This window comes from Strix aluco, chromosome 2 (assembly GCF_031877795.1).
Source record: "Strix aluco isolate bStrAlu1 chromosome 2, bStrAlu1.hap1, whole genome shotgun sequence".
Classification (NCBI taxonomy): Eukaryota; Metazoa; Chordata; class Aves; order Strigiformes; family Strigidae; genus Strix; species Strix aluco.
The window spans coordinates 5,822,911-5,965,362 of NC_133932.1; the positions used below are offsets into that span (position 1 = coordinate 5,822,911).

The 142,452-nt window shown below is 44.8% G+C and overlaps 4 protein-coding genes across 7 annotated transcripts; 2 read left to right on the forward strand and 2 right to left on the reverse strand.

Annotated features, from left to right (window-relative positions):
• The first annotated feature begins 4,177 nt into the window (after positions 1 to 4,177).
• Positions 4,178 to 6,645, forward strand: NDUFB4 (NADH:ubiquinone oxidoreductase subunit B4). The gene is made up of 3 exons (XM_074808933.1): positions 4,178 to 4,430; positions 4,710 to 4,856; positions 6,531 to 6,645. Exons 1-3 carry the CDS (start codon positions 4,230 to 4,232, stop codon positions 6,588 to 6,590), a joined length of 408 nt encoding a protein of 135 aa, XP_074665034.1. The 5' UTR covers positions 4,178 to 4,229; the 3' UTR covers positions 6,591 to 6,645.
• Positions 6,646 to 9,915: 3,270 nt separating this feature from the next.
• HGD (homogentisate 1,2-dioxygenase) lies at positions 9,916 to 36,598 on the reverse strand. The gene is made up of 14 exons (XM_074808922.1): positions 36,484 to 36,598; positions 30,894 to 30,965; positions 28,304 to 28,392; positions 26,468 to 26,573; positions 21,879 to 21,938; positions 21,319 to 21,410; positions 20,138 to 20,172; positions 18,883 to 18,962; positions 18,668 to 18,767; positions 16,264 to 16,388; positions 15,581 to 15,685; positions 14,289 to 14,415; positions 10,897 to 11,078; positions 9,916 to 10,284 (listed from the first exon to the last, which is right to left on the reverse strand). Exons 1-14 carry the CDS (start codon positions 36,496 to 36,498, stop codon positions 10,153 to 10,155), a joined length of 1,320 nt encoding a protein of 439 aa, XP_074665023.1. The 5' UTR covers positions 36,499 to 36,598; the 3' UTR covers positions 9,916 to 10,152.
• Positions 36,599 to 48,236: 11,638 nt separating this feature from the next.
• RABL3 (RAB, member of RAS oncogene family like 3) lies at positions 48,237 to 60,034 on the reverse strand. The gene is made up of 8 exons (XM_074808983.1): positions 59,919 to 60,034; positions 59,488 to 59,579; positions 58,233 to 58,362; positions 55,199 to 55,313; positions 53,521 to 53,671; positions 52,785 to 52,856; positions 51,684 to 51,722; positions 48,237 to 49,048 (listed from the first exon to the last, which is right to left on the reverse strand). The coding sequence occupies exons 1-8, from the start codon at positions 59,962 to 59,964 to the stop codon at positions 48,983 to 48,985; spliced, it is 711 nt and encodes a 236-aa protein (XP_074665084.1). The 5' UTR covers positions 59,965 to 60,034; the 3' UTR covers positions 48,237 to 48,982.
• Positions 60,035 to 60,153: 119 nt separating this feature from the next.
• GTF2E1 (general transcription factor IIE subunit 1) lies at positions 60,154 to 118,024 on the forward strand. Of its 4 annotated transcripts, none has more exons than XR_012621125.1 (6): positions 60,154 to 60,375; positions 69,702 to 70,179; positions 106,101 to 106,302; positions 111,621 to 111,868; positions 116,250 to 116,903; positions 117,021 to 118,024. XR_012621125.1 is itself a non-coding variant. In XM_074808971.1 (6 exons), exons 3-6 carry the CDS (start codon positions 69,732 to 69,734, stop codon positions 116,678 to 116,680), a joined length of 1,329 nt encoding a protein of 442 aa, XP_074665072.1. In that variant the 5' UTR covers positions 60,154 to 60,375; positions 60,795 to 60,872; positions 69,702 to 69,731; the 3' UTR covers positions 116,681 to 118,024. The 4 variants fall into 4 exon arrangements, 3 of the variants coding, with proteins under 3 accessions (XP_074665072.1, XP_074665049.1, XP_074665062.1); XM_074808971.1 differs by adding an exon at positions 60,795 to 60,872 and having other exon boundaries at positions 116,250 to 118,024; XM_074808948.1 differs by having other exon boundaries at positions 116,250 to 118,024.
• Positions 118,025 to 142,452: the final 24,428 nt, after the last annotated feature.

The window sequence follows — 142,452 nt, forward strand, 5'->3', positions numbered from 1 at the left end:
AATGCTCTCAGAAATTCAGCGGTTTGTAGGACAGTATTCAAGATGGCTTTGTAACTATGCCCAGCTGGGATGGAGTTAACCTTCTTCACAGCAGCCCGTCTGCTGCAATGCCTTGCATCTGTGCCTAAAACAGCACTGGTAACACACCAGTGTTTTGGCTATTGCTGAGCAGTGCTTGCACAGCATCAAGGCTTTCTCTCCAATGCCCCATCACTGACTTCAAAGGTCTGTAGGCTGGAGATGGGCAAGAAGTTGGGAGGGGAAATAACCGGGACAGCTGACCCAAACCAAAGGGATATCCCATACCAGATGACATCATGCTCAGAAATAAAAAGCTGAGGGAAAGGAGGATGATGGGAAGACACTTGTGGTGATGTTGTTTGTCTTCCCAAGCAACTGCTACACATACTGAGGCCCTGCTTCCCAAAAAGTAGCTGGACATCTGACTGCTGATGGGACGTAGTGAATTAATTCCTCTTTTTGTTTTGCTTCTGTTTGCAGCTTTTGCTTTTCTTAATAACTACTTATCTCAACCCATGAGCTTTTCCATGTAATTTTCTCCCCCTTGTCTTTTGAGGAAGAGGAGTGAGAGAACAGCTGGATGGGCATCTGGCAGCCAGTCAAGGTCAACCCTCCACAGGGTTCTGGACAAAGATTGATTTTCTTGACTGGTTTTTCCATTTTGGTTACTGCTGACCACAAAGAAAACAGATGATGTAAACTTCAAAGGCATTTTCATATGAGAACTGTCAATTTGACTCAATACTGCCAACCTCAAACATTCAACAATAATCAGTCCTGATTAAAAAGAAGAAAAACACTTGGGGTCTTACCTTTTGAGTCTTGGTGTTTGAGCCCACAAGGACGTGGTTTTATGACCAGCATATTCTAGTTCAAGCCTGTGTTGCCCTACTGAGAGTGGCCCCACTCTCACTAGTGCCTGTTTTATATTCCTGCTGCTTGTCTTAGGTCAACACTAGCAGTCAGGAGGAGAGTCAAACAAGATTCATGATCTGGCTGGCAAAAGCAGGGACAAGAAGGGTCTCGTTCATTCTCACAGTCTTTTGTTTCAAAGGTGGTTTGCAGTAGCAGCAGTTCAGTCTGCCATAGGGTGGCCCAGAAGGAGCAGATGACGCAGGAAGTCTGCACAGGAGTCCAGTTTGTCACCGCAGCATTTCTCACTGTGTGCAGCAGTTCCTGTCAGCAGGAAAAAAAAAAACAATCACTGATTTCAGTCAAGTGCTTTGACTGCAGTATTTCTGTCTTCGTCCTATATTGCTTTATGCCAGGTTTAGACACTTACTATCAGAATCTCAGGCTTTTGCTGAAGGACAGCATTTTAAAGTTAAGGGACGTGGCTGTTATGAAGTGAAGAAAATGCCCAAAATCACCTCTAGAGGAGTAAAAACAACAAATTGCAATGCACAGGCTTGAATGTCAGAGAATACACTTCTCTGGAAGGGATTTAGTTATTTTCTTACTCCATAAAACAAGTGACATCTCTCAGAAAAGAGTCCCTGTGGGGAACTTGATCCTTTGGGAGAGAGGATAAGTTAGTGATTAGAGATGAAATGCAAAGGTGTTTTCAGCATAGTGGCTGGCTGCGCAATTTTCTAATACAGTACATTACGCTGTTAATGGAAATGTAGCTTTGCACCTTCTGTTTTTCTCCCAGTAGAATTAAATTCAGCACTGTTTGCATGCCAAGCATGCACACTCACAGCTGTGAGCTCTGGGGAGAGGGAGAAGGCACAGCTTGGACCTGCACAGATAAAATCACAAAGAGTCTGCAACAGGGCTGGGAGCTGAACCCGCTGCCTTTGCCAAGTGACTTCACCACAAGACCATCTTTGCTCCTGCCCATAGGAACTGTCCCACACCATAACAGACAGACCTCAGGAGCCAGCAGATTGGGGGGAAAGCACCTGGCAGTTTTGGAGTCCTTTGGAAGATCTGCAGGGACAAGAGTTTTCTGTTCTACTCCGTGATGCAGCAAAGAGGGGAAACCCACCCGCCATTTCCCACAGAGCAGCTATCCCTTCCCAGTATGTTAATGCAACCTGCACACCCCTGTTCCTGCCAGGAATCTCTGTTTCAAGGCTGCATGTGTCATTTATTAAGAAATAAGAGAGAGCAGGGAGGAACAGCTTTTAAAGAAGTAGGCCATGCATGGGCAGGGAAAGACAGGCTGCCAAGTCTCTGGGAACCCTCAGAGATGAAAGTACCACAGGAGTGCCACATGGCAGTGCTGCTGGCATACCTACCGTGCTGCTAAAGTGGCTCGCCACATGCCGGTTATGGAGAGAGACAATTGTGGTGCTGGAGACTCGGCGCTCACTAAAGCTGATGGTCACAAAGTGGGAAGGTAAAGGGAATAAATTGTTTGGTGCAACAGAAGCCACTGTCCCAAGCTGAAAGCCCTGGGAAACAAAGCAACAGGGCATGTAAGTACTTCCTTGGGAGCTGACTCTGAATGAAGCAGCTTGGTTTTCACTTGGATTTGCAGCTGCATATTTGTGAAGAAAACAAAGGTGGAAAAGCTGAAGAAACACTGGGAGAGAGTTTCTGAGAGGACTGCAGACTTGTACTAGAGAGAGGAAAAACTACCTGCTGCTGGGGGGCTGTGCTCAAGGTACACAAACTGCAGAAATATCCAACTTATTTTTCATCCTGCTGGAAGCAAGCTGCAAAGCCCCAGCTCCTAATGAGCTGCTCAGACCAAGAGGAGATCATCTATTTTCCAAGTGCTTAGATAAAATAAGGGTGAAATCATAAGATGCGAGGCAGAGCTTCTGCTCTATTACTGCGGTGCCAAAGCACAACATCTTAAATAAAGTCAGCAATATTATTTTGTGTGTGCTTAGGAGCAAACTGTAATCTCCCATCCAACATTACCTGAGTCTGTAGAGTTACCCCAGTGTAAATGAGGCCATAACTATCTATACACAGTCATTAACTTACTTCGTTCCAATCAGCGTAACTGCTATCATTGCTTTGTATACCGAAAGAAGAAAAAACAGCAGAAAACTTGTTTACTGGCAACTTTGTTTCCAGAAAGACAACTTGCATCTGTTTTTCACATCTCTGGAGAAGAAAGCTCTTAATACCAACAAGACAGAACCTTCCTAAAGAGCTTGCTTTCTTCGCCTCGTGTTCATCAGCAGAGGGTAATTTGTGAACCTGTCAGTTAAAGTTCATCAGGGTGGTGAGTCACCACACGATAATCCTAAAGGTTATCTGGCAGCTTATCCAACCAGCCTGGCCTTGATTGAAGAATCAAAGAGACAATCTGAAGCTGAAAGTCAGTAAACAGCAGGATTTTGCAACTTCCAGCCGACCTGCGACACACCACTTATGTAATAGTATTTTGTTGAAATCACAGAATCATCAAGGTTGGAAAAGACCTTGAAGATTCTCCAGTCCAACCATTAACCTCACACTGACCGTTCCCAACTCCACCAGATCCCTCAGCGCTGGGTCAACCCGACTCTTCAACCCCTCCACGGATGGGGACTCCACCCCTGCCCTGGGCAGCCCATTCCAACGCCCAACAACCCCTTCTGCAAAGAAATACTTCCTAAGAGCCAGCCTAACCCTGCCCTGGCGCAGCTTCAGGCCATTCCCTCTTGTCCTGGTGCTTGTTCCTTGGTTCAAGAGACTCATCCCCCCTCTCTGCACCCTCCTTTCAGGTAGTTGTAGAGGGCGATGAGGTCTCCCCTCAGCCTCCTCTTCTCCAGACTAAACCCCCCCAGTTCCCTCAGCCGCTCCCCATCAGACCTGTGCTCCAGACCCTGCACCAGCTTCGTTGCCCTTCTCTGGACACGCTCGAGTCATTCAATGGCCTTTTTGTAGTGAGGCAAACGTGCATGGTCTAGGGCTGCAACAGGGAGCGCAGCGATGGCCGCCCCGTTACTCCCGGAGCACACAACAAACTCGGCAGCACAATCCCCCTCACTCCTCAGCTCTGCCCGGGAGGCCCTTTTCTTTCCAGGGGGAAGGGGACAGGCCATTGAACCTGCCGGGACTGTTGTCAGCAAGGGTCCAACCCTCCCTTCAGGTGACCACCCCTCAGCCAAGCATCAGCCCCCACTACCCTCCCGCTCCCCCCTCAGGGCGGGGAGGACTCTGGCGGGCCGGCAGGGGGCGCGGCGGCGGCGCGCGCCCGGCGCTGGGCGGGGCTCCTCCCGCGGCTGCGCGTGGGCAGAGCGTGGCGGCGCCGGGTCCCCAAGATGGCGGCGGGGCCGCCTCCCACCGCCGCCGAGGCGTACCGGCCCAACCGCTACGTCTCGCTGCCGGCCGAGCTCGACCCCAACACCTACGACCTGTCGCCGGAGAAGCGCCGTGCCGAGGCCGAACGCTTGGCTCTCCGCGCCCGCCTCAAGCGGCAGTATCAGCTGCAGCTCAACAACCCCAACCCGCCGGCCGTCATCGTGAGTGGGGAGGGAGGGGGGGCCCGGGGTTGGGGCGAGGGGTTTGTCTGCCTCACCCGGCGTCCCGGAGCGGGGCCCGGGCCTGGGGCCGTGCCGGCGGGGCGCTGCCCTGCCTTGGCCCTGCTCTCCCCGTGACCTTGACGCCCTTCCCGGCTGGGCCGGGAGGCTCCCGGGCCTTTGTAGGCCGCAGCCCAGCGGCGGGGGCAGACAGGCCGGCGCTGAGTTGAGGGGCCGTTGCAAGGCCGCTGGGGCCTCACTGCGATTTTCTTTCCAACCCAGGAAGATCCTGCCTTGGTCCGCTGGGCCTATGCTAGGACGCAGAACGTCTACCCGACTTTCCGCCCGACACCGAAGACGTCCTTTCTAGGAGCTCTTTATGCGATAGGCCCTATCGTCTTCTGGATTGCTGTCTTAAAAGCTGACAGGGTAAGTCAGTTGACGACACTGAACGTCAGGTAAACACCGAACTGTAAAATGTAGATTTGCCTGGAGACTTAATTGGTGGGGTTCTCTTGCACCGTTAAAGTAGTGAGGGAAGGAAGGGTGATGCAGAGCCAGTGATCTCAAAGCCTCATAACTGGTTGCCAGGTCCTGTTGTGCTGAGAGCCCTGTATTGTACCCTTGGGTACGGCCAGTCACAGTTTCCCTGAGCAGGATAGTTTGCTATCATAAAGCTCTTGGTGGCACTGACAGCGTAAACTAATCATAAGAGACTATTTTCAGCTGTTGACTGCAGTAACTGCACTTTCTAAAATAAATAGGGAGTTTAATGGATGACAGGCCTAGCAATGTCTCTGTGATGTGCTTGACCATTTCTCTAATCTCATGAAGCAGATGGGGAGGAGTACTTATGCTGATTGCAGCGTCTGATCTCAGCTGGATGTTTAAGATTTTGGAAGGTTTATCTTGCTTCTGTTCTAATTCCGGAATTGTAGGCATCAGCATCGGAGCGATGGTAGATCATTCTGAAAAAACTTGATTATATACATACATAAGAAGATGCTAGGTGACTGGCAGACAGTGGCTGTTTTTACTAGTGAATTTGTGGCTATTGTAAAACGCTTTTATTTCCCTGTTTTGCACAATAATAGCATCTTTAGATCAAGGCATAAACAGAGAAGCACAAACATCAGTTAAAATGAACAGAATATTTGTAGAGGATGTTGTTTCCTAGGATGAACCAAAAATACAGGTTTTGGGAAACATGCAGAGCATGTTAATATAAATGTTTTTGAGACTTCAGCATCTCTGCAGTATTTTATCATGCTGGTTTGGTTTTGTTCGTGAGGCTACACTTGGGTTTGGCCACCTAGTGTGACTTAGCATGCGAGTGCTTGAAAATAAACCTGTGCCTGAGAATATTTAAGCTGAAGTCTTTAATGTAGTCTCTAGGACAGTCTGTTTTCCTTTATTCCAGCTCCTTTACTGATGTTTGGGGATTTTTCTTGGTTATCTGGTAGTATATAAAGCACTGTATCTATTATACTTTTCTCTGAGGAGTGTTGTGTTTCTGGGTAAGCAAGAAATAAATTGCTGAATCTTAAGCAAGTCTCCTGGTTTTATCCAGCAGAAGGAATCTGGGCAGTATCTGCAGTGTCCATGTAGTGTAACAAGAAAGGTATGTGACTGCAGAGTGAGATACAAAAGAGCTGAAAGTGAACACGGGCACATATAGCCAAGTCACTAAGTTTTTCCATAATTAGATCTGTAAAATGGATTATTTTCAGCCAGAAGGAGGAGGTAGAAACTACATGTATAAATTAAGTGATGCAACTAGTTTGGTGAAAAATACATCACAGGAATTGGTCTCTGCTGGTCTGTGAGGGTGGCTAGATGGGCAGAGAGGTCAATCTGAGCACATCTTCCCTAGCTGGTAGGTGAAGCTAAATGCCTTGTTCTTTTTTACTTTTTAACCACAACAGCTGTTACCAGAGTTTGTGCTTACAGAATCGTTTAGGTTGGAAAAGACCCTTAAGATCATACGTGGTGCTATCTTCCTGTAGTCCATGTTGAAATACTAGAGCTGCTTTACTTTTATCCCAGGTTGAGTGAAACTTCTTCTCCAATAGGATAATGATGAATGTTCTCTCTCTTCTGCAGGATCGTAAAGAGAAGCTTATCCAAGAGGGTAAATACAAGCGACCATTGAGTGTGTTGTAAGTTCCTGGAATTGCAGTGCTGTTCATGGCATATAAATAAAATAAGATAAATTGTGTGCTGACGTTTTTCCTTCATAAGAATAAATCTTAGTTGCTTGTTGGTTGTCTTGCATCTTTAGCAATTATGGAAAGTGCAAAAATGCAGGGTCTTTATGTCTTAACAAGATAGATACAGAGATGGTGCCCTGCACTCAACCAGTGTACTCTTTTGGTCTACATACAGAGGCTCCTTTTAAACTGTGGAAGTTACTGCTGAAGCTCAAAATGAGTAGCAGGCTAAAATGTTAAGGAAGCCCAAAGCAGTTTCCTACAGAACTACTGCTTGTCTACTAGGCGTTTCTTCCTGGTGTCAGTTTGACTATGTAGTTTGCCCTAATCAGATAATAGGCAAGTTCTGTGATACACTCTTAATAACTTCAGGAGCCTGCCTGACTGCTCTCAATAAGCTGAGTTAATTTTTCTTTTCTGTAATAAAATATAAGCCTAAACTATGTATTTGTTCATTGCAATAAACTTCTGGATAAAATTACTGTGCCAGCCTTGGAAATAGTGAGCTGAACATTGTCATGCTGTATGTGAGTAGCATTTCCACCAATTCTGTGATTCCTGTGGGAGACAAGAAGTAAAAACATGAGGATTTTTTTTTTGATGCTGATTCTGTTACAGTATAGGAGAATTCCCTTTCACCCCTGCAAATGGGCCATGATAAAAAAAAAACCACCGAGCGTAACAGCCTTGTGCCCGCAAAGATGCCTTCTCTGCTTATTGTTACAAGAACACAAGTCTTTTCTGCCTGGGTCAACTGGTATAGGGGGTTCTGCATTTGTTACTGTCAAAGTACCCAAATGCGAGTGCAAGGAAAAGATTTCTAGTTCAGACTTGGAATTTTCACATGGCCTGTAGGTGCCATCATGATCCCAGCAACAGCCCTCATTCTTCAGACATTGTATGGGAGCAGTTTTTTCCCAGATGCTGATCTCAATACCAAAAGCTCGGTCTGGTGCAAAAGCTGAAAACTTCTCTCTGCCTGCTGGGACACCAGCCTATGGGAAATCAGCAAAAGCAGCTCTACCACGTCCCTCTCCTGCATGATCAGGATGTAAATATGGGCCATTTGCAGTTCCTCTCCAGCAGAGTCAGTTGAGCTTTTTCACATCCTCACAGAGTAGCTGAGGTTGGAAGGGACCCTGAGGTCATCTGGTCCAACCCATGCTCAGGCAAGGCCACCTGGAGTGAGTTGTCCAGGTCTACGTCCGGGTGGCTTTTGGGTATCTCCAAGGATGGAGACTCCACAGCCTCCCTGGGCAACCTGTGCTAGTGCTTGGTCACCCTCACAGTAAAAATGTGTTTCCTGATTTTATTTTTTTTATTTTTTAAAAATTTTTCCTGTTGCAGTATTTGCTTTTCCTGTCTGGGTCATGAAACATTCAGGCCGTGGGGAGCTTGGTGCTCATGCTGTGTGCATCAGCTGTGCAAGGCCGTGGCCTGCTTTTGCAATCCCATGTGTGCTCCCAGCAACCCTCTTGCAGCTGCGTCTGTGGCTTGTTCTGCTAGCTTAACTAAAGCAAACCCAGATTATTCTCTGCAGAACAGCTTCAAAAGACTGTCACGAGTGATATTACAAGATACGGCTGCGGGTCAGCGCAGAGAGGCATCAATGCATGGAGAAAGTGGTATTTAGGGAAAGAAATAATTGCTTGCCTGAGCATGCTAAATTAACTATCTTCCTGCTGCCACAAACTAATTTGATCTCCCAGGACCCATTTCCTTGGCTAATTGGAACTTGAGTTGCCACACGTGTAAATTCTCCCTTGCAGCTGTATTTGTTTCAGGCCAGCTGAGCAAATGGTTCGGGGTGGGGTGTAGATGAGCACGGTGCCTCTAGTCTTCTAGGCCAGCCTCGGATTGATGCTCACAGCACCTGCCACAGCCCTTTCCTTTGCAGACGAGAGTGTCTGATGCTACGTCCCTGCAGATTTGAGCGTGGTGCTTGGAGAGAGGCTGCCCTACTTTTCTCTCTCATTATTTGCAGAGCTCTCCGAGCTCTTTTCTTGCAAGGAGCAAACGTGCTGTGCTACTGAAGGTGGGGTAGGTGGTTTGAGGCAGTGGTGTTGGTTGCGTAGAGGAAGGGAAAGGGGAGTTTCCCTTCAGAAATGTAGGGTGAAGACAGGAGAGTGAATGTGCCTTGTGGAATTTTACCCTTGACTGATGTGTTACCATCCTTGTCTGCTTCAGTGATGAATCTATAGCCAGAGAAACTCAAACCTTCAGGTCACTGGATGATAATTGAGGTCCCAAACAGAAAACAAGCTTTTCTCCTCTGCCTGTGAAACATTTAGACCTCATTTATCTCTGGATCAGTCTGATTAAATCAGCTTCTCTGGCAAATTGATTCTCCTGAATGTCCTTTTCTGAGCTGGCTATTTTGGAGTAAAATACCCCTGTAGATTTCATAATGTAATACTTTGCTTAAAGCTGATGCTTTTTTTCCCCTAAGGATCTGGTACAGATCCAAAACCGAGAATGGATGTAACTGACTGAAATTAGGTGTTGCAGCTCTACATTGCCTTCTCTTTTGGAAAATTGAAGATTATTTCTCTTGGGAAGTAGGAAACACAGATCCTGATGGCACCAAGCTTAGTAACTGCTTCATGTGGGTACGTGCTAAAGTGCAGGCCTGTGGTTTGGGGTGCCTGGGCTGTGCTCCTGGTTCCCACCCTACTTGGGGCTTCCCTTTTTGCTTCTACCCTGTGGAACTCACCACCTTGCATACTCCAGTGAATTTTGAGGTCCTCCACGATGTCGTCTGCACTTGAGTTTTCTTCCACATACCTTCCTGGGAACAAATGCCTGCACTGGCCAGACAAGCCCTTTCACATTCGCTATGCTGCGAATGGGCACTTAACTAGGGAGACAATTTGTCAAGTGCTGACAAACAAGATGTTGAAGGATGGCCAGAGTGTAGGGTTGGAAAGGAAGCTTTCCCTCATTTAGCAGTGAAGTGCTTTGGATTTTCCAACCTTTTCTAATTGGTGGTCTACTTTTCTGACAATCAAGTCTTTCCTTGGCAACCCTCCACAAACCAGCAGGTTGAAGTGGCCTGCTCTCATAGGAGGCTTAGGTCTGGTAGAGCCTTCAGCTCTGTTTGTAAAGCTCTTCCCCTACAGGCAGCATAAAATGCTTTGTTGAACCCTAGCTTCTCCCCGTGAAGGACACACTGGGTTGTATTTTAAGGAGGCCCTGTGAGTGGGGGCTGGCTGGCATCTCATGTCCACACAGGGTACAGCATTCACACCAACTACATGTGGTGGGAGCCGTGCAAGTACTTCAGCATGTCACCAGAAAAGCTTTAATTGGATACTTGAAAGTTAAGAATAATGGTGAGTTTTTTAGTGCATTTCCCAAGTTACATAGGAATGATCATTTTCGTGGCTCGGTGGCTGCTGGAAATGCCGTTCTGTGCTGGAGCACTCTGTGTTGCCAGAGTTGACTGTGCCACCACACGTAGGTCTGCTGGATTTCCCTGCCTTCACTCACGTACTGTGAGCAACAAATACTTCTCTTTACTTGCAGTTAGGGTTGAAATGGCTTTTCAGAGGTTCCCAGCACTTGTAGTAGTTTTTATCCAGGTGGTTGGAGGTCTGGAGGCCCCATTTGGTGACGGCAAGACTGAGGGATGATTCGAACATGAAGGCCTGTTGGGAAGAGGGAAGGTAGGTTAGGGCAAGAGAGCGAGAGTTTAAATCCAGGCAAGGTGGCTCTGCTCTACCACTAACAGGAGTTGCATACATGGTGCAGCACTGCCAAGTCCTGCCTCCAGCCTGATCAACCCAAGGGGAGAAAGCCCTTCAGAGCTGGCATTGCAATGCTGGTATTAACCAGCTCTGAGGAGTGACTTTGGACTCCCTATATACCCAGGAAAGCCAGGTTGTTCCAAGTGCTCTAGTTCAAGGTCTGTTGATGATGATCATTAGGTTTTAGGGGGCGGGAAAAGAAGGACAGTCAGGGGTTTCACTTCTTTGTCCATAGGCTAAGACAAAAATTAAATTAATCAGCGTGAAAATCCCCAGCTTCCTGCTCAGGCAACAATTTATGTGGGCAGATGATCAAAGCTGCCTGGTATCACACGTCTCTGAGGAAGCTCCTGGGAGTTGAAGGGTGCTGATCAGTGAGGGAGGTGAATGCTGCAGCAGTTTGGTCCAAGTACTTTTCCAACTTACCAAGAAGCTAGGCCATACTTTGAGAGTGGCACAGCAACAATATGCCATGCTGTATTCAAAATCTTACTGGTTCCCTTGGCTCCTTACCATGGTCCCTTCTGCAACCCTCTCAGGCTCCAGCTTGGCTTTGCTCGCCTTCTCAAAACAGTCAGCATCCGGCCCATGAGGAGTCATCATGCTGTGCAAGCTGGCCCCTCCAGGCTGGAAACCTTCCTCCTTTGCTTCGTAGTGGCCTTTGATGAGTCCCATGAACTCACTCATGCAGTTCCCTGCAGGAGGCATAGAGAAGAGGTTGCAACGCAGCTGGGCTCTCAGCTTCTTGAAACCCAGGAGCTAAGCTGGGCCAGGCAGTGGGTGGAGTGGAGGTTCCTAAGCATGAGAAGGCATTGAGGATCCTACAAGTGATGCTTGTAAAGCTGTACAGGTTTTATTCCACTCTTAGTTATCTGGATACAGAAACAGAGCTCCCTAATGAAGGTGCATTGATATGGGTAGACTGCATACAGACTGCATGGTGTAACCTGATATTTACAGACTTGGATTAGAGATCTTAAAGTGCTGAAAAGGAAGTTCTGTATAATCATCCCTGTGTTACAGGCACAGAAGGCCAACAGCCTGGTGAGAGAGCCTGGCTGCTGGCCCAGGTTATAAGCATGAAATAATTTTGTTCGATATTCTTCTACTACCTTCAGTTCAGCCAGGTGCTTCAGTACCTTATGGTTTTGATTCATGCATTACATACCTATTTCTCAAGGAGACAAATTCTGTCCTTCTCTGAAGAAGGATACTTTACATAGACCCTCTGAAACCAATGGAGTAATATACCACTAACAGGTAAGGATGGCTGTATCTAATCGTTCAGTACTGAGTTATGCTCCCTGTAAGGAAAGTACTTCTAACAACTGCTGTCCCAAGCTTTCAGCCTTGGTAGACCTGATGTGACTGAACAATATGGCAACTTTCTGCTTAGTGGTCAGTTTTTGCAAAACCAGGGCACGCTTCTGTAGCTATGTTATATATAGCCCTTTTTAACCACTAGTTCAGTCTTCATTAAGTACAATCCAGGGTCTGAAATGTTTAACAGCAAAACTAATTTACCTCAAAGCAGAGTTGGCCTATATATGTATGCAAACATTCATTAATTTTCATCGCTAGTTGTCAGTGTCTCGTGTCAGACTGGATTGTTGCAGGCTTTTCATTGAACCCGCCCATGTACTGCGCTTGGCACATTCGGACCGCTGTACAGATCCTAAGAGCTGGATGGCCAACGTGTCTGCAAGAGGACTGACAATATCACTTAGGAAGAATGGGCAGGTGAGTAGGAAACCAGGCTGGGACTTAAGAGATGAGCTGAGTCCAGTTACTTATTCATTTGCAGATTTCCCACACGACCCCCCAACAACTTTCAAATGCCTCCATTCCCTATTGGTAAAATAGTGTTGTCTTCTACAAGCGGGGTGTTGTGAAGTTAAAATCCCTTAGTGGCTGTTAGATATTAGGTCCCACTGTCATGAGAATCACACAAGTTCTCTCTCAGACACAGATGCAACATATGCCCATGGTATAAAACCTGCATCAGACATTTTTCGACCTGTGGTCCAAAGACTCTGGGAGTAACTCACAGCCTCCGAGGATGTAGAAAGGCGACCAAGAGAAGTCAGTATTTATGAGCTGCACAGCTACTTTTGTATGTGAAATTGTTGCGGTGTCTAGAGGAAATATTTTTGGACCACCTTTGCTATATTTATACTTGGGGCAAAGCTAATGCAGGATGAAAACTGTGACTCTGAGTACACTAAAATTCTCTGAACACAGGCTTTCCACTGCATCTGAGAAGAGGAGGCAACAGGGCCTTGCTGGCAAACAAAATAGGCCTCTTGTAAAATATTTGGAGAGAGGAGAGTTCAGCAGCACAGAACTTGTGCTACTCCTACCCTGGACTTGCTCTGTTCTGTTATGCCTCTCTTAATGGTACAAGATTCTCATCATGGCACTGATTTTAGAGGGAGCTAACGTGTGCAGTGTCTTGATAACTGACTGTTGCGATGTCTGCCTTGCCCACTCAAGCTCTGCCCCTCCATGGCTGGGCTAGTGTAGACAACTGACCTGCTCATCACTAATTTAGTGCTCAAACCTGTGGCTGAGGTACTGGGGTCGAGTGAGCAGCTGTGGTAGTTGTCTGCGTGGGGACTCCTAGATCACAACATGGACAAGAGAATGAGAGTTACTTCAACTGTCTTTTACCACAGACGAAGCAAGGTTGAACAATTTCATATTTGTACGGTTCACAACACATCTGTGGAAAGGTAGCACAGCTCTGCTGATGAGCAGCAACTTAATCGTGGTTAACCAGCAGTGCGTCTCACCTCTTAGGGTCTAATAAGGTGACTTGGCACTACCCCAGCCAGTCAGACGACATGTTTCCATGTCACACTCATTATTGCGAATGAAAGGGCAGGACTTTGCCTGTGGGATTTACTCAGATGGCAGCACAGCTGCCTACGGTGCTTGAAAGCACCACTAATTCTGCCAGCCCCCAAGACGCTTGGAAATATGTCTAAGTAGCAGGAGGAACTAGCTATTAAATTGTGGTTAGTAAGTGTGCAGAAAGCCTCTCAGCACTTCAGAGTGACCATAGTGTGGCCTTGATAGCTTCTGAGATGGGGCCTTTTAGCTGTCGACAGAAGGGGTGCAGGATGAGCAAGCTTTCCCCCTCAGTCTCACAGAGCAGGTTGCCTCATCCCCACCCTGGAAGGGCAAACCCACGTGGGGAACTGGATTTCTAGCATCCATTAAATGCAACTTGTGGCCATGCTCTGCCAAGAAGAAACCAAAAAACTGCCAAAAAGAAACTGGCTCTAGGGATGGCAACCAAATCCCCAAAACGTCAACCAACTCTCTGCCTGAGAAGGAGCTCAGTTCCTGATCTCTGTCTTCTTAAATGCCAGAGGTACCTCCATCACTGTGCAGGTGATGAAGAAGGGCTCAGGAGAGCCAATTCACTCCTTTGCCGTGACTCTGATCTCACCCTGCGATGGCCTTGGGCAGCTCTACATCCTTCTGTGCTTCTCACCGCCTGTGATATTGTATTTTCCTTTCTCTTGTTCTCTATCTATGTACTCTAATGAGATATTAAGCAATTCATGGCTGGATGACAGGTCAATTTCTGATGCATTTGTGCAATGCCAAGTTCAATATGCATCCGGTCTCAGTGGGAGCCCCTTGGGTACAGACACATCCATCTATGCAGACACAACCAGCCCATCACCTCTGAGTTTTCCTGAGATGCTCTAAATAGGAACATCTTTGGTTTTGTTCGTTTTCCAAGGAGGACTGACTGACTCCAAGAAGCTGACTCTAACTCTGCCAAGTACAACAAATCAGACTGCTACTTCCCTGCGTGTGCTCTGAAATAAATGGAGGCTTGGTTTTTTTCTGTAGTCCTGTACTCAAGCACAACCAACAAAGAGCAGACATACGGTGGTAGTATGGTGGCCGGAAGGTGTTGTTAGCTACCCCCCATCGTGGGGGGAATATGACAAAGTCAGCGACTGCCACGCCAGGACGGGTTGACTTGGCTGTCAGGACAGTGAAGATAGAAGGATCCTGAAAAAAGTAAAGCAAAAAAGCATGAAACAGAGCAGGGCTCAGAGCTGTCTGCTCGGGTCATCCAGCTGGTAAACCTGACTGATACAGCCTCTCCTTTGCCTAAACGCTTGTACCACCTGAGATTTGTGACCCTGTGTGACAGCACCGTGCATCTCGATCCCATGCTGAACTTGGGGGACAAGAGATGGGACTGGATGTTTCTTCTTTTGGGCGGCTTTGGAGAGCCTTCCCTGCCCTGGCCACGATGCCCTTGGCGCAGATGCAGGGAAGGGACAGCCCCACAAGACTGGGTACTGTAACTCCAGGGGCAAACTCCAGCACTCTTCCTACCACAAAACCGTACCTCTTCTTTAGCCAGTTACAGAGGACAGAAACATCCTGCTGGGGCATTTAGCCTCACAGCCCTGTTAGTTTACAAACAGGAAGAACAAATTGCAGAGAAATTGTGGCTTGCTTCAAGGATTTTTGAAGTCTCCAGTCCAGTAAAGTGATTTTCTGGGCTTTGATCCCAAAACCATCCTTCTCCTGGCAGGTTTTTCTGGAGTTTAAACAATACTTTCTGTTGGTTGTCTCACTAGAAATGCTCCAGTCTCCTTGCACACCCACTTGCAGAAGCAGCGCCAAGAGATGGCATCGCTGCAGGCACCTCTCCCACTGGGCTGGTTTCCTTTTTAGAAGAGCTGCTCACATTAGTTTTGGCTTTAGTTATTTTCCATGAAATCTAGAAACTATTGCAACGAAAGCTGCCAACTCTTCAAATAAATTTCAGTGCTGGGCTCAGAGGAACCAGGGGAAGGAGTCTGTGCAATTGCAAGAAATAAATCAAGGCAAGAATTTGAAGCAAAAGTCTTTTTGCTGAGTTGCACGGTGTGTGTTGGCTTCAGTATTCAGCCTTCCTCTAGGGCACAGAAATTCTATGCTAAGCTGCATAAAGCTGTTTAGGAAGCTGATCAACCTCCAGTTATGTCTTTGTACCACAAAGGAGGTTGTCTTTCTCTAGAAGAGCTTGGTTTGGGCCCAGAAAAAGCAGTGCAAGAGATTTTATATTGTTTCTTAGAACACAACGTATTTTTTAACAGGTGAGCCCTTGGAACTCAGGGTGGGGTGGGATGGTATGGTATCCACAAAGCATTGCTCTGCCTTGCCCAGCTCTGGAACTTACCGCGTGGTCAAAAGCAACAGAATTAATGACCATGAATTTTTCCAGATGGTATTTGTACGGCGTGTAGTTCCCGTGCCAGGCTACAACATTGAAGGGGGAGAAATCCTACCAAAGTAAAGAGACAGAGGGTTACCATACACAGTCTTCCAACCTGCTGCACACATGCAGGGCACTGCTCTTTCCCAAATTAAAAATAGGTTTAGTGCTGGTGAGAGGTACACTGGCAGCCTGGAGCATGAAGCCCTTTAGGCACGGCCCAACATTGCAGGGGTGTGGTTTTCCTTAGCATTTCTATTTGGTGAGCCTCAGCCCTCCCCCTGGGGTTTGGTCTCTAAGGGCTTACGAATGTCCAGGCCGTGCTTGAACAAGGCCAGCTGCAACATTGGCTCTCTGGTAAGTAAACCCTGGCTTCAGCTCCTCTTTTCTACTCTGTCACTATAAACATATGGAAACGGTGAGGCAAAGATCATCGCTGAGTCTTTAGGCAACCAAGTCTTCACAAACACTTTGTTCCAGACTGAGGAGCCTCAGCTGGGAAGAGGAACGACAAGGGCTTAGTCCTGCTCCACTTAACCCAGCAGGACCTCCTGAGACCACATGCACGCTACTGAGTTGCATATCCCAAGCCATGCACTGACAGTTGCTGCGCTTCAGTGTTACCTGTTCTCCCAGGGCATCCTCACCTGCTGGGCTGCAAACAGCTTGCCCTGGTACTTGCTGATCACGGTGTAGCCCCCTGGCACTTGGCGGTCCTCATACCATGCAACAGGCACCAAGAAGTCACGCGGGTTGGCCAGGCCATTGGCTCCTGCAAAAGAAAGAGAGATGCCAGAGGTCTTTGGGCAACCTGCTAGCAAAATGAGAGGCTGGTGCAATTTCCTGGCTTTGTGGGTGCCCTCCTGCATTTTGAATGACCTTACTGCCTCTTGGCCCACCATGAAACCAGAAATAGTCATGTACTTCTTGTTCCTCTATGAGTAGGCAATTGTAATACATCCTAGCGTTTAAGTCCATGCTCCCCTTACGTGACTAAGACAGGTCTCCCCTAATTGCCTTCTGAACAAGATTAGTACATCATCCTCAACTAAAGGCATGTAAGAACTAGGAATTAAGCAAAAAACAGAAGGTGAATTGCTCTATGTTCCTGGACATCCTGCTGGTTGGACACTTAGCCATGCAGAAGTTGAGGCATGTCGTGAGGGGACCAAATACATTTCTGAATGCTTGCAAAAAGAGTAATAAAATAAGGGCTAGAGATACCTAGAGACTCTGGGCATACTGAGGGGTTGGTTAGCGTAAGGAGTGCATTTTCAAGGTGTAAAGCACCATACGGGTGCTGAAGTATTCTTCTTCTCATTAGTATTGTTACCAAGTGGTTTTGAATTTCTTGGATAAAAATGCAGACATTACTACCTGCTGCTAAGGTTTAACAGTCAGTGCTTTTCTCCAGCTGTCATTTTTTCAAGTGAAAAGTGAAGCTAGAATAAAGTAAGACTGAAATACAAAGGATCTTGGTCTCTGAGGAGAAGGCAGGTAGGTGGTGAGAAGAGTTGCTCTTATAATTACCACCTCCTGAAAAGGTTTATAGACAAGTGCACTCATTTTCTTTTGCTCCAGAAAGTAAATGTTATACTAGATCCCTGCCTTTTGGAGACTGAAAAAACCACCCCGGTCCAACAGTGTCTGAAAAACAACATCAATAATCAAGTGGAGCAGGCACAGGGTGCAAGAAGTGGGTGAAGGCAGGTAACCTCAGCTGGCTGAAAGGAAGGCCGCTAAAAAATCACCATAAGCTCAATGTGGGAAGATATATGTCCAGTACATCATACAGGAGAGATACTCGACTGGGGTCCCACTAAACAGCTGCAAATTGGGTAGGTTCCCCATTGCAAGAATGACTGGCTTCAGTTTCACTACGGCCCCTGAATGCAGATGGGCCACGCCAAGCTTGCTACTGATTGATAATACCCAGTTTGTTCAAGCATAGCCAGTCTTTTAGATCTCACTGAAAGGTATAAAACAAGTCCAGTCTAGTGGGGGGAAAACCACAACCCAACCTAGGACGAAAACCAACCAACCCCAAAACACAGGTCTGAAAGTAGAGAACTATTGGTACCAGTTTTGTACTTATTTTATCTGTTACAAGGGAAGTTTCACTTCCCTTCTCTGCGGCAATCTTAGTAGCAGCAACCAGAGGTTTTCTCAGCAAGACAAGTTTGGAGGCAAGTACTCCAGGGATAAGGAAGGTGAAATAACCTGAGCTGACCACCTCCAGAAAGCTGGCTGGGAAATCACAGCAGGGACGGTGGGGCTTCAGACACTGTGCACCCTCACAATATCTTTGTCATAGCAGCAAGAGACTGTGCCTTCACGATCTATGACACTGCACAGACCAGGAGGCAGCTGGCAGAGAGGATCTGTGATTTATGAGAGCTAGACCTGTGCTCAGTGAAAGCAGATCTGCCCTGGCAGCACAACACAGAGACACGAATGTGTTGCTGATCTGAGTCCTGTGCTGCTCATTTTATTGACGTCTAATTCTCCAAGGGGAACAGCTTCTGACACTAAGGCACTCTAGGCTCTAAGCCTCTGAAGTGCCTGTTATCAGAGGTGGGGGGGGAAAAAACCTGCTTGATTAAATCTATAATGGGGCTTCAAGAATATCTGTTGCCTCTGAAATCTGCCTTTCCTTTTACCAGGTAAATTCTATCCTATCACTCCAGTTTATGGCATATCTGTAAGTAAGAGGCATCAGGGATACTGGCCTTTTGAGTTTCTTTTGTTCTCTCTAGGAACAGGTTCAGAGCCAGCAGATGGGGACTCCCAGACCAGAAGGGAAGAGAGAAAGTGAAAAAGGGGGTGGTGGAGAAATGGTCCCTTCAGTGCCAGGGGAATCTTGGGACAACTGGGCCATCACATTTTTTGGGGGGGATGTGGGGGAATAACAGTGCTGGGATGGAAAGCATCTTTGTAAAGGAGCATGTCCATGGGAGGATGTATGACATAAGGTATAAAAGGATGGATTTGGGCTTGAAATTTATGCCTGTCCCTATGAAATTCACTGTAGGTCTGACAGGAGATTGTTACCGATGGGTCCCAGGTCAGGCAGCTCAAAGTGTGCCCCGTACACCTCTAGGATGTAGCCTCTGGTCTCTCCAAACACCTCCACACTGAAACGCATTCCTTGCTGGAAAATAAAGGAAGATACTAGGATCCTCTCAGGACTTTTCTGGCAAAACACAGGAGCTGGCTTGCTCCAGTGTCGGACTCTGAGCCAGAGGCAAGGCGCAGTCAGCCCTTACCTGGATGACACAGATTTCGTTGGGTTCCACTAGCATCTTCCCAAACTCAGTTGTGATGAGCAGTTTCCCTTGCTGGGGCACTGTGGAAGCAAAATGCAGGCAGAGGAGCTAAAGCAATGTGGTGATTGCCACCTTCTCTGTCCCCCCCAGAGCACCCAGCCTCCAAGGAAGAATGATGGGCCCTTTCTGACCCTGCGTCACAGCAGGACCAGGCTCCCTCTCGCATGCAGAGCCTTGCAGCAGAGATGCCTGCACTGGAGACAGAGCTTCCAGAACCCCACACCACAGCAGGTACCTGCGAGAGGTTAGGACATCCATCACCTCGTGGTCACTTGACATAAGGTTTGTTTCACAGTCCAAATAAATGGGACTTGATATATTTGGTGCCATCCCTGTCTGTCTCATGATCTTCACGTAAAAGGGTGCACGTACCCATCCTTGTCATGACTGTGGCAGTGTGAGATGTCTGGGAATAACTAATTCTTCCTGCTTTCTGAGGGTAGAAGCTAATATCCACTAATTTTCCGTGACCACCCTGGCACAGGCGAGCTCACATTTTGACTTGAAAAGCTAGCAGATATACAAAACCTGCCCTGGCACTTTTACTTCACGATAGCGAGGGAGGTGAGTGAGAACAATTTAATAGCTATTTGATGGGAGAAATGTTTCTGTTGGTGACCCGAAGGCATTTCTGTCCCTCGGTCAAGAAAGATACAAGCAAATATCAGACTTCTGATACCACTCAGAATATTTTTCGGCATGTATGCACTTTATGTGCCAACCTCAACACTCATCGTGGCATCTGGTTGCCTGAGGCTGGCGGAGTGCAGCAGCTAAGCTGCTGTGCCAAATACTCTTGGACTGAAGCAATGAAGGCATCTAGCTGTAAGCTGTTCGGAAATCCTGAGATTTATGTTTTTCAGAAAACCTCTGCCGGTGGTGTGCCTAATACCAGTCTGGGCAGCACTGGGAAATGATCCCTGAGCACCACGCCAAGGAAGCTGGGTCACTGCTCAAAAAACAAGTTGAGGTCTGGCACAGATGTGCACTCTCTCAGCTGCCCAGGAGTGGTGCAACCCACCCAACAGCCCAGCTGGTGCCAAACCACTAAATCTGGGTGGCATGAGGGTGAAGCCAACCCTCTCCTCCAAATCCTGGCCGTAGGGCCCAAGGCTCTGGAAGAACAAAGAGGCAGGCAGGTGTCAACTCAGGTAGACCCTTGTGGGGGAAAGGAAAAGTCAAAGCATCCACTCACCAATCAGGAAGTCACCATCTGAATTATAAAGGCATCTAAAGAAAAAAGAGAACAGCAATGTCAAGGTGCTGTAGGCCCCAGACACTTGCATACACCATGACCACAGCTGGGGATTTTTGAACTGGGAGATTGACATGGCAGAAGACTCCCTTTTGGCATCACAAATGCTAATTGCAGGTCAGTGAATGCAATATAATGGCTGGTGCAGAGGAGACAGGGAGGTATAACGTGCCTGGCCTGGAAGCAGGATGTCCTCCGACAACTGCAAGGTCCCTGCCTTTGTGGCCATGAGTGCATCAGGTGTTGTAGACTGGGGAGTGGGACTGAATTACTTGAGCTTGTCCAGAGAAGGGCAACGAAGCTGGTGCAGAGTCTGGAGCACAGGTCTGATGGGGAGCGGCTGAGGGAACTGGGGGGGGTTAGTCTGGAGAAGAGGAGGCTGAGGGGAGACTTCATCGCCCTCTACAACTCCCTGAAAGGAGGGTGCAGAGAGGGGGGATGAGTCTCTTGAACCAAGGAACAAGCGCCAGGACAAGAGGGAATGGCCTCAAGCTGCGCCAGGGCAGGGTCAGACTGGCTCTTAGGAAGTATTTCTTTGCAGAAGGGGTTGTTGGGCGTTGGAATGGGCTGCCCAGGGCAGGGGGGGAGTCCCCATCCCTGGAGGGGTTGAAGAGTCGGGTTGACCCAGCGCTGAGGGATGTGGTGGAGTTGAGAACGGTCAGTGTGAGGTTAATGGTTGGACTGGAGGATCTTCAAGGTCTTTTCCAACCTTGATGATTCTGTGATTCTGATTCTGTGACTTCGCCCATGAGCCACTGCAGGTGGTAGCAATGCCCATCAGAGGCTACGTGCATGTTGAACTCCAAGGAGTAGCTCCAGTTCCTGAGATGAGAGCACCTGGATCCAACACTGGACCCAACATTGCTGCATCCCCATGTCCAGCTCCCTCCTTCTCTTGGTGGCTCCCCACCCACTCCCCCAGTGCTTGGCCATGGAGCACAGCCTGCTTCACAAACACCTGCCACGGACACTGTGAACACCTTTGCCTGCGCACACAGGAACACAGGGACATAGAGACAGAGATACCGGGAGCAGCTGGACTCAAGCACAGCAGCGACAGATGTACGTGTGTGGGCAGCCAGGCCGGGGCAGCCCGAGCCTCCTGCGTAGCAGTCACTGACCTGTTGATCATGGAGGTGTTGCAGACAAAAATATGGACCGCAATGCCATTGCGTCCTCTGGGCTCACCGGCGCCGCACAAGGTGTGCAGTCCCTACGGGAAACCCAGACCATTGGGAGCGAGCAGCGGGGCAGGGGCCAGCCCCCTTTCCTCCCCTCACCCCACCCTCTTGCTGGGCCTCACCCCCTCTCCCTGCTTCCTGTACCGCTACCAGCCTTTCCGCGTATGGCCTTTTGCCAAACGTGTTGGCTTTTCTTTAATATATTAAGGGTTTCTTAAAAATCCATGTAAGCTGGTGTTTTCCAGCCCAGGGACTGGGGAGAGCTGGGGATTTGGGCTTGTTTTTTGAAGAGTTCCTTGAAAGGCAATGAAGAGAATCAAGTCCACGGTCCATTGGTTGAAATCTGGGATCCTCTCCCCTCCCACGGATGCCCTGCAAGCCCGGTGTCAAACCCGCTGCTGTTAGCCTAATGCTGAGCATCCCGTGTGCCCCGCGACCCCCCAAGGGGGAGCAGAGGTGGAGGATGCCTGGATGCCTTGCCCCCCCCCCCCCCAACTTACGCTCACAAAGTCCAGCTTACTCCAAGGGGCTTTTGGGATCTCAAAAGGTTTCCATCGCAGCTAGATTGCAGCAAACAAAAAGGAAGAAAGCGATGCCAGTGGTTATAACGCAAACAGTGGCTATTCAAAAGAAAGCAGACCCTCGTCACCCCGCCGCTTCCCTGCACTCTGCTAGCTGAAGTAGCTTTATCTTTCCTCTTTGCCTTGCTTAATTTGGTTTACAGATTTCTTTTGATTTATGGAACCTTTTTCTTTTTTAATCATAATTTTGTAAAATAATTGGCAGGCCTATGTAGTGTCAAGGTTAAAAAAAAAAAAAATCCTATTTAAAAGCTGTCTCTTCCTCTGTTACTAACAACACTGTTGAGAGCAAGGAAATTCAGATGAGCTGGCTTTCCACAGCCAAATTTTCACAGCCCTGTGCTCCACTTGGCACTGGATGATTCACTCCCTCCATGACCCAAACATAACACTCCTGTTTGCTCCACCTCATTTTCCCCACATCCAAAGCAGAAATATCTCTACCTGTGTGAGTGGGAGCTGCGAGCAGCACTAATTACTTCTTGCAAAGCCTGTCAAGATCCTCAGGCAGAAAGTGTCAGAGAAGTCCGAAGTATTTATTACTGCTAATATAATATTAAGGGTCTTTGCAGCTCTTGGGAATGAAGTGCTGTGGCTGAGAGTCCCTCACTGGGGACAGTCAGTGCAGACCAACACAAACACCCAAAATTAGAAGGATGTTCATGTGGCCAGCTGCAGATACATCCCCCTGCATTGATACACTTGACCCCAGACAAAAGTGCCTGTGACTCTGGGCATCCATGAGAACATTTTCTTGCTTTTAGCTACCCAACCTGGCAGTTCTTGACAAGTTTTTAGGCTGGTGTCCTGACAAAACTAAGTTTATGGGACTCTATGTCTATGCCTGCCGCTCCCCAAAATCTTGAACTATGTGAAATTTCAGCTATATTTGAAAGGGATACAAAGATATGAAATTCTCCCAAGCCTCATGGAAGTTTTCCAAATGCAAATCAAAACGTGGTTGCCCAGGTGACTTGTCAGGCTCTCCTGGAGAGCCAGCCTTGGGAGGAAACAGGCAACTGCGCCCAGTGAGTGCATCTGTCAGTAAAGATGAGCGAAGCAGGGGCTCATCATTAATTAATCAGTTGCACCCAGGCCTGGCCCCACAGCTTGGCCCTTTCCGCTCTACTCTCCGAAGCTATTTGCTTTCCAAAGGCATCCCACCACCGCAGTCTCGCAGCCACCCTGGGTCACCACGATTGGATCCATCCCTTGTCCCTTCCTCCCCCCATCCTGTTTGCTGCCGGGCAGAGGCACATTTTCCTCCCTGGAAGACCTGGGCGTCTCCGTGCCGGCACCCGCTCAGAGTCACACTGCTGGGGTGCTGGGCAGAGCAGAAGAGGCTGCTGGAGAAGCTGCGTATTCTGGATGGAGACACCAAACAACACACCCACCAGTAGATCAGGTGTGACCCTTGCGAGGTATTGACACCTCACAGATGAGCCAGTAAGATAGTTCTGAACCTCAGGTTTTGCTTTTGGACTTCTTTAAAGCATGTTTTCCTTTGGTTTCCAAGACACCCTTCCAGACATGAACTAGAGCCAACAAAAAACATGGTCAGAAGGTGATCCAGAGCCTGCTGCCACCCTCAGCAGTGGGACCTCCCCCAGCTCCTGTTCACTTCATGGCAGCTGTGAAGGACAGCGGTGGCATCTTAACATGAACCGTTCCTCTAATGACTGTTTTAACCTTCAGGGTTGGGAATTGGGACCCAGTTGACAGAAATCATTGAGAAATACTGACAGAAAGGACATGCAGAGGGACAAAGGGAGAAGACCCTGAAGACTTGGGGGAGAGAGAGGGAGAACAGGCAAAAGAAGAGACTTAAATGTTAGGTATAAAGATGGTCTAAAGGGAAGCAAATTTTCTCACTGAGGAATATGGAAGATGACAGTAAGTCTACAGATGAAGTAAAAGTATAGTGCAGTTCCCGCATAACAGCTTCACTTTCACTTTGGTCCCTGTGGACACCTTCACAGTTGTCATTCCTGTGGGACAAGGAGAGCAGGAAATCAGTTTGTCATCCAGTCCATTGATCACAACTGAAAATGGTGTCTGGCCGCTTTCCTCTGAAATACCTGCAAACTGCAAAGCCACTGCCCAGCTCTGCACATCATCTGTCTGGCACGTCTTTGCTGCATTTAGGTTTCAGCAATGCAAGAAGAGAAGAACGAGCATCCTGAGCCAGAAGAGAGGTCCAAGACAGCCAGCACCAGCCAGCACCAGGTGCTTAAAATGGGGAAGCTTTTAGTGTTGTTTCCCTGCTGTATGATACTTCAGCCTCCTGAGACACGACATCCCCGTGCTTACTATTACTTCATAGGTTTTATCTCTCCAAGGTTTGTCCAATCACTTTCTGAATACACCTACATCTTCTGGCAAGAAGTTCCACAGTTCATGCTTTTTCTTTTTTTTTAACATGACATTTGTTATTGCTATTCATTTTCTCCCTGACTCTCAATCATCTCTCTTCCCTTGATCATCTCTGTTCCAGGCTGGAGAGCTTTCTTCTCTTTCAGGATTTCTTGTATGGATGCCACCCAGTATTTTTTCATCACCTTTGTCTACTTCTATGTTTTGTCCCCTGTGCCTTTTATAATTCTGCCGTTGTCTTCGGGCAACGTTAAAGGATATTTTTTCCCATTGACTTCAACGGGCTTTGCATAAGGTGCCTCCATATTGCCATCCTTTTACAGAATCACAGAATCACAGAATCGTCTAGGTTGGAGAAGACCTTGAAGATCATCCAGTCCAACCATTGACCTAACACTGACAGTTCCCAACTACAGCATATCCCTAAGCTCTAAGTCAACCTTACTCTTAAACACCTCCAGGGATGGGGACTCCACCACCTCCCTGGGCAGCCCATTCCAAAGCCTAACAACCCATTCTGTAAAGAAATGCTTCCTAATATCCAGTCTAACCCTTCCCTGGCGCAGCTTGAGGCCATTACCTCTTGTCCTATCACTTATTACTTGGTTAAAGAGACTCATCCCCCCTCTCTGCACCCTCCTTTCAGGGAGTTGTAGAGGGCCATGAGGTCTCCCCTCAGCCTCCTCTTCTCCAGACTAAACCCCCCCAGTTCCCTCAGCCGCTCCCCATCAGACCTGTGCTCCAGACCCTGCACCAGCTTCGTTGCCCTTCTCTGGACACGCTCGAGTCATTCAATGTCCTTTTTGTAGTGAGGGGCCCAAAACTGAACCCACTCATCGAGGTGTGGCCTCACCAGTGCTGAGTCCAGGGGTAAGATCCCTTCCCTGTCCCTGCTGGCCACGCTATTTCTGATGGTGATCCATTTTAGATGGATGATGATCAGGAAAGCTCCTTAAGGGAGCTGGGCGAAACACAAAACATCACAAGTAAGAGTCAGGCTTGTCCAACAAACTGAACCTGGTCTCTGGCTCTGCTTCAGAGAGGATGAGAAGGAAAGCAGGAAGATGGCTCCCACTTACTGCTAGGAAATAACCCCTCTGGGTTTGATGATTGCCAGTGAAAGTGGCGAGAGACTGGGCAGGAGCTTCGTTGCTGTTCCCTTAGGTAAAAGACATACTACATGTAAATGGCTCAAGATGCTTGAGAGCCAGGCATTTTGGAATTACCGTAATCATAAATAACTGTAATGGTAGAAGTGGGCAGCGAAAGGGCATCAGGGATGGATGAGGTGGTAACAGAAGTCGTTGGAGCTTCATCTGGGAAGGAGCACCAAAGGCACGTAAATATAAATATAAGCCTGTCACCACTCCTTGGTCAGTGGCTGGAAAACATATTCCAGCAGAACTGGGAAAGTATTTAGACAAATGGTGAGGCTGCCAGGAGGCTGGAAATTAGCTAATGATGATGCATCAAAGGGAAAAACCTGGGAGGAGTAAGAACCGATGACCGTGAGGTGGTGTTGAGAGGAGAATGGCAGGACTCAGATTAGCGAAGCCAAATGTTCTGGGGCTGGCAGGGAAGAAATTATGATTAAAGATGATGGCAAGGCTGTAACAGAAGAAGACAAATGCCATGTCTCTGTGTGACTCTCCAGAATGAAGCTTGATTTCCCAGGAGGGCTGCAGAGAAATGGGCTGGCAGCCAGCAGCATCTCTGAAAGCACAGGGAAGGAGGGGATGGATGACAGAGACATGCTGCTGGCCTGGGGCATGATGATCCTTTCCTGGGGGACACTGAAGAGGAAAAAAGAGCAGTCTGAGAGGTGGGCAACAGGAGTCCCCAAAGGAGATGCTAGAGAGCACAGACCAAACCCTGACACCGAGCCCTCCTGGGAAGCAGCACAAGCATCCATCGAGGTGGGAAGAAACAAGCATAGCATCAAGGGCTGTCTTTCCTTGGATGACCTATAGTTGGGGAACAATGGGTGGCAGTCAGGCCCCAGCCCCTGTGTGGGCCAGACTCCTTAGCTCCCAAGTCCTCAGACCTCTTGCATCTCAATGCCTTTGTGCCCCTGGTTAGCTTAATATTTCGACTGTCCTCCTGGCAGGACCCAGGGCTCTTTCCGACATGGTTACCTGGTTGGGGTCAGGCTCAACCTCATCCCAGTTGTGGGTCAAGTGCCCCTCCTCGAGAGGTTTGAAGGGTTTGTGGCAGACTGAAGGCAGGATCCGATACAGCCAGCTACAAAGAAGGAAAAGACCTGGATTAGCCTGGGGAAGAGGTTAAACCCTTTGAGTGGCTGCTGGCTGACTGAGCTCCTAAAGGCATGAATAACATTTACATTGGTGTCAACTGGACCAAAATGCGTATTAAATATCAAACATCAGCTCACAGCCAGAGACTTCCAGAGAGATTGCTTTTTATTATAGGCTCTAAATACAAATATATGCTGTTACATGTAGATAAATGTCTATATGTGTGTTTACATATAATTATATGTCTACATTTACGCACACAGATATATATATGTATATTAAAAACCTAAAGATACAGCTTTATCTATGGCAGAAATACAGCAGTCTCTGAGGTGGAAAAAAAGCCTATTTAAACACAGCTACAAAGCAGCTCAGACAAGACAGGGACGAGCGCAGTGTCTAACTGAAAGTACAGAGGAGCTTTCAGGAGACAGGTCACAGCCAGTATCTGAATTCGGAGGGATTACTGAAAGTAGCAACCTATCCTGACAGGCCATGCCCATAGGACCATCAGTGAGCCCATGTAGTGAAGACCAGAGTTTTATGTGGGATGACACTTCCTACTGCCATAGGAGGTCCCTCATGCCTCCATCACTGCCTGAGACCATCACTCTCCTTCCTTGCTGCCTGCTGTGTCCATGGCTGCAGCCCCTGCTACTCTGGTGGCCCTGACTGGCATCCGCACGCCATGCATAGATGCAGCCATGCCCAAAGCTGGGCCTTTAATCAAGCAGGAGAGCAGAGTTAATCAGGAAAGCCTGAGCTAGGCAGGGCTGCCAATGCCTTTGATGTGTTAACAGAGGTGGTTGCAGTTTGGGTGGGTGGGAGAGGGGAGGAGGGGGCTCTCCCTTGAGAGCTGGAAAATTTCCATCAAGGACGTCTTCATGCAGCAAACAATGATTCATCCCTTTCCCACGCACATCGCGAGCTGGCTCCAGCCTGGAGAGCAGAGCTCTGTGAGGCAGCTCAGATGATGCATTTGCCTTTCATTTGAATGAACAACAGCAGGGACAGAAAAGCTGCCGTGGGAGAAGCAAAATGAGAAACCCATCTTCTTCAATCTGGTCATGGACAGAGCACGATGACCGGGACAGAGCTCCAGGATGTTTGCTGAGGGCTGGAACAAGCTTTTCCCAGCACTGGTGGAAACACGGGGTGATAAGCAGCGTGCTGGGTGCCTGACACTTGTTTGAGTCCCTGGCCAGCCCCAAAATGGGTACAGCCTGATCTAGCACCTCACCAGCCCTGGCCAGCATGCAGGAGCATTCCTTAGGAGGAGGAGAGTCCTGCTCAGAGGCTTGGCTTTGACACTGTCCGTCAGGTGCTTACTAGCACCAGTCACAGCAGGGATGTTTTTGCAGTGGTATCAGGGCTGAGACCCCAAGGCTGTTTCACACAGCACACACAACCTACTTGAGACCATCTGGCCCCCGTGAACATCCCCTCCCCTTCCTCACCTTTCTCAGAAAACCACTTTCTTTCCCATCCCAATATCACCTTTCTCAGCATTTTCATAATCTACTCGCCACAGTGAAGCCTTTCCTCTTCCTCTCCTGTGGTTTTCTGCCCTTGCCCCTCTCCCAGTGCACAGTGGAGGTTTTTCATCTGGCTGGGCTCACAGAAAGCACTGGTGGCACAGAGGCGTCCTCTCCATTGCTCCCCAACACTCGCCCCAAGCACCCTGCATCACCCACCCGCTGCCGGGAGTCACGGTACCTTCGCTTGTTCGTGGGCCGGGGACAGGTGAAGGCAGAGCCTGAGAGCTGTTCAGCATACAGGCCATACGGGCAGACTTGTGGGTTATTCTGAATGGGAGGAGAAGGAAAAATAAGGAGTGAGAAGCAGTGGCACGGGATTTAACTTGGGACCCCCCCTGCAGAGCACCGTGATGGGCACCCGGCACCCGGATGCCACAGGGTGGACTGTGCTCCTGAGTCTGTGCATCAGAGTCGGTAGTCATATCTTCTTGCTCCTGTGAGGCTGGGTGCCCCGTGGGTACCAGCCAGACCCCAAACCCCATTCCCACACGCAAGAGGCCACACAAGTGCCCTAAGGAGTTGGCACAGCCATTGAGGCAACACACCCGTTGCTAGAAAAAGCTGCAAGGGGCAGTGCTCGGTGGGATCAGCAACAGGAGCGTCGGGGAAAAGGGGATTATTCCCAGTGCTTAGAGACTGCAAAGCGGACTGTTAATATGCACAAATTTTTTGGAGACAGAGGCGTTACCCCAGAGCATCATGTCTATCTGGCTTTCCAGATTGCTGATAAAGACTCACAGCACCTGCACCTTTGCTTCTTCCCTCCTACTCACTAAACGCCCCCTTCTCCTCCTGCCCTCTGCCCAGGGGAGGGGTGCCCAGAGCAGGCGTTTCAGTGCCGTGCTGCTGTTTGCTGCCAAGAATGAGACTGACCTGTGTGGGAGCCTTTGCTTTTCCGCAGGGCTTCTGCACAGTGACAGTGCTCCCTTGGAGTACAAAGTGGGCACTTACCCTTTTGCAGAGCCGTGGGTACGACTAGCAGAGGTTTAGCAGCCTTTGTGAGTTCATAACTGAAGGACAGATTCCTCTTTTTCAGAGAACAGAAACTAAACATTTTGATCTAAGTAGGCCAGTATCTATTTGTTTGAGATCAGCAAGAAGCAAAGGCATCCAAGAACTGCAGGAAATACCCCGGTGGGACAGTCATACACCATTTGCTATCCCATCTCCCTCCTGCAAGGTCTAGTTTAGCATCCTGTCATCCCGCTGCGGCTGAGCAGATCAGCCATCCATACGGTATCAAGCACTGCCCTGACAGGTGGGCAGAAGGAAGAGGTAAAGCTCTCATAACGCACGTAGTTTCCAGCCTTCAAACTCCATCTTGTCAACATGGGTATGCAGTGAAGCAGGGGGATCAATAGCCCTTGTCATTTTTATCTTAGCCAGCACTACTGCAGATGCCAGTCTTATAAATACTGCAGAGGAGAAAGGATCCACCCCTGGGACTGGAGATTTTTTTTTTTTGTCTAACTCGTTTTCAGATTTTTCTATTAACTCTTTTGACACCAAGTCTAAACTCTGTCCAGATGAGAGTACCTCAGCCAGGAGCTGGAGGGGTCCTCCTCTGGAAAGCGGTGCTGCTCTGGGTGATCACAAGGAGCATCCACCATAGTCCACTGCTTATTCAGACCAGCAGCCACCGCTATCAATCTCCCAGTTTTAAGGTGCCTCTTTCTTGCATTTTTTCTCCACCCATCTGCTATAGCCAGTCTCAGAAACAAGACACTGCACCAGCAGAGCCATCAGTCTGATCCAGCACAGCAGTTTATCTTTCTTGTGGACACACCGTAGGCTGCAGTGCAGACCTAGGGGACATACATATGCATTTGATGTGTCCTTGTGTTGTGTGTTACTATCCACAGTGGCATACAACGTGTAAAACGTCAGAACTGGGGAGATCCAGAAAACTCAGGGAAAGCGAAGGGTGAAGCTCCCTGCTTGACCTTAATTCTGCTGGCCTCTTTGCACAGAGGATGAAGAGGAGCACCAACGGATGCCATTCACTGAACATAAAATGCTACCATCTGAGTCCAAGGGATTACAGGAGATCAGAGGGAGGGCACAGTCAGTCTCAAAACGTGTGCTGGTGTAAAGGAGACCAGTGCAAAGGAGAGGAGAGAGCTTTAATTCTTCAGGGTTTCATTCTTGCCTCTGCCGACTGCATGGCTAGCATCACATAGGTCATGATTCCTTTCTTTAAGACATAATTTATTTTCATCAAACACGTTCAGAAGTTACTTTTAAGAATGAATCTGTCAGTTTATAACTTCAGGCATTCATGTCGCCTCCCTCCAAAGAAGCTGCTCTCCTGCCAATGGCTTAGAAGCCATCTTCATCGGCTTCAATTCCTACAGAAATTCTGAAAGCCGCCTCTCCTGTGTGAGCATGTCTCTCTGCCAAGCTTCAGACTTCTGCTCCAGTTTATTCCAGAGCTGATGGCTTCCTTCTCGGTGTGACCGAGCCACTTGCATTGCAGACTCCTTTGGGAAAAAAACCTGCTGTTGAGCAGAGGTAATTTAGGCAAGTCTTAACCCTCACAGTGAGACTTGGAAGCTCGTGAGTAACTTAAAAATAGAAAGTATGAATGGAAATATTTAATTCTGAGTTTTGCCAGCATCTTATTATTCCAGTCCTGCACAAAGAAGGTTCCTGGAGACTTTTGTGGTGGCAGAGGGAAAGTAAACACTTTAAGATGAAAAGAAGCCCAGGGAACAGATATCCACTCCATTCAATGTCATTTTAATAAAGCACTTAAAAAAACTCAGTACCTGTCCCTCTGGTAAAGCTCCTGGACAGCGTGGATCCTCCGAAACATGTTCATTTCCAAATCCCGACATGTACTGTAAAATAAACCACACAGCTCATCAGCGTTTTGAAAACACAAGCAAAATCTATCCAGACAACCCATCCATCGCTTCCTCATGCATTTTTCTGGGCCGTATATACGCATTAAGACTTTCTCAAGTGCTCTGCTTGCGTATTGCCACAGACCATTTTCACAGCTCTTGGGTTCTCTTCGTTAGCTAACCGTGTGGTGGACTGGGAAGCCAGACAGGATTTGCTCTTCTGCTAAATCTGCATGTCTATTTTGACCACATTCTGCGCCATGAAGGCACTTGAGAAATAAGCCAAATATCACATATACAGTCAGAACAACAGGGTGATGTATGGGAAGAACTGCACATCAACATTATGGAGGCGTGCTAGCACCATCCAAGTTAAATCGGAATTCGCTTGAATCATGGATGTTCCAAAATCTGCAGACTGCCTTGCAGATTTGTGCACTGACTCCTCAGATGCTCAGGGATTGAATTTGGGAGCCGTTTGGTTGCCAGGTTCCTGCGATACACCCCCATGATCATCAAGAAAAAGGTCAGGATGTAGTTGGGATGAGGGAGGAAGAGAAACTCAGCTGGGACTTAAACTATGTTACTGATTTGCCCTAAATAAGTATCACCCAGTTGGGTGTGAACTGTCCACCGTGGTAGTAAGCAAGAATTAATCCATTGCCAGGTGATAATCTGGTTTTCTAGGGCGATGTCTACCAGAGAGACCCACGGATGGAACAGACCTGCATGCCCTCCCATGCCTGCCCTGCCCTGAGCACGGCTAAAAGCCACAGGACGCCGGAGGATGCAGCTCCCAGATTTGTGGCACTGAGAAAATCCCCACAGTAAACCTGAGACACACAAGGGAAGCAGGTATAACAGAGACCTTAGCTTTGCACTGACAGAAATGTAAATACAGTCCTTTCAGATGCTATAGAAAGGCATGAAGCAACTCTGTTGATCTCTGCATGAACGCAGAGGTGTTTTGGCAGCAATCGATAGTTCAGCTCCATGACCTGGGGAGAGAGTTAAATATTAATGCTCCCCTCTACTGACTGCAAGAGTAGCCGGGCTACTCGCCTGCCTTCACACAGCGGTGCTGGGATGGCAAAGCCCAGGAGCCCAAACGCTTGGCTGACACATACATGCTTGCTGCGACGGGGTGGCTGCGGCACTGCAATGCTGCTGTGCCCCACCATCTGCCCAGGGTTCCAGCCCTGAGAAACCCCGGGAAGTGGCAGGTGTGGGAGGCAGAGCTCTGACACAAAGGTGGAGTCACAAACACCTGGTTTATTATATTATTATAGTGCCTGAATTATTTCCCCCAGGGGTTCTCAGCCTTGTGCAATCTGCAGCCCTCCCAGTGTAGCAGACACTCAGAAAACAAACCTGAAACCTCCTGACAAACCATGTGCTTTCCTCAGGCACCTTTCAGTGACCTGTAAGAAAGCCCATTGCTGGGGGAGCCAGGCTGGCTCAAAGCCCTGCATGCCTGAACCTGAAAATATCTTGGTTTCAGTTGGTTCGGGGGGACATTTCTCTCCTTACAAATGAACATACATCACTAGGACCCTGCTCACCACTGGGTTCTGCAAGAAACATATTGATATGCAAAGCAGCAGGTCACCTAAGCAGCCTTGGCAAGTGTATTGTACTGAAGCATTTCTTTCTTCTTTTTTTTTTTTCCTTTCTTTTTTTTTTCCCCTTCCCTCTTTTAAACGGAAATGCAGCAATATCTGATGGGACTGCAGCAGTTCCAGAATTAACCGAGACCTCCGCACTGCATCCTCTTCTACCAGCAGTGCAAAGGTGGTGGGAGCATTTCCCTGTGGGGCAGTCTTGATAAAAAGGGGAGGAAAAGGGGAAGAGGAGAAGGAGGGGGACATGCTCATTTTCTGGCAGCATAGCCAGCAAGGCCCTGCAGGCTCTGCCATTAGCACAGCAAGGAGAGGGTTAAGGCAACGTGCAGGCTGCTTTGCTGAGCATCACCTGCAAAATGCTTGACCTAAAGCTGGTGGAGGGCTGGGAGGGGACAGTCTGTGGTTCTTTGGTGGGTTTGTGTATCTGGGAACCAGTGTGTGCTCCTCAGCAGCCCCCTGCCACACCACTGGGGCAAAGCGGGAAGGAGGCACAGAGGTGAGAAATCCATCCCCTGTCCTCCAGGTGAAAAAACCTGCACAGCTGGCTTTCCCATCCACATCCCTCAAAGCCCCTTTGCTTCTGCTTGCCAGGACGGGGGCAGGATAGAAAACCAACTCAGCAACAAGCATCCTGTGCCAGCAGCTGCTCTGTGTCCATGCTGGTGCTGCACAGCACCTTGCCCGGCCCCGCATGGGCGGTTGGGGGGGGAAGCAATGTCGGCAGCTTCCCACTGGACTCGACGGAGAGCCCCTGCCTTCCTCGGCTGTGCATCACCGGGGGCTGCAGAGCCGCTGGTCATTGCCCAGCCACGCAGAGGGATGGGTGGGCTGGGGCAGGAATGCTGACTGAGGGAAGAGGCGGTGTTCGGGAGAGGGTGGCATCGGCCCTCTGCCCTGAGAGTGGGGACAGAAGCTGCTGCATCATTGTTTGGTCAAATAGGTTCTTCCTTGCCAAGAAAAAAAAAATTAATCCTCAGGTAACTGCATCAAGGGCTGAAAAAAAGACATTGGCAGGACTGCAGCCGCGGGAGGGGAGACGTCGTCCTACCGGTGATTTATCACCCTGAGTGTGGCTCCAAGGCTTTGCTTGGAAGTTCAGTGTGGCTTTTCTCATTCGCTTGTTTTAATTTGTCTTTCCCTGTGGCAGAGCTCAGAGAGGCTTCTCTCCTCTCCATGCCCTTTGGAGTCAGTGTCAAACACTACTTGGGCTGCCAAAACTAGCTGTGCCCTACCAGCTCCCCATGACACAGCGTGCTCCAGGGCTCCGGGGCACCACGCAGGGACCCTGACGATGCAGGTTGGTCAGGCCCAGAGGCACAAAGACCAGGCACAGATTCACAGAATCATGTAGGTTGGAAAAGACCTTGAAGATCATCCAGTCCAACCATGAACCTCACACTGACCATTCTCAACTCCACCAGATCCCTCAGCACTGGGTCAACCCAACTCTTAAACACCTCCACGGCACACCACAGCCCTTCTCCCTGCCAACCCTCTGAGCCCCCTCACACTTTGCCTTGTGCAGGGTAGCCCCAAGCCAGGAGAAATGACACCTTTCTGCCCGCTCAGCACCCGCACCGGGGCACCCGTCCTGGGTGAAAAAATCTAAGACAGATGGAAACCAACCCTTCTTTTCCATGGCATGGCAACAGGTTTTTAGTCCAAAGCGATCTCACTCTAGGTCCCTGCCTGGCCTCCACGGTTCCTAGCCATGATGGGAGTAATTCCAGGTCGGGCAGGTTGATGGGAACTATTCTGGTAATTGGGTTGGTGGTTCCTCTGTAAAACAAAAAGTTCTCTGTGGTCCTTCGTTTACACTTCTGCTTTTAATTACTGTTGTTATTTTGTTCAAGATCCTGTAGCTTTTCATGCAAACGGTATCTTAGGAATTCATCTGACTCCGCTTTGGTTTTTGTTTTGTCATTTTTCAATAAAATGGGAGAGATAAAAGCCCAGCACAGCATAAAAAATTCAGCAAAGCTCATTGATTGGAATAACCGGGATGCAAAGCAGAGTGCTCGCAATGGGTGTTGTGCTCTGACCTATAAACCGTAACCTTTTGTTCACTGGATTAGACAGCAGGCATGGGAAAAACGCATTTGAAGTCTGAACACATAGACTGCAAAATAATTAAGGCCCTTCTTCAAATGCTGCATAATACATTTCTCTATCAGCTCCTGCTGCAGGACACAGGAAAACAACATTCATCTCAAGACAAAAGGCAGGGCACTTTGTATCAGCTCAGTCCAGTCAACTCCAGAGCGTCTAACACAAACCATCAGAAATGGGGACACAAGCATTTGGGGCAAGGAGCAGAGCAGGTCTTTCACCCTCCATGCAGGGCTCCACAGCCTCCTTGTGGGGTAAAACCAAAGCACCCAAACGGGAAATCTGCCCCGGTGCCGCATGGCCAATATCCCTGTCAGGAGCTGCCATCTTCCCAACGTCTCGCCAACCCTCTCCTCCAGAAGTGCTGGGGATGATCCAGGGTCAGACCCTTCCTGAAAGGACCTGCCCAGCTCCAGGGTGGGTCAGGGCACTTGGTGGAGGAGGGAAAAGAGGAACAGATGCCAGGAAGAGCGGAGAGGAAGGGTGAAGCAATGGTTTTGGAGGAAAGATGCCAATAGACAGTGGGGTGGGCGAGGTGATGATGGGATACAGATGGATATTGACATCTTGGAGGGGAGTTGCTGGCAGAGCAGCCTGTTCCCGTGGCCAGCTCTGGGTAGACCTGCACTCAACCTGCAGTCACACCAGCCAACAAGGTGTTAGGGTCTGCTAGGAATGAGTCAAAGATGGACATGGAAGATGCTGTCACAGCCATGACAGAAACCAGTTGGCCACTTATCCAGAGTGGTACAGGGGCAAGGCTTCCCTGCTGCTGAAAGAGGATGGTGAGAGCTGGAAGGTGTCCGGGACAGGTCAGGAAGAGGCATGGCGAAATTTTACTGTATGAGGAGACAGGACTCTTCAGAGGTGAATAAGAAGACCTGTAACACCACTATGTAAAATAATGAACATGCAGAAGGTGGTAAAGGAGCACATACATACATATAAATACATATCTCAGGCATATCCAGAGATAGGAAAAGGCTTAGTGACAGTGACAGCCCTGAAGCCTGGGGAGAAACATGATGGTCCTACACAAGCTCTTGAGACCCTCCGTGGTTGTGGGGTGAGCCCTTACCACTCCTGCCTGCTGCAGCATTACCCACACACCCCGATGGCCCCAGGGCGGCCGGCACCCCACAACAAAGGTGAGGTGCTGAAGAATTCAGGGCTGTGAGTCTTGTGTCTCTACGCATGAGCCATAAACCCCACCACAACCTGTCCTTCTCCCAAAACTCCCCTGTGCTCTGGCAAATGGTGGCAGGGAAAGCTCCAGCGGGATGTCTCACTGGGGCTCGGGGAGGAGGTCATGTCTGGAGCCCCTCTGCCAGCGTGCCCTGCGAGGGCTACTGAGAAGGTGGCCCAGAATGAAGCTGCTGCTCCTCTCGGCTGCCGGGGAAGATGGTGGCCAGGGTTGCAACATCTGGGCAGATGTTGCCAGACAGATTTCATAGGCTGAGGGTGAAACACCCCCCTGGCAGCCAGGGTGGGAGGAGGGGGGGGTGTGGAGGGTAGGGGAGGGACAAATCCCGTGATGACGAGATCCTGCACTGGGACAGCCTGATGAAGAATGATTTCCAAAGGGGCAGAACAGGGATAGAAGAGCCTATTTATAGATGAAACACAGTGAAATCCTTCGTCCCAAGAGAGAGTTTTAAAACCACACCTTGAAACATAAAAGAGGGGCACATTAAAATGAAACAGATGCAAAAAAATCAGTGTCAGCTGAGAAGGGGCGTCCACAGCCAGCACTGGTGGGTCGCAGGCACCCAACCCCTTACCTGCAAGCCTGTCATCCTCCTCCTGGAGCAGACACAAACCCCAAGCAGGTATCTGGCCGAAGCAGCCTGCCAAGCAGTCTTCTAGCTGGTCGACCGAGCCGGGCCAGTGGCAGGCTGACAGTGCTGAAAGTGAGAAAGTCCAAGGGAGTTTTCAACCTGTTTGCTCAGCCCTGTCTGTGTTTAACCAAACGCCAGCCCTTCTCCACAGAACCAACCCCGGGATTGATTTGAAGATAATGAACAGGGGGTGAGGGGGACTGGGTTCCCTCGCTGCTCTTTTTCCTCTTTAGATGTTAAAAAAGGGTCTTAGTTCCCACACATAGGGGAAAAAAAAGAACAAGGTGTTTAAGAACAAAGAAAAGCCATTTTTGCAACTGTTTTATAAGTTTCTTTCATAAATTATACCCCTAGCAATTTTCATATACAATCCTCTAAATGTGTAACAAATGTTTGTTCATTACGCTTCTGAGCCATGTTGTATTGGGGATAGAAAGGATCACAGCCTGTCCTGGCACAGGTAGTGATATTTGTGAAACACTGTGTGGCAACATTACACAGCATTTTGGGACCAAAAGTAGGGGAGGATTTTGTATTCCTGTGATTAGAGCTAGTGAGGGGAACTTATAAATTGTGAAATATTAATATTTTTCAAGAAAGCTGTTGCTGAGGAAGGAGTGGCAGCAAGCATTTAGCTACAGAATACTAATGAAAGTAGCTCTGCCTTTCCAGAAGTTGCAGAAAAAAAAAATCAATTGATTTTATTTGATTTTTTTACTTTGAATTCTCACCTCTCCTCCTCCTCAAAAAAAAAAAAAAAAAAAAGTAAGTTTTTTTTCCCCTTTCCATGACCCGCTCTACTCTAAGTCCTGCCAGGAGGAAATCTCTAGGAGGCACACACTGAAATTCAAACGTGACCCTGGAGTTAATGTCTCCTCCTCTCCTCGAGCATCCTGGAAGCCTTCCCTCCCCAAAGCAGTTACCAGCTCGCGTGGCCCCCATAGCAGCCAGCAAGAGCTTGGGCTGTGAGAGGGACAGGTCTTAACCGTTTTGTCTTCTCTAAAATCTGGCACCTTCTCACACCACCCTGAGTAAGACGTTAGAGCACCAAGAGCTGCCACTTCTAAGGTTTGTCAAAATAGTCTGGCTGCTACATGGGAGAAGATGAGGTGTATGAAGAGACAGTGGTTATGGATGGCAGAGGGGGAGATGGAGAGCTAGTTTTCGTTGGCTGTCCCCTCTGGTCTTAGGATCATAATTTAGGTCAGGACGGACTTCAGAAGGTCACTAGTCCAACCTTCAGCTCAAAGCAGGGTCAGGTCTGAGATCAATCCAGGCTGCTCAGGACTTTATCCAGTTTGTCCTAAGACTTCCAAGGATGGAGATTGCACAGCCTCACTGGGCAGCTTGTTCCATTGATTGATTGCCCTCACAGTCAAAAAGCTTTTCCTTATATGCAGCTTGAACTTCCCTTGTGTCAGCTGACGACAGTTGTCTCACATCCTCTCACTGTGCACCGCTGTGAAGAGCCAGGCTCCGTCTTGGTAACCTCTCCATAGGTATTGGAAGCTGCTGTCTGGTTCTCCCAAAGCCATCTCTTCTCCAGGCTGAACAAGCCCAGTCCCTTGACGGATGTGGGCTCCAGCCCCCAACCAGTGTGGTTGGCCACTGCTGAACTTGCTGCAGTTCGTTGGTCTTTTCCTGTGTTGGGAGCCCCAAAACTGGACACAGGATCTCCACTTCCCCTACAACACTCATCTCCCTAGAGTAGAAGCACCACAACCCTGGCAGGCCAAAACACCTCACCTGCTTCTTTGTTTCTTCATTTGCTTATCTACACGGCTGAGACGTTTTGAGCCGGTTCTGTCATTATTTTTGCATAGTTTTGCCCATGACAAACACTGAGAAAATAGCAACAAAGCAAGCACAGATACAGTCCTGGAGACGTGTTGGGGGGAATTCCTTGAAAGTGGAGAGAGAGAGCTGCAGTTGAAGACTTGTCTGGAACGTAGCAAGACTTATTAACTGGTGGGACTGACTGGAGCTGGTGCCTCACAACCAACAAGCAAGAATGTTGTAGAGGGATGACCTAAGAAAGCAAGTGTCTCATCCTTTCCTAAACTCTACTGGGACTTTCTGCCTGCTTGAGAGCCACCTTGACCAACTGCCTCCAACTCCCCCAGCTTAGGGACAGTTCCGGGGCTAAGATGGGCTCTTTTGATTTCATGACACTAATGGTTTTATCACCTAGTCACCAGGAACAGATTTGGCTAACCTGGTTATACAATATTAAGTAATATTTTCTCAAAAACAGATCAAAATTTAGCCCCATTACAGTGTGGGTGGGCTAAGGATGAGTACAACTTCCATCATTTTATTACAGCAGTACCTGAAAGTCTTGAACTGTAGACCTGGAGGCTCTAGAAGAATATAGACGGAGTAATCTCCAAGTTATAAGTCTTTAGGTCTCCATTACTGCTTGCCATCTTCCCATTTGCCCAGGCAGGCTCTCTCCATACCCTGGCCTCTTCCAGCTTTGCCAGAAAAAACCACAGCAGCAGTGAGGAATTCTCCAGCTCAAAGCAGAGATTGCAAATATGTTAGTTCACCCTGAGCAGTGATTCATCATTGCCAAAGAAATAAAGTACCCGGCACCTGCCACCTACCCTTGAGACTCCTTTCCTACCAGACAATATTTAAGAGTAAGGAGTTCATCTCACTTATTTTCTGACAGTGAAGAATTATACGTTCGACTACAGTTTTGCAAACCAAAGTGGCAAAGTTTTGAGGGTTTCCAAGATCCCCTTCTCCCGAGCCACGCAGCAGGAGAGATAACATCACATTTTAGCTTACATTCCGCCTTGAGAACCTACATTTCACCTTGCTCACACCTCTCTACAGGCTCTGTTCTCTTGTTTTCTTGTGGGACAGGTAGAAATAAAGCTGTTGCTTTTTAATTACGGGTAGACCTATTTCCTGCTTGTTCTTGTTTCCTAAGAAAGGACAAGGTATTATCACTTTACTCACTTGACAGCCATGTAAACGTTATAAAGCTTATTAGCTTGCCTGACCTTGATTTTTCACTCCACACAGGCAAAAACATTATTTAATGAGATACTGTCAAACTGACATTTGATTTATCGACCTCCAAATTATATGAAATACAGAAAAGAAGATTTCTTAACTCGTGTGGTGTTTCTGACTTAGCCCATCCCATTTAAGGAGAAAATTATAAATCTGTGCTGATTATTCCTGATCATTTTCATGTCCTTCATGGGCCTGGAAATGGTTTCCAGGATTAGTTGCCTTGAAGCGACAGAGCATCTTGGAGGGATGGAGCATTCCTTCTCGGCTGACTGGCTTGTAGTTTTGTGGCCTTTCCTTTTTACCCTTAAATGTGAATATTAAGTGGTGGTCTAACACTGGAATAGGCTGCGCAGAGAGGCTGTGTATTCTCCAGCTGTGAAGATATTCAAAACCCAACTGCACATGGTCCTGGGCAACCTGCTCCAGCTGACCCTGCTTGAGCAGGGGGGTTGGACTAGATATCTCCCGAGGTCACTTCTAACCTCAGTGAGTCTGTGATTTAGCTTAAACAACCTCTTTAGTTAGCTGCAGCAGCTCTTAAGTACAGATCTTATGAAACATTAAGTATAGACGTCCTTCATTAATATTTTAGCAACTGTCTTTGTTATCATGTAAAAATGATTCAGAAACACAATGAATTGTTATCACATAAACATGATTTGTAAACACAAAGAATTAAGCATGGAAGAATGAGCATTTCAGTGTCTTCTCAGCTATCTTTCTGGGTTTATGACATCTGTTCAGTGCATGGCTTTACGTGGCCTTTACTCCAAGGAGATCCCAGCTGAAATACACAACAAGACCCAAGAGATACATAAAAAAGCATGTATTTGCTACTACATGATGTATATGCAACTATATGGTACCTGCATACCAGCAGCTATTAGATGTGAGCTGTTCTCACAGACTTCATGATAGAAATGTGCAAGGAGCTCATGTAAGTCAGAGGCAGAATGAGAGGAAGTACCAAGGGGGTTCCTTGAAAATACAACAGCTGGCGTTCAGCATCTCAGTGGTGAATGAAAGATGAGGAGGAGAATGGAAAAAACTTTTCAAATGGAAGAAGAGCTTTTATATCAGAAATAGCGGGGCAGCAGGGACAGGGAAGGGATCTTACCCCTGGACTCGGTACTGGTGAGGCTGCACCTCGATGACTGGGTTCAGTTTTGGGCCCCTCACTACAAAAAGGACATTGAATGACTCGAGCGTGTCCAGAGAAGGGCAACGAAGCTGGTGCAGGGTCTGGAGCACAGGTCTGATGGGGAGCGGCTGAGGGAACTGGGGGGGTTTAGTCTGGAGAAGAGGAGGCTGAGGGGAGACCTCATGGCCCTCTACAACTCCCTGAAAGGAGGGTGCAGAGAGGGGGGATGAATCTCTTGAACCAAGGAACAAGCGCCAGGACAAGAGGGAATGGCCTCAAGCTGCGCCAGGGCAGGGTCAGACTGGCTCTTAGGAAGTATTTCTTTGCAGAAGGGGTTGTTGGGCGTTGGAATGGGCTGCCCAGGGCAGGGGGGGAGTCTCCATCCCTGGAGGGGTTGAAGAGTCGGGTTGACCCAGTGCTGAGGGATCTGGTGGAGTTGGGAACGGTCAGTGTGAGGTTAATGGTTGGACTGGAGGATCTTCAAGGTCTTTTCCAACCTTGATGATTCGGTGATTCTGTGAAACAGAAGATAAGGCAGCTTGTATTTGATCCAATAGACAAAGGGGACTCAAATCTCAAACTGATAGCATGTGCATTAAAAGGCCTTTAGTTTCCTGCCAAATCTTGCAAGTTCAGGTAGCGGGGCACTACATGGGTGAATAACCTGGGTCCCTGGAAGAAAAGGGAGAGACATAGGACAGTAGCCCCTTTGCTTCCTTATGCTCTCCATTAACATTTTCCTAGGCAATGTGTATGTCATGCCATGTGGCAGAGCCAAGGCTGTATATTCTTCCCTATCGCTTTACCTTAATGCTTGTCTCTTAGGGTCTACACTTCCCAGAACAGGGCCAACACCTTCATAAATTTCTGCTTGACGCTTAGCACAGCGCTTGCCAGCACGGACTGTAGCCTGCCAGGGCTGCTCTGACGTGTACAACTAGTGGATCACTGCTCACCATCACTTCTTCTAGCGAGGGGTTGTCCAGTCCCAAAAGTAAAGCTCTTCTGTTCCGGCCATATATGTAAGAGGCAACGGACAGAGATAGATCCTTTCTGATGAGGCTGTTGCGATGGCCCACTGCTTTTCTTGTTTCTAAAAGGCCCAACCTCTTCTCCTGCCCATCTTTGTCCAGCTAAAACGCATTTATTGTTGTATGTATTTAATATATTCATTCACTCCTTGTCTCTGTGTTGTCAGCTTCCCCAGCTTGCATTTCTTCTCTGTTTGTTAACCCTTTACACACTGCCAAATGGGACAGGAGCTCTCTAGAGTCTTTGTTTATCTGCTAGTGTATTACTTAGTACTAGGGGATTTAATCTCTTTTTTGAACCTTTCAGCATAATATGAGAAAATAAAGCAACAATATTTATACTTTTTTATCATGGCCAACAGCTTTGTAGCAAAAAAGGCTCTTCTAATAACATGTACTTTTTTGTAGAGTGGCTCTTATGAAATATGTCCTTGTCATTTTTCTGGGACCATTCAGCAGCAGATGCCAGACAGGTTAATTATTATCATTTATTTGTGCAGGAAAGATCATAAAAGAAGTTGTCTGCAGCAGAGAGCATACACTCCTTGTCGCCAAAAAACAGATGCTGCCTGAATAGAGGCTGGAGAAGCCACCTGCTCACCTTGCAGTGGTGCTTCTGCCTTCAGGCTAGAAGAACCACTCCTAGTAGTCAGGAGAAAATTTAGTCACCTTGCCCTGTTCTGCCCTTCCCCACTCTGGTGCAACAGCTAAAGAGGGTGCTAATTTTGGACAGTCACTGAATTCTGTGATTTTTATTCAACAAGGGTAGGACAGCCCATCAAGCCCACGTAAGCCACAGCAGAACAAGCCTCAGGAAGAAAGGATGGCATCATAGCAAGATAAAAACTCTGACCATAGTCCCAGCCTTCAAAGCTACCAGGCATCCTTGCCCTTTAATAAATCTTTAACCCAAAGCCAGTAGTGCATTTCCACTTTGTAAACGTTAACTTACAGGTCAAAGGGAACGCAGATGCGCATGGGTTAATCACACACTATTTCACTTCATGCTCCTCCTAGTCAAAAAAAAAAGACTGAACTTCAAGTTGGATTGCCCACACAGCCCAGACTTTCATTTGGTTGATCTAGTCAAGAAAGAGAGTGTGTGTTTATTTATAAGCTTGTCTTGTATTTGACATCTTTCTGAGAGGTGTCCATGGCAGTATGCTGAGAAGGAATTTCCCTGTGCAATTTCAGTAGGTATGGAACCAGAGCCTCTGTGCATTGATAAGCCCAAGGGACACAACAAGTTGTATCTCAGTGATATAATGCCAAAGCAGGAAAAAGAAAACACATTTCTGTACTTAAAATATTTGCAGCAGGAGCTGGCTAAGCAGCTGAACTGCCAAAGCTACATTTCACAGTCTCTTTGCTGCCACAGATAGCTCGGATCATCTAAACCAACTTCCTTACAAACACACTGGGGGACTTTTCCTCAAAGCTGTGCTAAAGCACATCTTTCAGAAAGCTACTAATTCTACCCTGAAAAACCCCAAACAATCACAAATCAGCTTTTCTTCCATTAACTGTTTCGGGCGTCATCACTCTCACTATTAGAGAACTACATCTAATTTCAAGATACATTTAGATTCAGGTCCTGAGAATCAGAGTTTATTGCAGCTTTGACTGCACAACTGGAAAGTCCTTACGCTGCTCATGCACCCATGGTTAGTGATGAAGACTCTTTAACTTCTCGTGTACCATAAAGAAACATATTTTCTCCGTTTAACTGATCAGATGTTGAATAAACCCACAATAGCACAAGGGGATAATACTAAGAACAATACTTTTGGCTGCATGTCAGACTCTCACTAGGTAGGAGAGCTTTTTGCTGTTGATTGGACATTTGAAATTAAAGAGAATTGGGACTGATTTTATTCTCCTTCCCCTCTTCCACCTGACACCTATGTGATGTTTTTTCCAAAACCGGTGTCTGAGGACCTGACGCACAGTGCTGCAGCAAAGCACACCCTAAGGAAAGCTTTTTCTCTGAGCACTTTCTGGTAACTTGCCAGCCAGTAACAGGTTCATCAATAATGATAATGGCTTTTTGTCAAAGAAAACTAGTGCACTAAGACACAGACTTGCTCAACCCTATAAAGGAATCAAAGTAACCGGTGTCCTCGTAAGGGAAGTGAGACAGGAACATGACTTCTAACGGGAAGAGCTGACTAACAAAAGAAATAGAAGGATTAAGCTCCCTTTGCTGAAAAGCAGAAGCACATTTTTGATCAGTAAAGTCTGTCACCTCCTTATCAACTGAGAAACGAGGATTCAAGCCCCGCCTTCACTACGCCTCACCAAAAAATCTATTGACTGCAGGCTACGACACAGCAGTTCATATCTCATTTGTGATAGATGGAGCATATTGCAGCTGCCTCTGCAAATATTATTATTAATAATGAAAATTTGTATTAAGGTTGCACCCAAAACCCCATTACTGGATAGGTTTCACATGCTTAAAGCCAGTGGCAGTTTTGCTAAAGATTGCTGCAAGGAACAGGCAATCCCATTGCTACAAGAACAAGAATTTGTACTCAAGAATTTAAGGTTACTGTACACATATGTTTCCTACTTTTCTGCATGGAAATCAAGAAGGGCAGATTTGGAGGATTTTTCATATTTAGGATATATTCATACTTCCGACCATCCCTTCAGTCATCGAACCAGTCATAAATCAACAAGAAAGGTCTGCTAAGCTCCTTGGGAACAGGGGAGGCTCATTGCTTATTTGCTACACATTTCACCTGTGTGTGCATGGGAAGTCTAACACATCTCAAATGTACCTGCATGAGCCATCTTCACTGACACCTCCGGCACACAGCATTTGGACATACTTTTCTGCCTGGGAAATAACAAGGAAAGACTGAGTAGCTCTAGTTTAAAGGAACTGGGTAATGTGAAATGTGTGTGCCTGTGGCAGACACCAGAGAGACAGACAGAAGAAGAGGAGAGATGTAGGAAAACAGAGAGACAGAGACATGTGGAGAGAAGTGAACAGAGAGAGAGAGAAATCCAGTGGCACAGCAAGAGAGACAAAGAGAAACAGAGAGAAACTGGGGAAGAAAGAGGGAACCAGAGGGTGGAGCAGGGGCTGGGCACGGACAGGTAGGACATGGGAAATGGGGAGAGAGAGGGACAGAAATTGGGAGAAAGGCAGCTGGAGGAATAGAGAATGGGGGTATGGGTGGACAGAGGCAAGACAGACAGAAGAGGGTCATAGAGGGCACGGAGGTGCGCAGAGAAAAGAAAGTGAAACGCACAGCAGGAGGAGCAAAGTTGTCTGGTGTCACAGCTCCAAGCTTGGAGGTGAACCTTTTTCGGGCAGCTGAAACAGCTGAGGTGCAAATAGCAATGCAGCTAACTCCGGCTGCTCACGTAGTCCTGGTTCTGACAAGAAGCTAGTACTTCCTTTAAAAATAAATGCAGTGTCATCAACATATATGATCAAATTATACCTAATTGTGGTTACCTGCTGAGATCTAAACGAATAAGATACTTATTCTGGACAGGAGACCTATTTGTATTAAAATAGCTAGGATGCTGGATTCATGACACTACACAAAGCGTAGTGCACACAGGTATAAGACAACCACTACACTCAAGCCTGTGATCCAAAAACCAAAAAGGGTCTGGCTGGATGATGAATATTTGTGAGAAAGATTAACACAGCTGTTTCTTTTTTAATGACAATTTAAAACTGATCTTTAGACCTTTTAATATAGAAGTAAAGCAGAAGCACGGAAGGGATGGGGCTGTGATTAAAGTCAATAAAAAGAACTGTGATGGTCATTCCACATTGCCCACTGGATCCTGACATTTGATACACACCACAGCAGGTGCGAAATACTCTTGCTCTATACACAACAACGTGGGTACAACCAAGGTATGGTGCTAAACTGGGGGCACTTGTGTATGGAACCACCAGCCCCTGTTAACATAAAGAGAAAGATGCACCTAATCCCATACTACACCTAGTCAGCAGGTTAACGGTGCCTGCAACAACTTCTGCCAATTCCCATGGCTTGCCTAATTTATAATTATCAGTTCATTCTGTCTCTGCATTATGTTTAGGAAAAAAGAAGCTACCACTGCAAACAAAAATTGCAGGGAGATATTTCAAGAGAGCTGCAGTGTGTGTCACTCATGTAAATGTAAAAAACGCCAAACAGGGACAGTGCAATTCTCCAAACACCAAGCATGGGAAACTCATGAAATTTCAGGATTATATTTAAATAACTTGAACATGCTAATAGCCTTAACTCGGCCCTGATGAAATATGAGAAGAAAAGTGGGTAAAAATGCATCAGAAAAATATATTTAAATCAAATAAATTGTATTTAAATAACTAGAACTCATGAAATTTCAGGATTATATTTAAATAACTTGAACATGCTAATAGCCTTAACACGGCCCTGATGAAATATGAGAAGAAAAGTGGGTAAAAATACATCAAAAAACCCACACAGGTGTTATACAAAGCAATCTATTCTAACCTGGGACCACAAATGCTAAAACACTGCAGTCATGGTGAGATGGGTCTGCAATAATTTTTCAGGGCTATTGTTGGAGACAGCACAGAAATTTAGCCTTTACCCTTTAGAATGACAACCAAATGACAGCTATCTAAAGGATTTCAGTGCATTAAAACTAACTACTGAAGTTAAATGATTTGTTTATGGCAGGACAGAGTTAAGGGTGGTGATATCAGAATAAATATTGTGACAACACAGTTTGGAACAACTCTGGTCCTCGTTTTCTTCAAGTTAAACATCCAGACTAAAATAAAAAGAGAGTGAACTTTTTAATTCCCAATGTACAGAAAACACTACAGTTTGATAAACAGATACATCAGAATCGTGCCTCCAGGGAGGCCTCCTTCATTTTGCAGGTAGGACAGCGAGACTGACCATGAAGCCACTTGTCAGACCACACGGGTCAGTTCAAGAGCGGATGGAGATACCCTGGGAGGAGTTTTATGGCTCACAGCTGGATGAGTGAGCCCAGGCAGACTTAGCTGAGCCTAGAGCAGGAGCCACAGCCTCAACCACACTTCTCTCTCAATCTGCTAACCTTCTACCACTTGCCTACATGCTCTACTTTTCCTCAGTACTATTCCCTTTATCTTCTCTCCCTCCTACCACAACAGTACCTCTTTCTGATTTGCTCCTGAATCCTGCTTGTCATAACCTTCAGTCCCACCGATGCACAGGACTTACACATTCTCTCCTCCTGGAGCACGAAGATCTCTCATACAAAGACTCTGTTTCTTTTTTGTAGAGCCTGAGGAGTGAAATGCACAAATACAGGTAAGCTGCAACTAGGGTTTAGGCCCCCCTGCAGCATGCTGAGCAATGTTCCTTTTTTGATTAATTGAAGAGGGCTACTTTGGAAAGTTGCATCCTCCAAATCAAAGACCTGTGCAACCATTGCTTCATGCAGCATCTTAAACTAAACAGCCTCCCTTAGTCTGCAACACTTCCAGTTCTCCTAAAGAAACCATAGGGTGAAGGAACAAATAGCCCTAGCTTACTTGCTTGTTCTGCTCTGCAGTTCCTCAGTAACCTGAGGGAGCCCAGATCTGGTTACCCCAAGACAGCACCTGCACTTGAGAAAATAATTCCAGCTTTCATTGTTAAAGGAGCAGAGAGAGACACTGGTGCTCTCCTGAGCTGCATAGCTCAGACGTGGCTTCTCAGCTGTGAGTATTTCGGGACCTTATTTGCCCTGGTTGTAAACTGAATGTAAACTAATAACCTATTTCATACAGGCATCTAAAAACTTACTGTGCTCATGTTTGCAAATGCTCCAAGACCTTTCTGGAAATGGCCTAAGGAAAAGCAAAGCATCCATATTTTTAATAAGTTTGACTGGTGCACCTAGCTGTCATTTTTGTGCCTGATTAGTGGCAATAAGGCATTTTCCCATTTATTTCCAAGCAGCTGCTAGAGAAGAGCTGCAGGCAGATGTAATCTGGAGACTGCAGAACTCTGCCTGCTGTCAATTTCACACCAGCATTTTACTTTCTTCTATTCCCATTTATTATTAATCTGTATTTATATCTAACTCCAGCTCTTAGTTAGCCTTTGCTAGAGGCTTAACCATTAGAGATGACTGTGAGGAAGGAGGGGAAAGAAGAAACTGCCATAAATCAGGCTTCTACCACTCCATATAATTCTGGGGAGGTGAGAAACTGTGCAAAGTTTGGGCTATTTAGGAAGACAGCAGCTTGCACAGTAGATCAGACCAGGTCAAGTCTCCTTTATCCTTAGTATTAAATATGAAAAGGAAACATCCCTATTACAGAACTTCCCCTCTAATCATGTTCAGTTCCTACTTTTTACAGGGCTTTTTATCCCTTTTGAATTTCTATCCATTCTAATGCAGAGGATGTTCTTACATTTCACATTTTCTGAATCCACTAAGCCCTCAGGCTCAGTAAGACCATGTCACATTTGTTCCAAATAAGCATTGTATAAACACATACTTTTTCCATCAGCTTCCAGTGCACTGCCTTTTAATTTAATAAGAAGAACAAGACCACACTCAATTATGAAAAGACAAACAGGAGTACCTGCTTCACTTCGTTCTCTCCAAAGTAAACAATTTTAATTTAAGCAGCAGAATTAATACCACTTGTTTTCTACTCATGATTTTCTTTTTAAGGCTTCAAATCTTTTTTTCATCTCTTGCCTCTTTCTTTTATCCCTTTTGAACAGGGCTGAAGGGTGCGTTCCAGGTGAGACACCACCATTCATTTAATGAAGGCATTCTATTATTTACCCGACCATTCCTTAGCCATCCTTACATCTTGCTCACTTGTTTTGTTCACTTTACCGTAAATGAGAAGCCCACTCAGTGTCATCTTTCCTGTAGAGGTAAGATGAATGTAATTCATTGCAAAGACTGTCCATAAGTTTTCCAAAATGGAGACAAAGATGTCACGTATACATGCTCTGTATAAAGTTTCCCACAGCAGTGTGAGACACATTCAATTTATTGCACACTTTCCCCAAATGTTCCCATATATCCAGATGGCCTGCAGTCCCAAGAAGCACTCTAGGCTTCAGACTAGAGGTTTTGGAAATTCTTCCCCAAGTCTTTTCCAGCAAAAGCAGCTTTAGCAGTGTACCCGGTCATCCTATCATTTTACTCTGCTTTACATAAGCATTATTGTCTTTAAGCATCCAGTCGGAATGGGAATGTCGTTAGGAACTCGGAGAAGTCATCTTCCACTTCTTCCTGTTCAATCATAATGAAGGCTCTTCAGCGTTCCTCCTCCAAACCTTTTCCTTTCAGAGAAGCCAGGAATCTAGAGACAGGAAAAAGAAGTCATCATGTCACATCAGAATCAGCATGAGCTCCCACTAGCCCGCACTGGAGCGCCTGTTACCAAGCCAACTGCAACAACGTCTTCCTCTTTCACGTGGTCTCCAGAATCAGGGCTAAAATGCTTCAGCTTACTGCTAGAGGATCACCATTAATTAAACAAGAGGCAAAACCTGAGTATGGCTCATTTGTTCTACAGAGCTCCTTAAGGCTTTTTGACAAGAGTTACAATGAAAGCCTTAATTTCTTGGGCAAATTCTAAAACAGTTAATTACAGATTTCAAAGCCTGTATTTCCCCCCAGATCCAAATGCATAAAAGAATTTCTCCTCCATTCATTTTTAAAACTATAAAATAGTATTACTGAGTCCTATTAAAGAGCTGCTGAGACTCTAGCCTTCTAACCTGAGACAGCAGCACTTCACTGGTAGTTGAAAGTACAGTTTTATCAACTGCTGAAAAAGCTTTAAGAAAACCATCAGAATAGAAATGGCTGCAACAATGCAAAGGATTAGCACTCCTGCTTTTGCAGCCAATCTGTAGATACTGCTTACACTGTGACAATGAGTGCTTACAAAGAAAATCTACTTGAGACCATCAGAAGCTTCTCTGGCTTAATGGTATTTCAAACAGATTTGCAATCCAATGCACCTGTGAATCCCCCACAGGAAAGAGATGCACTGCTTTCTATTACTGTGTAAGATGTCTGTCCTATTGGCATCATAAAAGTATCTGATTACAGTCCAGAGTAACTTTTAGATATCTGACTATAGGCAAGCAGAAGCAGCAGACCCAGTAAACACATCGTCCCAAAACAATTCCACACTCACAGAGGAAATACAGTGTATTAAAATGGAAGACATCAACCAAGCACTACAATCACCCCAGTGGAACGTGGGCTTTGGGATGAAAAACGTAATTTACAATACAAAGTAGATTGCTTAGGTTACACACTTCACTGGTAAACTGAGAAAGCTAAAGAGCTTACCCAAAATAAAAGTTCACTAAAACCCGACACAATTTAAATTTAGTTAGGGTTTTCAAGCCCCAAACTCAAACAGATATGCAAGGTATTCAATTCAGGAATTGTTTTGTTCATCTCTGAAAAGCAATCATCTCTAAGGGAAAAATCAGGCAGATTTTGCACAGAGGTTCATCTCATGAAATCTGCTTTGGGAATTCAAAAAGGAAAAATGCAATCAGAATAACTAAAAAGTAGCAGGACGCCGCAGGTGAAAACTTACCTGCTTTAGCATTTTTTATATCAAAGTCACTAATTAAGAGTAACAATTATTTACTTATCAAAGATCTGATCAAAGTCATAGCTACAAACAATTTGAAACTTATCATTCTTTTCATCCTGAAGAAGTCTATAATAGAAATACCTCAAAACACGAGTGATCGAAGAGACCTATTGTAGAAAACCCACAAACACATTTGTAAGATTTACATTAAGTAGATCATTTCAAATAACAACATTAAGAGGTTATAATGAAATCTCCAGTTCCAATTTGGACTTTCTCTCTTTAAATATGACTACTTAAGATTTGTTTAAGCTTTTAAGCTGTTTTCAGTGAGGCAGATGAAAGTAGTCATCAGAAGGCTTTAATCTTTGGCACATGGCCATAAGGAATATAGAGTTAATCCCTGGCTAGCCACTAAAAATGATCAAATAAGAAAAATAAAAATCTTACATCATGCATCAAATACAACTAGCACACAAGCAGATTTCTGCATGAAGCTATCATCCCCATGAAAGGGAGACTTCCTTTCACTAGAACGCGGGGAGGAAAAAAGGCAACATGCAGAACCGAAACAGGAAAAACCAAATTTATTTTTAAAAGGCATAAAAAACCACTCAAAGAACGTAAGCATTTTGTAGTTTGTGACTATTTTTTCCCCCCCACTAGCCCTAAGGAGCTTTCAGCATGGCCACATCTAATGATACATTCGATTTTATTTCCATGGTGCCATTCATGGTACTTTGCAAGCACATCACAGATATGAGAAGTGGAACCTCGTTACTCCCTGCATGGTAGGCTGTGCACGGGAAGGTGGGGAGCACAGAAAGTTGAAATAGCTTGCTCAAACCACGGAAGTAATTTTTCTAGTTCTTCACCAACTGTACTGAAAGCAGTTAATTCAGCCATTTAGGAATTAATTACAAGCTGGTATCATACTGTCATTTTCCTTGTGGCTCCACTGGTTCTACGAGAATTACCCATGCAAGACATTAAAATGCTACTTCCAGCTGTGCAAAAAGAGCCTTTTCATTGACCTTCAGGACAGCATTTCTGGCCTAAATCTGCAACCAAGCAGCCTGACACTGACAGATCTGAAAGACATCATATTTGCCCATTTTACCTCACTCTTGCAACTTCTACTATGTTAGCATACTTAATTATTTCACTGCCAATCACATTATGGACAAATAACTTCAGCTGACAAAAGCCAGCCATTTTTCTATCCAAAACAGCTGGCGCCCACAGATTAAAAAACTCAATTACCAGCACAGATTATCATTTAAATTGCACGAAGCCCCTGTTTCAAAGAGGACTTTGTCAGCAGTTCACATTACACAGGGAGAAACAAAACAAAAAAGGAGGTAAAATTACAAACCTGATTGCCATCTCTTAAGAAGTATCTCTTCTCTATGACCTGGGAAAACCAGAGAATGATCTTAGCTGGCACAGCATATGCATAACTTCAGATTCCAATCAACACTTCACATGTGAGCACTGAAACTCATGGCTAACTCTGATAAGGTCTAAACCCACATCCCCTGCTTCAGGCTTATTGCTTTAAGTGCAACACTCTATTACACACAGAAGGAGTTGCTACCTCCAGCCATTCTTAGTAAAGCTGTGTTATCCTTAACTTCTATACACCTAATTTAGTTATAGCCCTCTAGTAATGGAGGTCATGGTTTGGGTGTCTCCTTACTGCATCAGAGTCAGTTATTCCAATTTTTCCCTGCAAGTGCAGTGGTTCTGAGCACTAGAAAAAGCTCATTCTGCAGGTGTGTAACAATCCCAGTGGTTCTGAGTAGCCCCTGGGCATAGGTGATGCTTGAGCCTGCACTCTGATAACAATGTCTGTGCTGAAGGATACCTATGGAGGCAGTACCATCAATCTAAGAATCAAAAAGTGATTTGTATCACTCCATACAATCTACACCCTCCTCCAAAGAAAATTCAGGCCAAATTTCCTCTAAAGCATGATCTGATACAGGAGGTGATCTGCTCCATTATATCTTTGTCCAGGGGATGCTTAAACCAGAGCATTCCTCCTGTCGTTTTCACAGTAGGTCCTGATGCTCTCTTTCGCAGGAAGGGAGAGTAACATGCCAAATTTCTTAATTCCTAAAGTTAGCTTTAACCAGGATCAGCAGAGCTAACCATAGTCTTGAAACTCCCCACATTACTACCTTAGCACGCTGCAAACCCTCTGGCCTGCCAAAGGACTCCAAAAGTGTTCACAGAGTGTCTTTGTACATTACGAGTTCTTTTTCATTGCTCTACGCAGATCAATAATCAAACCTTCAAGCAGATCAGCTGCAGGTTTCCAAAAGCAGACCAATCTTTGGCCTCCTCACATCTGTCTTGAACCAACTCAAAAAGCAGAACGTGAAAGGAGCGGCTAACTGTTTTTCCACATTCAAATCACAGACAGCATTCAATACACCGAACAACAAAACATAATTTAATTGATTTGACTTACCTTATCAAAAAACCTGCTTAGTTTGACAGCATTGGATGAACCTGCAGCCAGGTAACGAGGATTGGTGCAATCCTAGAACACCCACAAGACAAACCAATGCAAGGAAATCAACGCAAGGAAGCCATACACATGGAAATCAATGTACCCTTTCCCCTGACACACCCATGTGCAATCAGCTAGGGAAAAGAGTGTATCTCCTGATTTCTGCTCCACAGCCATTGGAGAGAAAAGGCCAACTTCTGTTCTGTGAATCAACCAGAGAATTCTAAGCACCCTTCTATGCGCTCCACGTCTTCCTCTACCACCAGCTATACAGTCAGCTAATAATCTGTACAGGCTACTCATGAGGTTGTGCATGTGTGTGTATATACAAGCATTCACACAGCACATGTATCTTTTTATACATATATATACACATTTTATATGTAAAGTTATCTTGATGTTTCATCCAAAGATAGTCTGTGTCAGAACTGAGAAGAGGGAAGAGAAAACTTGACTCCCAACCATCAATTCTAAACTTCAGTGACCTTATCTAATACCCACTGTACCTCCCTTTAGTGAAACAAAGACGATAGTTTCATCAAGCAAGTGGGATGGCCAATCAAAACGTGCATAACTCCAGCATTATTGAGAAAATCTCCAAAAGCCCAATTTTTGCCACAACATCTTTACTTACTAAAAAATCGGACTCACTGCCATCTAAAAGAAAAACAACACTGGTGACATGCATACTAACCAAATTTATCTCTTCAGCATTGAAATCCTCAGCCAAGAAAGCTGTTCTGGTCAAAACTTCATTCCGCTTAGTTTCTGGGATCTGATCCAACTTAGTTCCTATCACCAGCAGTGGAATCTGGTTATCAGCAAACTGTTCACGGTCATAGTCACTGATGAGGCAAACAAATAAAAATTTAAATGAAGCGATGGTCACGTAAGTGGGCACAGAGGCGCCATCAGCTCCCCTGTGCCTTTCAAATAACGGTCATTTATTTATTAAGGGTCATTATTTGTCTGAGTGAGAATGTGCTGTATCTGTATATTAAGGAAGGGCTTCTGCATCTAAGTCACTGCACAGGGATTGAAAGGAAAGAAAAGAAACCACAAGCTGGATTTCTTCTCAGTGTAGATGAACCACAGAAGAAATGCTCACACAAGCAGGAAAGAAACAGGAATTTTAGTATTGTACCAAGCATATGCAGCCACCAGAGACAGATCAGGGAGCTGGCGTCTCTGAACATCTACACTTCCTACATACATACACTTTTAAATGAAATAAGTTGTAACTGCAAAACACTTCCCCTTTCCACGTTAGATCAAAGAGGGTTGTAGTACCAACTGTGGGGTGTCAAGTTACTAAGTCTATGTTCAAGTAAAGGTAGCCACCATAAGGTGAATTCCAACAAGCTTTCATTCAGATATGAATAATGATCAAAGACAGCCTTTATAAAATAAATAAGATTGCAATTAAATTGTCATCACAAATCCAAGCTCCAATCATTCTCCTCAGCTAGGATAACCACTTGTATTTTTACCTAAACCAAGCTTTCTAGAAAGTAATTCTACAACCAACAGCAACAACTTGACGAAGCAATTGCTAGTGGCTCAGTATCTGTCTCTGACAGGAGTTAAGCTTTTGAAAATTAAAACAATTGTGAAGAACCCGTATGTGGAAAAACTGGAGATATTTGCAGTTTATACAATGCAAATTCTCTTTCCCTTCTCCCGTGTTTCTACAAAAACACCTGTGTACCAACACAGGCAGATGAACAACTGATATTCTTCCCACAAAAAGCTGCCGCTTATTATTGCTTCCCTGCTCATGTGTGAGGTTTATCAATGACCTTAAAACCTCCTTGACTACATGTATAACAGGAACACGGAGGTAAAGGAGGACATACTTGACAAGATGTTGGAAAGCTAATTATGAACAGGCTGTTTAGGCAGAGTTTTCTAAGCTCTTTTTTAGCCACACTCCTGAAATAATTCTCCCATCGCCCCAAACAAAAAATAATGAAATGAACTTCCTCAGTCTTGGTGCATGGAGGGAAAGCCTTTTGGAACAGAGACATGCCATCCCACGACACTTTTTGTATGAGGGCTTTGCAGGTCTCAGAACAGACTGGAGCCACTCTCACAGAGGCCTCAGACAAATGATGGCCGTGGTAAACATCTTTGCCCTTAAAGCAAGGTCTCTGCCACATGTTTTGGGAATCTACTGGCAGAATGACCCGACTGGAAGTGTAAAACAAAAAGAACAGTGATTTTCTTTGATATCCCCCTTTTTTTTCTTTTTTCCTTAAAAGTCTAGCCACATCTAATTCAAGTGGACCTCAAGTAGCCTTAGGGATGAACAAAGACTTCAATAACATCTTGGAATTATTGTGTCTTAACCCTGCACGTATGTTTTCACTCACCCATTTGTCACGAGAACTCCCGTTGGAGCGACATCTCTGTTGAGTGCTTCCAAAGACCAGCGATACAAATTCTGGGATGATTTCTTGTTGGTTAAGTCATGCACTAAAATTATCCCTAAATGAAAGAGAAGACAGCAAGATACTATTTAATGATATATATTTTTTTTCTTATCTTACCAAAATGACATCTGCAGGTTCCCAGATACCTGAGAATGAAGAAAGGGATATATAACCGGTTCAGTTACAGTGAATGAATAAAGCTGAAAGTATCAGGCTGCAACAGGTTTTTTAAAGCTGCTTATCACGAATCGGATAAGAGCTAAGAGAAAAATCTCATGAAAGGAGGAAACAAACAGCCACCTCGGGGTTTAATCCGCAAGAGGCTTGCAGGCATTCCCTGCTTCTGCTCTGTCTAGTTCTAATGATACTGAAACTCTGTATTACTGCAGCAGAGAATTTAGCCTTTCTCTGTTTTATCTAACTGGCAAACATAACTATCTTTTTGTCACACCACCTAAGAAGTCTAAAGGCTGTTTCTTTGTTTCAAAGAGTTTAGAGAGCACTACTGTTTTCCTGCATTTTCAAGAACTAATGCTACATACTTGGGGAGGTATCCAACGGGGAAACAGACTGATAAACTTTCACGGTCCACCAAATGACTGGTAGAAACATCAATTAATAAGATTTCATGTATTTAAGATTAAGTTGCTCACATTTTTCATTACCATGGTCCTTTAAAATGTAAATTCTGAGATAGAAAAACAGACAGCCAAACTTCCTGGCTGTGCTATTAACAGACACCCACTGCTGATAACCACAGTTCCTAACTCAATAACCAGCCCCTGCTAGCAAACTTCTTCTATTTATTCACACCTTCTGCAACCTGTGGAATGTTCCCACTTCCTCCAGACTTCAAACCATCATTAATTCAAGGACAAAATGGAATTACACTCCTTACCTTCATCAGGATTCGTTCTCAACACACTTCACAGTCTACAGGTGGAGAAAACTTATTAATTTAATCTTTCACTTTAACTCCCAAAGGTGCCACCCACTGTACACACTACAAACAAACCACGTTTCCACATTTTCCACTACCCCACACAACTGTGCAGACTCTTCTATGAGAGTTCCCAGCATATCACAATCATGGCCTTATTTCAAAGCATTTATCTCAGTGACAGCATAAAAAGGCAACTCAACTGCATGTCCACCCCCAGTGTTGGGAAAAAAAGCCTGATACAACATAACTTGGCCTACGGCAACAGATTCAGAGGCACTGCTGCATAATCTGCGAGAAACACACTCCACCTCCAGACACTCTTCCTCAGTTATGTTTTTGATTGGTCAGTTCCTTTATCTGTTTCACCCCAAACCTACACAGTTAGTTGCAACAGCACAAAAAGATTGTGTTAACATCAAAAAAGAGCAGGCAGGGCCAATGACTACTCAAGGAAATGTTCCTCCCCCATTAAGGTCTGTAAGCCACAGCCTTACTGCCTAGTCACTGTCCCAGACTATCACAGTCCACACACCAGATGCAGGGTCACCAAAGCAGAAGATCTGCGGTCAAACCAAGAGCAAACTGTACCTAACCTCGTCAACAACCAGGTCTCCCTGACAGCCTGCACAGATGCTGACACAACCAAACGTTAACTGTCTTTTGATCTCAGGTTTTCAGACCACTGCAAGCCCAGAAAGCACAAGCAGCCAGGCAGAAGGAACACATTCATCTTCTATTCTTGAGTCAAGTCAAACAGAGGCAATTTGTGAGACAAGCTCTAATGAAGAAATTAATCTAATGAAAGAAACCAGAGCCAAGGCTACTACAAGTCAACAGTTTTCATATGAGAGCTGCCTAATAATATCTCTTGGGCAGTGGAGATAAATAACTCTATTTTAATAACATCACCAATTATAATTTAGACACATAAGTTCAAGATGTCATCTCCTAATGGGCTGTTCTAGGATACTTCCAAGTCTGACCCACACTCACTTGCATACTGTGGATTTGGTGTCAAAAAGAAATCCATTTTTTTCATACACCAAAGCAGTTTGCTTTGAGAGCACAACTCAACTCAAAGCTTATTTACAGAAGTCTGATTAACAATATAAGCAAGAGGTACCTATACACAGTCTTCTTACTAGGAAAGAAGGAAGAAATAACTAGTTAAGTAATCACAGAGCAGAAATATTTATTGTATGCCTTAACACATTACTGAATGGCCCTCAAATGACTGGGAACAAGAAAAGAGAGTCAAACAGAACATCTGAGACAGTTTTTCAGAGCAGTTGTTAATCTGGTATACACCTATTTTTAGTGAACTATCCTTGGAAGCCAAAAAGTAACAACTGAAACCCTGCAGTGTTAAGTTTATAATCTCTTATTTGCTCTTATTAGTGGTGCAGATGAACTACTAGGCCTTTAAGTCAGTATCTCAACAGAAGGCATAAAATACTACTTTCTATATACAGCAAGTTGCAAGATTCAATTATTAAAAATAATTTGCCAAATTGAGCAGAGGCAAGATGGTTATCAGCATATTGCAGTTCTATGGGAGAACAGTTCAAATTTGCCAGGGTAGGATATAACTATGGAAGTTCATATTAATTCAAATAATTATTTCCCTACTGTAGGTTTTGGAACTGAACAGACAAGAAAATATAAATCATATTTCTGCACGTCTATCAGGCCTGAAAAGGTGAAGGCAACCTTTATATCTGCAAGTGTAGCTGGAAGGGACACCACTGCAACTTCAAAGACTCCCTGCTGTGCCAGCTGCACAAGACTGAAGTGAAAGGCTGATGAAGCTTATCTGCACAGGTTTGTCAAAAATAGCTTTCCAGTTCAAAACTGAATCCATAAAATTCTCCCTACGGATTGTATCAGTTTTTTTCCTGTATAAATGTACTGGAATCAGAAAAGAGAAGAATATAGCCCTCAGCCAGACTTAAAGGAATCCTGCCCCAAAACCCAAGAGACAGCTCGTAACAGAAACAGCGATAAAACCAGATTTACACTAAACAAACTTACCATTCAGCAAGTTATAAAATACTGCTCGTGTGCTTTTCACACTAGTGGCACTACCCACTGAACCTCCAACATCCCACAGCTCAATGTAGTAGGTCTTCTCTTCTGGAGTCCCTTCTTTGTAGTCATGGATCTGATGAAAAATTCACATCATACATAACCACAGCTCCAGCTCACAGGAGTTAATCCACACAACACTTGCACATTCAGCTGAAAGGATCATTGTACTTGGATAGAAATTTGTAAATTCTCATGCTGACACCATTTCAAATCTCTCAAGCAGAAGAGAGATGGAATGAGTCAAGCAGTGGCCACTGGATACCACAGCTCTTCTACAAGATGGAACTTGGTGAGTCATCAGGGAGTATACTTTCCACCTCAGTATTAACGAACCTAACGCCTCATGATGTGCTTAGAAATAACATGTTGCTAAAGCAGAAGTAAGATCATGACTTCTTACAGTTGTTAAAACCCACATGGTAGCACTGCAAGAATATTCACATAGGTGACCACATCGGATTCTAACAGAACACATCTTTTTCCTTTCCAAATTCTCATTAACATCTCAACTGAATTAATCAATCAATCAACAGTTTTTGCCCCTGGATCTGCCAGGTAGTTTTGCTCCAAACAGGACTGCCATGTTTCTTCCCCCAAATTTTGGAAATATATTCTCAAGGCAATGCATTTCAAGGCTAACGTGGCAAAGAGTGATGGAGGAAAAAAAGCGTTTATCACTATCCCACAACTATTGTAGGTTGGGCCAAAAAACTGCTAGATTAATATCCTCACTGCTCTGATTGTGGGTCCTGCAATGAGCAGACATAAGCAACCCTATGGTCGTGGTCAGTACGCTCAAATTAAACAAGCAAATTGTTTTTCCGTGGTATGTTTGGCTAACAGTTTAGCTGTGCATTAACTGTTTCTCAGGGAAGCACGGTTTAAGCTCTGTGCCTTCTGACTTCAACCGGCCGCTCCATGACTGGTAACGCACCAGCGGCCACTGCAGTAAGGAGAGGCGCTAGGAACGACAAATATCTCGTGATTTCCACAACCTTGGAAGGTCAGAGCTTGCTCACACAAGTGCTTGGCTCACATTTAATACTATTTGCCTCAAAAGATTAAGCCCTCAGCAGAACAAAACACTGAAACACACCTCTTTCTGGGGTTGTAAGTAATGAAAAGGAAAAAACAAAAGGTCAAGGCCCTTCTCTTTACTTTAAGCTAGGGCTACCAAGAGGTCGGGCGCGTCACCTACTCGAACATCCACTGAGCAGCCCACTGTCCAGGACGGGTTTCCCAGCACCTGGTTTTGGCACAAGAGGTGAACAAGCGAAGACTTCCCGACACCTGCAAGTGTACACAGAAGACACAGCTCCTGGGAGATCACGAGCGGGCGGGCAGTCCCGGCCCCAGCGGGGAACGGGCACCGGCCAGCGCCCAACGGCCGGGGCAAAGGCGGGAGGGAGGCAAGGGGCAGAGCCCCAGGGTCGGGCTCCCGCCGGGAGGTTTCCAGGCGGGCGGGGTGGGCTGAGGGGCCGGGAACGCCGCACCGCGCATGCGCTGCCCGCCACCTCGGGGGGAGCCGCCGCCCGCCTCCACGGCGGGGAGGGAGGGGAAGGGGACGCCCCCCGCCCGCCCGCGCTGTGCGCGCGTGTATTGGGCCGGGGAGCGGGGAAGGACACTCACCGGAGTCGCCCAACACCAGCACCTTGACCCTGTCCAAAGCCGCCATCTTACTCTACCTAGCAACAACGCCGGCGACCACCCGCCCTCTCCCGGCGCCGCCAATCGCGGCGCACGCTCCTCCCGTTCCGCTCAGCCCATTGGCTGGCTGCTCGCGCTCCCAGCGCCGCTTTCGCTCTTGACTGGTTTAACTCATGGGAGGGCGGGAACGCTCAGGGGAGGGGCTCTGTGAGGACAGGATTGGCTTGTTTTCCCGTCGCTCACCGCTCAGCCCCCCCCAAGCGGGACGCGTGCCGGGCGCGGAGCGGCGTGGTGCTGCGCATGTGCGTCAAGCAGGAGCGCCATTGGGCAAGGCGCCCGGCGCCCTGATGACGTCACGGGGCGCGCGCGGCTCCTGACGTCCCCTCACGGAGCCGCCGGAAGCGCCGCCCGGAGCGGGGAGAGCTGGAAGCGGCGGCAGGTCAGTGCCGGCCCCGGGGAGCGGCGGCCGTGCCCGCCCTGCGGCGCCGGAGGGGTTTCCCCCCGCATGGGCTCCCCCTCTCGCCGGGCTGCGCCGTCCCGGGCGGGGACTCACGCGGTGCCGCCAGGGGAAACGGCCACGCGCCCCCTCCCCTGCTCCGCCTCCCCGGGGCCCTGCTGCGGGGGACGGCGGGTACCGGAGGCCCCGGCCCGGCGCTCCGTCCCCCTAGTTGTTTTGGGTGCCGCTGATGGGCCGAGCACGCCGGCACCGCCCGCGGGGGTCCGGCTGGGCCACTGCCCTGGGCCCCTGCTTCGCCTTTGGCTCTCCATACCACTGGCTGCCTCTCCTCTTGCATTGTTTGTGGGGGGTTTCTTGTTTTGGAGTGGGGGTTTTTTGGTGTTTTTTGTTTGTTTTTTTAGGAGATACTGCTGAGCCCCTCAAGTCTCTTGTCCTACAGGAGCCTACACAATCGGATGTTTAAAACTCAACACATAAAAGTGGGTAGGGAATAGGAAACCGCAGATAGCATTAAGGGCTTTTCTACTTCACTTGGCGTTAAAGCTTGGTTTCCTACCATAGTCTAGGAAGTCTATGCAATTTGTAATTTGAAGGAAACTGCAAGATTATGGGAACCTGAGGAGTAACTGGCACTGTCACAGACCCAGCTCGTTTCTTTTTGCCAGGTTTGACCGTTGGTTGAGCCCATACAGTGAAATCATTCAGTTCTCCAGGTCAGCAAGATATTTTCCTTTTGTGCATTAGTTTTCTTCTGGCTTCACGAGTTTGCTGGTTCCCTGAGAAGCAGATGAACATCGCATCTCATAATGGCACTAAGCTGTTAAACAAGTCCAACTGTCAAACTTGTATCATTACAAGTGACTCAGAATGAATAAGGAAGGTCAGCATGCTGAAAAGAGTGTTAAGCAGTGCACAGTAAAGGTGCATTTTCATGAAACAGAGGTGGTTTAGTATTTTTCAGCCATGAAAGGTAGTTTCTTCTCTCATCTACTGCACTGGCATCCTCTCACATCCGCTGGTTCAGTTTCTTGTTGGAATTTTCCCCTAGGCGGTTCACCTGATTAAACTGTTGAAAAACCTAGTAAAAGGGTTAAAAAAAAAAAAGTATTGTTCTGCCTTTTAGTGATGTAAACTGATGCACAGGCAGATCTTGTGAGTGCCAGAGCTGGCGTGGGAGAGGGCAGAGCCATGTGCTTGGGACAGGAGCTCTTCTGGCAGCAATAAGGGATGATGGGAGTTTCATTCCTACCTTCCACTTCGGTTAAGATACTATTTACAGCTCCCTTCCACACAGGATGCTTTAAGAAACTACATGAATTAAAGCTAACCCAGTATCTTGTTATTTAGTTTCTCTCTTTCTTTATTACTTGCATCCACAATACATACACTTGCTTGCTACACCCTGATGAACTAAAACTTTTCTGAACCTAATACTTTTGGAGATATTTTGTCTTCTTTCTGGAATTCTTGAAAGTCAGACAATGCCACTTGTATCATCTGTCATGATGAGAAGTGTGCTGTTCCAGATCTCGTTGAATCCAGAATATGAAAAACAATTACTGTGTTATTCCTGCCAGACACTTAACGTGGAATGCTGAGGTTAAGCCTGCTGTACATAAGTGTGATCATGACTTCTTTGGCTTGATAGTTGTGAGAAACAGTCTTACTTTTTCCCTTAAAAAAAATAAAAAAATCCAAAACCTTGCCACTTCATTATATGAGGGCTAATGCCGAGAAGTCTCCCAAATAATGGATGTGTTGGTGTATGCTCAAATTGTAAGAGTTTCTGATGTTTGTGGTTAAAATGTTCTAGCAGCTTCACATTACATTTGAGTCAATTTAACATCTTTGCCACCACTTGGGGGAAGATCACTCTTCTACATCCTTAGTCGTGCTTTCTTCTCTCCGGTTTGCGTAGGCTCTACTCTGGTAGCATAAATAATTCAGTTCTTGAACTTTTCCTCCTTGCCCTCCCTCTAAAATGCTGTGAATTTTTGGCATGTTATTATTTCACTTTTTATCAGTTTCATTCACCTTGCTAAATGGATGGGCAACTGGCAAAATTAGCCCAGAATGGGCGGGGGTTGTGGCTGAAGGCTGGGAAGGAAAAGAAAGACTTTTTTATGGGAGGGTATAATTTGAATTAAGCTGTAACAGGGAACTTGTACCTTCACTATTCTATCCACTGATATTGGCCTTCAGTAACTAGTGCGCTCCATTTTTGTCTACAGCTACAAGTGTAAACAGTTTGTGAATTCGAATGACTTCAGAGTTTTACATCTGTTAGTATACATGCACATAAGTAGTCCTTTAACTTACTGACATCTCCCTATTGTTATGTGAGGTTTGGATTACAAATATGATTGCGAATTACATCCCGAGCCTGCATCGTTCAATTTCTGCCTGGCATGGTTAGGCCTTGTGGCCTTATCATGTATTCATATATTTTCACTTGTGAAATTAGATGAAAATGTCCTAATTTCAGCCAGACCCTTCAGTCTTTCTGTGTGCATCTGCAGCACAACTTTACATCTTTAAAGAAGAAAACCCTCTGATACCTGTGGCATCCTGGTTTCAGTTTATGGAATGCCTACAAGAAGGTAGGATTTGAGTGCAAGCAGATTGTGCTTTTCTCCTTTAACACTTCTGGCCAGGCCTTGCAATGAAAATGCACAATTTCTTATCAAAATGTACAGGAGGAAGGCTGAGCAGCAGTGTTCCTGAAGTCTCCAGGGAATGGAATTCAGTAAGCTTTTGGTAAAATGCCAGAAGACTTTGGGCTTGCAACTGATGTGGGATAAAGGCATTTCTGGATAATAGGGACATATTACACAGATCATCCACTCACTACAGAGAAGGGTGAAAAAAAGGAGACTTGAAAATGAAAAATTGTATGCCATTTTCCATTTCTGGAAAGGATGAGTAGTGGCTGAGGTTACACTGTACAGACATTTAAAATCTTGATGGCATGTTTTCCCCACTGTAGTTCTGAAATTTGTGCCTTCCCTCGCTGTACTTGTGGAGATTCAGAATCGCTCCTCTCAGCTTAACCTCATCATCTTCTGGAAGACACTATTTTAAATTTTATTAGAGTGAGCGACTACAGAACTAGGATCTGGTGTTTGCAGGTGACTGCTGGAGTTGGATATAGTATGCACTGGCTCCTGGAAGCCTGTTTTGCTTTGCCACGTTTACAGGTGAGGGACTCTTCTTGTAATCTGATTTTGATTTTTGCTGAAGAAACTGCTGTCAGTGGTGTAAGCGGGTAATTTTTTTTGTCTTTTTAAAAAATCTTATGGCAGAAGCCTGCAGAAACATTTTCCAAACAAATCAGCAAACCTGGTTTCAAAGATTTAGTGAAAAAGAGCACTAACAATTTAAATTAGATGTGGGGAAAAACAGGAAGCACCTTTGCAAGTGTGAACAGTATATCTGGTAGATGTAGGTTCCCAGCCAACCCTGCAACTCCGAAGTTTTCCTTCAAAAGAGATCTGGGGTGTTGTAAAGGGTTTGCTTACACAAATGAGTCTGAAGAGTTGTCCACTTCCTTTTTGAGTATCCCACTTTTAAAAATGTTGACCTTGTCAAATAAATGAACGGTGAGACAAGTTTTTTGAGGTAAAGTTACTAGCAGAATCAATATAAGCCTCAAAGTTACAAGTTAGAACAAGGTGGTGTTCATTTGCAGTATTGGATAAAAATTCAGGTTAATTTACTGACTGACATATGTTTTCATAACTTGTAGTTCTAGTTTCATCTACATTGTGGCTTCTAGGTATCACCTTTTTAGCACCTGTCCTCTTGTCTCAGCTTCACTCAGGAAAAGCAAGAAAAAGAGCAGATCCAACATCTTTAGCACAATTCCTGTTGGAGTTCACAAAAGAATTCTTGAAATCTTTGGAGATAGAGAAGAAGAGCTCAGTAACTTTGATGCTGCAGCAGGAAAATCCTGACCAGTGGAGGTGTTTGCTCAGTTGAATTTCTGGCTTCTATATTGTCTTCAGTCCCATCATACTGAATGTTTTTTTGCGGTCACTTGCTCTCCTCTCAGTTTCCTTTCTGACATGTCTAGTTATGCTCAAGACCTATGCCTCATCCATTTTACTCAACCTGAGGTATGATCTCCATTTTGTAGACTGTACCCCCATTTTTCTTAACACAACAAAACTGATTTTATAGTGTAACTTTTAAGTCTTTCTTCCCAGTGTTGTCTTTTATAGCCATATCAATATTTATTCTGATGTTTAGAGATTTTTTTTTTTAAAAAAACCAATTTATTTAGGGTTGCTGTCCTACTGTGATAACATAATACAGCAACCCTAAATAAACCTGTAATTACCCAGAACAATTCCCCAACAGCTGTCTCTTAATAAAGCCCATATTTTGGTTTTGGAATTTTTCACTTGGTTGTTTCTGAATATCATCCTGTCCAGTGTGCGTTATTATTGGTGCTGTAGGTGCTTACTATGTAGTGCTTTATCTTGGCCATTGTTTTTCTTTTGTTTTTTCTCTGTCAATGTCCCTTGATGTTCATACATTATTAAGGTCAGTACAGACATTATTATGAAACAGATGCATGTCCATTAAAATCTTGTTAGGAGATGTTATCATATTTCTTGGCACACATAATTAATTCAGGTTTCACTTACTGCTTTGATGGAAGGTGAAATCGCTGCTCAAGGATGCAGTGGTAAAGTCCCCTGCTTTTGAATTTTAAACTGATACTCTTGTGGCACTGGATTATCATTTGTGAGCTGGTTCACTGCCTGTCTTGCCTGGTGAAACGTAGTAGGGAGCTCATATGCTGTAGCCTGGGATTCTTTGTGGCAGGGTGGCCAGATGTCAATTTCTCCTAAAAACCCAATTTGTTAGACCCTGACCCGGTCAGTTCTGGCAGTGGTATACGCTGTCTCTCATGCCTTTGTTCTGTATTGTCTAACTTACATGAGAATGTGATTATGAAGTATGATGTTGATTGACAGCCGGCTGAACAGGAGCCAGCAGTGTGCCCAGGTGGCCAAGAAGGCCAATGGCATCCTGGCTTGTATCAGCAATAGCGTGGCCAGCAGGGACAGGGAAGGGATCTTACTCCTGTACTGGGCACTGGTGAGGCCACACCTCGATGACTGGGTTCAGTTTTGGGCCCCTCACTGCAAAAAGGAGATTGAATGACTCGAGCATGTCCAGAGAAGGGCAATGAAGCTGGTGCAGGGTCTGGAGCACAGGTCTGATGGGGAGCGGCTGAGGGAACTGGGGGGGTTTAGTCTGGAGAAGAGGAGGCTGAGGGGAGACCTCATCGCCCTCTACAACTCCCTGAAAGGAGGGTGCAGAGAGGGGGGATGAGTCTCTTGAACCAAGGAACAAGCGTCAGGACAAGAGGGAATGGCCTCAAGCTGCACCAGGGCAGGGTCAGACTGGCTCTTAGGAAGTATTTCTTTCCAGAAGGGGTTGTTGGGCGTTGGAATGGGCTGCCCAGGGCAGGGGGGGAGTCCCCATCCCTGGAGGGGTTGAAGAGTCGGGTTGACCCAGCGCTGAGGGATGTGGTGGAGTTGAGAACGGTCAGTGTGAGGTTAATGGTTGGACTGGAGGATCTTCAAGGTCTTTTCCAACTGAGATGATTCTGTGATTGAAAATACGGCCTTCATCCGACCACACAGGTCTTGTTTGAGCCATTGCCGGCATTGCACCTCAATGTAGTATAAAAACTGGTGTTTGCATGTGCCCATGCTCGTTTTCAGAGCTAAGTTAGTTGTGTTCAGCATTGTTGACCTTCATGTGACAAAGTATGATGACGATGTTCTTTGGTGGCTTGCTTGCTTTTTTTTTTTTTCCCTCCATCTGACACTATTCAATTGGCTGTCTCACCCAAAGGCTGTCCTCAGCAGAATTTGAAATTTGATCCTTGTTCATCAACTTTTTGAAGTGGAGATTAATGGGAAAGAATAGTTTGTGGTGTTTTCAGAATGCTTGTTTTTCCATATAGCCATGTCTGGAAGAAAAACAGTTACACTCAAGATACCCACCATTACCTGAGGATGTAGAAGATTTGGACACTACTAAAAATCCCCAGTAGAGGAGAAGAAATAATTGTGTAAAAACTCCTGTTCCACTAGATGAAGGAAAATATTTTCTAGTGATTGACACTAAGAAATATTGCTAAATCTCTAACTGTTGCTGAAAACCAGGGAAAAGTATATGCTCTTAGAGGTAGTTTTATTTATTGGTCCCTTACAGGTCTCAGTTTAAGCTGTTTGAGTGCATTATTCAGGAATTGTATCTTAAATCTGTTTTGAAAGTGGCTGTGGAACTCTCTAGCTGTCCTCTCAATAAGATTCTTGCAGAGAAAATGCGTTGTATCAGTTCTCAAATAAGGCATCCAGAGTGAGATGTGCTTCTTTGAAAACACTTTTTCTCCTTTTTTTGTTACAACTGATGTTCTGAAGGTCACTGTGCCCACTGCAAGTTGCATCACCAAGTTTTTCTGCAAAGAATTTTTAGGGGACCCTGAACTGGTGAGGAGAGAAGGTTTTTTTGTTTATTTTTGAGATGAGCACTTAAAAACCTGTGAGTTATAAAGTATCTTCTGGGGTGCCAGGTTTTATTTAAAATTGATCTTTACATTAATGTTATGCTGTGCTTAAACTCTGAATAAGAGTTAATCAATTTGAATAAATAAAGGCTGCCAACCAGCTTCTGCACTGACATGGTTTTGTAGTATCAGTATGTTGCTGACAGATTCTGTCAAAAGCAATATTTATCTTTAAGTGACTGAAAGACTGTAAAAATATCAACAGAACAAAATTGATTTTTAGGGACAATGTCCTGTGATGGTATTCAGATTGGGTCTGACTTAGACATGCAGTATTTTTGAATCTCTAACTCATGATGGGACATCCTTTATTGCTAATGCTTTTACCTTTAACCCAAAGCTCTGTAAAACTGTCCTTTGTGTGAAAATAAATCATTTTGTATCTGGCATTGCAAAAGAAAGCTAACTGACCCTAGTAGTACTTGTTTCGTGGCTAATTCATGCTGTGATAAACATATTTTAATTTAATTTCCTTGAAGGGAAGCTGGAGCTGGACATTCAAGCATTCGTTTCTGTAAGCTATTCTCAGCGTGCACATCAGCAGTCAAATGGATGATGTTCAGTTCGTTGCAATTTGTGCACTGTCGCCCTAAGTTAGAGGAAAAGAAAAGCTCAGGCAGGGAAACATTTATAAGACAACAATGAAAGTGGATTTTTTTCTTATCCAAAAGGCAGAAAAGAGAGGACAGTCTTAATTTACTTACTCTTAAGCTCCAGAATCCACAGCCTGATTGCTCTGCAGTTGCACTGGCCCTTGATAGGAGAGAAGTAAAGCTTCAATGGGTAATGTTGCTTGAAGTTTTTTGAGAGAGCAGTGTTTCTCATACAAAAAGAAAATAATCCAATTAGGCTACTGTGATAAATGATCACAGATTTTTGAGTAGTTTTAGCTGATGTAACCAAGCAGCTGATGACTCACGACCATGTAGAGCTTGGTGATTTCAGGGGGATGTCTTAGTGTGGGGAGCATAGAAAAGTTCTGGAATGGTGTTGTCAAAAAGGCTATTATAGGTTTTATGATAGTGATAAAGAAAATAGGATCCCATCCAGATCCCCCCTCCTGCTGTCACTCTCTCCTTTCTTTGATTCTTGAAGGCTGGGGAGGTACGTACATCTACAGTGTGTGAAACATCTAATGGAAGTGAAAACTGAGATTGACAGAGTTTTACTATTTGTAATATTAGTTCACAGATAAAAATTGCTTAGCAATGATGAACAAACAGAACTTAATGTGTGGGTTTTTCTTAAACTGAAGGAACCTTTTGCTTAATAAATGGTTATTCATAGCCATATCCAACCAGCACAGAAATCTCATATTGAAAAAGGCTATTCAAAGTTTTACTTGAAGTTAACTGGAAGTACAACCTCCTGAATGAGTATTTCAAAACTACCTGTAATACTTCATGCTTATCTAGAACCTTTCATACAGGGAAATTCAAGTGCATTAGGAGGGGAGGGGAATTTTATTATTGCCTACAGATGTGTAGACTTGAAAGAGTGGAGGGAAAATGCACAAAACCACCCTGTGAAATTATAGTAAACCTTTATTCTGTGCCTTATGGAGTTGCTTCCCTTTTTCTCTTCACTGGACAAAGCTGGCTGCTTCAGAAGGGTCACTGCTATTAGTTGTCATCTGGGGTTTGATTTTTGGCTATGTCTGTGGCTGGGGTGACAATACGAGGAATTCCTTGCATGATACGATCCTATATATGATCCTCTGTAAATCACAGAAGCATGTAATTGTCATGACCATTTGTGCCTTTTGATGTTAAGGTGAACAAAAATGAAGTGAAAATACAGTATTTCTTATTGTCACAGACAGTACGGTAAGTTGTGATTAGTAACTCAAAAGATACTTCATGGAATACTCATTTCTTTTTAAACACATAATTTGTTCATTGTTCACTAAATCTTGATTTTTTTTACTTCATTTATCATGCTATATTATCCATGGCCTTCTAAGGCCTGAATGTGAGACACTTTAAATGAAGGACCAGTCCTTTAGAAGGACCTATTTGCTCATCTAAGATCAAGGCTGAAGTAGTTAGTGGTGTAGGAGCTGGTAGTGCTAGCAATTTTCATGCTGCAGACGGTTGACTAATGTCTGTTTATCAGAAAGTAAGGAAAAAGTCTGTCTGTTCTCATTGTGCAGCTGGGAGCTTTTGCTTGAAGGCATACCAGTCTGTACTAGCAAGCTGTCCTCATAGAATATCTCTGCCCAGTGATGTCTGAGGAATAGAAGCAGGCAGGGCTACTTAGAATGTGATCAAATGGCATCAGCTGGGGCCATAAGACTCCTCCACTCTCTTGGGCTGTCTTAGGACCTTCCTTGCTGTAGCCTTTTTCAGCTTCTCCCGAGCTACAAGTCTCAGCTGATCATGAAGCTGTCTGCTGGAGCTCAGTTTCAAGACAGCTTTCTTATTCCAGCTCTGTTGGCTGTGACTGAGTAGAAATGAAATCTGCCATATGTTATGTTATCAATTTCTTGTGCGATTTTTCTTTTAAAGTTTTCTATCATTTTGTTATGAGTGAGAGGTACCATTTTCCTAATTTTACTTCTGTAGCATTGGCATTATTAACACCTTAAGGAGACAGTGGAGGGCTTGGGAAAGAGAAATGGAAAACACCCCATCCTTTTCTTAGCTCTGAGCGAGATAAATTGAAACTTCTGAAGTCAGAGGACTAGCTAAGAATCCATCTGCCTTTTTTTTCATTGCAGTATACATGAAGCTCGAGATCTGAACCTGCTATGACTGACCCAGACGTCCTCACTGAGGTCCCAGCAGCTCTCAAACGCCTTGCCAAATACGTGGTGCGTGGCTTTTATGGCATTGAACATGCTTTGGCTCTGGACATTCTCATCAGGAACCCCTGTGTGAAGGAAGAGGACATGCTAGAGCTCCTGAAGTTTGATAGGAAGCAGTTGCGGGCTGTCCTCAACACCCTCAAGGGTGACAAATTCATCAAATGCAGGATGAGGGTAGAGACAGCTCCAGATGGCAAAACCACCCGTCATAACTACTACTTCATCAACTACCGCCTTCTGGTTAACGTGGTGAAGTACAAGCTGGACCACATGAGGAGGAGGATTGAGACAGATGAAAGAGACTCCACCAATCGCGCCTCTTTTAAATGCCCCATTTGCTTCAGCACTTTCACAGACTTGGAGGCCAACCAGCTGTTTGACCCCAGGACAGGTAAGAAAGAGTACAGGTAACAGAATGCTCTTGCTCTCTCCTTTATCATGTAGGTGCTGGGCTTTAAGGAAACGGACTCTTAGGCTAATTCTTTTGAGCCTGGCCAGAGATAGGGGACACTGTTTCTGCAGGTGGTGAATATTTGAGTAAAATACAAAAGTGCTGTAAATTGTTGCTGTGACCTAAACAGTCATATTTTGCTGCCCCACTGGTAGTTGTTTTGGTAATAGATGCAGTAGTTCTTACACAGTCTGCACAGACAAATAGCAACGCTGGTAAAATGCTTGTACAGATGCTTGAGTGACAAGCAAGAGAGAAATTGAGGTCTTATCACAATCAAATTCAAGGGTGAATAAGGCAGTCTGTCCTTGTTGGAAGCTGGCAGCTTTTCAGTATAACCTGGTCTTGCCCGTAAATTCTATGACTTACTGGTAGTTTGCAGAGAGGGCATATATATATATAGTTGACTTTGGCATGCAAAAAATTTGTAATTTAGAGATGGTCGTGCTAGGAGTGAGTTGTTACTGTTTAATTTTCTTCTAGCCAGTTCATTCTACTGCACAATGGTGTTTCCCCAGTGTAAAGCAGTCTCACAAAAGTTAGAAGAAATTAATTACAGACTTTGTGGTTGGGAGTAAACAAGATTCTTTTCCAAGTGTGTGTCTCAGTGGAGTGCGTATCTCTCATGCATATGAAATAAGAATCTTTTCTGGGTGTCATTGTCTACAGGGGCAGTCCAAATACGTTGTGTCTTCTGTGCTTCTGTGCCAGGGAAGAAAAGGAAGAACACTTGCACTTGATGAGATCCTACGTTGCTAGTTTAATCTAGGATTATTCTGGGGGGAAGGCAGGGAGCAGGGCTTGGGTGTTAGGCTTCCACCTTCTGAATTAGTTTCTTTACTTTTTAATTTTTCCCTTTGAATTCTTTGTCCTGATCTTGCTTTTTCCAGAAAAATAAAAGAGCGAAAGTCAGGAGAGCTCTCAGAAATGTTGGAATGTGGTGCTTTGTGTCAGTCATCATAGTGAGAAGCTGTAGAAATTCATTGTTCAGTGGTCTTGAAGCTTTTAATCTAGGGTTACATCAGATGTCTACTCTGCTTTGGAGAAGGGCAAACACCCAACAGATGTTCAGCCTATCATTTACCCTCTGTCTTGCCTCCAAAGATCAAGAGCTGTGAAACTTTTTACTTGAACAACCATGAAAATTACATTTAGTAGTAGAGGAGCAGAATCCACCAAGGCAAATAACGATCGTTGCTGTAATTCAGCGCAGATCTCAGAGTAGAAGTTGCTCCCTCATGGAGCACCAAAACCTGCAGTGCCGGCACAGATTTTCTGTGCTCACCACTGAGTGGAAACTACACATGCTCTCTACAATTATGATCATCTGTGGCAGCTACAGTCGTGGGTGTCGGGCTGAAGGGGAATAAATCTTCTGCAGTTTGCTTCGGTAAGGAGAGAGTAGAGGACCTGTGCAGAGAACAGAGTTGGGAGTGTAAGACACTCATCCCAAGGGGACCCATAACACTTTCCAGGTGAATCCTCCCAGCCTGTGTGGGCAGTGAGTTTCAAGAGGGGAGAGCTGGCTGTCAAGGAGATGCAGAAAATATAATGCTGGGATTCGGCTTTGATAGCAAGGTCTGTGCTCCAGGAACTCATGAGGTCAACCAAGGGTTTGTCTGCAGTACAGGCACTGGCTGCCTTAATGCAAAATCATTTACTGGCACATGGAGTGTTTTGCAGTTTTGCTGATAGAGGGAAAGGTTGAGTGCTGTTTTGCCAGCAATCCCCAGCAGTTGGTTTCTGTCAGTATTAATGCAAATAACAAGATAGCCAGTTTTACCTTCACTTAACTTTCAATAAGAACGTACCTGTCTGGAATTTATGTATATTCTGTTTCTCCTTATATAACTTAAGTCAATGAGAGCTTAATGTAGGTAGTGTATTGTTGTTTCTTAAGAGCTTTTACATGGAATACCAGTTTGGATAGGGCTCTCCAGTTACTCTTTAGGAAGGGCTCAATACTGTCTCCTAACCATGAGATTGCTGATTGTTTCCATTCCAGGTAAATAAGTGGGCAATTTTGTTTTTTTTTTTTGGTGAGAATGGCTGCATTATATTGCAGTGGTTTGTGTTGTCTGCATGTGTTTCCTGCTCCTTTGGAATTCTGTATTAGAACAGAACTGTGACCCCTTTGGGTCTCTCACGGAGGGAGCTCATGAGGACAAGGCATGTAGAGGAACAAGGTTTGTTAGATAGTGAATAGCCATCCTTTTCTCCAAGCATGTCTTTAGCCCTTATCAGCTCTATGCATAAACCTCTCTCACTCACTGAAACTCATGGCAATACAACTGCTGAAGGGCAGCTGAAAGCCACATGAATTTTAGTCACGGTTGACCTGAGCTGCTCCTGGACTGCAGCCACGTTGATAAAATTCTCTGAATTAAAAGGCCTGTAGGGCCAAAGTTTGTTAGTCCATGGAGCAAGCAGAGCATGGAAGGCATCCTTTGCACTAGTCTGGACCAAGCTGCGATCTGCTGTTAAAAGACATCCTGTTTCACTATCTGCTTCTTGTCCTTATCACTCAGAGCTGGGGATGGTTTAGCTGTCCTATGTTTACTTCTGTTTTGCTTTCCTCTTCCCTAGTTAAAACTCAAATGCAAATTCTGAGCAATTGTTGTAGAATGAAAGTAGGGTTAGAAGAGGAGGTTATTGCTTTTGCCCATCCTTATCAGTGATGGTAAGGAGGTTTCCAGAATCTCTTCATGCCTGTAGTTGTGCTATCAAAATTTGTGAATTAACAGTACTTGTGTAGAGCCTGGCGATAAGTTGGATCTGTAGTGCTCTTTAATTTTTACCACAGCATCTGCATCTGTGTCTTGACTTTAGCAGAGGTCTGTTTCTTACAGGTTACCAGCTGTCAGATGGAGGCTTTTTCAGCTCTGTGCTTTACTCCGTTTGTGAATAATTTTGAAATAAACTGATGTGTTTGTTTTTTCATCAGAACATGTGATTATTGATGTTTTTGAAAGGTGGAAATGTGTCTACTGAGAGAAAATAATTGATAGTAACAAGGATATGTTTTCAGGGCACATAGGTATAGATGTGCTTTGGTTGCTGTTCATCAAATTTATTTGGAATAATATTTTTGAACAGAGTAGCAAGTTTGCCACTAAGGTAATTTTAAATGTAGATTTAAAATGGTATAAATGTGACTTCAAGAATGTGATCTCTCTGTTTTTAAAAGTATTATATGATTTTCCTCCATCCCTTTTTCTACCATTAAACATCTCAACCCAAAAAAGCTCCAAAAACTTACTGTTCTGTCAGAGGTTGAACAAATATTGTCTGGTACTTGTAGAAAGTTCAAGGACCGGAATCGTGCAATGTTAAAGAAACTGTCAGATGGTGAAAGTCAAGGTGATGAAAAAACTAGAGTTTTGCTGCTGCTTCAACTCACAAAGGGATCTTTTGAAAAGTGAAAAGAAAAGAAACACATGTTGTGTTGGAGGAGTCACTTGGTATGACTAGTGAGTGCCTGCCAGCTCTAAGCACCGTGTGCCCAGGTCATGAGTTTTAGTCCCATCTGCTCTAAATGAAGAGCTGGAACAGATCTCCAGATATCACACTTTCTCCTCAGTGGCAGTTTTTACTGTTGCCTCTAAAGAAGCAGTAACAGTAACTTCTGCTTTTACAGGCAAACAGCTTGGACACAGCATGCTTTTATATTGCAAAAGTTTGTTCCAGAAACTTGTAGCAAATCTCAAAAGAACTTTCTGATTGAAGAGGTCACAGCTTTGCCCTTTGCCTATTGACCTGGCAGCGCCTTTGACAGGAATTGGTGCAGGCTGGGTTGTTACACTGAGTGGACAGTTCTTGCCCACTTTTGTGAGTGTTTTGAGATCTACATGTTAAAGAAGTTTCTTCACCGTCCAGGTGTCTGGTATTATCCTCACAGTTTGAACCCTAGCAGAGTGTCAGACATCGAATCTTATAAAAAAAATAATTACGCAAATGGTATAGCTGGGGAAAAACCAGCTCAAGCTGGGGGCTTCTGGAGAGGGACCCCAAACAAAGAAATCCCTGGGCAAATTATAAGCTTACAATCTATGTATCCATCCTTCACGCGTTCTTCACGTGTCTTTCATATGTCTTTTGGAACAATGGTGATTCTGGTCTGAGATCTTCTAACACCTTATTGGATTCCTTCTCTGTCTCCAGGAAGGCAATGTCTTGTTGAGTAGCAGCTTCTGCTGATGGTTGTAGCCTCCTCAACTTTTAGTTTGCACTGCCTCTGGAAGCCTTTTTTTACTTAACTAGGTAAAAGTTGCAAATCTAGGTGAAAGTTCATAGCTTGCAGCCTAAGGCTTCAGCAAATCTAGCTATTCATGCTAAGTATTGCTGAACAAACATTTATCAAATCAGACAATATTATGCTGTGACCCCTCTGTCCTAATGCTGATTGACTCTGAGGGATTCATGCTATTTAAAATTATTTAAACTAAATAACTAGTATTTCTTAACATACAGGAAGAAACCCAGTAATACTGTATGAATGAAAAGTGTTACTTCTAGTCTTGTATTTCAGAGTGGATGACTGAGAAAGGAGAAGGATTGTAGTTTTCCAAGAAGATCCTAATATAAGCACTTGAAATACAGATCATTGCCTTTCACGTGTGCCATTGTCTGCTGTCTACCCCTGCTCTGATATTTCATCACTCTTTGTTCTGCATGCAAGCAATTGCATGGTGGTGCCACTGTGATGAAGCCTCACGCAGGTGGAAGGCTGCAGCCATTCCCTTAAAGAAGGTAAGGGTTATTTCTTGAGGCAGGGATGTACAAGAAAGAATTGGAGTAGCAGTAAAAAACAGATGTTAAATCCATACTGTGAATAACATTGCTGAACTCTGTCTATTCCCAGTTTGGGGCTGACGGTGGGCACTGGTATAAGGGACACTGGCTTTTCAAGTGTTTCACCTGGAGATAAGATGTTATTTCATGAGGCTTTTGCGCAGTCCTAGGGGAAGAATTCTCTTCCCTGTGCTTTTAGATGGAGGAACTACAGAAATTTGGTTTCTGTAGGCCAATTGCTGAAACTGCAGAGCCATCTAAACAACTCGATACCATCTTGTGGATTGGATTTAAAAAAAAAAAAAAATCTGGGAGAATTAAGTATGTACAAGTGTGTTCTGCGGCACATGTGGGGAAGGATGGGAGGGAACTGCGTTGTCTCACCCAGCAGAGGGAGCTGTCTTCTTTTCTCTGCATGGGCTTGGGTTGATTAATTTATTGAATGTCACAAAACTGGAAGTTATGTTTGTGGATATGTGTTCTGTAGCGTGATTAATTGGATCTGGTTGGGGAAGGTCTCTCTGATGTATCCTGTTCTCATGTCCTAATCGTATTTGTAAATCTACTGTAGTGTTGGAGTTGACTGTCATATTCAAAGGCAATTTCAAAGAAAGTATGTGACTAGAAACTGCAAAAGGGAGAGTGGGGTTGAAGTGAAGGAGTGACAGAAATAAGATCCTGCAGGGCATCATTGTTATTCAGTCCTGGATTTCCTTAGGTATTCTAAATACCAAACTCTATCAGGATACTCACCAGTGTGGCAGGTAAATTTGATGTTAAAAAGAAAATATAAGGCTAGATGAAGTAGTTTTTCCTCTGCTCTGTTCTACCTTTAGAATATACTTTTCATGCAGTCTTGTGTATCTTTCACTTCTGTTACTGTGAAGAAAAACCTTGAGGTTAACAGTAAATTGTAATTACAGTTAGTCTCTCTTACATACATCTATACATTAAGTGTCCTCACCATAACATTCAGTTAGATAAGACATGAATAATAGTGGAAAGAGGAGGATGGAAGATAAGTGGCTAATGTGAATCAGGAAGATGATGCTATTGGGATGTTCTTAATTGCAGTTGTAATATCTGGAGTCTGTTACTGTTATTGGAATTCATGGCAGCTAATTACTTGTCTACTCTTTGCCCTCCCAGAGTTTGCTCTTGGTTTGGTGAATGGTTGCTGTTCCTCAAGATGCATGGTAACAGGAACATACTGTGTCTCTGGATCCCTTTCTCATTCTGTATGCTGATATGAAATTTAATTTGGGAAGAACAGATTGAAGGTGGCAATATCAGTTTTATAGAAGGGAAGACAACACCTTGAATTTCATTTTAATCCCACTTGTTTTACTGTCAGCCTCTCACATGTCATTTGTGTACTTCATAGCAGGATTGCACGTAACATGTTCAGAGGCTGGTTTTCTGTCCCTGTCACAAGGCACCTTGTATCACGTTTAGGCAGTCTCTATGCAGCTGAGCGTTTGTATGGTTTGGGCCCTATTGCTGAGATTAGAAATTTGACCAGTCTTTGATTTTTTTGCTTTGACCTTCCGTGTTGACTTCTAGAGCTACTGCCTTTTCTTCCAAGTGCTCAGCTTCTCACTTCATCCCCAGTGAGCTATTCAGAACAAATCTGTCTTCTCATTTTGAATTTCTACTTCCTCAGGCAAGTTCTACAGTAGCTTCAAATCTTCCTCATATGATTCAAATTACTTTTGAGTCTGTTCTATTTTGTTAATTTTTTCTTATCCTTCCCCTTCTCTCTGTTTTTTGCCTTGCTTTTTTTTGTGAAGCTCTTGTGGCCATTTCTGGTACATCTCTTTTTGTGTTCTGTCCCTTCCAGCCATTAGAAAAAATAAATCACTTAGAGCTGTTTCTTCTATAAGTTCACACTATGTAGTCAATCCTATTTGATCTTTATGCTGTTGATTCTTGTCCTTTAGGTTCAGTGAGTTTCAGAACAGGCATTCTGAATAGCTTTGTCTACCATGTACTGCTGTGTATGTGCTATATGATATTACTACTACAACAATTTACAGCTTTTTACCAGCCAAAATCAGAATTTAAAAAGTCTTTTTGTAAATTGGCATACCAGAAACTTCTCTTGAAAACGAAAGGATTCAGAGCAGTTCTGTTTTGAACAACTTCAAGTTCTGTGAAGATTTTTTATTGTTGTTAGCTTTCCAAGTGTATGTAAGTGCATCAGTGTGATTTTTCTTGACTTTACAGGCACATTTTGTTTGTCTGTGCTGCCACTGAGAGCTTTTGGCAAACACCAACAGAAGGAAACTGCCCATGCTCTGCTTAGTTCCTCTGTTTCTATTCAAATGTCTGGCAAAAGCTCCAAGAGTATTTCTGTCAGCTTTACTCTGCTTCAGCTTGATAAGGCCTGGAGCCACAGGGAAGGGAAAACTGAGAAAAACATATCAGAATTAACGCATGTTTTTCTAAAAGTAAGAAAACTCTTTAGAACAACTCAAAAGGGATGTAACATCTGTAACTTGAACTCATTCCCTGTGAATTGGACACCCTGCGAATTGGACACCTCAAAGAGAACCATCTAGTCTAACTACGGATCTCTCAGGTTGGTGAAGAAATAGGTGAAAGCAGTGTTAGAGCCTGTGCTGTGCAGAACATCAGAGCAGAGGATTGTAAGTCACTGAAGTAACTCAGAAAAGCTGTTGCCTGTAGAGTGCTGGCTGGTCACTTTCCTCTATTCCACATTGACCTCTGGCTGGTGTGATGTGTCTCTTAGATTAAAAAAAAAAAAATCTGATAAACGCATGCCCTGACTTACAGTATTGCTACCATTTTTGTTTTTTGTTGGCAAAGGACATTTTATTATTAGAAGTGCAGGAAATAATTGCCCTTCAGATAAAGGTTATCACTTTAACTTTTCTCTTGGCTTTGCAAATTGAAATAGATAACAGCCAAGATCTTTGTAAAATCTGTGCATATTGCGAAGCCATTTGCAGTGATGAAAACTGGACTGCAGCATTCCTATCTTTTGCTCTAGTAACTTGCTGTTCTTTTGAAACTGCATCCTTGGTAATACCATCTGCAAAGTGTGTCATGCTGTTAGGCATGGGTATCTGTAAGTCGGATCAGGAGCTCATGGAGCATCCTGTTACTTGTGTTGCAGCCTCTGCTGTTGGATGCAGTTTAGGGTATACTGTGTTGGTTCAGTTGGTATTTTGGCGTAGTCTTCTTGGTTGAAGTTTAACAAAAAAAAAAAAAAAAGTTCTTTAATTCCTAATGAGCTTCCTTTGGATGTTCTCTCTCTCCAGTTGCATCTTTCTCTGCTTACTGTCTGGCTTCATTTATCCACAGTAGGACAGAAGGAAGAACTCTGTCAGCTCAGAGCTGCTGAGGTGGTGCATATAAGCTGGAGCAGAAGTAGCTCCTACTGAGAAGAGGAAAGGATTCTTCTTCTTTTCCAATTTTATATTGAATACATATTAAATCATCTGGCACTTCTGAAAAATCAATAATTTGATGTGTGTCTTATGCAGTTCATTTTTTGAATCTGTAATTTACCTTTTCAAGAGAAATGTCTTTGCCTGAAAATTCTGTTACAGTATTTTTAATTTACTTGGGCTAAAAATGGTCTGCACACTGAGATGAATGAGCAACTCAGTGTTCCTCTAGATAATATAAAGTGGTTCTGAAGGTGCTTCTTTTTTTTTTTTTTTTTTTTTTTTCTTTTTAAGACATTGAATGTTAAATTGCTCTGCTTCTCTAATTGCAAACCCAGGTCAGCAGGAAGGGGAAACTCTAGCATGAAATGTAGATTAATGATGTTGTGAAATGCAGAAGCAAATTTGGTTGATACCTTTTGAATTTTCTGGAGTTAGCTACCTAAACTATGCCCAAGAAATAAATACATGGGGGTAATTTCACATGCACATTGCAGGCTGAGATCCAGTTGCTATTTCACAACTGAGCTACAGCACTGCTGTGCCCTTAGAGCACCTTGCATGCCTCACTCTCCACTGATAACCTGCCTGGCAGAGCTTATTTGCTTGTATCCCATACAGTTCTCTAGAGAAGTGTATTTTAAACAGCTGACTGGGCCCCTGGACTGTCTTTGTATAGCTGTACTTGGTCCTTGGCGAGAAAAAGCTAGTATCTTTCTGTTTTTCAAATTAAGAGCAAGGTAATACAGCATGGTGTGTTTTCTCCCAAAGTGCTATCGGGGTAGAAGTTAGAGGCTCATGTGTGTCCATCCTGTACTGAAATACGTCTTCCAGCACACGCTGATGCATTGTCAGCTGCCTGATGGGTGGCGAGATGGCATAGTAATACTATAATTATGGTGGTCAAAAATGGTAAGTCACAATGAAGTAACAGTGCAATGTAACAGGCATCTGCGAATCCTTCATGAGTCTATAAGTAAGTCTTGTAAGATTGGTGGTAACAGAGGCTTTATCAGGAAATGCTTCATTAGGTAGATTCGATCAGTTTTACTTTAACTGGTCACAAGTTCTAGAGGGTGAAGTGGAAAGGCAAAGTATCAGTGGTCGTCTGGTATTTCTTCAAGAGGAAGTATTTTACTGAAAGATTTTTTTTTATTTTTTATTTCCCCCCCTCCTTTGCTGCATGTACCTTTTGGATGCACTGGAGGTGTGTCTATCTGTTGTGTGCAGGCACACAGCAGAAACTGCTTGCCCATCTGAAGGAGTCTTTTGGGACCCTTGACCAAAATGTGATTTAAACAAGTAGATGTAAAAGTCTTGAAAATATTACTAAGCTGTACACAAACTCTAGAAGACAAATGAACGGTGCCCAGAATGGTTTGCTGAAGCCAGTTCCATGGTTAAAGGAGTTCTGACTAACTTGGTTTGAGTGTTTGGATCTTTATAGTATTTCTTTCAGGATTAAAAGTAGGTCCTCTACAGACAGAAGTAGAAATTGTAACAACTTACAAGGTAAGATGTTATACTGTACCTTGCAAGGTAAAGTGTTCCAAGTTCAGCTGCTTTTGTTAAAGGAAGATGCCCTTTCAGATGGGCCTAATTTTCAGTATGTCTAGTGAAGTAATCTTTGGTTCTTTGATCTCTTTTTTGGTGCCTGAATTTGAGAATAACCTGATGAAAAGTGGTTGTGGCTGAAGAGTGAAATCTCTTACTCTTGAGGGATGGGAAAACAAGGGAAGAGAGTCTTTCTCTTGCTAGTCTGGTAAAGTGCTTTTAGGTTGGGGGTGGGATGTGCATTTTTGTTTTGGGATTTTTTTTTAGTGTGTTGGTTTTGGGTTGGTTTTTTTTTTGTTTGTTTACCATTTAGCTATTCACACTTTAAAGACATGAATGCATTGTCATGTGTTGAAAAGAAGATCAAAGTTGGTCCCTGTTGCCACTTAATTCTGTACTCAAGAGGTGTGCATTTGAACCTTGATCTGTGAGTTTGGACAAATATCACTTTCCACTAATCTGTTACATTATCTGAAAAATTAACAACTTCCCCTCTGGCAACATTCAAGCTGTTCTTTCTGTTCTCATGTCCGTTCAGACTGGTTTCCCCCCTTACCAAGAAATATCAATTGTATGAATGAGTGGTAAATACGGGGTTTCTATAATGAGCTGATCAAGTTGTGCTGCAGGGGCTCCAGTGAGGATGGTTTCTGCTAGACAGTTTTTACAATAGCTGAGTATTGTGAGGACAAAGTTGCTTGCAGGAGCATGCCAAGTGAAACTGCAGCAGGTGCTGTAATGGAAATGCTTGATAGCTGGCAGTAACGCCATCCCCTAAATGCCAAACATACACTTTTTGCAGTTGCCATCCGCACGTGCCTTGCCAGCGCACAAAATCTGCTTTCTTTCATTTACAAGAATAAGAACTGTTTGTGTCCCTGCCAGACTCAGTCTGGTTCTTAAATGTGGTGGGTGGGTTTGAGGTTACAAACAGCAGTCTTGAATTCAAAGCAATATTGAAGTTTGTTTTAATAGAAACTTGCTGGTTCCTTTTATCTTGTGTGACATTTTGGGGCAAGAAATTCAACAGCTGGTTTTCCAAAAGGTTGGCCAGCTGCTGTGAAGCTGTGTGCATGTCAGTGTTGTAGATAAAGGTAATGTCAGTATAGTATATGGAGAAATGTAGGCACAGCATTTGAGAGGCTTGTCCAGAGATTTGAGCGGATTGCAAAGTTAGGAAGAGAAGCAAATGTTCTTTGCTTCTGTTAGCCTTCTGTTGAGTTACAAGAGAGCCTGATCTTCCACTGTGTCTGAAGCTATTGCACATTTCAAAAAGGTTAGGTGTATGAATTGGAATATTGTCTCAGAAATACTCTTTCTGAACCAGGACCTATGAGACAGCCAACTCAAGGAATCTGAACTTTGGTGGTTCTACTTAAATATGGCCTGATACACATGGTTGTGGCAAAGCAACTCTTGAAAGAAGAAGGCAGGAGGAGCACAAGTGCGAATTCTTCTAGAGTCCTTCCTTGCCCACACACTGTATGTTGGTTGTCATTGCTTTCTTTCATCAAAGTGCAGACAGTCTGGTGTATACCTAAAACTTGCACAACTGAAATGGAGAACCCACGGTATCTGCCAGTGTTGAACAGATTTGTATTTAAAATATTTGAAGGGACAGAAATGTTTCACAAGCAATAGTGCTCATTCTGTTTCTTGTTAACCATGTTTTCTGAGGAATAGGCACAACTGGGAATGCGTGTAGGTAATATATTCATTGCTTGCCTTTTTTTCTGGAGTCCCGTTCCAAAATAACCAAAAATAAGGTAAGGTTTGTGTTGTTAAGCATGCTGCTGATCAGTTATCAGCTATGAACGTTAAAATTTCTGTCTGAATTTGTTGAAAGTTCGATATTAGAATCTGTAAGTTCTTACTGATACTAACCTATCATTGTTGAATAGTGTAAAATTTTTAATTTCTGTTCCTAAGATAGAGGGAAAAAAACCTCTCTGAACTACGCTCCCATCAGTATAGAGTTGCTCATATATATGTATTTTCACTGTATTTTTCAGTCCTGCTTTAACCATTCTAGCGATGCAGTATAGCCCTCATCACTGACTTCAGGAGAATATTTTGCAGTGTAGAAGATTTTATCTGCAGAACTTTATCCTGTTGCACAGAACCTTTATCTTTCACTTTTGGAAGTAATTATCTTCTTCTCTCTACATCGTCCCCCACAACTGTGGGCTGAAATTGAACCAAAAGAACAAAACTATGCTAGGAGTCTTCACGTTGATACTTTTTTGCTCCCTGGGAGGGTTGGGTTCAGTATCTTCTTTTCTCCCCTTACAGATTATTGGTCTGTGTGCTTCTTACTCATTATAATTGTACTCCTCCTTTTTAATGAAAATGCTGTCCCCCTGCCCGTGCTCTCCAAAAAAGGGGCAGAGGAAGGATTTTTCTGTTCATAACACGAAAATAAGCATTTGGGCTGAATGTTTATTCTGTTAAGGTCTCAACAGGTAACAGAAATAGTTAATATTTGAAGAAATTCTGTCAAGCCATTATTGGCTGTGCAGGTAAGAGAATTAATAATTTTGCTGCTGGAGGATCAAGCTTTTTTGCTGTCTAGAGGTAAGAAGCTTTTTTGCTTGAGAAACGTGAGATTTGGGGAGGAGGAAAGAGGAAAATGAAAATGGAGAGATTAGGGGATTGCAAGTGCAAGACACAGTATTCATTTTAGAAGAAAGTAACCACTCCACTGTTCACTGTTGCACCTAAGTTGGCTTTTCAGGCAGAGGCAACAGTAGCAAGAGGCATGAAACCTACTTGGTGAAGATTTGCATTTCAAAAGGATTGGCAAGGCTTTTAATTCCCTCCACCAGGGAAGGCCAGGAAAGGCATTTCGTCAGAACATAGCATCCTGTCTTCAATGATTAAAGGAAATCTGGGTGTAGGAAGGAAATAGGCAGCTGCTTTGGCAGAACAGGAGAAAGCTCAATAATACAAAATCGTTCTGCTAATGCCAGTCTAAAATTGCATCATGAAAGAATTTTCCCTCTTTGCAGTCAAAAATGTTCTTCCTCCTGGGCTGTTTAATAGTTTTATTCTTACTCTCCTGCTTGTTCCTGGGGACTTAACTGTGGCTGATACAAATTCTTTGGTTGTGCTTACAGGTGGAGCTAAGGCAGGCTGTCTTTTCTGGATGTCCTTTGCTGTTAGTCTGAAACAGTGTGATCCAGCTTACCGAGTTGAGGCTGAGGAGAAGGGTTAAACTACTCTGCTTTGAAAACAGTCTTATTGACAAGTAGATAAATGCATTTAGCAGTTTTACTGCACAACTTAAGTATATAAACTCTATCATTTCTGGTTATGGGAATACTTGAATCCTGTAGTTTTAAGTTGCAAAGAGAAGATTAGCAACTTCTGAATGTAATTCACTGGAGTTGAGAGAAGAGAGACCTGCTTTATAATTTCCATAATAATTGCACTGAGCTGGTGAAACTGATTAGAAAGGGGTTTGCTTGTCTGCCCTCAAGCCTAAAAAGAAGCAGGTGTAGGATCTTGCAGTGAGTGGAGGACAAGAATGTCACTTGACCATAAAAGACAAAGGTTTAGGTGATTTGTGATGCTTCACTCCAGCTGAAATGAAGAGATGGCAGTCTTGGTGGTTCTCCCTGCTTTGTGAACAAGATCACAGGAATATATGATTATTGTTGAGAACAGACCACATCAATTTTAAAAACAAACAAACCAAGCCCCACATTTTTTTCCATATGAGAAGTCAGTAACAGTCATCATTAAATTGGCTGATATGTATGTGTGTAAAAAAGATTGATGTAAAGTCTTAAAAATGTCAGAGAAACTGATGAAGGAAGAGGAAATAATCCTTACCTGCTCTATGTGATATTACATCAGCTAAACCTTTGGGCTGGTTCTGTTTGACTTGATCCTTTTTGGGATTTTAAAGTATTTAACTTGAGGAGATCTGTGTGTGCTCAACACACAATCGAGCAGCTTACTCTCACCCCAATATTTTTATGTGGTAAGTGAACATTGGGTGTCCAGACAGGAACGTTTTTGCTGAGGAATGAGTTCTTTAGTCCTGCCTGTGTAGTCCTTCCTCTCATCCAAGGGTCTTGCCACTGATAAATGCTTTGGTGTTTCATCTTATCTGCCTGGAGCTGAAAGTTAATGACCTACAAAAGCAGTAAGTTGTAAAGTGGACAGGAACTGGCTGCTTTCAAGCAATGAAGGCTGCTGTGCTGCTCAGCAGTTTAATATTTGCTTCCAAAATGTAATCCTAACATTTGAATCTCTGGCATACATTCAGGAATTTCAGTGTTAAGGATTTGCTGCCTTGTGTGTTGTCAAGACTGCAGTGGTTACAGTCTAATGCAGGGACAAACAGCTTCAGTTGTGGAACCAGAGAAGATATGGCTAAGCATGAGCTTGACCCATGCCCACATCAGCACACAACTTTTGGATCCTCCTAAATGTTCTTTGGGTTACTCTGTCACTTAGATACCACAGCAGAAACTTGCAGCTTCACATACTGGGCATGAGCTCCAGAAATCCTCCTTTTACCACATACTCTCATGGTTTTATGACTTACTTTTATGACTTAGGTTCTCCATCTTCAAAATGGGAAATGTATAACACCTTTTCTTCACACTTGCTTGAGTTGTCTGGTTAGACTGACAGCTTTAGAAGCAGAATTTTTCTTACCAAGTATTTTTTAGAGGTCTCAAATTCTGTGCAGCTCTGAGCCTCTGTATCCCATGTGAGTAGGACTGACGCCTCAGAAATACCAATGAGTCTCTGCTAGTCTTCAGCACTGTTCCAAAATTTCATCTTTGTAGTTCATATTTAACTAGAAGACAAAATTATAAACAAGTGTTCACAAATTTCTGAGGTTCTTCTGTTTTCTCCTCTTGGATTTAAGGAAACTTTGTTATCTTTGGCAAAAATGAATCTTTTATACCCTGCTTCTCCCTCTTCAGAGTACAAGTCATGAGTTATAACACAAATTCAAGTTCATTGGTGCACTGCTGCTCTTCCACCTGTGAAGGAAAGGAATAAGAGACTGTTTCTCTTAACCCCTTTTTATTTGAACTTTAATTTATTAGCTCACTTATATCAAATTTGGTAAAATGCAACTTAAATCTGTGCACAATGCATTTCTACCAGCAAGATGGCAATTTACCTTGGAGTTGTGCCAATTCTGCTTGCTCTGATGGAAGCATTTGTGGTACCAAGCATGAGTGCGTACTTAAGGAGAAGGAAAGCAAAAGCAAGTAAACAGCACGGCGGGCCTTCTATTTGAAACTCCCTGTGAGAGCTGAGAGATTTGCAATTAATGTCCGTATGCTTGTTTATAATCAGTTTTGAAAGGAGCATTAAGACCCTGTAAGCTTCTGAATGCTGAGAGACAGGAAATCGGTTTTTGAAATGTGTGTCTGAGAATTCATTTATGCTGTTGTTTTTTTCTTCTGTAGATAGATCACTGTCTGTATCAGAATTTGTGTGACAAAAAATTTCAAATATGCGATTGCTGATCTTTTTTTTTTCCTTCTTGAAGGCTTTATAAAGTCACTTTCTTTAATGTAATGGCAGTGTTTGCATGCAGGTACGCTATACAATTTCTCAGTGTCAAAATATTGATTCCTCAACTTGTGATGACTTCATTTAGGAACCGCTGTCAGCTGTGATGCAAAATCCTTTAATATATTTTGTGGTATGCTTTTTCTTTTCAGGTTATAGAAGTTAAAACTTGGCATTGGTAACTTACTCAGAAGTTACCTTGTTTGAGAATATCCCTAGTGGTATAGTCTCAAGCATAGGCACTCACTTTGATCTTGTCTGTGTAGGTCCTTGTAAGTGCCTCAATATTGTAGTGTCTGAACAGTGATACGACATCTTGTTTTCATCCCTATTCTGCCAGTCCAAAGGCGCCTTTGTAAGGCTCACAACAGCCTTCTGTGGGCAGTATAGAAGGTAAGCTGTTGGTATGGGCGAATAATGTAAAAAGCTGATGCTTTGGACTTTAGTAAACATCAGCTTGTTGATTGCTGACAATTTGTGTAGTTTATAAAACCAGTTTTTCATTCCAATTGTGTCTTTCACCAAGGATTTGCTGCCTTTTCCAATTTTATCTTATTAGTACATTACATATGCATATACAATTCTACAATCAAAATCTTTAGTTGAAAGCATGAAATAGAAGTGAACCAGGATAGACCCTTGAAACACCCTCTAAGGCTGACAGTGAACCATGACTTCTTTCTAAAAGTGCTGTTCTCCACCAGTTATGCAATCATTTTCTGATGAGTTTATCTGGCCTATGTTTCTTCAGTTTGCTGATGAGCATACAAAGCAGATAAACATCCTCCCTTCCCCCAATCAAAATAGATTGCTTCCCATTTTTCCTGTTATCCTTTAGCTTCTCCAAAACTTATGATTGGGCTCACTTTTTTTTTTTCCTGTAATAACTCATCTTACTGCTCAGTTCTCTCCGTACGAGTAAATTGTCTTCTCTGCTTGGGCCTCCACCAACTTCCAGTTTTCCTTGACTGTATCATGAAGTGTAATCCCTGATAAAATGAGCTGTGAGTTTCAGCTCTCCTCCATCCTTCCCCAAGTCCTGAACGCCAGTCACAGAGCTCGCTGCTGTCATAGTTGCTTGTCTCTGCATTAGCTCAAGGTAAATGCTGTTCCTTACTGGGCTGCAAGAGCGTCGATACTCTTCTTAGGAGTAGAAAGGAGGAAAAACAGCCATATGCAGCAGTCTCCAAAGTGGGGTGGATGCAAAACAATCCACTAGGCTGTATGAAGAAGGTATTTTTTGTACCATTAATAAACCAAAAAACTTGTAAACCAGTTTTTCATCTTTATCTCATCCTATTTCTATTTTTATTTATGTTTTATAATGTACATACTATATTAGTACAGCAGAACCTGTATATAATTTATAAGTAAATATCCTCATATTGAGGGTGTGTTCAAAAAATTTTTTACTGATGTGATGTGCAATTAAAACGTTTGGAGACCAACGATCTGGAGCTTCAAATTTCCTCCCTTCTCTTCCAAAGATAATTTTCAGTCAGTCCCTTGCCCAGTGTCCAGATCTTCGTCTTGGGTTTTTTTGTTAGGTTTTTTTTTAAATCCAGAGCATTGTCATTTTGTTACTTAAAGGTTAAATCAGACTGGGTTTGTTTATAAATTTGAAAGGCAGTGTTTTGTGCTCTTTAGAAGATTTGCGTGGATTTTAATAAAGTACCTTGATCTCTTGCTGACTGCTTTTGTCAAAAATCTGAATGTTTCTTCTTGCTTCAACTGAAATCTTTTGTCTGGCTTTCCTTGACCTTAAAGTAAATCCTTTTTAAGTACTGAATACTTTGTTGTGAAATGGAGAAAGATTTCTCTTGCATCTTTGACCTGTATCATCATGTTTTTGTGCATCTCTTTGGATGTGCATCAGGCAGACAATGAACAGATTAAATGGGGATGGCTGTGACTTTTACACGATGAACTAGCTGAAACTAGCAGAAAGGTAGTCCTTGGAGCACACAGAAGATGCCACTAACTTTGTAGTGCTGTTCTTCATTTTGTGCCCAAGGAGAATTGAGAGTATTCTAGTTTGAGATTGCAGTGATAACAAGCGATTGCTTTTGTGCCTGCTTCCTGTTAAAAGCTCTGCTTTTCTTAGTGCAGCAAGTGATCGGTTGCAGGTGCCAGCAGAGCGAGGTTATGTGGTTTGGGGATTTGCTTTTGTTTTTATTCTCTGTTTGCCTCATTTAGTCATAGCTCTAAGGCAAAACATCCCTTGGTCCCTGTCTGTTCAAATGGAACCAGAACAAATTGCTTCATTCTCTAAATTGTTGTGAATGAGGCAAAATTAATTTGAAAATATTCAGGAAAGTCAGAGTTTTTGTTAAAAGGAAAGCTGATGCAAAAGTGATAGAGAGGATCTTGGATTCTGTAAATAAGGAAAGACCCTTGATCTGAGTGGGAAGAGAAATTTTTGATGGAAACTTGCTTTGTAAAAAAGAATATTTAATACAAGAATAGAGAAGTACTCAGAATACTGTTTCTGTTAGATCTTTCAAAAATGTATACATTCCAGGAGACGAGGCAGAAAAGAAGGAAGAACACTTATTGACATTTATTGGCATCGGACTCTAGAAGTTACTGCAGTGGTGGATGTGAAAAATGTAAGCAAAACAGAGCTTTCTGGCTTTGACTGAAGAGGAGTGGATAACTGATAGTCAAACATCAGTAAATTAGCAACGTTAAGATAGATTTGCAACTTTATTTCTTACTACTGTACATACGCATCTGACACAATAGGCAAATGCCCTTCTCAAAAGAAATGTAATCTATTGTTTTTCTGCAAATGACTTTACTGCCCTGTATGGTGTGTTAGACAGTGTATGCTTGCACTAAACTATTTTCATGTATAATATTAAAATGTCAGCACTTATTGGCAGCAAAATTAATTTATTAGAACTAATAATTGTGTCAATAATAGTCTTCTCTAATGACAATAACTGACAGTGTTACAGTGAGGTCTCGAAGTTATATGCATATGTAAACATAAGTTGCATGGATATGTATATGACATGTTCCTAATTGGAAATAACTTGGTGACAAACCTAGGAAGAGACTCTGAGTTCAGACTTCCAAACTCTCATCCTCACAGAAAACCTGAGAGATGAGTATTATTTTCTTTCTCAAGTCACAGTTTGAAACTGTAAAACCTTTCATCTGCCTGTGCAGGAAAATATCAAATGTAGGGTTCCACTCTTCATTAGTTAATACTACTAAACCAAAGATAAAATGTAGCTCAGGAAACTGATGCAGATAACTTTTGTACTCTTTTGAAGACTTTGGAAAAAGCCCAAATTAGCCTTAACGCTGGTTTTGTTTAAAAGTGCATTTGTAGGACCTTAGAAAATATTCCAATAATACAACTTGATAAATAGGAGAGAGGAAGAAAGAGATTCCTCCCAAGGGTGGGCACTGATGCTGGACAAAGTATTCATGTTTCCTAACTTTAAGCATTTACAGACCAGACATGGACACCTGAGACAGAAGCAGTCTGTAACAGAGCTTCTTTCTCTCTGCTAGCAGTGATGGGAGCCCTGTGGACTAGTAGCCCCTAAGTTCATGGTCTGGTTTTAAGCATCTTAAGTCCAGTGGGAAGAGCCCTCTCTAGCTGTCATGTACAATATATGAATGCCAGTTTCATTCTGTGACTCTGGAAGACCTATTAAACTGGCATATATTAAGATTAAGCTCACATATGGTCTGGTACATGTTAAACTTCTCTTTTGTATAGAACAGTCCAATCAAGCAGAGACATTGAGCTGTCCTACAAAAATAATAGGTTTTTAGTTTTCATTAAGAAAATTATTCATTAGAAAAACAAACACTATCACTTGATCTTAAAATAGTTTTTATGCTAGTCATTATTATTCTACCGTGCTTTTGTTTTTATTTGTTAAAACCACCTATAGCAAACAGATCACAAATATCTTGGCTCAGATGCTGGACAGTGTTTTGGGTGTGAAGGTAGTTTTGGTAACATTCCTCATCTGTAAATTTTTGTCTTCACCCCTGAAACTGCTTAAAAGTGCAAAGGATCAAGAATGTTACTGGTTTTGATATTTTAGTGGTGATCACTTAAATGAATTCAAGGTGGATTAAGCTCTTTTCCAGCCCACTTTCAAGTCAGCAAGTTCGCTCTATGCAGAGTCTCCCAAAGGGTGAGTGTGTGCCTTCCAGCATACCATGTCAGTGGTAGAAAAAAAAGTGAGGATCAAGAATTTGTCATAGGAATCAAGCTGCAATTTTATACTCTTCGTTCAGCCTGCATGTGATGGAGACTGGGGGAACAGGACAAGAGCATCATGAGATGCTCAGTGCTGAGTCAGACATGAAATATTGTGTTAAAGTAAAAAACACTGCCGTGACTTTCACTTAAACAGGTTAGCAGATGGTCTGTGTCAGTCATATGTGTAAGGCACTGGTACAAGTGTTTGCTGTGATCCCACTAAGAAAGGCACTCAGACTTGGTGAGGTATTGATTAAAAATATCATTGGAACTAACAAGAAGGAAAGGGAGAGCGGATAATCTTACATCCCTCTCGATGCTGGGGATCCCGTGTTGTGCAGCATCATACGGACCTCCAGTCGGGGTGTGGGACAATGTGCAGAAGCCTATTTGTGGAGAGGTTTGCCAGCATGATGGTCTTCAACGTTCTTACAGGAGTTTCTTAGAAGAAAATGTTATTAATAATTTCTGCTTTTGAGCAAAAAAAAGTTTGCGTGAGAGCATGTTGCTTCACTTTAAGATAAAGACATGCTGAGGTGGTCGCCGGAGTGAGTCCTCTGGTATGGTTAACTGGCCAAGTTTCTCCTGCGGCCAGGGTATATGAGCAGCACAGGCCTGAAGGCCAAGTGCTATATGCAGCTGAGCACAGCACAGACCTGCAGTTACTGGGGCTGACTGTTGTGTGGGTCACTGGCTGTGTGCAGTAGCCTCCTGGTTAGGATCACCACAGTATGCAGCTGTTCAGCCAGGACAGCGTGTGTTGCTCCTTCCTGCAGCAAGGGAAGGGTGTATCTCACAGCTCTCAAATGACTGCTCTCCTTGCTAAAGGGCACTTGACCTGATCATTTGCAGTGATTCCAGTATCTTCTAAGAGGGCCAGATTTTCTGCCTCTATGCACACTGTTGCACAGAGTTTGCATATTGAACCAATTCTTTCAGGACACTGTTTTCATACCACTGATGGGTTAGTTTCAGTAAGAATCACAGAATCATGTCGGTTAGAAAAGACCTTGAAGCTCCTCCAGTCCAGCCATTAACCTCACACTGACCGTTCTCAACTCCACCAGATCCCTCAGCGCTGGGTCAACCCGACTCTTCAACCCCTCCAGGGATGGGGACTCCCCCCCTGCCCTGGGCAGCCCATTCCAACGCCCAACAACCCCTTCTGCAAAGAAATCCTTCCTAAGAGCCAGTCTGACCCTGCCCTGGCGCAGCTTGAGGCCATTCCTTCTTGTCCTATTGCTTGTTACTTGGTTAAAGAAACTCATCCCCACCTCTCTGCAACCTCCTTTCAAGAAGTACAGAGCTCCAGAGTTGCGTGCAGTTTGGTACTCTTCCATTACCGTGACCCTGGCCTCCTGGCTTTCAGCATAATCCTAGTGGAAAAACATACTCTGAAATTGGCAATCTGTTGATTAAAATGTACAGAAGGAAGCCTAAAACAAGAGATAAAGCATTTGTTTGTGAACCAGAATGATGATGCAGAATCAAATTTTTCAAGGAAAGCTGTTGTTAGCAACCTTATTTATTAAACAGCCCTTAGAGGTGGGAGGGAAGTTCTGTTTGAATTTTTCATGCTTAGTTGTCAATTTTATGTTTGCGGCTTTAAAAATGTTATGTTTGTTTCTGCTTTGAAAAGTAGGTACAAAGTAGGGAATGAGTATATAATAAAAGATATCTGCATTTCAGAATATGCTGAAAGATATTTTCAGATACAGTGCAGGGCTAGAAGAGATAGCCCATCATCCTATTCTGAAGCAGGATAAATTTAACCTCCATGGCTGGCATATTCCAGTGCTGCTTATCCTCAGTTTCTCTTAATACCCTAACCTAAAGTTTTTTTACCCCAAATTAAAGCTGTGAGTAATCTTTTGTGTGTATGTGTGAAATTGAAGAACAGTTTGTCACTGTTTTCATTGCTGTAACATATTAAATATCCAAAATTTGCTGTTCCCTACCACCACCTTCTTATAACTAAACAAGTCTGTCTTTCCAGTTTTTCCCTAATGAAACATGTGTTAAGCTGTGTCATTTTGTTAGTCAGTCCCCACCTTCAAGTATGGGATCTGAATCTGCACCCCATTTATCAACAGAGATGTTCGTAGGGCAGAATAAATTAGGATACCATATTATTGTTTCATGCTTTGCATGACGTTGTTATTGATATACGTAGCAGCCTGATTTCCTTTTACTTTTTTTGCAGCACAACACTGTTGGTTCCTGGTTTGTCCTCTGTTATAAACATGAGTTTTTTGCAGTGTGCTGCCGAAACAATTCTCCCGTTCTGGCTGCCATCCTAATCTTTTTTTTTTTTTTTTTTTTTTTTTTTTTTAAACTCAAGTGCAGTATTTTCTACCTGTCTCTACTGAATTTCATAATACTTACTCCAAGCGTTTCTCCATTTGGAAATGCAGTTGTTGAGCGTTTGCAACCCTTTTCTGCCCTCTAAGCTGTGAACTAAATTCACAGAATTTAGTTGTCTGCCAGTCACTAGAAAATATTAACTGGCATCAGGACCTCATTTCATAGGGCTATCCCAGCTGATACTGAATTACTTATATCTACTCGCTAAGAATATTTTTGATTTGTCCATCCTCCTTATTGTCAATTCACCTTTAGCCTTTCTCCCTGGTTTGCTTATGAGGATGTTTTGCAGGACAGTCCAGCATGTGTGGCATCTAATAGCCATCTTTCAGCACTCACAAGAGATTACCAGGAAGACAAAGCTAGGATCTTCACAGTGGTGCCTGGTGGGAGGACAAGAGGTGTATAAATCAAAACAAGATGTTCCAACCTGATACAAGACCTTTTCACCATGAGGGTGGTCAAGCAAGTGGAGCAGGTTGATCAGAGAGGTTGTGCAGTCTCCACCCTTGGAAAGTTTCAAGACATGACTGGATAAAGTCATGAGCAGTCAGGTCTGATTGCCCTGGTTTGAGCAGGAGGCTGGACTGGAGACCTGCTAAGGTCCCTTTATGTTTCTACTCTTTCTCACATCCATTAGAGCTTCTCTTTTTGCCCTCTGTGTTTGTCCTTCTGAGAGTTGGACGATTCATGTTCGTATCCCAGAGACTGCTTTCAACAGTCCCCTCTTTTCTGTGGGACAATCGTCAGATCTTGCTGACAGTATCCCAAAGATGTATATTCATTTCACCAGCTGTACAAAGCTTTAGGCTCCACCTGATTTTATCTAAGTCTGTATTACAATGTGACATCAGTTTTCAAATATGTCATCATCCACCTGCAGGAGTTTGCTGGTGCCAGTGGCACTTCTCAGCAGTGGCACAGCCGCAGTGACTCTGTAATTGTCACCTCCTGGACTGCACTACTGTGCCTGAAAGTGAGCATGAAGGCAGCGAGCAGGGCCATACAGTTACACAGTGAACCTCCTCGCTGCCTTGTGACTTTATGAAGCCCTTGCTCATGTCCTCCGCACGGCTCCCTGCTAGCTTCCCGTGCAGATGTCACATCTTGGTGCTCCTCCTCAAAGGAAGTTAATGAATCAAGTCCACGCTACACAAGGGTTGTCACAGGTTGAGACTACCTGGCACAACAGCACAGCTCTCTTGGGGCAGTATCTGTGAACGTTGTATGGTTTGAACTTTCAGAGGTGAACTGAAGTGATCAAAAAAGCTTTTCTGTTGAAATTCTGCACGGGCCTCAGTAAATGCAGGGATGCATATTCCCATCAGTAAGTGGTCAACATACATCACCTCCCCCTACTTCTCCTACCACCTTGGACCATTTAACATTATCAAACCTGCCCGAAGAACTGAAAAACAGTGGGGCACTCCCTGACTGCTGGAGGAGAATGGGCAGTTGCCTGCCCCGAGGGAGAAGCAGCAATTTTTCTTTCCTCTGCTCTTGCATTTACCCATCTGTTGTTTCCTAGCCACCGTGATGCTCAGGGGCACGTGACTGGACGTTCCCCCCTCACCCCCTGCCACCGCCTCCCAGCACACCACTTCCAGGGGGAAGCGTGCCGTTCCTGCCATGCTCACCGACTGGAGGGAGCGATGACTGGTTAAAAATAAATTTGGGAGCAGATGGTGAGGCAGATTATTGTTCATCCTAGGGCGATGATGATGATGTGCCAGCTAACTGCTGGTTGTCGATCAGAATTAATCAGGAGCTGTTGCGGCACATGATCATTGAAGCCACTGCTCCCCCTGGAAAAAGGGAAGGAAGAGCAGAGAAGTGGCTCTGTAAAACGAATTATTGGAGAAGCACTTGGTTTTGAAGATATGAGAAGTTTCTGATGGAAAAAAGACTATAAAAAAAGAAAAACAGAAATGTTTTTAAGGTTTGGGTTTTTTTTTTTTTTAACATACTCATACTCTTTTATGTATCTACAGGTATGCCTGGCTCCTAAAAAGTAACTGGGAAAACTTGATCTTCTTGATCTTCTTGCTTTTGTCTCTGCGGAATTGTAGATCATCAGAAATAAAAACATTTATAGGACCTTTATGAGCACTGTCTATATGGATAGTATGAAACACCATCCATGGATGTGCCTGGTTTGGATTTGTGGTCTGTGTCAGAGGAAGGGACTTGGCACTTGCTGTGCTCAAAACACTTCACAAACATTAATCCTCTATACACTCACAAAACAGACTAGGCAAAAGCTGACTCAACCCGTTGAGCTGAAAGGCGGTATCAGAGGTCTAACTCCAGAGTGCTGATGCTTTAGCAATCTGGAGGGTAGCTTATCCATGTTACTTTGTTATTTTTTTCTGTTTGACTAAGGAGGTTAATGAACGGTGTAAGAATTAGCAGATGTTTTGTTTGATCAAATAAAATAGGGAATACATTTTTAGTTATTGTTTTGTAGTGAAAATCAACAGTAAATTTCAACGCCTATTTTTCAGGTGATCTGATTTGGGATGTTAGCAGTAAGAAGAAATTAAAGCAGAAATAAGATAGCATGACATAAAGAGAGGTAGTCCCTCTGGACTCTCAAAACTTGCAGATGTCAAGGAGGCTTTTTATTGCTTGTCTGGCATTACTATAAGCTTCATCAATATCTCCTTAACAGTTCTGTGAGTGAGATGGCAAATCACTAGCAGGTTATCTGCAGCAGCAGTAATCTTTAGGTCAGAAACAACGTGAAAATACTTCTGATACTAACAAGTCCTTTTCTCTTGCTGGTGTTGCAAATTATGAGAATGGAAATAAGTTACTTTACTGGCTTGTTTCTTGTTATATGCATAGATCAGGCTGAACTGGAAAACTAGTCTCGCTGGCTTTATTTCTGATCAATTCTCCTGTGTGCCACTGCAGGAAGGTCTGACTTGTAGTATTTTGGATCTCTAGCACCGGAAATGTCCTGTCTTTCTTATTTTTTTAATAAGTGAAATAATCTCGGAAACCAGTTTATTTCATTGTCCTTGTCCTTCCAAACTGCTTCTTTGGGCATGCAAGTTGCTGGAGTGAGAGGATGGTTTAAAGAAAGTTATGTGCACATGGAATGGCTTGCTCTTTAAATCTTTTTAAGTGGTTGGAGGCTGGTAAGACGGCGTTATGCACAAACCCTGCAGTGCAGAGGTGCCTGGCTTCATTGATGAGCGTTACTCAGTTTTACCATGAAACCTGTGATGAGAGACTGTAGTACAGAAGGCAAATATTGCCTGTAGCTGTAGAAGGTATTTTCCCCCTAAAACGAGCAGTAATTGAAAACAGCACCTCCTTTCCAAGCAGGTAGTGGAGGAGAGAGTGCTGGGAATTTGGTCTTTGAAGGGTTGTTAGCAGAAATCTTGGTTTTTAACATGTGCCCGTGACTGTCTCACTAGGCCATGCTGTTGATTCAGTCCCTCTCACCTATGTAGGCCTATGTGATTCCCACTGCACAAGTCAGAAGAAAAGAGACAGGTAAAGTACTTCTCTGGGAAGGTAAAAAATAAATTTCCTCTGTTGCTTCTTTCTCTGAGGCAGCGTGGGAGAGAGCTACCCAAACCTCAGTCCTGGCTTCACAAGAGATCCTGCCTGGTCTCATGGGCCAGCATTTGAGCAGCCTCAGCAATTTCTCCTGCATGTTTTGCCTGGTGCCCTGTTATTCCCCCCCTAATTTCTTTTTCCAACATTTTTGCAGGCCTAGTGTGTTTTAGCTTCCCTTTCTGTTCCAGGCTACCTCCTGGCATCTGTGTGATTCTGCCACTTAGAAACTGCCAACTTTTTTCTCTCCACGGCAATTCTGGCACCTTCCCACAGTTTGGACCTCAGCTCAGTCCCGGGGAGCCTCTTTTTCCATTTGCTCTCGCTTTTCTACTTAATGAGAAAATGGGGGCCTTCCTGCCAGCCACTGCCTCAGCCACGAAGTGCTGCCCAAGCTTTCAGTGCTTCTCCCATCACTCATAATGGCTCTGGATAGACAGAGAGGGAAGGAGGGCAGTCAGGCACTGAGGGCACCGTCTTTGGAGGAAGCTTTGCCATCTCACTTCTTTTGACTTCTCTTCGCTCCCTTCTGCCAGCTCTGGCCACAGTGCTGAGCACCAGGTTATGGACAGGGGGTCCTGCGGGTGGGATCTGGCTTGGCCGTAACCCTTTCCCAGCCATGAGAGGTGGCCCTTCGTGCAACATTCCTTGGACCAGTTTGGGGGGGTCTCTCGTTTGGCATGCCCAGGTTTCACAAGGAAGGGGGGAAAGATATTTCCTTTGGGAGTAAAGAAGAAAGAACTTACGCACGAAGGAGTTTTTAAAAGGCATAGCATTAAGAGAACAGGGCGTGGCATGACTATGCAGAAGAATATCTAAACGTACAAAAAAGAATACACAGATATTCTGTTTTTCTTGATGGCAGGTAACAAGTAAGGCTTCATATGATAAAATGTGAGAAATATGAAAAGAATCAATAGATTTATAAAAATACCATGTAAGGCAGCAGTTAAAAGGTGGGACTTCCAGGCAAATGATAGGTGCACAGGTCTCAGAAGTGGATCTGTTACCTTTTGTATAGCTGAGATGCAAGTTAGTTGAGCAGAAAATGCATCATCCTTCATATTCCCAGCAAAAAATGAATTGCAGAAAGTCAATTGCAGGGCAATACCTGTTCTTATCACATGCTATTGTATATTTTTGCAGGGCTGGGGCACCTTTCAAAAACTGCAGGCTAGGAGCATGATCTCTCACACCAGTAAATAGCTGGTGAGAGTTGCCCATGAGCTATTCCAGACCTTCAGGAAGGAGGATAATGTGACATCTATTCTCATAATAGACTGTCTTTGTTCTTAAGTAACCAGCATCTGAAAAACCTGCTTTGTTCATTGTGAAGGGTCTCCAAAGCCTCATGGAAAACAAAAAGGGAAAAGTAAACTGAAGAGCAGCTTGTCCTCTTGGTGTTGGTCCATTGTGTGATACCATTGAAAATAAGGCTGGAAACAACACTTTGGAGCTCGCTGCCTTGCTTCCTCTTTCTTGCCATTGCCAGCTGCTGCCATCCCAAGGCTCGCCACTGCTTGAAGCACTGGTATGGAAATGCATGCTTCTGACATTGGCCCTGTTAGCCTTTCAAATACTGCCTTGGGACGATGGTTTAAGGATTTTGTTCTTGCTCTTTGTTCTTAAATAGATTTCTTGTGTGTACATGAGCAGATTTGCCTGAAATGTAAAGCCTCAGCATCCACGGCATATTCCCTTGGGTACCCTTCTTTTTAGCTGGAGTTTATTATAATGAGGAGAAAATGACATTTAAAAATTTTTTTATTAATCTGTATTGTTCTCTGTTGGTGGCCCTGGTAGCTTTGTGGAGGAATCTTGTACAGTAGGGAATTTTTCTTGCTACACATTAACTCTGAAGAGAATTTGAAAGTAAAGGGTTTCAGTTGTTGGTATTTCTGAGCCACCATCTATTGAATTTGAAGCCCTTTTTGACTACAAGTTGTGCCAGAGGTATAAATCTCTCTCCTCAGGGAATCTGTTGTGTGTTACTAAAGGGATTTGGTAGTGACGGCAAACATGGAGGAATAGATCTCTTCCAGAAAATCAGAAGTGCTGGTGTGGTTTAACAAATAGATCTGAGGCATGGCAAGTATTTCATATTTGCCACTGCCTGAAACAGGGGGGTCTGGAACAAGTCCCTGAAACTTTCTGTTCCACTGTCCATAAGTGCTTGAGATTTTCAGGGAAGAAAATACTTTTATGTATTCGAAGATGTTGCCAAGGGTGTCTTATCTCGGCACTTCCTACTTTTATTGTTAACAGCAGGGTTCACTTTGTGCCAAGAGGGTCCAGAACAAGTGCTGGACACTATTCTTGGCCATCTGTAATAACATTCCAGCACCACCATTTTTCTGAATTATGCCTAGGATAATGTAACTGCCTGAGTAAACTCCGCTCTGCAGCTTGACAGAGAGACCTTCTGTTTCCAGGACTGCCAGTCCCTCAATTTTTATACATTTACACACTGCTCTCAGGAAGAATAAATAATACATGAACATATGCACTGGCTAAGTGAAATTTCCTTCTGATTATAGTGAGACACTGGTTAATGGCAATTATAAAATATATTTCTTTCATCTTTCACTAATCCTGCCGTGTGTTTAAGAGTATGCCTTTATCTGTTTCTTTTTTGTTGTAAGTTGCCATCTTGTTTTTATCTTTTAAACAAATTGTTTTGATCATTTTTCATATGTTGGTGAGCTGCAGTTTTGAACCCTCTTGAACACCTTGCTGACAGAATTACCTCATCTGAATCAGAAATAGTGCTCCTGCATAAGTGCCCTTAAATGCTGTGTCTGCTACATCTAAATTACAATAATAGAAGCTTTGAAAAGAAACTGATTGACATTAATCCCAGGTGAAATGTTTACTCTCTCTTTAATACCTGGTGGGAAATTCAATACTCCGAATCTATATTAAACAATAAAAATATTTAAGAAGCATTATTAAGGCTCAAAATCAGGTACTCAAAAGTCAGAGCTATATCTTGGTGAGCATATCTTATGAAATGATGTTGAATTGTATGTCCAAATACTGGTTTTTGCACTTATTGAATTCATAGAAGAAACCTTTTTTGAAGGCTGATTTGGAAGGTAGAAGTATGTAAGACTCCTTCCCAAACCTGTTACACGTGTGAGCTAGACAGTTGAATCCTGTCCTGAAGACCTGGATTTTATCCTCCTGCCTCCACCATACAGTCCCATTTCGTATTGAACAGGTCAGTGAAAACAAGCTGTTTGCAGGTGAACAATCCTTGCTCATTCTCTAATTCACAGAAACCTGTCTTAAAACCTTATGGTCTGATAGTGAGAAGTATCGATCTCATAGCTGTTGACTCAGTAGGATTTATGCTAGAATATGTACAGACCTGGGAGAAACTGGATTTAGATTTAGGGCATGTAAAGTTAAGGGGAATTTTTTTTTCCTTCATTTTAGGGTCTTGATCCCATTTGTAAACAGTAGATAACTTTCTTAGGAATTCAGATACTGCAGAAAAATTCATAAAGAGATTAAAATCTCTCTTCGGTTAACAGTATTAGTTACATTATTTGTTCCTAGCCCCATTTCTAGCTGAACTGCTGTGCTTGACATTTTATAAACGTGCACTCCACACGCTTCCTCACTCATCTGAGGCAGAATTGTGATATAAAAGATGTTTTAGCAAATTTCAGTCTAGGATCTGATAATAGGATGCGTCAGGCAGCCGTTAGTATTGGTTGTTGCTATCCTTCCTACCCGTAATCGTAATTGTATGTACCTGGCAGTACCTCTTCAGGAAAAGAAGAGAGGGATAAAGGAGATGCTTTACTTTCTTAGCCCATTACAAAGAGAGCAGTCAGTTTTGGGAGCAGGATGCTGTATTTAGCAGTCCACGTTGATGTCTGCTCAGGCCTCATCTGGCAAGTGTCACGATTTAGTTGCAGTGCTGTTCGCAGGGGTGCTGCATACTCAGCTTCAAACTACAGCCACTGCACTGACCATCGCCTCTGGGCAGCGTTGCCCTGTGTGCTTTTCAGTTCTCTGCTTTCAGATATCACCCACATGTTCTGCCTTTGCTCTGTCACTGTCTGCCCAATGCTGTGCATCTCAGTTGCAATATACCTTATCTTCTCTACAGTTAAGATATTTTAAAGTGAGCCTTTTCAGACTGGTGGGATGAAGTCTGATGCATTTTCAGTTTCAGTGGCAAAGCTGGATGTTTTATTCCAGAAGTGGAGTTAGCAAATCTTCCTCAAATGCTCACGTTTCCTACACAGTGTTTGTTCTTGTACCCTAAGAAGCTCCGACAACAGCATCTGCTCTGGACTATCCCAAACAGGACTAATATAAAAACATACACTTTATGTGTCATGTTTCAAGATGGAGTACTGCAGTCAGCCCTGGGCTGTGGAGTGTCCTCATGAGCTTCAGATCCAGTGGACCATGAAACCTATCTCAGAAAGATGAGATGTGGCATTACATTTTATGTAACGCTCTGCTCTGTAATTGGCTCTTTTAATGCATGTGCAGAAACACTGAACTACTTGCAAGAGCGAATGGTATTGCTGTGGTGTTCAGGAGACAGATTTTATTGGTGGGTTTCTCTATTTTTTGCCTAAAACTACTGGGTTTTTGGAAGCCAAATAGAATACAAATGTACTTGGGACTAATAGTCTCCAATACGGAGGGAGAAAAGAGAGATGGGGCCGGGGAAGGTTACCTGATAAAATCGACAAAGAGACTCATCTTTCCTTGGGGCAGGAGCACATTTCCCACTCAGGCATAGTGAGTTGCCTTCTTGTGGAGATGATAAGGACAGTTTAATGAGGGCTGAGAAGTCTGTTTTGGTCTGGGAGTCACTAAAGATCAACAGCTCCTACAGTCTAATCTGCATTATCATTAATCCCGTTAACAATCAACTGTTTTACTGTTTTAACAATTAGCTCTGTTACTAGCTCTGTCCATTAAGGTCTTTAAAACTCTCTTTGCTTCAATTTAACCCCTCAGGTTGCTGCTTCTAGTAGGTGAGTATCCTTATATACTAATGCGGAGTATGTTATGGTAAATAATGATCCAGGTCTGTTGTAGCCACTCGGCCTACTATTTGTGTCTTTAATGATTCAGGAGAGAAATGCCTTTAGGTGCTGTCATAAACAGTCCTCTAAATCTTGAAAATCAATGAGAAATGAAAGGAAGTTAGTTATAATTTGTACTGACAGCACTGCCTATTACTTAGGTTGCTAAATATTTCCATTACATGAGCTTGGATTGTTTGTGGAGGGCAGGCGTAGGAATTGCTCTGTGTTTTTGGTTGTGTTTAAAACTTGTCAAACACTTACTTTATGCTGAGTTTTTCCCATTCTATGCATCTGGCTAAGTTTAAAGTGCTTAGGAAAATTCAATCAAAAAACAGTTTGGCCATATTGGCTGATAAGAAAATGGAAGAGGAGACCGGAGGAATGTATACTCCTTTGCCTGTGTTATATTGTTCTGAATGACAGGTTGTGCTGTGAAAAGATCTTCCATCTCTCTAGCTTGAAACAGGAAATTAATCTGATGAGCAGGGCTCAAATTAAGAAGCAGAATTAGCTGATCAAAGAACGTGGGGCAGAGACACACGGGAGTGGGGAAAGGCTAAGATTGGAAAAAGCAGCCCAGGAAAAGAAGGATGGACAGAGAAGTCTGAGAAGTGAGAGAAGTCCAGGCTGAGAAAGCAGGACTAGATAGACCAAGACTTGCTAGCAAGGAGAATCGGACCATCAGAGTGGGGAAAAGCCAGGAACTGGGATGGGGGCAGATAGAAAGAGCTGGGTAGGAAACTTAAGGCTTGGGGCTTGCAGGTAGGATAGCGGATTCCCACAAAGCACATCTCTTTGAAGAAGCTAGAGCAGGACGCAAGGTGTTTCCTTCTCATCCTCCCTTTGTTGCCAGGAAGCAAGCCGGCAAGGCATCCTGCTCCCCCTGCAGCACTAGCCCGTTGTCATGACAGAGTCCTGTGTGGAACTGAGGGCTCCAGGTCTGCAGATGAACCATAGGGCTGTCAGCACAACATCACACAGGGGGAGGCATTTGTCTGGCTTCCTGTTGGTAGGAACAGAGGAAATTTCTGTCCTTTCCTCAGGGCCTTAATACTCTTTTTAACATCAAATGAAGCACTCAGGTTTAGGGAGTGCTGAAATTAAAGTTGCTAATACATCCTGTAACTTTTTCTCTGCGACATAATTTCTTTTCCCCCACAAAACATGGGCTTTGCTCAGTGAGAGAGGAGCTGAGCACGTATAATACACTTTTTGTCTGACTTGCTGTAGAAGAAGCAAAAACATGCAGTGTGAGTCAGAGAATTACTTGAAGAAAATGGCTGTAGTAGCCACAGGAACATCATCTGATCCTTCAGGCCAGCTGAGTTTCTGTGTGGTGTTGGACTAGTCATTTTGAGCTAAACTCTTGTTGTACCTAACTCGTTTGAGATCCCTGATTCTAGTAGTCTGGAAGAAGATTGGTAAAAATACTGCATGCTCTTTTCTGAAACAGAAGTTTCTGAAAAGTATTTCTTAGGCATCTCCAATCAAGGTCTGCTCAAATCAGCAGATACTTCTGAAATTGTGCCATCTGTGCCTTAGCTCACTCTCCATGTAATGGTAATAATGCTACTTCTAAAAGAAGTTTGTGGGAGATTTTGAAAATGAATTAGCTTAATGTTTTGTGACACAGTCAAGAATAAAGAATTGGATGAGGATGAAGGCTGGAGGAATGAAAAGGAGCTGAAAGATTATAGTATAAAGTATAGTGTCATGCAACTTGCATCTAATGCAAATGTCTCCTATAAACGTGGAGTTCATCAACTGGAAACTACAAAGGAGGAAGAAAGAGCTGGGAGCATTGCTAGATCTTGTGATAATTGAGGCAGCACTTTCATGATCTGTTATACTGTGATCTCAAAATGCCATCAGAGAAGCACTAATGCCATTGGGCTTTGGGAGAACTCGTCTGGACACTTGTATATACTTTCAGCTTTGTAGCAGAAAGATGAGAGCAAACTGAGGAAAGTGCCCAATGAGGCTGATAGCATGGTCAGAGGAATGGGTGCCCAGTTTTAAAAGGCAAAGAAAAACGTGTGACTTACTGAGCCTTGCAAAATGAAGGTGGAAGGATGAGTAAGACAGCAGTTTGTAAATACAGCTGAAGGATTAACAGCAAGATGGAAGCTAGCTGAGCTGAGGTGCAGGTTTTGGCACAACAGTAAATAGGTTTGAAATGAATGGGAATAAGTTTAGGTTGAAAATTAAATAGTTTGTAAGTATCAGAGCAGTGCGGCTCTGGGGCAATATCCACAAGGACAGAGTGGAAGGAAGGCAACTTGTTGAGCTGGAGATGAGGCTTGAACCCTTTGAGAAGGGTGTGAACAGGACCTGGGCTCAGACTCAGGAGGATGTAGTCAGTTAGATGTGTTAATTCTAGCAGATGCGGTATGCACACTTGGGCATCGTGCGTGCAGTGCGTGTGGGTGGTTGACCTTTTCCTTCTCTCAAGTGAAATCAAGTCATTAGGAATTACCTCTAAATATCCTGGCCCTATACTTCAGAGTTTGAGCTGCTTTAATCTTATTATGCCTTGGGGAGCCACATTACCAGTGTATCTGCCCTGGGGAGTCTGAGAACAGATGAGGAGATCTCTTTCAGATGGCTGTTTTTTAACGTGCAGCCAGAGAGGTCTGTTGAGTGCCTGAGCATGTGTGGAAATGAGGGGATGTGTGTGCTCTCCATTAGTATTTCCAAGATGCAGGAAAGCCACATGTCTGTCTGCTCCAGGATATCTACTTGTCTTGGTTTATGCAGCGTATTTGAATGGAAAACTCTCAGTTGTGTAAGGGCTGAGGGAAGAAATACATCGTCGGAGTGGGAACAGTGCCATTCTGAGCCTTTGGATGGCCTCCACTTCATGTTTGTCATATGCAATTCATATCTGTAAGGAACATGTGTCACTGCTGATGTGATGTGTCATGTCATAAAAGCTCTGGTGACATTTTGTGACCTCTTAAAGTCTAACGAAAGAGGTTTGCAACATATAAATGCCATCTGCCATGGCAAAGCAACTTCCCAGTTCTCTAATCACATATGCCTCTTGTGAAATGCTGCATCACCTCGAAAAAAACCGGCATATTAATGGAGGAAGCTTGTCATTTCACTCATTGCCAGATTCTTTACATAATTCATCTATTAACTTTTTTTTTGCTTATTAAGAACCCTGAGGGGTGGAAGTTGCAGCAAAGCCATAATAGCTTTAGGAGTTCCGTTTCATTAGAGCTGTATTTACTTTCTGATTTTTTGGTACTCTGAATTGGAACCATTCTCCCTACAATCTTAATCTTTTGCAAATACTCATGGGGTTCACAGATGGAAGCGTGAAAATTCTGAGCTGTCTCAGGAACATGTAACAGAACTTTTGGGGGGGGGGTGTAAAAAGAGGGAAGTTTTCCTCATTAACCTGTGTTTGTTCCTGTAGTCCACTATGGGAACTGAGATGTGCTAATTATTTTAAATTGATTCAACTCGTTTGCCAGTTTGTCACACCAGTAACCTCAGATGTGGGATAAGGAGACCAAACTTTGGCTTCAGTGTTTGCCGGGCTGACAGCTTATATAATGTGCAGTTTTTGAATCAGTAGGGGCAATTTTTACAGCCTGAAAAAATAAACAGAGTATTTCATGCTTGGATGGGAGAGAAGAGCACTTTATCCACTTATCCTTTACTTTGTATACTGCTGTTGTTGGGTGCTCTAGCTTTTACATGTAAATAAGACAAACTTTCTAAAGAGAGAGTTTATTGCAGGAAATGTGTACATATTACAGACCACATATACAACACGCTCGCATTAATTTATGAGTAACAATGAGCAAAAGCTACTTCAGATGGTGCCGAGGTAGAAAACTGCATCTCTACAGACTGTGGTGAAAGGCAACAGATCTACCTCCTGTCATAAACAGTGCTTTTGTGTGTTTTCCAAGAAGTGTGCAAGCATTGTCTAGCCCTCACAGCCATCAGCGAAGAAGTTAGGTCTGGTTTTATCGCTGTATTTCAGGCAGAGAAGGAGGTACACTGAAAAATGAAGTGACAAGACTAACAAATCTGTGTAAGCAGCAAAACAAGATACCAGAAGTGCCGGCTTGCCAGCCTGTCTCATTACCTGGTGCCTGCGTGCCCTGGGCAAACCCCATTCTTTCACTCTGTTTGGACATAGCATCGGTGATATAGCAGGCTTCACTACTGATTCTAATCCTGATTTTCAGACATAAGCTTATAATTTCCCTGATATGACCTATCCTCAGGCTTCCTATTGGTAAAAAGATCTCTTCCTTTCTTCATTGGGGTGTTGAGAGATGATTCTAGATGTGTATAGGTGTCACAGAGCGGATAAATAAAAAAATCACAGAGGGACAAAAAAACCCAAGAAGCCTATGAGCATCACTCTGGATATAAGTGTTGTGGGGAGGCAGCAGTACATTCTCAGTCCAAGGGTAAGTCATTACACCGTGCTGCTCCCCTCATAGTGGACCATAGGGTAAGGTCCTACAGTGCATATACTGCCCCAGGGGTCCTACTGGCGTCATGGAGCGATGAAACTGAAAAGCCTGCAGTGCAGGAATTCAGCAGGTTTTTGGTGACTGCATTGCCATACAACCATTTCAGTTGCCTTTATGTTTGACCTTTTTTTGTAGATCCTGATGAGGTCTGTAAAATGAGTTTATTTTTAATTGCAATTCATACAATTCTTATCTTGACATTCGTAATTTCAATCAGTTAATATGGGGGTCAGGTGGGCTAAGTTTTTGCATTTGTTGCTCTGCAGTAATGACTATTTTGCATGTTTTGGCCCTGAAACAGGAGGAGAAGCCATCTTTTTTGCATTAGTTGCATAGAGAAATGGTTATACTAGCAGTTACTGCAGGCTGGTTGGTGCAGTGTGAAACTACCCCTGTTTCATTGTGAAATTAGCCTGTTCGTGTGGCTTGGGAGATAACCCCTGCAAGCACCTGAAACAGATGATACTTGAACTCCTAAGAGTATATTGTATAGCTTTTTACCACAGCCCAGTCGTAGCTGACATTTAAAATGTGCAGCAAAAAAGAGGGAGTGAGTTTAGAAGATACCTCAGTAGAGGTATACTGCAGCCCATCTGGGCTTTTCAGAGTGAGGAACTGTACCCAACTGGGTATCACTGGATGACATCAAAATGCTTGCTTTGTTGTCTGCTTAAATAATAACCAGGTGCACTGTGTGTGGGAAGGGATTGTCAGGGGGAGAAAAACTATTTAGCATCAAGCTAAGAAAACAGCAAAGCACTGCTGTTTAAAAGGCTGTATAAAGAGCCAGACCTGTTGCTTTCCTTCCAATGCTTAGCAACTTTTTTCATTTTAGGAACTTTCCGCTGTACTTTCTGCGAGACTGAAGTGGAAGAAGATGAATCGGCAATGCCCAAAAAAGATGCAAGGACACTCGTGGCAAGATTTAATGAGCAGATCGAGCCCATCTATGCGCTGCTTCGTGAGACAGAAGACGTTAACTTAGCCTATGAAATCCTCGAGCCAGAACCCACAGAGATTCCTGCCCTGAAGCAGAGGTGGGAATACGCCTGGTCTTCTCTCACTGCGCTGCTTCCTTGTAGCACGTTCGACTACTCCGTGAGACTTTCCCAAACCTTGTGCAGCCTCTGGCTGCATTGAGGACTTAGTTGTTCAGTACCAACTATGCAAGCAACTGACAGATTCCCCAAGGAATGTGTGGTTTATAAGAAGACAAAGGGCCGTAACCATTTTTTACTAAACAAGGCAGATGACTATTTTTCTGGTCAGTCTCCTGCATGTAGTTTTCTGGGGAGTGGGGTAAGCCCTTGCCGCAGTATTTAAGAAATGCAAACTGCAGCCATTTGGCAAAGCCCTGAAGGTGCCATCTACACTCTCTTCTTTCTCTCAAACCCTTATCTTTCATCTATTCCTTTTTCTTCTACCCAACTTTTGAAACTCAGCTATCTGCGTTCTACACTTTGTGTTCTAGTTTGAAGACATTACTTGTAATAAGGGTATTTTTTCTTCTAATTTTCTCCTACTTGTTACACACCTCTTCTTTTTGGGAGGAGACCATGTTATAGTCAAAAACTCTTTTAAATGTTCCTACCCATGGGAAATGACACTTTCTTTCAGAACATTCCTAGCTGTAGAAAAACAGATGATGTTTAAATAATGCAGAAGGATGTGGGGAGCTGTCAGTTTTGTCAGCTGTGGTGAAATGTGATGCACTTCTCTGTGTTTAAAAAAAAATTAATTAAACACGCGGGGAGGGGGGGGGGGAATACCACAAGGGGAAGCATTCCCACAGTGCCTTGGGGTGCTTGGCTTTAGCTAATGGTAGAGCAAGCAGGATACTCCTTTGTTCTCTCAGGCTAACCTTGAGAAAGAATGTTCCTCATTTATTCATGCTAGACAGTTTCTAATTAATATAATAAAAAATTCTTTGTCCATGCTGTCCTGGTTTTGGCTGGGATAGAGTTAATTTTCCTTCTTACTACCTAGAATAGTGCTGTGTTTTGGCTTCAGTATGGCCAATGAAATATTCCATATCATATAAAGTCATGCTCAGTATATAGGGGAGGGTTGGCCAGGGATAAGTTCTGCCCCCCCACCTCTACAGTCCAATATCTCAGCTATTAGGAGCAAACATTTCCCTACTCAAAAGAAATGGTTAAAACCCTTTTGGTATGGAGAACAACGGTTAAAATATAGATATGGGAAGGCCCCTTCTTCCCAACTGATCCTTCTCTATCTACTGAGCATGATGTGGTATGATATGGAATATTTCACTGGCCAATTTGGGTCCAGTGCTCTGGCTGCTCCCTCCCAGCTTCTTGTGTACCTGCACACTAGCAAGACATGGGAGGTTGAAAAGTCCTTGATTTCTTAGCAACAGCTGAAAACATCCGTGTATTATCAACATTATTCTCATACCAAATGCCATACTGAAGCCAAAACACAGCACTATTCTAGGTAGTAAGAAGGAAAATTAACTCTATCCCAGCCAAAACCAGGACATATGCATAGTCTTTTTCTAGCCAGGAAGGTAGCTGATTTTCCTCATCATTCTGATACATAAACAGAAGCAATATAGAGAGGGGAAGAGATTTTTACAAGGTCACTCAACATGACTTTGGTGATATGGGAAGTCTTTGAAGCCTTTATGCTCAAGCTGAATCACTAACCTATGCTTTAAAACCCCTTTTCTGTAGTTTGAGTAGTAGAACTGGGATAACCTCACTAAAAAGAGTAATTTCTCAGTCTTCCCCTTCTGTGCACAGGAAGTTATGACAGCAGAAGCCTGGTGCAGTCCCATGATTAAATAGCAGCACCCACTTACTTGACTCTTGAATACTTAAAAAACATTGTAAATGATTAATTACTTTGTGCGAGGAATGACAAAACAAATAGCTGGCTTTTTAAATGCTTACTTGAACACAGTTTGCTTCAGCACATACAATGATTTAATTATTTATTAACTCTTATTAATTCAAAGCAGCTAATTGCATGAAAGCGCTGCTGTGAGATTTTTTTTTAAAAGTGTCAAACCCTGGGTTAATTATTCCGTCTGTTTTTATGGAGCCTTGAGTGTCTGAAATCATTGACAAAACTGACATTTTGTGATTCTGAAACAAACAGAAAAGGTCACAAAGTCCCTGCATCATCTCTTTGCACTGACGCAGGCAACTTCATGTGTTTTCAGGAGAGTTACAGCTCTAAGCGACCACTCTGACATTGCATAACTGTCATTCACCTGCCGTGGGAGACTGGGCAGATCTTCATTTATATCTTTCTAGGAGGCCATTAATTTTCTTAACCTTGGCAGAGCATGAATTAGCCCCACAGATTTCAAAATAAACCTGCTTTGCCTAAGCCCTTCTCTGGTTTTCTAAAACAGATGGATTTTAATATCCCCTCCATTTTCTTATGTCAAAATTGCATGTTCTTATATAACAAAAATCTTCACAGAATTAGTTTTCTGTGGTCATGTTATCAAGGACCATGGGTTGTCTGTTATGAAGTTGAAGCTCTTAAGAGCAGCTAAGTGAAAAACTGCCTTATTTCAAACATGGCACAGAAAGAGTTATCCCCATTATGCAAGGTCTTTTCTTAATAGTCTGGGCAGGATTCAGATGAATATTTCAAGTTATTTCCCCATTGCACAGTGTGGTTTCTGTGGGCCATACCTCGACTACGTCAAGGATTATTTATGTCACCTTTAACGGCAGCTAACCACTCACTAAGGGATTTCCATCAGGGTAAAACAACCGATGGGTCACAAAGAAAACGTAGCCACGTCTGGGCCACTGAGCTGCCACAATTCCTGGTTGCAGGACAGCCATGCAAAGTCTAGACCTAGGTGGGGAAAAAGCAGATCTTTGATCTAAGAGAGAGAGAGAGATGTGTTTAAGAGCACACTCCCTTCATCTGCTCTGCGCTGCCCATAAGGCAGCTCGCACCTCTGACCTTTTGCTGGTGCCTGATCCATGGTGTTTAATCCTGTACTTCGGATTGGGGTTGCTGAACAGTAAGACTTCTGGCAGTAAGCAGTATTTCCCTGGTCACGCAGTCTTGAGGGGCTGCTGACTCCTACCAACAGTGTCATTGAAGATGCAGTTCCACAGACAAGGAAGTAAATTGAGACACATTTTCAAAACTCACCAGGGTCTGAAAGTAGACAGCAAGTGTCTACATGGTTCCACCTAAGCGTGGGACATTGCAGTAGATGGCTTGAAGTAATTAGTACTGTAGGTGTCTCTAGGAGTTGTTACTTTCATTTTTGAAATGTTCCTGACGTCATGGAATAAGTGCTTTGCTGCTAAATGATACCGCGTAGGAAAAAAAAGTCCATTCAGGCACACTTATGGGGACCTCTGTGCAAAAGTATTATTAGGCAGTTCCTGGCACTCCTGAGTATTTAGCTGTCACGCTGCAGTCGTGGGGAGGGAGAGCTTGGGGGAGAGCTGCATTGTGTATCTTGTGAGGAAAGTGGATTACATAAAATCGTCAGGGAAACGCTGGTTAGAGATTTCTATTGTGTGGGAAGCAGAGTGGTGCTTTTCACAGAACACATGCCTGTCTTGGAGAGCTGAAAGGTACCAACACTTGAAATAACGCATTGGGAAGAAGGTCTCTGTGTGGTTCCTTAGGTTATATAAGCAATACATGTGCATGAGTCTTCTGCCCCAAAATTCAAGGCTGCTGTGAAGCTCTGCTGGTGGGGCTGGCTGCAGGAGAGAACCAGTTAGTGTGTGGACACGTGCTAACATGGATGCTGTAAAGTATTTTGCTAACAGACCCCAGAAAACTCACTATTGGGAGGCTGTGAGTAACCCTCAATCCAAACTGCGGCTGAACCCCGGTATTTTTTATCTGGGAAAGAAAAATGATCACTGACCTGCATATTTTCCCCTCACTATTTACCCCTAAAAATCCAGCAGAATTAGCTCATCAAGCAGTGGTTAAGTCTTTGCTGAATTAAAAAATTGCATATTACTCAGGTCTTTTCCAACTGCAACCTTATTTTAAGCTTCTCGGTTGGAGGAAGGGTTGTTGGGGAGGTAGCAGTGACTGAACCATGCTCACCGACAACTTCTGTCAGCTCAGCTGGCAGCAGAGCAGGGGCACTCCGAGTACCCCTGGGGGATTTGCTCTGGACAAGAGGAGGAGTCCAGCAGGTCTGATACCTGTGAAAAGCCTGAGGCAGCACTGGCAGTCAGATGACTGAAATTATGTGGCTGAGGGTGGGCGCAGTCTGCAGTCGATCTGTTCCTCTGAGAAGATGAAACATGATTCTGAAGTAGAGGAACGGTCATGTTTGGCTTCCCCCACCCAGACGGCAGTGAGTTTCCATTCAGCTGCTTTCCCTGATTAATGCATATGTAGCAGCACAGGCCAGAGAGAGTATTTTAGGCTTATTGCCATCACTATGCAGAAAATACTCCACCTGATGTCCTCTTTTCATCAGATCCAAGCAGGAAGGTTTCTTTTCTCCATCAGTCTCCTGAGCTAGAAAGGAGCCTAGAGGAAAATGTGCTGGCTGCATCTTCTCTCAGAAAGCAAAGGAGGGCTTAGGCTTTGACTGCCGTACCCTTCCCATCAGTCAGCATCTTTCTCCAGCTTTTCCATGATGGAGACAGTTCTGTCTTGCCTTCTCCCACACACCATGACCACACAAAGCCCTTTGCCCAGCCCTAGTCCTCTGCTTTGAAGGTGCCCTCTGATCTTTTCTTCTCTTCTCCCTCGACTCCCCAGTCCTCCTGAGGCCGTGTCTGTGGATAGTACAGATCTTCTGTGTAACACAGGAGATGTGACTTGCCACGGGCCTTGTCACTCACAATTCAGCAAAGGTTTGAACTATGCTTTTCATGGTGAGTTAACTTCGTTATGAATCCCGTGATTAATAATTGTTCACAGATCTGAGCATGCTGGGTCTCTGAGCCTATCGTCTGACTTGTTTAGTGCTTTTTATCAATGCAGTATAGGGTTGCTGTAAAAAGGCCAAAAAGAGACTTTTCTAAATACCAGATTACTGTTCAACTATGTTTTGCTGCCGTTTTATTTCAGGGTATTCTGGGATTTTATGTTTGTTTTTACATGACTACATCAGCAGCTGTAGTGCTGTCTCTTCTTCTCAGTGTCTGTTGCGAGAGTTGCCATGGCCTCATTTAGGGTTTCCCATTAGAGACCCCCAAGTTCCCCAAACCAGCAAGCTGGTGTAGAAATTCCTGGCACCATGTGTTAGAAATCAGACTGCAAGTTCTCGGGGCAGATCATGGGAGATAACTAATCATAGTTTAAGTGTTGCAGTGCTGGCTGAGGAAGGGCTTGTTCTGAGTGCTCTGTTTTTATCTCTTTGGCTTTTCTATAGCAAGGAGCGTGCAGCTGGTACTGGTTCAGGGGCAGCAACTGGCCTTGCAGGTGGACACCATCGGGAAGCGTGGACTACAAAAGGACCATCATATGAGGACTTGTATACCCAGAACGTTGTCATCAGCATGGAGGACCAGGAGGATCTTAACCGGTCTGCAGCTGAAGGAAAGCCAGCCAGAGAGAGACCGATTTGGCTACGGGAGAGCACGGTGCAGGGGGCTTATGACCCTGATGAAATCAAAGATGGTAAGAAAATTCACAGAGCAGAAGTACTGCTCTGCTTATGAGATGCTCTTAGAGTGCTGTCAAAAATATGTTCCCCTGTGTGTGTGCAGCTGCTGCTCCTACACTCCAGATTTTGTCTGCTCCCCTCTGCTGTGCAAAGCACCTGTGTGTAGGTAGATGTAAAAAAATCCTGATTTATTAGCTCCAGGATTGAGATGTATGTCAGCATAGCTGAGTTACCCACAAAATCGTTTGTGCTTCTAATTATCGACGTTGAGATTTTATTGCTTTTGGACAAAGGTCTTTCAGTCTCATCTAGAAAGCTGCCCCCCTAATAGGTCACTGCTGAAAACCAGCATTTATTAACATCCAGTCACTCTGAAGCCTACCAAATCTACCAGCAGTGGTTTTGTGCTCCCAGCCACCTTCTTGCCAATTATTTTTCAAAATGTGTTTTATATGAAGAATATGTCAGGCATAAAGCTTCTGAGAGTGGGAAGATCTGTCACCATGGCAGGTAAGTCCTTATTACTTTCCATTTGTTTGTCGTTACCTTTGCTTTTGTTTTCATTCATGTTGGGGTCAGGTTGTCTATAGACAATAGGCAAGATCTTGTAACCACTAGTAGAAACATTCTGTTTTGGTAAGTGTGCTATTTAAACTTACACACTAAAAATAGGAAATAGAGATCTCCTATGATTTTTACAAGAGTGAATCAATAGATGCAATCTTCCAAGTCATTTGAGGATTACAGAATGAAACTGTTGATGCCTAAGGAAGAGAAGATGCCTAAAGGGAACCACACGTGTAAGCATGGAACCTAAAACGAGTGCAGTGCTCAGGAGGGGAGTGGAGTGAAGAAAATGGATGTGAAACTGTGGTCAGAAGATCTCTAATGATCTTCTTTGTGTGTTAACACCTTTCAAGCATACGGATGCCAAAACTTTTTCCAAATCGATTAAAGGAAGTGAGATGATCGAAACAACCTCCTCTTGCCGTCTGTAGCAATGTTGTTGCTACTCACTAGCCATGGTGAGTTTTCACCCCATTCTTCTGCTAGATACTCAATTCACCTGTAGTTTTAAATTGGCTCCTTGAGTTGACTTTCGGTGTACACAGCATAAATGTTTCTGAGATGCCACTGAAGGACATGGAAGGGGAGTATATGTCCTTACAGCATGATGGCCTCACTGCTTAACCTCCACCACTGCTGGAGATCGAAGAGGGGACTTGTGGAACTAGCCTGAAATTGCTGCTGCAGCACGTTTCTGTAGCTCTTGGATGACATAAACAGGGAGGAAGGAAACTTGGGACTGTTGGCAGAAAAGAATTGCTGCTTGGATCTGAAAGGAACAGTTCTCGCAAGCAAGAGACAGCCCCACTCCTGACTTCATGGCTCAGACTTTGCGGAGCTACCCCAGGCTGTGGTTGCCTCACAGCTCTCAATGTGATGAGCTCTACAATATTATCTCACAGAGATGCCCTCCAACAGCCTCTTATTCTCTACAGTCACAACCAACAGGCTGAGCACAAGACCTTCATTCTTCCTTTCTTTCAAGAATGTTGCCAGTGTGTTAATAATAGTAGTTGCAGTCGTCATCCATTACTACAGCTTCATTTACAATGAAAACATGAATCCCATGAAGTTAGGGGTGGGTCTTTTGGCCTTTATTTTACCACAGGAAAGGAGTGACCCCAAACTCCCCTGGCTTTTAGTGCTAAATGCAGAACTTACTGTTTCTCAGTGGTTTTTTTCATCTCAAGCTGAAAAAAGTAAGCAGTGAATTTTTGACCCTGGGGGAAAGACTTGGGTGCCAACTGCCTGGATGTGGTGCTGAAACCATGAGGATCCAGGTCTTGGAGAAGCAGGCAATGTATGAAGGCAGAATGTTGTCACCTCAGCTCTAGCAGTTGTTCATAGGCAGCGACTTTAGGTGCAGGAGAGAAAGTTTGCCACGGGGAGCCTGTCCTACTTTTGAGGCCTTGTTTTTACATAACGTTCTCTGTATTTCATTTTTTGTTCTGGGGTTTTTTCTTTTTTTTTTTTTTCATACTGCCTGTAGGTTTATTGGTGCTGGGGGGACTCACAGTCCTCTCATCAAAAGTAGGATTAGGGGAAGTTTTCTGCAGAATGCAACTTTTTGAACAGAATTCTACCTTTTGAATCTGTGAACTGCAGACACCCTGCCTACCTAAGCCATGTCAAACTCTCCCAGCTATTGTACAGCCAAGCTTACTGAAAGAGGAGCACAGGCCGTGTGTCTGTCAGCTGGGAAACTGCAGTCCCCTTCAAATAAGAGGTCCAGGTAGGGAGCCAGAGAGACCGGCTGGGCTGCGTTTCAGCCTGGAGAGCCGGAGCTGTTTTAACACAGCCTTCCACGCTGTGCTGCGCAGCTTGGCTGCAGGCTGGAAGCTGCATCTGCTTCATGAGAGAGATCCTGCTCAATACCACCACGACGTTCCTGTAATGAGCTTTTCCTCTTCCTGCCTCATAGGTGCACCTCTGAGCTTACCAGACACAGCTACTTTGAATGTTGTTTTATTACACATGGTTTCCGCATGCTGCCTGAATTCATCTGCCTCTCTGTCTTAATCCTTATAGGTGGGGAGCTTGGCAGGGCAAGGCCTGGTTTTGGGTCTGTATTTATGGTCTGTGCCCCATGGTCTTGGTCATCACGGCAAGTCCTCCAGGCTGTGGTCATAGAACCTGGGAAAAAAGGGACAAAAAGGAAGCAGCCTGTGCTTGTTCACCTCTGAAACAGCACTGAGATACTTGCTGTATCTCTGACGAGTGGCATCATTTGGAGTGTAGTCGGGGTGTCTGTATCTGTCGTGGTTTGAGCTCAGAAAGTGACTGAGCACCACGCAGCCGTTCACTCACTCCTTCCCCCCCAACGCTGAGAAGGAGAAGAATGAATCAAAGAGCTCAGGAATGGACATAAGGACAGAAAGGGGTGGCTTACCCCTTACGGTCACAGGCAAAAGACAGGCTCCTTAGGGGAGGAAAAGAAAGACATCACCTTCATTCAAAACACTAACAACGATGACACTTAACAGACAGAATGGGACAGTGAGAAGCGTTACCAAATCTTAAAACACCTCCCCCCACCCCTCCCCTTCTTCCCAGGCCCAGCTTTCTTCCTGATGTTTCTACCTCCTCCCCCAGTGGCACAGGGGCAGGGGATGGGGGGTGCAGGCAGTCCTGCTGCTTCTTCCTCCAAGGAGGGGGCAGCACTCTTCTGCATTCCCCCCTGCTCCGCGGAGTGTCCCACCCACAGCAGACAGTCCTCCACAGACTCTCTGCCGTGAGTCCTCCCTACAGGATGCATCTTCTCGAGATGCTCTAGCATGGGTCACCTCTGCGTGTTGCTACTCCCAGCACCAAACTACAAGAACAGGGGCTGCTTCTTCCCACAGGGTCCTGGGGGTCCCCCACAGGTGGGTCTCTGCTCCTCCAGTGACCTCCATGGTGGCAGGGGGGGCCCTGCCATCTCACCATGGGATACAGGGGAGCTCCATGCTCTGGCGCATCTGCCCCCCTTCCTCCTCCTTCCTTCCCCTGACCTCGGTGCTCGCACAGGTGCCCTTCTTGTAACTCCTCCTCACCAGTCCCAACCCCCTCTTAGATCCCCCTTCTTAAATACGTTATCACAGAGGTGCAGCCACCATCGCTAACTGGCTCGGCCATGGCCAGCAGCAGGTCTGACTTGAAGCCAGGGGAACTTCTAGAAGCTTCTCACAGGGGCCACCTCCATAGCCCCCTCCCCTGACACCAAAAACCCCACCACACGCACAAACCCAGCACAGTATCTCAGAGAAGTGTCATCATTAGGTGCATAGTCTGGGTATCTGGAAGCCCAGATTTAGGTCCCAGGGACTGCTTTCTGCTCCACAGTGAGGCAAGTGCGTCAGCCCGGCTGAGGGGCACCTCCCCACTGAGTTGGACATCTCCCTGAGGGGGGTCTTTTCCAGGTACCTGCCCATCATGCATTCGTTGCCTTCTCTTGCAATGTTCTTCTGGCCAGGGCTCCCAGCTGGGAGCCTCAGTGACTCCAGGCCTCCCAGCTCGTAGGAAATCACAGAATCACGGAATCATCGAGGTTGGAAAAGCCCTTGAAGATCCTCCAGTCCAACCATTAACCTCACACTGACCATTCTCAACTCCACCAGATCCTTCAGCGCTATGTCAATGCGACTCTTAAATGTCAAAACTTGCTCTGCTGTTATGAAAAAAAACATAACTATCTCTATCTTTTAAGGGAGAGAGGGAGCTGGCATGGAGAAAGGGTGTGACTTGGCCAGGCGTGCTCAGCAGCAGTAATGAATACAGGTCCAGAAAGCCTTCAGGGCCATCCCCCAAATCTCTGTGAGGAAATGATAACTCCCTTCTGTCTCTTTGCAGGGGGCCGGGATCTGGATGCCTTCCAGGAGCGCGAGGAGGGCCGGGCAGCTCTGGATGATAACGAGGAGGTGATGCGTGCCCTGCTTATCCACGAGAAGAAGACACCTTCTGCTTCAACAGTCACCGTCGGAGGTGCCGCTCCTCTCTCCGGTGCCAACGCTAGTGACTCCGAGAGCGAGACAAGCGAGTCGGAGGAGGAATCTCCTCCCCGCCCTCCCGCCACAGCCACCACAACATATGGGCTGGAGGATGAGGAGGAGGATGAAGAGTTTGAGGTGGTGGCAGAAGACCCCACTGTCACGGTGGCTGGGCGTCCACACTCCTACAGCCAAGTGAGCCAACGGCCTGAGCTGGTGGCCCAGATGACGCCAGAGGAAAAAGAGGTTTACATAGCCATGGGGCAACGCATGTTTGAGGACATGTTTGATTAACTGCTTCGTGCCATGGCATTTTTTAAAAAGGGACTTTTTAAGCCAGAGACTCCCTAGTAAAACAGAAGATTGAAGTGCATCTTTCCTCCCCTGTGCATGGGGACACTGGGGCTCAGGACTGCTAATCTCAGGCATGTTGCTCACCAGAGCAGGGGCGCTGGAAGGCTGCATGTGCCAAAACAGGGAGGGGAGGACAAGTCTCAGAAGTGAGGATGCTTGCAAGGTAAAAATCTGCTTCAGGGTGCCCCCCCAGGCACTGCTTTAATCTTCTCCAAGGCCCCAGCAGCTGCCCACCCCCCCCCCCACCCCCCCGATTGCTTTGAGTTGATCTTTGTTTCAGATCCTACAGATGCAGGTGAAGTCCACATCCCCGCCCTCAGAGGACTAAAGGCTCCGCAGCCTGATCAGAGTGCTCCGCAGAGGAGGGAATAAGTAACATCAGAGCTGCCTGTGCTCAGTGAGGGGAGAGGGAAGTACTTGTCTGCTGGTGGCAGGCTCAGGCAGGGCTTGTAGCTGACCTCCTGCCAGCAGCCACTGGCCACCAGAGTGGCTTTTTCTACGCAGGCCTGTAGGCAGCAACTTTTTCTTGCTTCCATTCGCTCCTTACTCAGTCTCAGCACCTCAAGGTCAGGTGTAACTTGAAACACACAGAATAAAAGCCTTGGCAAGCACACGCAGTCACTCTTTGTCTATGTAATGAAAGCCCTCCCTGGATCTGAGCTGTCAGAGCGCTCCGATTTATCAGGAGATACCTTCATTTTCCAGTATTGCTGCCTGTGGCTGCTGCCTAGCCCTGTCCAAGCCCCACTGTTGCAGACTGTTTGTAGTGGGCAGGGCTGCAGCCAGGCAGAGAAATAGCATAGGTAGTTCTATTTGCAGTCAGACCAGGGCTGTATCATTTTAAGAGGAGTTATGCAATTTTGAATTCTGCTTGGGCACACTCTTTTACCATAGAAAAACATTTATCAGTGCCTACAGAGCAATATGATATTTTTAATGCTTTTCTCTTTCAATTGAAAATGTTGTTTTTTAAAATTGTTGTGTTTTCCTATCCAGTACTACAATAAAACAAAATGAGAAAAGAATTTTGTGTTCCAGAGGGTAGGGGTGGTATTATGTGCTGTTCCATTTACATGGGCGGCATGAATTTGCTGTTCACTGAGACTGTAAATCTGTTTTATACTAACTATGCTTTCTATGTTCTGCTAACCTTGTAATGCCTCCTTTGTGGTTTTATTTTCAGCTTCTTGATATTTTGAATCCCCTCTTTTTTTTTAAATAGTGTTTTAAATTTGCTTTTAAGTCAATTTGAAGAGGAATAAATAAACAGAAACTTCTCCCCTTTGTCATCTTTCAATTTGTCATGTGCCTAGTTGGGAATGTTGTTTGCTTATCATTTTGATTTACTCGATTCAAGAAAAAAAACCAATTTGAGGCTCTCCTTTGACGGAAGGACTATTTGAAATCCCACTGCACACTGTTTCTCCTCAACAGAGCTTCCTTGAATGCCTCCTGGAACCTCCTGCACTTCCAGGAAGGATGTTTCCAGGAAGGATGTTTCATTACACTGGTGCTGTGGGAGGCCTTTTTTGATTTTTTGCACTTCGATTCCTTTCCTCCTTCCTTGAGGGAAACGTAGGCTGATGGTGGAGGTCTCACAGACATCATATTACTAGCCAAAATGGTACTCTTGTGTAGATAGACTTCCAAGATCTGGTATCAAGCTTCTAGATATCAAGCCACAGAGCTGGTAAGTCAGACTCGGTCATCAGCTAACAGAAAAAAAGTGCTGTACCAATTCTGTCTAGATTTAGTCTGGTTGAATTCAAGGTTAACACTGGAGAAATGCAGGTAGATTTACAAGGAGTTGAAGATGGAAACTGAGAACTAATCCTGAATACAGAAGAACTACTCATACTGAGTGTTTAGTCTGCAGAATCACAGAATCATCTCAGTTGGAAAAGACCTTGAAGATCCTCCAGTCCAACCATTAACCTCACACTGACCGTTCCCAACTCCACCAGATCCCTCAGCGCTGGGTCAACCCGACTCTTCAACCCCTCCAGGGACGGGGACTCCCCCCCTGCCCTGGGCAGCCCATTCCAACGCCCAACAACCCCTTCTGCAAAGAAATACTTCCTAAGAGCCAGTCTGACCCTGCCCTGGCGCAGCTTGAGGCCATTCCCTCTTGTCCTGGCGCTTGTTCCTTGGTTCAAGAGACTCATCCCCCCTCTCTGCACCCTCCTTTCAGGGAGTTGTAGAGGGTGATGAGGTCTCCCCTCAGCCTCCTCTTCTCCAGACTAAACCCCCCCAGTTCCCTCAGCCGCTCCCCATCAGACCTGTGCTCCAGACCCTGCACCAGCTCCGTTGCCCTTCTCTGGACACACTCGAGTCATTCAATGGCCTTTTTGGAGTGAGGGGCCCAAAACTGAACCCAGTCATCGAGGTGCGGCCTCACCAGTGCCGAGTCCAGGGGTAAGATCCCTTCCCTGTCCCTGCTGGCCATGCTAGTGCTGATACAAACTAGGTTTATTAAAGCTTAAGTGAAAAAATACTGGGGTTTACTGTAAGAGCTCTGATACTACTTCTATATCCAGTATAATAATCTATAAAGTAGTGAGTTTCCTTAAACTCATTTAATTACGGTTTGTGTGGCAGTTGTCATTTTTGTCACTCGGCAAGGCCTGTCCTGCAGATGAGGGAGTCGCTGCGGTGGTTTGTAGGGCACGCCGTCCGCCTCTCATCCACCACATGCAGCCCTCGGGAGGACTGGTGAGGTCAGGATACACGAGCAGATGCTGTGATTGTTTCCTGCCCTCTCTAACAGCTTCTGGCTCTCGGAAAGGATGGCTGCTCTGCTCTCTTCCAGCCAGTTAGGGCTGTTGTCGAAGGACAACTATACGCAGCTACTGCCCTGTCATGACAAGGGCTGCTTGAATGAACAGGAGCACGTACAGTTGAAAGTGCCTTTTTTTCCTTTTTTTTTTTTGCAATTGAAGCAGGGCTCTGCACGTGTGCCAGAAGAGGAAGAACAGCTGCTGCTGCAAGCAAAGCCAGCCACCGCCAGCAGGTTGGTGCTAAGGCAGGGGATGAAGCCATCAATTCTGAGGAAGGCCCCAGCCACTTCCTCTGGCTGCTGGACCCCATGTGCTGCATTAACACTAACCCAGTAACACCATGAGCGCTCGAGCGCTGAAGCCTTCCTGGGCAAATGTTCTGTCTAACCCCATTCAAACCAGTTTCTGTGACTGCTTTCAGCCTGAAGTGCATTTTCACAGAATCACAGAATCATCTAGGTTGGAAAGGACCTTGAAGATCATCTAGTCCAACCGTTTTATCTGATGAGCACGCTTGAGGCCAGGGCACTGCAACTCAGGCTGGAAAGAAAAATGCAGTTCTCAAGCTGCTCGTGCTCCTCTCCCCAAAGGTCAGAGGTGCCGGGTGCCTCTCCCAGCTGGGCAAGAGCTGCCTCTGTCCCTGCTCCCATTGCGGGTCAGGGAAACCACAGTAGAGTGATGATGTCCTCCCTGGCCCGGCACAGAGCAGGCCAAGGCAGATCAGTGAAGCTGCTGATGGAGGGGAAGATCACCATCAACACTGGAAAACAGGAATGTTTTAATCTTTTCTACTAAGCTCTCAAAAATTGACTTCCTCCATCCAACTCTTCTTTTCCTGTGTTGCTGCCTCCTTCAAACAGACTCAGATTAAACACTGTTGCTCTGTGAGGGTCAAGGGATTTGAAGATCCCCTGGAGGAAGGGCAGAAAAACAGCATCACCTCCTCCCCGGGACATCAAAGGAGCCCTGCCTCGGTGATGCCTGCAGCGCCAGGGCGTGCTGCAGGGAAGTTTGACAGGGCCTGGGAGGGGGGAAGCAGCCAGCTGTGCTTGGGTCTCCTGCCATGCCCTCATAGGAGGAGAGAGAAAATTGTCTCAGGAATCAAATGCAAGATGAAGCCTTTATGGAAATGGAAAGTTTACGAGGAGGTGGAAGGACTTGTCAGCAGCAGAGCAAGCCAGCGGGCTGTCCGGTGTGCTCTCCTGGGCAGGTTGCAGAGGAGAAGCAGCAGCAGCCCCGTTCCTCTGCTCTGGTACGTCGTGGCGTAAACAAATGAGGCTGTGGGCTTGGTCCCTTGGAGAAGGGAGGTGTCACGCAGTGCTGCAAAAAATTGCTCTGGGCTGTTCTAGGACTGGTATTGCCTAATCCCACTGGAAACCGTGTTCCTGGCTTGTTCACAGGAGGCTCTGGGGCATTGATCTAAGCATGGACAGCCAAGGATCCCTAAGCATCACAATACACTCCAGTTTAAAATGTATTGACTGTGAGTCAACAGAGCTTCTTCTCCAGGAGCGGGGGAGCTGGGGCTGAAGAGTAGCTTCTGTCTGCTGAGCTGCTTCCAGAATAATGATCAATGTTTATAAAGTCCAAGGAGATCATCACTCATACAGTCCTGACAGGAGGCGTAGCCAGATGCTTGAAGCTGTTTAAGAGGTGATTGCAGAGAGTCATGGAGAGGCCACTGCCTAAAAGGAGCGGCAGCCCAAAGCTTGGGGAGTGATGTCTGACTGCTGGTGCTCCTGGAAAGCTGCCTGCCTGCCTGCCTGCCTGCTTGCCTGCCTGCCCGCCTGCCTGCCTGCTCCCTCCTAGCAGAGAGCAGAGCACCGGCAGCACCGGGCTGTTGGGGACTACAGTCCCATCACTCTCTATGGCAGAGCTATTTTCTCTCTCTTTCAAAGTTATCCAGGGAAATCTGGGCTTTTGCCTGTTTGGGATACCTAAATAAGCTGCCAGAAAGTGGTTTCTTATTTACCATCATTAATTAGATTGAGAGAGAATGAACCTAATTTATATTTAAACAAAAATCAGATTCTGGAAGCGCCTGCTGTATCATTAAAAAACATTCAGGACAGCACATATTTGTGCAACCATCCTGGAAGCAGCAGACAGAGAGTCTCTGAAAAAGGTACTTTAAATATAATAGGTATTTTTGCTTAAAATATGTTTCTGACCTAAATATAATTTCATTTCCATCCCTTTGAACAGTTTGATGCTAATGAACCAGCTAGGGATGGCAGAGAGGAGGCTGAGCCAGCCGCATCGGAAGCCACTCGGCTCCACTGCAGTGCGTTAGAGACCCTGCGTGTGCTTCACCCCGGCTGCACGCAGCGCCAAATGCGCAAATCCTGCTGAGAGCTGCCCACAGCAGCAGGAGGAAACCTTGGGCTGCTCAGCCAGAGAAACGGGCAGGGATCTAGCCTGAAAATTAAGGCTGATCAAATATTGTTCCACAAGCATTAATGCCTGTGTACAAAAAAAGGTACGTCTGGCAAGGAGGAAAAAATCACATCTCATACAGATGTGATTAAAGCCCTGACATATTGCTTCTGCTTATTTTTCGCCTGGAATCCATATCGCCAGCCTCTGCCATCCCTTTACTTGCTGGAAGAAGGAGGGTGAGCAGTGGTAATTTTGCAGCGAGCTAAAATTGTGTGTAGAGCTGAGAAGCCTGGCTCAGTTCCAGCTGGTAAAGGGATCGTCCCTAGTCTTAAACATTTTTTCCTGCGCTTCTGACAATGGAAATTTGCCCGATCCAATGCCAAATTTGCCAGGCACTGTTAGCAGAGTCCACGGTTTTTCTATGTCCTCTTAACATACGTTATGGGGGGACAGGTATGCCCAAAACCATTTAATGGTTGCTACCAGCTGACCTGGGTAAGCTCAGGTTGCACTGTCTGTCCCATATGGGGGAATGACAGGTTGGGTCGTTTTGGTCGGTTAATCCATACCTGCTCTTTACAAAGGTGCTGGTTATTCTCCCAGCCAGTGCTGATGGCCTCTGATAAACTCAAGCCCTCTGCAATCACACCCCGGCCTCAATTTAAAACACAGTTTTAGTCCTTTCTTCAACATCCCCACCACCAAGCAGCTCTGGCTCGTGCCACGGCCACCCTTGGGTCACATGGCAGTGTCACGCTGAGGTCCACCATGCAGGGCTTGGCCATGACTGCCTCGGGCTGTACCACGGCCGCCAGGGAGGTTTAATGAATGGCAGGTCTCTGCTTTCTCCAGCTGTGAGGCCTTGGCTGGGCTCCGGGGCAATGCCTGCTAGGCTCCCTAATTTCCTCCAGTGGGGAGGGAACTGCCATCAGCACCAGGCTGGTCACTCCCTTACATGCAATCTTGGCTGCTGGAACTAGATATGATCTGGTAGGACTGAATTTGATTTTTTTTCTTGTTTTTTAACCCTTGTTCTTTTTGTCCCTCGGGAATGTTTTGAGTTGCTGAATTTTTCATGTTTCCCTGCTGCTTCTAACAAAAAAACCCAAACCCTCTTTTTTTTTTTTTAATGCAAATGAGGCTGTAAAATCTTTTTAGGGAGACGTATCTGCTCTCCCTGTGCTGTCACCACAATTATTCTTCCTTTGCCATGCAATGCTTTCTTCCAAGAAGAAGTGCTTTCAACATCTCTCAGCCTTTCTAGTGATGTCAGGAGATGAAAACTATCCCCATTACAACAGGGGAGAGTAGAGAGAAATGGGGTTAGAGGGAAATATGGCCTTTAGACAATGATGCATCTTGAGAGAAATTTCACTTTCGCATACTCTCCTAGGCCACATGGGTGCCATATTCAAGCAAAGAAAGAACAATATGCTGAAGAGGGACTTGGCTCACGGTGAATTTATCCTGGTATATTCCCTTGCCTCAGAGCCCATTAGGAAGGGTAATATTCTCCGAGTGTGCCAACCTCTTGGAAGTTATACAAAGGCATCAGGAAGGTCCCAAGTTAGCAATCAACTTCAGCAGGAGCCTGCAGGTCCGTTTGAATGATCTGATTCCTACTTTCACCATGCTGGGTTTGGTGCAAGAATACCTCACAGCAATGAGCTGCTAAAATGAGTTCAGTGTCACATTAGAAAGTACTTTTTCCTTTGAACATTTCATCTGAGTGTGCTGTTACGTCTGTGTGTGAGAAACAAGTGCATAAAGTCATATAGGGTCTGCCCCAACCTCCTGAGACATGTCTCCCTTTGGGAGTGTTACCACATGAGGAATTTTGTACGGTTTAGATAGGAGCTACTGCCAAGAGCAGCAAATAATAGTTGAAGTTTTTGTTCTGTTGACAGTGACGTCATTGCAGCCTGTCTGAAGTCCGGAATAAAAGAGCTTTTTTCCATAGATGGCAGACATGGATTCTTCCAGTTGGACAGGTATCAAAACGCCACATTTTCAGTCCTTTCAGTGTTTTTTTAACTCTTTGCATTTTTTGCTCCTCGTGCAGCAGGCACTAGCATCTTTGGTGCACCAATGGACCAGGTGCTACCATAAACTAAAGACCCCTGGCTCAGCACTGTACTAATGAGTTCCTCAGGGGATTGCTAATTCCCATGCTAACGGAGTCTGCCCCTGGAAAGGTGTGAGTCAAGCCTTTAGAAATACCCAAAACAAATGAATACTGTGTGTGGAAGCACATTTGTTCAGGTGGTTGAAACCAATGAACAGGAGATGAACAGCTCCCTGTTTGCAGAAAGTGTCTAGTGCGCTTCAAGTCCGCAGTGGATGTAAAAACTGCTTCATGTCTAACTCAGTAATAAGAGCATCAAGACTGGAAATCCACGTTGGAAAGGAAATAAATCATGCATTACTAAGGTTTTATTTATAATGTTTGTTGAGTAGAAAGGGGCAGTGAACCAGAACCTTTCTCTGTCCCATATGAAACACCCTTTGGCACCTGGGGAAGTTACAACGAAGCAGAAATGGGAACAGCTCTGACCTCACGGCCGCCGATGGATTGCTCTGAACGGGAAATCCGGCATTTTTTAGCACTAGAAGGAGCCAAATGTTCAGTGAGACCGGTGCAGTCTGTGCCATAGCAGCGACAGCTGCAGAAGCACAGAGAGAGCTGTTGTGATTCAGATACTCGTGCTCGTCCTCTCTGGTTTTTATAGGAGCCATGGCCGCGCTGCAGGATTCATGGAGCACATTAGTGGAAAAATCTATACACGGAGCTCAGTCCGCTGCAGATGGTTACTCTCATTTCTTGCTGGCCTGTCCACTTCCCCTCCCTTCCCCCAGCCCTCACCTTGTATTTTGAAAAGGGAAAATATGAAAAAAATGGATTTGCCCTTTAAACTAGGAGAACAAAACAGACGATACCCAAGCCTATAGCTTAATGGCAAGAAATCAAGGAGAATGGGTGGTAGCAGGTGGCTCTTGGTCCATCTTGCTGATAACTTTTCCTCACACCAAGGGCTGTAACAATACAAAATCACAGAATCACAGAATGGCTGAGGTTGGGAGGGACCTCTGGAGGTCGTCTGGTCCAAACCTCCTGCTCAAGTAGGGCTACCTTGAGCAGGCTGCACCCAGGACCATGTCCAGATGGCTTTTGAGTATCTCCAAGGAGGGAGACTCCCGGGGCAACCTTTGCCAGTGCTTGGTCACCCTCACAGTAAAAAAGCATTTCCTGATGTTCAGACGGAACCTTTTGTGTTCCAATTTGTGCCCATTGCCTCTTTTCCTGCCACTGAGAACAGCCTGGCTCCATCCTCTTCACACCCTTCCTTCAGGTGTTTATATACATTAATAAGATCCCCCCTTGAGCCTTGTCTGCTCCAGGCTGAACAGTCCCAGCTCCCTCAGCCTCTCCTAAGATGAAAGATCCTCCAGTCACTTCATCATCTTTGTAGCTCTTTGTTGGACTCTCTCCAGTATGTCCATGTCTCTTGTACTGGGGAGCCCAGAACTGGACACAGGACTCCAAGTGTGGCTTCCCCAGTGCTAAATAAAGGGGAAGGATCACCTCCCTTGACCTGCTGGCAATACTTTACCTCACACAGCCCAGGATACCATTAGCTTTCCTTGCCACAAGGGCACATTGCTGGCTCATGTTCAACTTGCTGTCCACCAGGACCCCTCAGGTCCCTTTCTGCCAAGCTGCTTCCCAGCTGGGTGGCCCCCAGCATATATTGGTGCACTGAGTTGTTCTTCTCCACGTCCAGGACTTTTCCCTTACCCTTGTTGAATTGCTTGAGGTTCCCGTCAGCCCATTTCTCCAGCTTGTTGAGGTCCCACTGGATGGCAGCACGACCGTCTGGCATATGAGCCACTCCTCCCAGTTTGGTGTCATCAGCAAACATGCCAAAGACACACTCTGCCTCATCATCCAGATCATTAATGAAGATGTTCAACAGGTTTGGACCTAGTATTGGCCCCCTGGGTTACACCACTAGTTACTGGCCTCCTAGTACACTCTGTGGTGCTGATAACCACCCTCTGGGCCTGGCCCTTCAGCGACTTTTCAGTTCATCTCACTGTCTGCTCATCCAGCCTGTATTTCATGAGCTTCTCAGTGGGGATCTTATGAGAGACAGTGTCAAAGCCCTTCGTGAAGGCCAGGTAGACAATATCCACTGTTGTCCCCTCATCTGTCAGGCCAGTCCCTTTTTCACAGAAGGTTATCAGGTTGGTCCAGCATGACTTCCCCTTGGTGAATCCATGCTGGCTACTCCTGATGATACAGATGTCTGCTCAAAGGTATGGATGCTTGGAGCAAGGGGTTTTCTCCTGGCTCTGCTCCCTTTACCGCCCAGCAGCGCTGCCTGTGAAGCTCCCCTCTCTATGACAAGCGGAGCATCTTACTCTGATACAGTCACAGGAGAGTGAGAGCTGCATTCCTGGAGCTGAGGGGGTCTCTCCTCTTCAACCCATCCCAAGGGGACAGGGCAGGGGGGACCCATGCACATTTCCGAGGCAGTGCACAACCGCCCGTGGAAGTGGAGAGGAAAGTGGAGAAGTATCAGGAGAGCAATAAACAGGGCACTTATATCCTCCTTAATCACAGCCCAGCCTTCAGAAGGTCTGCTGGGAGACCTAATGGATTAAATACAGGTATTAAATGAAATCTTGGAAACGTTTCCCTCACCTGGCAGGACCAAGAAGCTGATGATAAAGGGAGCGCTCCCAGCACGTCTGGGCTGTAAGAGGCAGCCAAGGGAGTGAGGGCTGTGGTCACTTGTAGCCAGCTGTGGGATTTAATAACCTGGGTTTGCCCTGTTGGTGCCAAGGCCAATCCTGAAATTTCCCGAGTATGTCCTTCAGCAATTCCAGATGGACCTAAGAGGGTGCTCCTTCTCGAGTTGCTTTTAGCTCGAGGAGGAGGTTGGTCTGTGTTTTATCTCACTACGGGTACTTGCTGCAGTGCTTGACCATCTCCAGGGCTGGGCCCCACACATGAGGCACATGAGCAAAGAGCTGCAGCTCTTTTGCAGCCAAAGACTACAGCAACACCCTAAGAGATGCCTTGGTCAGTTATTGATATGACCTGCACCAAATCTTGCAAGTGTGTCCTTAAAATGCTTGTTTGGGTCTCTAGGTGCCCCTTCATCAGAAGGAAGGCTCCAAAATGTGTGGTTGAAGATGAGGGGTGATCTCTGTCCTGGTGTCATGGGCGGCTGAGCACAGATGGGAGCTCACCAGGAAGGCTTCAGTGAGTAAAAGCTCTGTTCTCAACTGGGAAGTGGAGGTGGAACAATGTATTGTTAATCACACACCCTAGTGCAATGGGGTTTAATGCTGGCTACATTCTTGGGCCATAGGATCTCACCTTTGGTGGTGCTTTTAGCAAGGAGGCAGTAAGCTTTCCTCTTCCTTCCTCTCCTGGGAACTCCTCCTTAAAAACACGAGGAAAAGCAGTGCTTTTCATCATTTCAGGGGTTTGTCCAGAATGTGTGAACTAGCCCTGCCCCTCAGGTGACTGTAGTAGAGCTGGGTACAAGGGGTTATCTGCTTTGTCCTTTACTACGTGGATGGGATGGTTGGAGTCCCTTCACGACCAGGTGGCTTGCAAGTGTTCATGGAGAGGTCAGCTCTGTCTGCAGCCGAAACTAACGATGTGAACTCATCTCCAAAAACTAAGCTTCCAGTGCTGTGGGCAAAGCTAACACATCTGTTGGGAGAAAGCAAATCACGTTAATAAATGGCATTATAATTCAAAGTATTTTCTCAATATAAGGCTAAATTAATGTAATTCACTTCTTAGGGACAAATCAACAGCAATCAGGGTAATCAAATTGATCTTTAAAATAATCTGACACAAGTAGAAAAGCCTATTTAGCTAAGTAATGATGCCAGTCATTTTATTCAGTTGCTTTCAGAGTATAAAGAGAATCCTTCATCTTTGGAGTCAGTGACATTAGTTTCTCCAGCTCCTCCCTTCCATAGCACAACTCCGCTTGCTTTCAAAGAGTCACTGGCTAGGATGTCTGCCTCCCACAATCCTCATGCCATCATCACCTAAATAAAACCTCAGCAGAAGCCATGTTTCATTAATAGAGACCATTAACACCCTCTGGGTGTGTTATACAAGCACTGGGTGCTGAATTGTCATTAGAGGTTGCTTGAGCATTACCAGGAGTACAGACACCCCCCCCCACCCCCTTACATTTTAAACAAAACCACGCTCTGCTCACTGCTGCTGCTGTATTGGCAGTGGGGAAAGGCCAGGCTGATGACGTGTAGCCAAGATCAAGGTCAAAATCAGGTCTGAAAGGAGCCGTGCTGGGAGCTGTTGTGGGACCGTGGGAGGTGCGACAGCACAGCAAAGCTGACCCCACCAGTTGGACCTAATGTCATAATTCAAGCAACAGTAATTAAAACAAAGCAGCAGGGTATTATTTGGATAATAAACTTGCCTTAAAAGAATGTCTGTTCTCAGACCCCTGAGCTAACTCAGCCCACTGGTCCCACTGACAAGGCTGTATCATTACCATGCCTGCTCAAGAGGCAGCCCCAGGTGAAAACGGGATGGAAGGAGATAGGCATGGAAATATAAGAACAGCTAAATCATCCACCAGATACATGCAGGATTTCCCACCTCTTCATTAGGTTGTATTACACACAGGCCCACCATTGCACTCACTATGCAATTGAAGGTCCTTGGCTTCTTCTGAATGCAAGTAACATTTAACTCACTACTAATTTGCCTCCTGTCATCATTTTAGTTCTGAAATTAAGAATTATCATTTCCTTCTCTTTGTGCTCCTGAGAAGCAGTTATGCCTTTGTATAGCTGTGCTACTCAGCATGTGCAAAGGTACCTAATACAGACAGGTGCTTAGTGTCATCTTCTTCCTCACCCTGGTTACTGTTTGGGCTTTTCTAACCATCTCATAGTTTTGTGGGTAGGTGATCTACCTGCTTTGACCCTGGAACCATCTTCTTCCTGCCCAGGAGTCTCCAAGCTCCAACAATGTTTTTGACCCACTACTTTTGTTCTGTACTGTTTTTACCCCCAGAGCCCCAGCAGGGAATTAGCCCTTTAATTTGGTCCTTGGCTGTGCCACCACCTCCACTGCCATGGTGTCAGGGAGAAGTTCACAGGCAGGAATTTTCTTCAGAAAGTCTCCATTGATCAGGGCTGCTCTTCCCCAGCTCTGAAGAGAAACGACAATGAAGTTGCTCATCTGTTATGTGATCTGCCATCTGGAGAGACTATCCCACACACAGAAGGGAGTTAACATGTGCCGAGGGACTCAAGCACATCTCAACGGTTTGAATATATGTGAACTTTCAAAGAGTATTAGCTGCAAAAAATATGACAGTGACATTCCAGCACCAGAGGCACTGGAGATGTAAATTTAAGGATGTAGCCAATGCAACTACCTGAGCTATGGCTTCCTAGGGACATCATGTCTCCTCTCTCTTTCCTCAGTCTGGACACTAGAAGATGGATATGTGCAATCAACTCTCTGCTCTCCAAGCTTCTGGAGACCATCCAAGGTGAGCAGAAAAACATTAATAACATGGAGGTAGCAGGTGTGCCATTAAACCAGATGCCTTTGGAGTCCATCTGGCTTTACACAGAGAATTGTTTCACAAAGCATCCTCGTGTGCACCCTGTGCAGAGCCCACTGGCCCCATGGTTTAATCGCTGTGGCTCCATGCTGTGCAAAAGCTGCCAAAGTGCTTCTGGACTGCAGCTGGTAATAGCAGCGATGGCTGGGCTTGCAGAGTAGGGTGTCCAAGCCATAATACCACATTGGACTTGAAATGGAACTACAAGAGCCAGCTCCCATGTCTCCATCTGCAGCACAGCAAACCCACAGCCTGGACAAACGACCTGTGAGAAGCTGGGATTTTATTATAATTTCAAGTGTGTGTGTCTCCACGACAGTGTCCAGCACCTGATGGGCACCGTGGCACACTCGGTCACCCATCAGGGAGGAAAAGGGCTGACGCAGGCTGCTCCACGGGGACGGCGATGCTGTGAGCCCAGGGGAGGAGCTGGGCCTTAGGGAAGAATGGGAAATAAGGAAATAGAAGGCCTTATGGCAGCCTTCCAGTACTTAAAGGGGGTCTACAGGAAATATGGGGAGGGACTCTTTATCAGGGAGTGTAGGGATAGGACGAGGGGTAATGGTTTTAAACTGAAAGAGGGTAGATTTAGATTAGATACGAGGAAGAAATTCTTTCCTGTGAGAGTGGTGAGACACTGGAACAGTTTGCCCAGAGAGACTGTGGCTGCCTCCTCCCTGGCAGTGTTCAAGGCCAGGTTGGATGGGGCTTTGAGTCATCTGGGCTAGTGGAAGGTGTCCCTGCCCATGGCAGGGGGGGTGGAACAGGATGACCTTTAAGGTCCCTTCCAACCCAAACTGTTCTATGATAAGAGAGAAATCATCACTCAAAGCTGTTGCATGAGCTCTGGAGCTGCACAATCAAGTGAACCAAACCCCCTTCCTGTATCGCAGACTTTCTTCTTCATGCAGCCACCAAGAATCTCAGCTGTGATTATTTTCCAGCCTGTGCTGGTGGCAGATGCCTGTGGGGGGACTTTGAACTGAAGGGTTTAGCTGCATCAGTGCAAAATCCCTGCTGTAAACTAGGCTGACGTCTGCATCTGCCTTTCATTCCTACAGCAGCCCTTTTCCCTCTCCCCTTTCTCCTCTCTAATAAAGACATCCTGGCATGCATCATGTTTTTCAAGAAGGCTCATAGTTGCCAGTTGCCCTGGCTTTGGCTTCGCGTGGGCCTGGAAAAGAAAAGGCAGCCTCTTCCTCTGCCCCCATTAATTCCCCTATAAATTGGATCACAATGAAAGGGAAGCGGCAGTGTAATTGAATTGTCCTCCGAGCACAGCGAGGTGGAGAGGGATGCTGGCGAGGAGGAGACCTGCCCACGAGATGGCTTCTTTATTCCTTTGTATTTTACTTTCCGGGGGGGTCTCAGCATTAGCTTCCTCTCTCCAGGTCCCTTCTTGTGCTGACCGGGAGCGAATCGCTGAAGTTTGCCGTGCTGCAGGTTCCCACATTGGGAGAATGAGAAAATCAAGATGCTCTCCCTCTGTACTGGATTTAGGGGTGGGGGATGGGGATTAATTAGGCAATTGTTGTGCAGAGCTCTGAAATATAAAGTGCTCCCTCATTGTGGCTGTCAGGCAGCCCCTGTAACTTGGCAGAGTACCGTTGGATCCCGTCCTGTCTCCAGCGAGTGGGAGTTGGGGAGGAGGAGGGATGAGGAGTGGAGAGATCTGTGTAAGGAGTATTTCCCACTGAGAGACAAGCTCGTTAACAAAGAGAGCAGGGGCAGCAGCCAGAGTCGCCACAGCTGATGTGGGTTGTGAAATGGCTCTGGAGCTCAATTTAAAAGCACTGGAGTCTCAGGCACACAAACAAACCGCCTTGGGTAGGAAGGCACCTCACATGAACCAAGCACCAGTGCCTCTGTGTAACTGTGCTTTTTCCCCCAGGCAAACTCATGGTAATACAGATTTGGTACAATTTTTCCATCAGGGCTTGCAGCTTTGCTGGGATACCTGCTTTCCTACACAGGGTAGTAGCAGGCAGATGGACAGGTGCTCTTCTCCAGCTGATGCACGGTAACGAGTTTGCTATCTCCTTTTTCCTTGAGCTTTTCTTGAATAGTGTTGGCTCTTTTCTTCCTCTTAAATTCTTTGCATTCCACTAAAACTTACTCCAGTTTCTAACCTTTCAGGAAATAGTTACCAACAACTGGGAAATTGCATTAAAGCGATGTTTTACTGGGGAGCTGCTAGCTGGTATGGTAGGAAAGCTCAAGGAAGGTGGTGAGCTGGAGTCAAGGGACACTGGGACTTCATTTCCACGTTGATCTCAGCTGAATTTATTCTCAGAGACTCTGACACATGTGAGCTTATATACGATGGAGAGATCAGTGGCAGGGGCTTCCTGCACAGAGATTGGAGGACACTGCACAGCTCTCCTTGCCTTGAGCCTCTCTGCAGGAGGTGAGATGGGGGGATCAGATCTCTATTCAGCAATGATCCACTGGAAATGAAGAAAAGGCAGCAGGTGACACAGCTAGGGAACAGGCTTGGCAGAGGGAATCCTGGCCAATATACTGGAAAATCCTCATGGATAGATGGCACCAACCCAGCTTGCTATGAGCCACGAAGGAAGGGAGAATAAGCAGTGGTGGTCTGCCGAAATGCTGCCAGCCTGTCACTGAGATACCAAAGCCTCCTTCCACTCAGTGTTGGCCTGACTGTCATCCAGTGCCCTGCGTAGGCTGTAGGTGCTGGATTTCCCATCTTGCCTTGCAGGGAGATGTGCAAGGCAAGCTCTTGCTTCTCCAGCACCTCTGCAGCCTTCCCTCTTTGGGCGTGGTGTGTGGAGGTCCCCAGCTGGCTGCTGCAAGGGGGTCATTTCGTTCTCCTGCAACCAGGTGAGAAAGAGAGTTAAAGCAATGCTGTGCTTTGGGCAGCTCCACATGGGGCCACAGCTGCCAGACACAGTCCAACCAGAGAGAATTGTCAAGGAGAAATCAGGGGCTACTGGTCCATCCTCAGCTCTCTGGGAGATACTGGAGGAAGGGTGGTGACTGCTTGTAAGAGATGCAGCTTATCTGTCAGAGGAGGGAGGCTTGAATACATGCCAGCACTGAGGAAAATGCTGTGGCGGCTCTGCAGGGAAGGACGCATTCCTGTGCCTGGATGCCTCCTGTACAGTATACTGAAGGAAAGGGCTGGAGGTAGAAGGAGCCCAGGGCCTGGCTGTAGCATCTCCAAGCAATATCTATGGCTAACAACTCCTAGAGTTTTGATCCACACACTTGCTACTGCAATCCCCAGCTCCATTCCCCATCTTTCACCAGCTCCCTTGCATAATCAGGTATTTATTCCCCTGGTTGCCCAGCATCTATTTCCTTACATCTTCTTGAGTTCATCCCATCATCTCGCCCAGTCTGTCTGTGCTTTTTCAGTCCTAGCCTTCCTTTCTCCAGTGACGCCTGACCTCTCACTGCAGTGGCAGGGGGTGAAACGCTGCAGCCTAGGTACTCATGATGAATTGGAAGCAACTGAAAGCAGGGTCACTCTAATTGCTGCCATCGCCAGACTTGTCACTAAAAGGGGTCTGCTGTTGATTTATAGGTAATCTGAATTTAAATAGTCACATGCACAGCATGCAGCACCTGTGGGAACCTCTCACTAGCCCTTCAACTGCTGCTGGACACTAGAGACCATTAGCTGCATGAGGTTGTAGCTACAATTACAAGCACGTACATTTTCATGGTTTGGGTTGTTCTGTGCTCTCTGTCCTGAAATTCCCAAGCTGGTCTTCAGTTCCTCTTCCCCATCAAGACCAAAAGGTCTTGTTGGTAAAATATTTCTCTTCCCTCGCTTTAAAATGTCTGGAGTAGAAAATGTACATGTTTTTGACTTCCCCTCCAGGTGTCTTGTGATTTAATTAATCCCAAGTCACATTTGAATATCTTATGAGATCGAGGCATGATACTAATCCACTTGCATAGGAAAAGACATATGAAGATAATTGTTTCTGTGTCTCTTTTAATATGGGAAGAATGTCTATCGGGTGGAGAGTCACTGCCTTACATATTTCTGATAAATTACTGTTTTCATTTAAATCCTATAAAACAATTATGTATGTTGATGTGCTTTTCAGAATTTTGGCCCCTGAATTATTGCTGGATCAGATACTTACTGCTGACCAGTGTTCAGGCTACTGCAGGTTGCATGGCTCTGCAACATCAGTCTGAGATGGACTGGTAAAGATCTCCCATGTGAAGAGTGGCCCTCAGCTGCCTGGCTGTACTTCTGACCAAAAGTGGTAGGAAATGCTTTGCAGGAACATGGCCATTCAGAAATCCTGCCGGAAGTAGATGGGAGCAAGGATGTATCTGGTTCATCAAGTCACTTCTTTTGCTGTGGGACTGAGCCATGGTTCCCAGCCCTGTGTCTCCTCAGCAGCCATGTGCTTGTGGCCTCGAGGTCCCCCGCTCCTTGCCAGCCCTTCTGGAGTAGTTTTTTCTGGTTTGGAGCTGAATATTCATCTTCCAGCCAGCAGTATTTACTGGTTAATACTCAACCTGTGTCTAAATCAGATTCCAGGTTCAAACGCAGTCGTCACCAAGGACACAGCTGCTGAACAGTCAGAATAAGAAAGAGATGCAAACCAGAATGGCAAGCAAACACACTCAGACTTTGACACTTGAGATGTTTATAACCCAGACTATTTACAGTGAAATGTCAAACATCATTTGAAGATGAACAAATAGTCTTGCAACTAAACAAGCAGGAGAAATAAAGGCAGCTAAAAACATGCATGAGATACCACTGAGCCTGGGAGGATGGCTTAGAAAGGGTGACATAAGTCTGACAAACCCAGTCCCTTCATTTCCCATGTCGTAAGGAACTGCAATATCAGACAACCTAAAAAATGCAATCTGATTTCTCTTCTGGTGCGCATAAGACTAAATCGCACTGCCTCACCTCCGCCTGACTGCAGGATATCCTGGCCTGAAACTGCTTCTGATGGGTTTTTCTTCGAAGTAAGCTCTGTAGAGAACTTGCCACACAGAAGTCCCTGCTGGGAAAAGCTAGATATTGACAGCAATCACCGCAACCTTGAAAGCTTAAGGAGTAACTCTTTGTTTATATCCTACACATAGAGGATATCTTTGAGTAGACCAAATTGAAAATACCATGTCTCATTTTGTTTGCACTCACAGCACTATTCTCTAGTGCTGTGTGAATGGCAAATCCCAGGAAAAACACTCTCAAGGTGAAGGGGAGGCTGTAAGTATGTGTGCCTGTGCTTGTGTGTATACACATTTATATATATAGACTATTAAATTACTTGTACCAGAAAGAAACACATGGCTTGCCTCTAAGATGTTCTCCTCTGCATGAGAGGCAACGTGTGGAATACAGTGCCCTTATGTGAGGTTGTCTTAGCTCCTGTATTTATGTATAACTAAGTTAACTCAAGGCTTACCTGATTTTAAATCTTGTACAAAGCTGTCAGGCACAATACTACAGCTTTGTAACTGTGACTTGGTGGCACTGGAATCTATGTGCCATCTTGAGTCTTTTACTGGGCTTTGATGCTAAAATGTATGGTGTTGCTAGTACTTGCTGGTGGAAGTGGTTTATCTATTCTGCTCTGAAATATGCACATTTTAATTTCTTGTCTTCATTGCTTGATCAATGGGCAACCTCGGAAGGCGGTCAGAGCATTTCTGTTTGGTGCAGCTCTCTGCCTGCATAGTCTGAAGGTGGAGGTGGGGAGCAGAAGTGAGCCTGCGATCATGCTCTTGGCAACGTACCACTGACTCACAGCCTGGGTACTAGAGCAGCAGCAGGAGGCAAGTGTGTCCAATTTCTTTACAGGATGTGATTTCCATGCTCATCAGATAGTGCAAACTGGAATAAATAGAATTAATGAGCTCTTGGGACCATTGCAGACAGCATCAGTAGAAGCTCTTAGGCAGAAGCTGCACTTTCCCACTCTAAGTGCTCTTAAAGGAGTCACCAAGTGGGCAAAGAAGGGAAATCCTGCTGGTATCCCACACTTTCTTCAACCATCTCCTACATTAAATGCTCACAAATGACTGAAGGATGAGACTGGAAGCGAAGGTGGGAAGAAAAGTTCAGGTCTCCCGTTGGAGAGAGGATGCTCTGGCAGAATCACTGCTGAGCCTGGTGCTGCCCCAGGAAGACTGCACAAAATTCAGAAGTGATCATAAGGGGACACAGAAGTCTGGCAATTACCTGGAGAGGAGCAAGATGCAGAGCAGGACCCTGTAATAGCTGGGTATACCTGTATCTTGGAATACAGGCTGCTGTCTTCCAAGTTATATTGTCCTCAAAAGGATATATTAACACTATAGGGTGACAAAAGCCACAAGACTACTGTCACTTCAGTGTCTTGTTTCCCTGATTCTCACACACAGACCTGCTCAGTCCATTTCCAGCCTCCAAACCCCGGACATTTTAGGGGAGTGGTATGTGCTGAGGTCACTCTGCTTCCTTGCTGAGGGGCAGTGATGGAGTTGGGAGGACCCAGACCTGGGAGCTCAGCAGCATGGCAAGGTCCTAGAGTTAGACAGAGGGAAGATACAGAACAGTCCCTCTAGGAGGAGAGATGAAATAGATTAAGCCTGTTGCCCAAAAAAAAGGATGCTGAAGCCCCCAGAGGAGGCATTATTCACTTGCTTATGTGATTTCACTGGATGTCTCTAGTTCTCGGGTTATTTGGCAGCATCTTTGGAACCACCAGGAAGGGCTTTTTCCACAACGCACCCCATGCGCTGTGGAACTAATCACCGTGCGATGTTGTGAGGGCAGAAACCATGAACATGTTCAAAGAGACTTGAAAAAGATCAGCAGATGAAGTCTGATGTTAGAGAAGACGCAATTTCTGATAAAGCAACTGGCTATTTAGGAATGTCTCCTTCCCTGTGGCCCTGGTTTTTCACTCCCTCCTAAGCTTCTTCCACTGATTAGATTGGCAGTTGGCCCCAGTGGCCTCTTGCTTTCACACAATATTTTTTAATTTTTTAAGTTTAAATTTTCAAGTTTAAAATGAGGAGATATGAGGCTTTGTCTTTTCAGTCTTCTCTTCTTGGGAGCTAGTAAGATCCTTCGTGAAGTAGCTTTGAGCACTGGACTGCTCCTGGGACTGTGGACCATGACTTACAACAAGGTCTGGTTTTCCCCAACATGAAGTGGGGGATTTTTCTCTGCTGGTTACAGAGCTTTTGTAACTCTGACACCACCATGCCCCTCTCCTCAAAAGCCAAGATATGGATTTCATCCCACCAATTCCAGCCCTGATTCTGGAAGGACCCACTACTGAGATGACAGCTATTCAATTATTTCACTTAAAGATCAGTCTTCATAGTGAAAGAAGGAGTGGGGGAAAAAAAAAAAAAAAAAAGACTATTTTAATTAATGCTACTGATGGTTTATGGAAGAAATGTAGTAAGAAACACCTCTGGTGTGAGACTGATATTAAACCAATTTAAAAATTACTTTTCCCCCTTTGAAAGCAAAAATTCATTGACTCTGAAGTGCTGGCAATATAATACCAACTCTGAGTGGCAGTGTGTATATTTAGTACTTCAGTTGTCCAGTTCTGAGAGATGCTAGGAGATAGGGTTTATAACAAGTATATTATCTCCACATCAAAGAGGTGTTTTTTTCCATTTTAGAAAGAGTTCACGGTCACAGAAAAGTCAAGCTCTGCACAAGCCATAATTAACAGCAAGAATGGCTACTGGGCAAAACAAATCTTTGGAAATGGACAGATGTTTATTTCCCTGGATGTTTAGGAAAAGATTTTGGGGAGTTGCATTTGCTGAGATCAATCCCAAATTCTTGTCCTGGTCTCAAAGACTGCCGGTGGGAATACTGAGCAAACAGGACTATTCTCCCTGATCAAAAATCATTAAAAGCACAATCTCACTGTGCTTCTGTTATGTTTTGTCAGTCACTTTCAGGCTTCAAGGCTCAGTATATTCCCAGATAAAAATTCTTGGTCTTCAGTGCTTTGGGAAGACTCACTGGATCTCTTATACAATTCTCTGTTCTAAGCCAGGTGAAAATGAAGTTTAACTGTGTGACTATTCATCAGAGGCATGCCGTATACCATGCTGTATGCCATGCTGTATACCATCCCCGAATAAAGACGTGATAAAATGCACAGATCTGCTCAGTACAATGGGATGAAAACAGTTTTCAACCTCTGCTCTGTGGTGATAAAGCCACATCTTCCCAAATCACAGCAAACAGAAATGGGGCTGGGCTTGGCTAACAGAAGCCACACAGGGGAAGAAAAAGCATAGCTCAATAAATGAAGTTCACAAAATCACCAACTAATTGAAGTCGTGAAGTTGCTCCAGAGGCCATCCAGTCCAAACTCCTGCAGGCCCAATTAAAGCAGGTTATTTATGGCTTTGTCCAGCTGAGCTCTAAATAGCTCCAAGAAGGGAGATTTCATAATTTCTTTGGGCACCATTTCAATCTTGGATGACCATTATGATAAAGAAGCTTTCCCCATACCACATCCAAATGACATTCCACCTTGTGCCTGCTGCCTCTTCTCCTGCTACAGCACATCTGTGAGAAAAGTCTGGCCCCATCTTCTCCGTGCCTTCCCATTGCAGACAGCAGTAAGATCTCCCCATACCTTCTCATCCTACAGATCAAAAACCCAGTTCTCTCAGCATCCCCCATATGTCACAAGCTGCTTTACCTAACCATCTTAGTGACCCGCTACTAAACTCTATGCTAATATCTTTCTTTACTGGGGAGCCCCAAACTGGACATGATATTCCAGGTGCATTGTTAGGATGGGTGAAAAAACTGATTCTGCACCTGGAAATCCCAGATTTGGTGTTAGCAACATTCCCCCAGTGTCACGATAAGATGTTTCCACTTCCCTTGCTGGCAACACATGCCCATGACCAGACTGGGGATTTTGCACAGGAATGCCGTAAGAAAAAAAAAAAACAGTTTTGGCAGATAATTAAAAATAAAAATAGGTGTAGGCATCAGATCAGCCATGAGTCCAAACTGCCACAGGTCCAGGCTCTGAATATCCTTCGGAATGCAAGTGTTTCTGCACACCATGGCAAAGGCAGCAGTTGAGTGCGAGGTTCGGGTGCAGCCCGGTTGTAAGCAGCCCTGCCAGCGTCGGAGTACAGCCCATCCCCTTGCTGCGGGATGACCATGGTGGCAGCAGATCATGGCATGGGACGAGGAGTGGGTGATGGGACTGCAACAGCACTCAAGGCACGACAGGGTTGTTGAGGTAAAGGTGCCTGGAGAAATTACATCAAAGAAGAGCTTAGAGGCTATAAATGCACAACGTTTGGTGCTCTGTGGCTCTTGCAAGTTGGAGGAGAAAGGCGTGAGGATGGATGCACCGGGGGGCCAGGAGCTGCGGGGGATCTGTTTTTCCTCTGGGCTGATGGTTTGCTTGGCGATTGTGGAAGTTCAGCAGATCCCTTCTCTGGCGCCGAGTGGATGGGTGGCGGGGGAGGGAGTAATGGAGCTAGCCTGGTGGGTTTTAAGAAGCATCTGCTGAGTGCATCGGCTTGGAGGCAGAAAGCAGCGCCAAAGGAAAAGCGAGGGACTGCAGAGCCCTCCCTCCCACCCGCCATGCTGCCGTGCTGCTGTTACTGGCAAGCGGCAGGGTAATGTCTTCACGTGGCTTGAAACAGCTTGTTAAATATTGTTAAATGACTTAAAATTCTCACGGGGATTTAGATTAAAGTACAGACTTTCAGTACTTTTACTATTTATATTTGGGACTGATGGGTTTTTTTCCCCTTTGTTATCAGGCTGTGACTTTCCATGTATTTCTGTGATAAATCACTCACCCTAATTATTGTGCCATTTAGAAAAAAGCAATGGGCTGGCAGTGAGAGAAGATTTTGCTATATTAGCATGTATATATACATATTCTATTTTATTCTAATGGCCTGTTCCAGGCATGTGAAACGCCCAGGTCACCTAGAGGCAGATGCCAACGTAGAAAATGTTTTTTAACAACAAAACCTGTGTTAAAGCCAAGTCCCTGTGTCCAGAAGGCTGAATTATTAGGAGCAATTCCCATCCCATTGCTCACAACACGTGCATGTAGGATGCTTCTCTTCATAGCCATCTCTCATACTCCAGTATTCACTCACTCAAGAGTTACAGGTCTGTCATTTTGCCACATCAGAAATCCTCCTGAGAAGCTATTTTCAATGCATATGAGTGGTTTTTAATTTAACATTTGTTTTCAGAAGCAAATAGGTGATTGCCTCAAAAGAGGAGAATGAATGAACCTCACAAAACTCACATGGGCTCACATAAGTCATTAATGCTAAAAGACTTTCCGCACTGTGCCGCCAGCGTTGTTAAAACGTCACCTGTTATTTATACCGCCACAGCCAAACGTTTCCTTTATGACTGTAAATGAGCAGCAAGCTTGACAAACAAATGAAGACACCGAGTCCCAACCCGTGTAGTCCCGTGCCCGTCACTGCCCTTGGGTGTTGCACTGGCAGCTGCGGCCGGGCACAGGGAGACCTGGGCTGTACTTGCTGCAGGGCTGTGCTTCATGGCAGCTTTCACACCGCTGCCGCAGTTTCACGTTTCATAAAGTTCGACGCTAATTGAAAAGTGCTTACTCCTGTTTAACTCAAGTGCTTAGTGCTGCCTGTGTGGTTTTCGTTGGGAGGAATCGCCAGCGTCCCCACTGCTAATGAAGAATTGAAGTTCAAGCATAAAATAGCGATTCGCTGTAGGTCATGTATGAAAAATGCCTTTGCCTGTCTGGAGCTGTTGTATTTCTTCAGTGCACAGGGGATTTTTCTGACACTCCTGAAGCAAAGTTGCCAGCAGGTTATAAACCAAAAGACATTCAATTAGAGTCTGTCTATTCTTCACCAGGGGTGCCTAGGCCTCCCCGCCTGCAAGCCATGTATCAAGCCCCCTGCACAGTGAGAAGCCCCACACTGCTCTACCTAAAACTGCTGAGGAGATCCCTGGGAGCTGTTTCCTGGTGCAAAATGACCCATCTGTGTATCTCGCCTCACCTCCCAGCCCTCCACCGGCACTTCCAGGCTGGGAGGCAGCTACTGGGTTCCAGGCTACTCGGGGCCCTTGGACCTGGCAGCTCACCCCTGTAGCTGGGGCTTGCGTGAACAGCAACGTCCCAACAGAGGAGCTGGATGCTACAGGTTTGGAGCTGGCTCTAGTGAAACAATCTTGTACTTGCTGGGGATGAGAGAGAGATTTTCTTTTAGAAAGGGTAAAAATGAATCACTCAGAGAGCTGGAAACTGGTGGCTCCCTCTGTGGAAATGCTGACAAACTCCTCTGTGCACAGACAGACCGCTTCTCAAGCCAGCAATAGTCTATTTGGTACTTTCCCAAGACAATTTCCAGAGGTCAGCTACAGTCAAATAACTGTTACAAGGAAAAATGTTAGCATAAAATTAAGAATATTATTTTTGAGAAATCATAATTAGATTCCCCCAAACCCACAACCTGTCATTCTGTGAGAGATTTTTTTGTCTCAAATCCATTTTAGTAAAGACAGGAAGTGAAAGTGGCAACCAGTAATGATCATTACAAACCTTATTATATGTAACAAATGTGAATAACAGAAAGTCTGATAGCTGTGTAAACAAGTCACCAGCTAGGAAAGATCCAGCTGATGGAGGAAGATAAAACATTAATGAAAAAATCCTGGCTTTAAAGATTAAGGGCAAGAAGGCATTATTTAAATATACTATGACCTAATGAAATCCTTCCTATCGTACAGGAGGATTCAAAGGGACCTCTTGGAACGTCAAAGCCTCATGCTATCTGTCATGCCATATCAAATAATCCTCTTCATGGAAATAGTGATACTGATCTTAAAGTAGTCCTTTTTGCCCCCAGATCCCAAGGGGTGGAGGGGAATGTAGAAACCATTTTAGAACCTGATAATTCGGTTGGTTATAACCTCTTTGTGATTTCATACTTAAATTTGTTTGTTGGCATTTCACACCTATTTTCTCTGACAAAACCTTCACTCATCAAGTTCAGTAATGTCTCTTCCCTTTGTTAGTCCCTGTAGATCCTGTGTTAAAGAAAGCAGAGTTGCCAATTGTGATACACAAAAAGAAGACATATTAATTGAATATTTATGTTCTGTATTTGGAAAGAAATGGAATGTTCTTATTTCACAGGAAAGAAGAAATACTTTCTATCTCATCAGTAGCAACGGAGGATGTCAAATAGCAACCATTATAGCAATGTACAGTAGCACTACCAGAAATTTGCGACCAAGAGTATTGAAAGAAGTGTCTGAGGAGCTTCCTGAATCACTGGCAGTGATTTGTAAAAAATATTGAAAGACAAGAGAAGACAATTGAAGGATCAGAGAAGTGCTGAAGTTACACTGTTGATTAAACAGCATGAACCAGGGTTGACCTCAGAAATCATGACATCCTGGGCACTGCTCCTCTGCATGTACAGAAGGCTTGATTGTATGTCTGTCTGATCCCTCCCGCAGACAGACTGGGCACCTATGCAGCTGGTGCAGCATGCCTGGTGTCATGCTGATCATGTGCTAGCCAGCAGCATGCCAGCCCCCTCAAACTGTGAGTCCATAATTAAAAACAGTATTGCAATGACCTGGATTTCCCAAGCCCAATTAGTCTGACACTAGTCCCAGGCAAAATTATGGCTAAGCAGATATGGGAGGCGAATAAAGCGTTAATGAATGGTAGCACAGTCGATGCCAGCCAATGCCAAAACCTATTTTCTTAAAAGCAATCAATGAAACCTCTTATAAAAATGAGATTTCATATTTATCTGATTAAAGCTATCTTTATAGATTGCTGGATATCAGAGATGTCTATTTGACAGTTTCATGTGTCCTTCTGATTAAAAAAAAAGCAATAAAAAGTCAGTGTAGCCTGTACTACACTGGTGAGATTAAAGACTGGTTCAGAGATGTCCA

Excerpts from the sequence above, each read along its gene's own strand:
- RABL3 (XM_074808983.1), bottom strand. The coding sequence starts at position 59,964 with ATGGCGGCTTTGGACAGGGTCAAGGTGCTGGTGTTGGGCGACTCCG. Across the intron at positions 52,857-53,520 it reads ATGCTGAAGAGATAAATTTG|GATTGCACCAATCCTCGTTA; the intron begins GTTAGTATGCAT and ends TGGGTGTTCTAG. Across the intron at positions 49,049-51,683 it reads TCTTAAGAGATGGCAATCAG|ATTCCTGGCTTCTCTGAAAG; the intron begins GTTTGTAATTTT and ends TCCTGTCTCTAG.
- GTF2E1 (XM_074808971.1), top strand. The coding sequence starts at position 69,732 with ATGACTGACCCAGACGTCCTCACTGAGGTCCCAGCAGCTCTCAAACGC. Across the intron at positions 106,303-111,620 it reads ATTCCTGCCCTGAAGCAGAG|CAAGGAGCGTGCAGCTGGTA; the intron begins GTGGGAATACGC and ends GCTTTTCTATAG. Across the intron at positions 111,869-116,249 it reads CCCTGATGAAATCAAAGATG|GGGGCCGGGATCTGGATGCC; the intron begins GTAAGAAAATTC and ends GTCTCTTTGCAG.
- NDUFB4 (XM_074808933.1), top strand. The coding sequence starts at position 4,230 with ATGGCGGCGGGGCCGCCTCCCACCGCCGCCGAGGCGTACCGGCCCAAC. Across the intron at positions 4,431-4,709 it reads CCAACCCGCCGGCCGTCATC|GAAGATCCTGCCTTGGTCCG; the intron begins GTGAGTGGGGAG and ends TTTCCAACCCAG. Across the intron at positions 4,857-6,530 it reads CTGTCTTAAAAGCTGACAGG|GATCGTAAAGAGAAGCTTAT; the intron begins GTAAGTCAGTTG and ends TCTCTTCTGCAG.
- HGD (XM_074808922.1), bottom strand. Across the intron at positions 21,411-21,878 it reads GTAAGCTGGACTTTGTGAGC|GGACTGCACACCTTGTGCGG; the intron begins GTAAGTTGGGGG and ends GGTTTCCCGTAG. Across the intron at positions 16,389-18,667 it reads GCCTGACCTGGGACCCATCG|GAGCCAATGGCCTGGCCAAC; the intron begins GTAACAATCTCC and ends TTTCTTTTGCAG.